This window comes from Malaclemys terrapin, chromosome 18 (genome assembly GCF_027887155.1).
Source record: "Malaclemys terrapin pileata isolate rMalTer1 chromosome 18, rMalTer1.hap1, whole genome shotgun sequence".
NCBI lineage: Eukaryota > Metazoa > Chordata > Testudines > Emydidae > Malaclemys > Malaclemys terrapin.
The window spans coordinates 22,267,834-22,389,729 of record NC_071522.1 but is presented as its reverse complement, the minus strand read 5'-3'; the positions used below and the strand labels follow the sequence as shown (position 1 = coordinate 22,389,729).

General features: G+C 49.9%; 2 protein-coding genes across 2 annotated transcripts; one reads left to right on the top strand and one right to left on the bottom strand.

Moving 5' to 3' along the window:
• Positions 1–4,699: 4,699 nt before the first annotated feature.
• On the top strand, positions 4,700–83,154 carry BAZ1B (bromodomain adjacent to zinc finger domain 1B). Its single transcript, XM_054008153.1, has 19 exons — positions 4,700–5,132; positions 14,547–14,663; positions 18,960–19,104; positions 20,468–20,666; positions 30,130–30,251; positions 31,582–31,779; positions 36,787–38,482; positions 44,574–44,712; positions 45,551–45,696; positions 55,581–55,692; positions 64,592–64,690; positions 65,132–65,309; positions 66,238–66,423; positions 70,947–71,094; positions 72,983–73,130; positions 75,299–75,417; positions 78,321–78,472; positions 80,492–80,595; positions 81,241–83,154. The coding sequence occupies exons 1-19, from the start codon at positions 5,020–5,022 to the stop codon at positions 81,605–81,607; spliced, it is 4,488 nt and encodes a 1,495-aa protein (XP_053864128.1). The 5' UTR covers positions 4,700–5,019; the 3' UTR covers positions 81,608–83,154.
• Positions 83,155–113,562: 30,408 nt separating this feature from the next.
• FZD9 (frizzled class receptor 9) lies at positions 113,563–116,116 on the bottom strand. Its single transcript, XM_054008062.1, has one exon. The coding sequence runs from the start codon at positions 115,781–115,783 to the stop codon at positions 114,035–114,037; it is 1,749 nt and encodes a 582-aa protein (XP_053864037.1). The 5' UTR covers positions 115,784–116,116; the 3' UTR covers positions 113,563–114,034.
• Positions 116,117–121,896: the final 5,780 nt, after the last annotated feature.

Sequence of the window (121,896 nt, the reverse complement as noted above, 5' to 3'; positions counted from 1 at the left end):
CTGGGGGGTAGGACCCCTAAGGGAGTCGTGAGGATATTACATGGGGGATCGTGAACTTTCAGCCTCCATCCCAAACCCTGCTTTGCCTCCAGCATTTATAATGGTGTTAAATATATTAAAAAGTGTTTTTAATTTATATGGGGGGGTCGCACCCAGAGGCTTGCTCTGTGAAAGGGGTCACCAGTACAAAAGTTTGAGAACCACTGCAGTACACCACACTGCCTGTCACTGTATCAAATCTATGCACTTAGGTCAACGGTCAATTTCAGCTAATAAATCCTCGCCACCCTTTTAAGAGGATTTGAGAACTACATGTAATAAAGCAATAGAAATGCAAAGCATTAAAACACAGGTTCAGTAGCTTAACAGTAATGTGGCCTAGGGCGTTAGACACTAGCTGTGGAACCAGGAGAGCAAAGTTCTAATCTTGGTCTGATGCTTAATCTGCTAAAATGTATGGTTTGTGTTCGGAGTGGTGAAGGCCAGCTGTAGGGTGCATGCAGGGATCACTTAGCTACATTTGTTTAGCTTGTCAGCTGTGTTTTGAATGAGGCAGGGTTCTGCAGGAGCCAAAATGAGCTTAGCTGGCACCACCCACCTCTTTATTTCAATAATTTGGTGACACAGCCCATTAATTTAACCCTTTAAAAACTTCCTTCATTTACTTTACAAAATATGAGAAAATTGTGTGTGCTTACATAGGCAGTGTAGGATTTGTTACCCAGACCTAAAAAGTATGATCTAAGATCTAAAACTAAGACTTTGTAATTACATTGGGCCAGAATTTGATCCCTTTCTTAGCCTTAGTGTCTTACTCTATATGAAATCCTTTGGGTATGAATGAGTCTCCTCTGGAGTAAGGTGCTACTCAGAGCATGTAGGGCTTCATGGTCTACCTCATAGTGGTTTTCTTCAATGGTAGAGCTCAAGGTTATTATGCCTGTTTTCCTGCTGGCCTGATTACAGAGATTTGAAACGGCATAAGATACACCTCTACCCCGATATAATGCTGTCCTCGGGAGCCAAAAAATCTCACCGTGTTATAGGTGAAACCGCATTATATCGAACTTGCTTTGATCCGCCAGAGTGCGCAGCCCCGCCGCCCCGGAGCGCTGCTTTACCGCATTATATCCAAATTCATGTTATATCAAGCCGCGTTATATCAGGATAGAGGTGTACTGTGGGCTAGTGGATAAGATGTGGGTCGACCACCTTAAAGGTCAGGGCGGTCACAAGCTGTACCTCAAATCTCCTCTGTAGCTTTCAGCAAGTCATTAAAATGTTGGTTTTCTTACTATCCCAACTGATAAATGCCCATTCCTTTGAGACGAGGGCTGTGCTGGCAGGGCATGGAGGAAGAAGTCATTTTGCCACATCTTAGCATTTAATTTCACTTTTGAAATGTAACCCTGGCTGATTTTTGCAGATTAACAAAAATATTCTCTCATCACTTGTGTCCCCTGCGCATCAGTTCCATTGACAGAGACTCCTATTTAGTATTCAAATAATAGCAATTTCTTAAACATGTTTATTCTTCTTGCCTTTAAAAATTGCCTTTGTCTTGAACCATATTCAGAATCTGCCTGTGTTTTAAATGTAATGGTACACTATGATTTTATTGGGCAGAGTGAGGGAGACAGAAATATTTGATACTTTGATACTACATGATTTAGGAGCACAAGTCCCATTGACTTTCATTAGGAGTTGTGCTCCTAAGTCACTTGGGCACTATTGAAAATTTCATCCAAAAATACTAGTGTACATTTTAGTTGTAAACTCTTCAGGGCAGGGACTTTCAGACTGTGGTCTGTATAATGCACAGCACAATGGGGCCCCGATCTCATGAGGCCTTTAGACTTTACTGTAACCACTAATTAATAACACTTTTATCAGATTTTTCAGAATTTTTTTGAGTGAGAGACTTACCCTCAACATGTGGAAACAGGAGGAGTTATTCTTTTTAGGGGTGCCAGGATAGGTCAAAATTGGTCTGATAACGGGATAGGGGTTGCAATGTAAATAATAAAATAACACACAACTGCAGAGTCAGAACCCTGTTGTTCTAGCTCCAACCACTTAAGAGCATAAGAACAGCCATACAGGGCAGACCAAAGGTCCATCTAACCCAGTACCCTGTCTTCCGACAGTGGCCAATGCCAGGTGCCCCAGAGGGAATGAACAGAACAGGCAATCATCAAGTGATCCATCCCCTGTTGCCCATTCCCAGCTTCTGGCAAACAGAGGCTAGGCCTAGGGACATCATCCCTGCCAATCCTGGTTAATAACCATTAATGGACCTATCCTCCGTGAATTTATCTAGTTCTTTTTTGAACCCTGTTATAGTCTTGGCCTTCACAACATCCTGTGGCAAAAAGTTCCACAGGTTAACTGTGCTGTGTGTGTGTGTGTGTGTGTGAAGAAATACTTCCTTATGTTTGTTTTAAAGCTGCTGCCTATTACTTTCATTTGGTGGCCCCTAGTTCTTGTGTTATGAGAAGAAGTAAATAACACTTCCTTATTTACTTTCTCCACACTAATCATGATTTTATAGACCTCTATCATATCCCCCTTAGTCATCTCTTTTCAAGATGAAAAGTCCCAGTCTTATTAATCTCTCCTCATATGGAAACTGTTCCATACCGCTAATAATTTTTGTTGCCCTTTTCTGAACCTTTTCCAATTCTAATTGAGCTAAAGGAAGATCTCTTTAGCTGTTGCCTATAGGAATATCCTTACGTTCAATCTAATCTGTGACCAGCCAATAAAGGGCAACAGGATCCCAAATATACAGTGCCCAATCTTGTAATCATATAAACCAATGGCAAAAAAAGCTTCAGCTAATACCAGCAAAAGCAAGATTGAGATGAAAATTATCCACAACAAAAATCATTAATAACTTTGGTTAATTACAACCTATTTTAATCAAATTTAGTAACTGAACAAGTTCAAAAGGCGATTTAACAATACGGACAATTTGAAGGGCCAAAAACCAACCCATTTCTGAGCTAGAGGGAGACGAGCATTAATCCAGTCATATTTAAAACAATGGAATGGTTTAAGCGACTAATTGTTTTCAAAACTTGCAGAAACATTTTCCTTTGCCTTCAGAGTAAGGCTATGTCTACACTAGCACTTTTGTCCGTCAGGAGTGTGAAAAAAGTGCCCCTCATAGCATGACCAAATGTCCCAATTTTATAGGGAGAGTCCTGATTTTTGGGTCTTTTTCTTATATAGGCTCCTATTACCCCCCACTCCCTGTCCTGATTTTTCACGTTTGCTGTCTGGTCATCCTAGCCCCTCAGAGTGACATGAGTTTCACTGACAAAAGCACCGGTGTGGACAGTGGTATGTTGGTGGGAGATGCTTTCCTGACGACATAGCTACCATGGCACAGAGCGGCTACGTGGGAGACACTTACAGCAGCGCAGCTGAGCTGCTGTAAGGTCTGTAGTGTAGACATAGCCTAAATGTGGCAATTTTCAAGCCAAATCAAATTTCCAAACAAAAGGAGCCTAGGATCACAACAAAAATGACAAGATCATGAAAGGGAAGAAGCCCAGGTGAAGTGCTTGCTGGTTGTGGGAAGTGCAGTTCGTCCATGGTGAAGAGATCTGCCTATTGTTTGGCTCAGTTTTTCCTATGTTGGAATAGATTTTTTTTAAATACAATGTTGCTACATATCCTAGAATATCAGGGTTGGAAGGGGCCTCAAGAGGTCATCTAGTCCAACCCCCTGCTCAAAGCAGGACCAATCCCCAAACAGATTTTTGCCCTAGATCCCTAACTGGTCCCCTCAAGGCTTGAACTCATAACCCTGGGTTTAGCAGGACCAATGCTCAAACCACTCTCTCCTGCAATAACAAGACCCCCATTTTGCAGAGGATGAAACAACAGCAGTGAAAGGGGCAATTGACTCAGCTGAGGGCACCCAGCAGGCCATCCAGTGCACTTAGACCCCCTTGACCAAGAACCAGAGAGGTCTACATTTATGAGTCTGGCACCAAGAGTTTGGTTTAAAAACCATGAATTTAAAGCTAGATAAATAAACACATCTTGCTTTTTTGTTTTGTGTCTTTTTTTTTTATTTGCCTTTGGCTCCTGCACAGTGCGGGGTCCCGTTCTCAGGCTTCTCTCTGCAAGAGCGTCTCATGGAATCACCTGACTCCAGGCGCTGGTGCCTGCAGAAAACCAGCAGGAGACTGGCAGCCCCACGCCAGTGCCTGGGGTGGGCAAGGCGTGCTGCTTGGGCACCATGGCTGGGCGTGGGGGGCCCAGCAGAGCCAGGGCCGCGGGTGCCCGCCTCAGTGGGGGGCCAGCCTGGCTCAGCCCCCCCAGGGCCAAGGAGCTGCCGGGCTAGGACCAGCACGGGCGGGGGCGGGGCCTGGTGCGGGGGGGCGGGGCTAGTCGGCTGCGCTGCGCAGGGGCTGGCGGAGGCGAGGCGGTCCCGGGCCGGGGGGGGGGGGGTCAGGCCCCCTAGAGCCAGCAGCGCCCTCTACAGCCTCGGCGCATCTCAGCCCCCCGGGCCAGGCGCTACCCCTTTAAGGGGGGGAGGGGGCGGGTTCCGTTTGTGGAGACAAAGCCGGGCGCGCGGCCTCTCCGTGGTACCCGGATGGATATGAAGGGGACGCGCTCCCATTGGCCGGCGAGGGAAGGAGGCGGGGCTAGTAACGGGGCCACAAAATGGAGTCTCGCTCCCCTCCGCTTATATAACGTGACCTTTCACCCTACGCGCTCTGCAGCCTAAATTGTCCGCTAAGTGGGCGGGGCTAGCCGAGTAGACAGGCGCGCCACATGGCCACTAGAATGTGCCTGTCCCAGAGGGCGACCAATCGGGCGGTGCCGTAGGCGGGAAGGGCCGGCCTGGCGGTAATAGCAGGTTAGGGTGCGCGCGCAGCGCTTCTGCCGGCCGCTCGCTCGGGAGGGGGGAGGGGAATCTCCCGCCATTTTTCAATCCTCCCGCCCGGGTCCTACCGCTGCCGGGAGCCGCCAGGCCCAGCCGGGGCCACTTCGCTTCCCGTCATGGCGCCGCTCCTGGGCCGCAAGCCCTTCCCGCTGGCCAAGCCGCTGCCGCCGGGGGAGGCGGGCGAGAGATTCATCGTCCCTCACACGCAGGAGGCCTTCCGCACCCGCGAGTATCCGCCCGGCCCGTGGGGCCTGAGGGAGGGGGCCGGGGCGGGGCGGTTCCGAGGGGACAGTGGCCGTGCCGGCTCCGGCCGGCTGCCGGCCCCTTCCGCTGGCCCCGGTACCGGGCGGGGTGGGACCGAGCGGCCGCTGCCCGGGCTGGGCGTAGGGCTGCTGGCGCTGGCCCGCGGCTGCCAGGCGCTCCCGGTTGGGCCGGGGCAGGAGCGGGCGCCAAAGCGCCCCGGGGGCCGGCCGCTGCCCCGCGTGGCTCCGCGCCCCTCTGGGGGGAGGGGCAGCGCCCGGGCCCGCGGCTGCGTCGGGGCCCCCTGGGCTCGCTGAGCCGGTGACAGCGCTCCGAGGCCCGGCGCTGTCACTCCCCGTGGAGCCCGGGCGCCTCGCACAGCGGCCGGCGAGAGCTGCTGGTCGGGAAACATGGGCCGGGGGGGCCCGGGAGGGGGGGGGGTCTCCCGGCCGGCCCTGGCCGCCTCGCAGGTTACTGCTGTCCAGCTCCTGCCCCGGCCGCCTGGCCCCGCCGTGCAGCCTCGCACCGAAAGTAAACTAGTCCGTTCCCGGTTGGGTTCTAGCCGATGTCTGGTCCCCGATGCTGCGTGATTGTGGCAGATGCTTTGCACGAGAGTTTAACTCCTAGCTTACACGTCCGATGAGACACCCCAAACGTTTCTGTTAGTTTGTCACTTCTTCCGAGTTCCACCGAAGCTGCTCTATAACTCCATGTTTCCTAGATTATTGACTGTGTGGCTTCCTGGGCAAGAAATAGGGCGTCAGGCTCCAAAATCTGATGAAGTGACTGAATACTTAAATTCATATGCGTAGTCTAGTAGTAAATGCTGATGGTTTGCGAAAACGTGCTTGTGTCTCAGGATAGTCTTGTAAAATCAGTTTCGTTTTATGATTTTTACTTTTGTAAAATAAAGGGAATTTGGGGGGGGAGGGAGAAAGAACCCAAGTGTAAGGGTTAATTTGATAAAGGATAGTTTAAGAATCTCTGACATACATGCTTGCTGCTTAAACACTTGAAATGGTGAATATGTTAAGAAAACTAGTCTTGCTAAATCTTAGGCCCGAGAACATTGCACATTGTTTTGTAGCCTACATCGTAGGAACTTGTGACTATAACTCTTTTTGAGGACAGATAACTATTAGATTTAACCCATTTTAATTCTTCTTGAGTATTGGCCCTCCCTTGCATATAAGGGCAGGTCTACACTTAAAATGCTGCTGTGGCACTTAAGTGAAGATACTCCTACATTGAGGGGAGAGCTTCTCCCATCAGTGTAGTTAATCCATGTCTGTGAGAAGCAGTAGCTAGGTCGATGAGAGAAGATCTCCCGCCGACATAGCATTGTCTACACTGGGAGCAAGATGGATATAACTACAGAGGTGTAGATTTTTCACATCCCTGGGTGATGTGGACTTGGCCTAAGTGTTTGTAGGATCAGAGCCAGAGTAGAAGGTTAGTGAACCCTGCATGACAAACTTATACCCCAACTTAAGACATGGCAAAATAGTTTGTATAACAAGAGAATGAGGCAGACAAGAACACATAAGCCAGGAGTCTATACAGGTATAAAGGTTTGAGTGTCTTAGTATAAATATTAATGAGATAAATATCAGAAGCTCCAACTGACCATATATGTAATAGTTGTCAATAGGCCTCAGTTTACTCTAGGCATTGGAGCAGAATTGGGAAGGGATTTAAAGGACCAACTTATGCAAGAAATACATTTGCTAAATAAGTGGTGGTGTGGAAAACATAGCTCTTTTGGGGAAAAATTAAGAAACAGGCAACGGAAGTTGCTTGTCTGCAGTGGATTCTTTTTTCTCTATATATACAATTTGAAAGCCCTCTGGGATTCTCCTGTATGAAAGGTAGGTTATAAGTTCGTGGTATTGTAGCATAATAATCAGTGTTCATCGCTTCTTGGAGGGATGAAGTGGGTTGTAGGCAAATCAAATACAATCATAGGAGATGGACCAGTAATTCTGTGCAGAGGACTTAATGTCTACGTAGATAGGAGTGTGGGTGTGGTTTTTGTTTGTTTGTTTGTTTTTTTAATGGGCTGTAACTCTGCAAACTACTGGCCCTGGAGTACAAGAAGTGGGATGGAAACCGCAAGGAGAACTTAGATTGTGGAGGAAATGTATAAATGTCTATAATGTGCGAGAGATCTTGGCAGCCTGTGAGACAAAGGGTCTCCAGAACTTATAAAGACTCTTGCATTAGAAAATGTTCTGTTACTGCACTAGGAAGTGCAACCAGGTAATGCCCATAGGAAGGATTGGGTAGGCAACCTATGGCACACATGCCAAAGGCAGCACGCGAGCTAATTTTCAGTGGCACTCAGGCTGCCCGGATCCTGGCCACCGGTCCAGGGGCTCTGCATTTTAATTTAATTTTAAATGAAGCTTCTTAAACATTTTAAAAACCTTATTTACCTTACATACAAGAATAGTTTAGTTATATATTATAGACTTATAGAGAGAGAGAGAGCGTCTAAAAACGTTAAAGTGTATTACTGGCACGCAAAACCTTAAATCAGAGTGAATAAATGAAGACTCGGCACACCGCTTCTGAAAGATTGCCGACCCCTGATGTAGCCTTTGAGAAGGAAGTGTGAAGGGAGATTCAGACAGGTATTACTAAAAGAAGAACAGGAGTACTTGTGGCACCTTAGAGACTAACAAATGTGTTAGTCTCTAAGGTGCCACAAGTACTCCTGTTCTTCTTTAACAGACTAACACGGCTGTTACTCTGAAACTAGGTATTACTAATGCATTCAATACAATGAAATGGTGTTGGGGTGCCTTAATTCACTGTGAATGTTCATTTTAAATCATTTAAGTCTGAATAAACCTACAGTTCATGTGACTGACATCTTAGATGTTGTGGGATATGAAATATTGAAAGGAGCTTAGAAAAGCAGCAAGATTGGGGCTTGGAGGCTTTATTGACTATTACAATTTCAATATACAGCAGGGTGGATTGACTTTAATTTCTGGTTTTAATCATGTTTTCAATCAGTAAGCAGTAAACCTTGAGTTAAACCATTTTATTTTAATTGTTACACATTTGTACTTATTTATTTTCCTAAAAAAAGTTGCTTTTTATTAGTTGGTTACTATTAAAACATGTCGATTTGCAACTAAATATAGTCTTTACACTAAATTTGGTCCTTCCTTTTTGCAAGGAGGATATACTAAATTGATGCACATTTATTTAAGCAGTTCTGTAACATAAGGTACATTTATTCAGATTCTTAATTTTTACATTTTTTATATTAGAAAATGGTGAATAATGTACTTTACTTTTTTACTTGTGGTTTATATCAAACTCTATTTGGTTGGGAATTCCAAAGCGATTAAAAATACTGAAAAAAAAAAAAAAAACTACCTTAAATGTGCTGGATACAGAAGAAAAATTTTACTCAAAACATGTTTTCTGTTTGAAACTGATTTATTAAGAAAAGAAAGTATTATCTGCAGTTAGTGAATTAAACTTACTGTTTCTTGTCAGCATGCCCTTCAGATTTTAAAAGAAGAACAGGAGTACTTGTGGCACCTTAGAGACTAACAAATTTATTAGAGCATAAGCTTTCGTGGACTACAGCCCACTTCTTCGGATGCATCCGAAGAAGTGGGCTGTAGTCCACGAAAGCTTATGCTCTAATAAATTTGTTAGTCTCTAAGGTGCCACAAGTACTCCTGTTCTTCTTTTTGCGGATACAGACTAACACGGCTGCTACTCTGATACCTTCAGATTTTAGAACTAGTAGATCTCACTCTCTTACACCTAGTTTTCATTCATAGTTTGGAAGTGTGCATTTTCAGTTTACTATTGTTTTTTAAGAACTAATCATTTAATTGAACTAGCTGAATAAACTGCAGCGATGAAAATATTCTCTGCTCCTGCAGAACCAGCTACTGCTGTCAAAAGCACTTCAACAAACTTTGGTTCCAGGTGCTTAGCCAGTGGCCTTCACTAGTTCAGTGGTTTGACTTTCATTAAGTTGTTGGAAGTAAACATACACCACTACTAGTTTGTTTAATTTAAATTATTTTAACAGATTATAATACATTTATGCTTTAACACTGGTTGTCATAATTTCAAATTTTAAATAGGTTTAATTTTAAAAATAAGCTTGTATTAAAATTTAAATAAAAAAATCTGATTTAAATACAAACATTTTTAATTATATTTGTATGCACCTTGATATGTATGTGTTAGTTAATTAGTAAGGGGATGTGAGGTATATGTCTTCAAATGGTTGAAGGGTGTAATTGCCAAGGAAAAAGAGGAATTGTTTACTGTCGAGAGGCGAGGGGAGTGGCCGGGTGAAGAGTCTCTGGGTTTTCATCCTAAAGCTGCTTTCAAGTCAATCAGGCTCCAAGACATTTAGACCTTCTCTTCCCTAGGAAAAAAGGTGTGTAAGGGCATGTCTTCACTGGCAACATTAAAACGTTGCCCCAACAGTGCTTTAATGTGGCTGTGTAGTCGCGGCAGCTCTCCCTGTGCTATAAAAAAAACCACCTTCACGAGGGGAGTAGCTTCCAGTGCTGGTGCATTGTCTACACTGCTACTTTACAGCGCTGAAACTTGCAGCGCTTAGGGGGAGGGGCTGTTTTTTCACACCCCGAGCGAGAAAGTTACAGTGCTGTAAAGTGGCAGTGTAGACAAGGCCTTAGTTAAGAACAAAGGTGTCAGTTAAGAACCCACCGTTTTCCCTAGTGAAGACAACCTTCAACACTTTCCTCTGTGTTGTGTAGGTTCTTGTACTGAATCCATCAACACGATGTAAAGTGGAATCTGGTGGCACCTGAAAGACTAAGATTTATTTGGGCATAAGCTTTCAGTGGTAAAAAACCCACTTCTTCATGTAAGAAGTGTTTTTTTGTTTTGTGTTTTGTTTTTTTACCCACAAAAGCTTATGCCCAAATAAATCTGTTAGTCTTTAAGGTGCCACCGGACTCCTCATTGTTTTTGTGGATACAGACTAACACGGCTACCCCTCTGATGATGGAAAGTGAAATTCTTTGGATTTTGTCTAAGGGTTAACTGTAGGTCATACTTACTAAAATACGGCAGTTAAGGCTCTCTGCGGGAAAGTATGAAAGGTGGCAAACCGTGGTGAGCTCAACTTCCATATGGGCAGGGACACAGGAAGTATCTAGAGAGCAGAGTGGGTGGAGGGATGGACTGGTCAGTGGAGCTTGAATACTTATTTGGACTTTGGGCTTATTTGCAGCTGTGCATGGCTGCCCTCCACCACCAAATCCCCTTAAAGCCTTTTTAGAGGAAAAACACCCTGCCGAGTCCACTGCATGCTAGATGAAACCTTAGCCTTCTGGTCTGTGACTTGGGGAATGAGCCTTGTTAATTGTGTGGCTCTGGAGAGAGGTGGGATGAATCACTTGGCAAAGCCAGAAATACTCTTCTGCACAGGTTGGCTAATGGGTCTACCCAGAATCAGGTAACATTTACTTTACATCACATGTCACTTGGCTTTATGCAGCATGCACATGGGAAGGGAACAGTCTGCAATACGTTTTCCTAATTCAGGAATCTGATATCCTGTCAAAAAGACAAACTTTGCCTTGTGTGGCCCAAGTGTCTCTTTCCCAGTGTGTAGGGTGGCTAGCTTGTGACTTCTTTAGAGATGTATTTCATTTACACCGATTGTGGTTTGGAAGAATGCAACTGGTATGCACTGTGCAAAACACACAGTTTGAGACTCTACTTAATGGACCTGAGAATGAGGGAAGGAATGCTGAAATCGAAAATGGCCTGTCCTTAAGCAACAGAGGGTACTGTGGCACCTTTAAGACTAACAGAAGTATTGGGAGCATAAGCTTTCGTGGGTAAGAACCTCACTTCTTCTGAGGTAAGAACCAATACTTCTGTTAGTCTTAAAGGTGCCACAGGACCCTCTGTTGCTTTTTACAGATTCAGACTAACACGGCTACCCCTCTGATACTTGTCCTTAAGCAGTGTAATTTGAAAGCAGTGGTGTTTTTCCCCAAAAATAAAGCTTGCTGCTCTCTTATTTGTCTCCTTTTGTTTAGTATGTGTTCTAAGGCAATGAGCTAGGTCTGAAAGAGTTCAGTATCTCCTACTTTGGAGTAGCACAGAAAATGGTAGAGCGAGAGGTTTCACAAAAGGGAAATGCCTTGCAGATGGGCGAAGGACAGACTTTCAGATCTTTGCATGTGGGTGTCCAGAAAGTTAAAATATGGTTGGAAAATAGTATTATAGGCAGCACCAAAACAGTATTGCATCATACTGAAGAGACTCTTAGTCATATGAACTTTGTCACCCTTGTGGCAAATTATTTTTAAAGCCAAGACCTAAAATAAAAAAGCATGTTAAACACTGTAGTTAGGACAAATGTGACAGTGTCATCATCAGGCTAAGAATCAGTTTGTTATAAGTACATTAACCATATTTATGATCAGTGATTGCTTTCTTGGTGGTTAATGCAAATGGAAGTAATTCAAAGATGATTCTCAAACTGTTGCCTAGTTGATACTACTTGTAGGGATATTAATGGCTTCCCAACAATGACAAAGCTGCTTTAATCAGTCTTGTATGTGTTAGGTTGATTTTTTTTTAAGATTAAGCATTCTTAGAAGCATTCTTCTTTAGAAAAGATTCTTTGTTTTAGCACAATTTAGTCTTCCAGGTTTTAACACCTGAGTACTCTTTAGTGTCTTACCTAAATGTGAGAGATTGTCCATTGCTAAAATGGTGTTCATCTGTTAAATTGAACTTACATGTTATCCATAGATATTTTTGCAAGTCTATCAGTAGCTGATCTGGAATTTTTTTTATTAATGCATCTTCAAGGCTCATGGAAATTGCAACCACCAACTCAGTGCTGTTGTTGGAGAAGCTATTTGGTTATAACAGCAAGACAGTCCTGAATCTGATCTGTCAGGTGGCTTGAAATTAGAAAGATTGGATCTCTTTCCAATTTGAATGGAAAGAACTAAATAGAACTTGCACACCTGAGTGGTTTAACATATAGTAATCTCTATAATAGCATCCTGTTTTTCTGGGTTCAGTCCCTGAATCACGAAATACTATCTAGTCTGTATGCTTCCTAGCACTGTTGTGTAGGAGCTGGGAGACACAAAAAGCAGGGTAGCATTTGTGAACATGAACCTGGAATACTAGTTAAAGAATGTGGCCAGAGGTCAGCATTGATGGGCGCTGACCAGCTGTAGTTGGAGTTGAGTTGCATTTGGGTGACAGAGCTGGACTGGAATGGGGAGGCACCCTCTGGATTGTAGACTGGTGAGTTGTTATACCTACTGGCTTTAAAATTATACTCTAAAAGTATAGAATTTTTATACACTGGGATTATGCTTCTTTTTCCATGAATGCAAGGAAAAAATGTGTACAGAAAACCTGGAGGTGTGGGAAATAGTGTTAGAAATGTGTTAGTTCCAGCTAAGACAAGGCATTTATGTGCTCTCTTTCGGACTGGCCACAGAAGGAGCTGAGTCTGTCTTCAGGGACAGAACAAAGGCCCAGCATGTTGTGTGGCAGCAAAGCAGACCCTTAACTATCTTCCCCAGCCACAGATGTAGCACACAGTCTACCAATTTTGCAAACATTTAATAACTTTTAGACATCAAAGATGTGTCTTCTGTTACCATTTGTTAAACATTATGTTAAATATTTAACAAAAAAGGGCACCCTCTCCTACTGTTTTCTCTGGCAATTCTATGTGCTAGTGTAACTGAACACTTGGCATTCAAATATTGTCTGTATTTGGTCAGTGTGTGGGTGGTGTGTTTATGGGGTGGGGGATGACTCCCAAAAGACAGTTGGGACAACTGTTGCTTGCATGTTTGGGATTCAGTCTACACTGAGAGCCGGGATTGTCAGTGCCTCTAAAGAGAAATGATTTTGGCACTTTTCATTCTTGCTAAAAAGTTGTAGGTAGGGCTTTAGTTCAGGTAGGGCTTTAGTTCAGTAGGTAGTGCTTTGTCAAGTTTATTGCTGAAATGGTTGGTAGTGGCTGTAAATGCAAGTAGGAATCTTAGTTTCACAATTAGCTCTCTCTGCCTAGTATCTCTAGAGAGCTGGTTAAAATAACATCTTCGACAACCTGTGTACTTGATGCAGTATCAGAAGTTTTTTCTTGTCAGGGTTCACTGCAAAAAATAATCTGTGAAGGATATCTCCTGTAAGTGAAAGCAAAGATCAAGTTCTGGAACTTGAAAGTTAGTGATTCCATCTAACATACTAAACAGGTATTTAAAAGGAAAACCAGGGCACAGTGAATGCTTCTGTACACTTAATACTGGTGCAAAGATTGGGAATGCCAGAAGCCTTTTTTTTTTAAATACAGGTTTTTTTATCATCAACACATGCTTCTGGGGGAGGGGAATGTCTAACACTTTGGCTAGTGGCAACCTTCTCTAAAGATGACCTATTCCCAGTTTAGTCTCTTGCATGACATTAGTTGCTGTGGATACAAATACAATACCTACTTGCCACATGCATCATATCACTTGTGGCTCAGTTTTCTCCAGCTGGAATAGTGTGAAGGGGACCCACAAAGACTGGGATTAATAGTTGTATGTCTTTCCTTCTTAACCAGACTCTGTGGAAAAATGTAATGCTAGTATGAGTAGCCCAAGGCTTAGTTTAACTGAGACACACTAACTGTAGTTACCATAATATCCTAGAAGTAATTTCCAGCACCGAATAGCACTGCCTTCCACGGGAGCATAAGAGTGAGAGATCCTTCACAGGAAGGGTTGTAAACTACTCGGTTAGCCAAACTGTGTTTATTCCTCTGTCACTACAGTGATACATAGTTATTGTAAGTGTGCTTTACCTTCCATGCTTGGTGTTTTATTGCAACTCTGTTTCCAAGGTAAAGACGCTTTTCCTTGCCTCTCCTCTACTTTTTGCCCCCTTAATTCCCAGTGTTTAATGACCAAAAAAACCTGCAATTTGAGGCTGGTGTTGATATATGAAGAAGCTAATATTAAAGTTCAGCTGAACAGAAAGGAACCAATTCTACTAACTTAACAAATTGCTTGTTTTGGGAATTCAAGGAACTTGCCATGCAGTAATTTAATCTCTAATAAACTGTCTTTAATTCTGGAATTTACAAGTACAGGATGGAGTAAGAACCTTGTCTATATTGATTTCCTTTTAATCACATTGTTGCGCATTAGTGCAGATGCTCTTTATGCTATTTTTCAAACACAAGCGCTCCAGTTTTAAGTTAAATTTAGAATAGTGTGTACATACAGAAGCTAAGGTTTGGCTCTGCAGAACTGCAGCATAATATTGTCTCCTAGTCTAGTCCAATGGAAAGGGCTATTTAGTACTTTGGTTTTGCTGTCTGCTCCCTGAATCCTGTTTTCCTGAGCTGCTGCTCCTACAGAGAGTACGAGGCACGGCTAGAGAGATACAACGAACGAATATGGACGTGCAAAAGCACAGGAAGCAGCCAGCTGACGCACAAAGAAGCTTGGGAGGAGGAGCAGGAAGTTGCTGAGCTGTAAGTAACCGTGCAGAAGTTGGTATGCATCTCTCTTTAGGGTTTGGGGGCAGGAGGGCTGCCTTTAGAATGCTAGGTGGCTGCTAGTTACACAGTTGTGATGAGTTCCTTAGTACTTTGTAAGATTGAAGAAATTTGGCTCCAAATTTGACATACTAATGCAGCTTAATCTGTAATGTTCTTTTCACAGAATAACTCGGAGTACAACATTTGGCATATATGTCAAAACTACCTGTATCTTTCTGTAATTTCTCCTGTTCCACTCATTGCTGAAGGAGAGAAAAAACAAAAGCACCTCAGTAGTGTGACTTTTACTGGTTTCCACATAATGATGGTGTGCATACCAGCTAACTCCGCGGCGGCAGTTGTTGTTTTTTCCAGATCTGTGCGGGTATCCACCAGTAAACTGGTGCCATTAAATTCAGTAGTATTTTGGAATAAGGTATTAGCGATCTGTTCCACTTGAAACAAACTGCAAAAAAGCAAAATTGCAAGGATAGTTTTGCCAAGCTCTCTTTTCCCTACCAGTTGGCCTACCCCCTTTTGTCAGTCTCACAGAGTGGCCAGAACTTTGGTTTATATCCAATGTAAAACTTGCCATGATGAAGGAACCTTTCTAAGGGCAAGTCCTTGATTGAACTAATTAGGTATCTTCTTCCTTAATTGCTGTACCCAATGAAAGTAAGGGAGTTGAACACCTAACAAAGGACATTTCTTTCTCCGTTTTACATACTGGCAACTTTGGCTTTGCTCTTTCACTAAAGATGAACTGTTACCACCTATTTAGTGTGTGTTTATAGATTAAATCTGTCTTGGATATTGCTTCTGCTGTGTTTACTGGAGAGGGAATTCATCATTTTGATTGGAATAAGAGGGGATAGTCCATGTCCTAGAGAGGAATTGCCTGCAACATTTTTCTTGTCCAATTAAATTGCTCCCTTTAAAAACTACTTCCCAACTGTGCAAGGTGCCAGAATCCTTAGACCGAGATATAGTTGTCTTTGATCTCTCCCCAGCTAATGCTCTTCAGTATGAGGGAAATCTATGTTGCTGGTTCTGTAATTGCATAATCTTGAAGTAGCTGAGTCAGTGGATCGCTTGCCTAGCTTTGCTGTCTTACTCTGATGCAGTGATACAGGATTAGCTAACTGCTCCTGTTTTTCTGAAAGTTTTCAGTTACATAAATGAGAGAATGTCGTAATTCAGGTTAGATACAGATTTTTATATTTGTCTTAAACCAAATAGACATTCAGTAAAATGTCTCTTAGAGACCAGTCTCCACGTTGACTGAGAATTATAATAAAAATTTTATGCAGCTGCAGATTTAAAACTTAAAGCATTGATCTGAATGTACAAGTTTAGTCAGCCTTCGTCATGAGGGATCCACTGGTTAGTAATCCTAGAATAGCTACAAATGAGGACTCGGTCAGCAAGAGCTATCTTAAATCTAAGAAACAAGAAAACTTTTGATAGGGTGAAGTGGAGTTTTTCTTTCACTAAACAAACTTGAATTTGGTGCTTTCATTCAATTTTTTTTTATTATTATTTTTTTAAGGGAGTGTATGGTGAGAATTCAAACTGACAAACCTGCTCTGATTTAGGAAGTGACCAGGCAAGCTTTCCCCCATCCTTCTAATTCAGTGGTTCTCAAACTTTTTTTGTACTGGTGATCCCTTTTACACAGCAAGCCTTGGAATGCCCCCCTTATAAATTAAAAACACTTTTTTTATATTTAACACTATTTTAAACTGATATTTTGTGTTTGTTAATATCACTTTTCACAGCAGACTTACTAGTGCAGACTTCACAGCAGACTTGCTAGCTAGATGGGCGGCACGTACTCACAACCCCCACATAATAACCTTGCGACCCCCTGAGGGATTGTGACCCCCAGTTTGAGAACCCCTGTTCTAATTAATCATCCTTCACACAACTACATCAGTGGAACACACATTTGCATAGACTAAAATACTGCACAATAATTTATTTAAGTAAGTCCTACTTACTGCATTATAAGACATATACAAATATTTTAACAGTATAAACTTAATATGGGAGAAAATGCCAAACTTCAGTTGGGATTGCAATACTCCTGAAGGGAAAACTCATCTTAAAATTAAAAGGTGAAAAGTAGGCCTGTCAATTAATCGCAGTTAACTCACACGGTTAACTAAAAAAATTAATCGCGATGAATCGCACTGTTAAACAATAGAAACCAATTGAAATTGATTAAATTTTTTGGATGTCTTTTCTACATTTTCAAATATATTGATTTCTATTACAACACAGAATACAGAGTGTACAGTGCTCAATGTATATTATTTTTATTACAAATATTTGCACTGTAAAAATGATAAACAAAAGAAATAGTATTTTTCAATTCACCTCATACAAGTATTGTAGTGACATCCCTTTATCCTGAAAGTGTAACTTACAAATGCAGATATTTGTTACCTCACTGCTCTCAGAAACAAAACAATGTAAAACTTTAGAGCCTACAAGTCCACTCAATCTTATTTTTTGTTCACCCAGTCGCTCAGACAAACGAGTTTGTTCACATTTACAGGAGATGCTGCTGCCTGCTTCTTATTTACAATCTCACCTGAAAGTGAGAACAGGCGTTCGCATGGCACTTTTGTAGCCAGCGTTGCAAGGTATTTACGTGCCAGATATGCTAAACATTCGTATGCCCCTTCATGTTTTGGCCACCATTCCAGAGGACATGCTTCCATGCTGATGAAGCTCGTTAGAAAGTAATGCGTTAATACAATTTGTGACTGAACTTCTTGGGGGAGAACTGTATGTCTTCGGCTCTGTTTTACCCGCATTCTGCCATATATTTCATGTTATAGCAGTCTCGGATGATGACCCCGCACATGTTTGTTTTAAGAACACTTTCACTGCAGATTTGACAAAACACAAAGAAGATACCAATGTGAGATTTCTAAAAATAGCTACCGCACTTGACCGAAGGTTTAAGAATCAGAAGTGCCTTCCAAAATCTGAGAGTGACGAGGTGTGGAGCATGCTTTCAGAAGTCTTAAAAGAGCAACACTCCTATGCGGAAATTATAGAACCCAAACCACCAAAAAAGAAAATCAACCTTCTGCTGGTGGCATCTGATCAGATGATGAAAATGAACATGCGTCAGTCTGCACTGCTTTATATCGTTACGAGCAGAACACATCAGCATGGACGCATATCCTATGGAATGGCGGTTGAAGATGGAGGGACATATGAATCTTTAGCGCATCTGGCACGTAAATATCTTGTGACGCCAGCTACAACGGTGCCATGCGAACGTTTCTTCTCACTTTTAGGTGACGTTGTAAACAAGAAGTGGGCAGCATTATCTCCTGTAAATTATAACCAAACTTGTTTGTCTGAGCGATTGGCTGGACAAGAAGTAGGACTGAGTGGACATGTAGGCTCTAAAGTTTTACATTTTTATTTTTCAATACAGTTATTTTTTACACTTAATTCTACATTTGTAAGTTCAACTTTCATGATAGAGATTGCACTACAATACTTGTCTGAGGTGAATTGAAAAATACTATTTTTTACAGTGCAAATATTTTGTAATCAAAAATAAAACAAGCACTGTACACTTTGTATTCTGTGTTGTAATTGAAATCAATATATTTGAAAATGTAGAAAACATCCAAAAATATTTAAATAAATGGTATTCCATTATTTAATAATGTGATTAATCGAGATTAATTTTTTTAATCGCTTGACAGCCCTAGTGAAAAGATAATTGAGTGTTCATGTGTCTCATAACTGAGTTACATAAATTAAATTATACACCTCTCCTGGATAGAATACAAAATAACCTGAAGAAAGATTGGTTCCTCTAGGCACTACTGCAGTAGAAATGTTTAAGAATAAAAAATATGGAACTTATTTTTCTGGATATGTATTATATTAAAAAAATCTTTTGCCATGTTTTTGGGTCAGTAACACAGGCAGGGTTTGTTTGGTGTGTAGGCAACACTTTGTAGGGAGATGGCAATTGCCAGAAAGATAAGCACTGCTAGCATGGCCCTGTTGCACAGATGTGCTTTGTATTTCTTGTGGGTACAGAAGTGAATTTATATTGGTGACCGTATGAACATTTATTTTTTCTTGTGATAAATCCCACTCTGACCGCTTGCATTATTATTTATTCTAATGTGGTGTCACCTTGAAAGTGTTTAATTCACTGTCAAAATGCTCTCAGTGGCATGAACTGGCAGAACATGTTGCATTTCATATTTTGTTAGCTGGGTGATGTAAACTTTTCACATCCTTGTTCAGTTTGAAGGAGGAATTTCCCACCTGGTATGAGAAACTAGTACTGGAAATGGTCCACCACAATACTATCTCCTTGGAGAAGCTTGTAGATGCAGCCTGGCTAGAGATCATGACCAAATATGCAGTGGACGAAGAGTGTGACTTTGAGGTGAGGCTCTAGTTTCAAATACTTGCCATGCTTCTGCTTAATGCTGCTATCCTCAGAGAGGTAAGAGGAGGTCACAAACATTTTCCCCTCCAGTCTTCATGACTGTCTAAATTTGGTGCAGAATGGTAGGACTCTCACCTCTTTGTGGAATTCCCTTGATAATGCCTATTGCCAAAGCAGTAGTGTGGAAACCTGTTTCTTAAGCAGAGGCTAACATGGTATTGTCAGAAGATGGGAGTGGCTTGGGCAAAGGAGACTTATGTCATGCCTAGCAGAAGAAGAGGTTCACATCTAACTGCTCTTCTGACTGACACACACACACACACACACACACACACACACACACACACACACACACACACACACACTCTGTTCCCAATAGGAATAGCAGAGTGTAACTGACACCGCTTGAACTAGTTCAGCGGTGGGCAAACTTTTTTGCCCGAGGGCCACATCTGGGTATGGAAATTGTATGGTGGGCCATGAATGCTCACAAAATTGGGGGTTGGGTTTGGGATGGGGTGAGGGCTCCGGCTGGGGATGAGGGGTTGGGGGTCCAGGAGGGTGCTCCAGGCTGGGACTGAGGGGTTTGGAGGGCGGGAGAGGGATCAGGTCTGGGGCAGGGATGCAGACTCCAGGCAGCGCTTACCGCTGCTTCTGGGAGCTGCTTGAGATATGTCCCCCTACCGGCCCCCTGGCTGCCCCTACGCGTAGAAGTCGGAGAGGGGACATGCTGCTGCTGCTTCTGGGCACGCTCCCTAGATGGAGCACCGGAGCGAGGCAAGCTTGAGGGCCGGATTAAAACATCTGAAGTGAGATAGTCTGCCCACCACTGCACTAGTTTGATTCTCCTACTTCTTGGAAAGGTCTACAGTAGTGGCAGATGCCAATTAAAAAGTGGGCTGGGGGGACTGAGTGGAAACTCAGGCTTGTCAAAAAGGAAGGGGAAGATTCAGTCCTGGTCCTGTGACAGTATATATTTTGGACTGAGTTGTGTTCTCTGTTTCCTGAGCTGGGACCATTGAGATGACACACGCAATCCCTTGCAACACATCTGGAAGATTGAGGAAGTAGCAATAGTGGACTTTAGAAAAGCTTGTGTGCGGTTTTTCCTTCCATTGGAGTAATAAGCAGGACTTCTAAATAGGGCAGGTAATGGGGAGATCTTGTAAGTCTGTGACAGAGGAAACTATAGGAGTGTCTCACTGAGGTCAAAGATTAAAAATTGTTCTCTTTCAAACCATAGTGTATACGTGACTCTTATTTTGTTTCACTTTCCTTCGTTCCCTTCAAGTGCTAAAAAGCTGATCAGCTCATATTTCCTGCCTAGTTACTGTTTTTTTTAATGCATTTTTCTGCTCAGGTTGGAAAAGAGAAAATGCTGCCAGTAAAAATTGTGAAAGTCCATCCACTGGAGAAGGTGGATGAGGAGGCTGCTGAGAAGAAATCTGATGGAACATGTGATTCCCCATCCAGTGACAAAGAGAACTCCAGTCAGGTAGCCCAGGACAACCAAAAGGAGTCAGTGCTGAAGGAGGATGACAGCAGAAGAGAGATTATGAGTGAGTAACAAGACAGCCTATTTAAGGGTTTGTGGTCTGAGGGCACAAACCCAAATGTTCTCAGGCCTGAGTTATGAAATACTGTACATGCTCTCTGAAGAGTACCGTGTGGATCTTCTCACTCAGTGTTACACGATACACCACAATTCTGAGCTAATGGGGTATTTGTAGTGGAATTAAAAAGCACTGCAAGTCTGCAGCTACATGTAGTCCATTACTTTGTCTTACAGAAATCAAAATGTAATTAGATTTGCCTTTGTCCAATATAGTCATATGAAACTTTCTTCAGTAGTCCTGTTAATTACAGCATGTGTGCAGTTTCTTTGGGACTTTTATCAAAGCTAAGAAAAATTGGGCATGTGTATCACTGGTGGAGATGCGCTAGTGGTGTTGATAGAAGCTGTAGTGTAGCCAGGGCTTGGGTCTTCATCAGTATGTTTAACTTCACTCTGAGTGAAGTTAGATCAGATAAGGGTAGAGACAACTGCCATGATAGGCTGTAGCTTCCAAAATTGCTGCCACTGGTTGACAGCTGACAGTTGTCAGTCTGGAGGCAATGTTATTTATTAATCCCAGGTACATGGAGGCATACTCCTCTCACTTAAATGACCTACACCAAGAATGTTGACCATCCAATGTTCTGTGCACACTGCAATTGAAATAGTGTCACTGAAATATTGGCTAAGCTTAGCTCAGTTGATGCTGTGGACAGGACCTAGTTGTTGCTGTCACCTTGTTGGTGTTTAGAGGGAATCATTGAGAAACCTTTCCACTCTGTTGTGGGAACGCTTCAAGATTCTTCCTGTATTTCAACCTCCTGCTGGTACCAGACACTTCTTTTCTCATGAAGATGTATCTCATCCTCTCTGGGTTTCCTGCTGGAGCATAACTGATTGCACTGGTACTTGCCACGTTGCTGTATTTAGGCTCACTTTCTACATAGTGACCAGCAGACAACAAAATGCAGCTAATACAGAGCATTGTCAACAAAAACAGTGATCAGCAGAACTAGGTAATGGTTTGCACTTCTGAAAGGTCAGTAGTATTTAACAAGGAAGAAAATACCCTCTGAGAACAACTGGGGTGATGCATTCTTGGTGTTAGGGCTGGGAATTAGGCACTAGCTAACATCTAGTGTGGTAGAATTGCTGAGAGTTAGATTTAAATTTCTGTCAACCACATCTTGAATTTAGAAGGCGTAGCTTGACACATGAGGTTCAAAAGAACGGCTGATATGAGCAGGAGGCAACTCAAAAGCAAGGAAAACCAAAGCTGAGCTTTATGCTCTAGTGCAGGGGTCTCAAACTCAAATGACCATGATGGCTGCATGAGGACTAGTGCATTGGCCCAAGGGCTGCATCACTGACACCCACCCCTTGCTGCCCCCGGCCCCGCCCCCACTCCACCCCTTCCATGAGGCCCTGCCTCTTCCCTGCCCCCATTCCAACCCCTTCCCCAAAGTCCTCACCCCAACTCTGCCCCCTCCCTGCCCCCACGGAGTGCAGGAGGGGTGCGGGGTGTGGTGGGGGCTCAGGGCAGGGAGTTGGGTGCAGGAGGGGTGAGGGGTGCAGCAGGGAGTGCAGGGTGTGGCGGGGGGCTCAGGGCAGGGAGTTGCAGTGCAGGAGGGGTGAGGGGTGCAGCAGGGAGTGCAGGGTGTGGCAGGGGGGCTCAGGGCAGGGAGTTGCGGTGCAGGAGGGGTGAGGGGTGCAGCAGGGAGTGCAGGGTGTGGCAGGGGGGCTCAGGGCAGGGAGTTGGGGTGCGGGAGGGGTGTGGGATGTGGTAGGGGGCTCCAGACGGGGGTTGGAGGTGCAGGAGGGCTGTGGGCTCCGGCCTGGCACCACTTACCTACAGCGGCACTGAGGCGGCAGTGCCATGCACCGTGGCCAGGGCAGGCTGTCTGCCTGCCCTGGCCCCGCCCTGCTCCGCTCCAGGAAGCAGCCGGAGTCCCTGGGGAGGGAAGCAGGAAGCAGTGCCATGTGCTGCTCTTGCTGCTCCTCCAGGTACCGCCCGAAAGCTCCCATTGGCCGCGGTTCCGTGTTCCTGGCCAATGGGAGCTGTGGGGGGCGGTGCCTGGAAGCAAGAGCAGGGAGCCATCTACTTCCTCCTCTTCCTGCAAACCCAACACCCCCCCCACCCCCCCCCCCGGCCTGGGGCTGCAGGGACATAGTTCCAGCCGCCTCAGGGAGTGGTGCGGGGCTCGCGGTGCCACGGGGTAGGCAGAGGGGCTGGGGAGCTGTTTGAGACCCCAGCTCTAGTGTTAACTTTTGTTGTGATTTCACTGCCCAACCATAAAATCAACCGACCCTTGACTCTAAACGTTGTGGCTTTCTACTTTGAGTCAATATTTGGTGTTTTCTCACCTCCCCAATAGGCCTTAGGAGCCAATTCTTCCTTTCAGACTTGGAGCTGATTGGAAAACCAAAATCAACTTTGTGGAAAAATCTCAGTTACTATTTTACAAGGTTGGACATAAAACAACTTAAACTGTTTTTCTTCCTCTTTCTCTCTCCCTCCACCCCTCTTTCCCATTGAACACAACAGAATGAATGTCCAAGGCTTTTTCCATGTCTTCATTTTTGCCTTTTGCTCTTATAACTCTTCAAAACTTCCTCAAGTTTGGAAAAGTTAGTGTCAAAAGGAAGAAATGGAACTCTAACACTACCCTCTCTAACTCTTAAGAACTTAAACTTTTTGCTTGTGGTTTTGAAAAGGCCACTTGAATGAGAACTTTCAACCATCTCTGACTAGGGTAAATATCAAAGCTTATGTTTAAGGACACTTTACTGATTCTTGTAAAGTGTTTGTTACACCCGAGGGGGATGAGCATAGTCCCCATTTTACACATGAGGAAACTACAAGTAGAGGTGAAGTGGCTTATGCACAGTGACACAGCAAATCACTGGCAGAACTGTAACTGGAACCAGATTTCCCAATTTCCGGTCCTTAGCTTCTATGGATTCTCACTCAGTGCAGATAAGGAGCTTTTGCACTGCAGGTATATTTGAGCTGTGGACTATGTACATGTTAGTAATATTTGTAATTGTCCATACTATCGGAGAAAATGTTAGCATGTGGAGAAACATTCTGGCATTAAACTCTCTAAGGCTGTGTCTACACTACAAGTAGTGTGTGATTCCTCTACTCTGTACACCTACTCGTGGTAGCTTGCTGAAAGCTAGCGTGCATCTAAATAGCAGTAATAGTAGTAGTGAAGGCATGGCTGAGCGGTGCCAAGTACAAACTCACTTGAAACTGGTGGGTATGTACTCGGCATGGCTTGCCATGCCTCTGCTGCTACTACTGCTGTTTATATTCCTTAGCTCCATGAGATCTAGCGCAAGTCTGTGTACACGGGCAGGGGAATCACACCCCTAGCTCATTACACAGACATAGCCAATCAATTTATGAAACAAATTGGCGCATTAGTAATGCGTAGAATGGGGCTAAAGCACAATAATTTAGTTAGCGAGGAAGGAAGAAACAGCAAATGCTTGTCATTGGGCAGTAATTGGCAAGAAATTGTGGAATATATTTGTTTTATTCATAGTGTAGTGTTTGCCAAAATTTCATTAAACAAAATATTACACGAGCACAGAAACCCCAAATCAATTAACTTCTGAATGGGGCTGTTCGAGGAACACAGCCTAGCCCTCTGTGCTTCTGACATAACTCATCTACATGGCTTTGTGGTTAAGACTCCTGAGTTTTATTCTGGTTCTGCCACTGACTGACTTTGGTAAAGTGACTGGTCTAATCTCTGTTTAAAGTTACCCACTTGTAAAATAAGGATGATGCATATTGTAAATAGGAAATTTAACATTGTAAAGTGCTTTGAAATTATCAAAGGTGTTGAGTATATAATTCCATGCTAAATAATGGCTTAATAGAAATGGTAAGAGTACACCATTAAACTCCCAATATTAAGCACGTGCATGCAACTTTAACTCTGCTCTCTTGTGTGAATGCACAATACTTTTTTAATTGCACGGCCGATACATTGTATGAGAACTACAATTTTAGATATAGCATCACATGGGTAATACTTAGCTGAGTTTGAGTCCTTGAAAATAAATATGAAATGCTTACTGTACTTGTATAACACACTACAAATGTAGTAATGAAAACATCTGGTGTATGTATGTGAACTTCAGTTAATGGCATATACACAAGGGGGCAGAGTAAATCTTAGCATTTTCTTGGCACTCATCCTCCTCCCCCCCCCCTTTTTTTTTTGGTAAAAGGTATAAATAAAGCAGCTTCAGCTCTTGGGTTTGAATCCCTGCTGCCTTGCAGAGGTTCATGTATAGTGCATGTTGATTCTATGACCTGGATAGATCTAATCTGCAGTAGGCATCCCCTGTCCTACAGACACTAGGACAGAGGTGGGCAAACTTTTTGGCCCGAGGGCCACATCTGGGTATGGAAATTGTATGACGGGCTGTGAAGGCTCTGGCTGGGAGTGTGGGCTCTGGGGTTGGGGCCAAAAATGAGGAGTTCAGGGTACAGGGGAGGAGAGGTGAGGGCTGGGATGCAGGCTCTGGGGTGGGGCTGGGGATGAGGGGTTGGAGGTTCAGGAGGTTTCTCCAGGCTGAGACGGGGGTTCGGAGGACAGGAGGGGGATCAAGGCTGGGGCACGGGAGGGGGTCAGGGGTGCAGGCTCCAGCGGCGTTTATCTCAAGCAACTCCCAGAAGCAGTTGCATGTTTTCCCTCTGGGTCTCCCCAGCCAATGGGAGCTGTGTGGGCAGCGCACTAAACTCCCTGGCTGCCCCTACATGTAGGAGCCAGAGGGGGGACATGCTGCTGCTTCTGGGAGCCGCGCGGAGTGGGAAAAGCCCTGGACCCTGCTCCCCGGCAGGAGCTCAATGGCCGGATTAAAACATCTGGAGGGCCAGATGCAGCCCCTGAGCCGTAGTTTGCCCACCCCTGCACTAGGGCTTGGGAAGAAGCCCCTCCTTTTCTATTGCCTACGAGTAATGCAGCTGGAAAGGACTCCTAAGGTGCACACACCAGGCTTGCATTCCTGCATGCCTTTGTAGGTTCACCAGCATGGAATGGGAAGAAGCAGGCTGGGCAGCTGAAAGAGTCAGGTTAGGAGACTTCAGGGAGCTGGGAAGCCATACATTGAAATCTGCTAATGTTGAAAAACTAATTTCATTAGCATTTAAACTGTTTTATGATTTTTGTGTGCATGTGCACAAGTCTGGGGGGGACTCGTCACAAGTTCAGTGGAAAGAGTGTACTGTATAGTCCTAATGCAGTTAAATCAAAAGCAACTTTCTCTGGAGCAAGGCTGAGTATTGCTCCTCAAAGGCTATTTCCACTTCATTAAAAATGAATGAAACGTCTTAGAAAGTGAGCCAAACAATCTGAACAGAGGCAAAGTATTAAACTTCAACGTGAAAAGTATTTTTCTGAGACTCACTCTGAGCCACTGGAAACAGTAATATCACCTGAACTATAGCAGTCACACAACATTTTTGGAATATCCAAAACATTTGGTAAACAAAAGGAGACAGCTTCATTTGGATGTTTTAAGATGTTAACACCGTTTGGTTAATCCAGGTCTTGCTGAAGAATAACTTGTACCTGTAGAAGACTTTTAAAATCAGATTGTAATTCCTAAAAATGTGGTCGCATTTTCAACTCTAACCTTTATTCTATGTAGTCAATGTATGCACAGCCAAAAATGTGTCTTAGCATTCAGACACTGAGTTCTGATCATTCAGTTCTCTTCTTTCATTTTCTAAGACCCAGATCCTCCAAGCTATTTAGGCTCCTAACTTCCCCTGAAATCAATGGGAGTTAGCTGCCTAAATACCTATGGAGGATCTGGGATGAGATGTTTTGCACACAACTTTCATTGTGCTCTTGAGCATTAAAAACATAACATGGTAATGTCCCTTCTGTGACTATAGTCAGTAATACTGTTAAAATGTTAACAAATATTTGTGGAACAAATGCATAAGACCGACTTGTGCATCCTGAGCAGCCACAAGTGCCTCTCTTGTTATCTGATCTTGACAAGAAGAGTGTAGCCTCTTCTCTCAGGCCTCTGCTGCTGTGTCCTGGGCCTTTCACTTCAAGACCAAGCTCGTGTAATGTGCTGTACATGGGGACCACCTTTTAGACTCTGGAAACTAAAGCTAGTGCAGAATGTGGCTGCCCATTTATTAAATGGTACTTCATGCAGAGAGCACATTATACCTGTGCTCTGTAATCTAATCAACAATGCCTCCTTATTAATCTTGGAAGGAGTGTAAAGTGTTGGCTGCTTAACTTGTAAAGCCGTAATGCTTTAGGACCTGACTGTTGGAGACTGATTCTCTCACCGTGCAATAGTGCTGTCGGTAGAATCAGCTGAAATATTTGAACTTTGGTCCCCTGGTTTAAAAAGGAGAGATTTTCCCTCTTGTATAATAATTTTTTTCTGTGAGGGTGATATGCTTCCCAGGGTTGTGAGGCACCTTGCTACCATCTGCCCTTAGCATGAGAGAGTCTTATCTATATCTGCCAGGCTCTGCGGTCCCTCTGCAGGCAAGCAGTAAGTACACACCAACCCCCAAGCCCTTCAAGTGTGTCTCTGGAGTGCCCAGCCCCTGTTCTGCTCAGCATTCACAGATTCACTACTCCCAAAGGAATAGTACACACCAGCTTACTAGTTTTAACTTAGGATCACCACTCCGCTTAACAAATAGCACTTGATAATAAACTTATTCTTTTTTTCACTGTAAATATACATAAGAATGGAGATTCAAATAATAGAAAGGAAGAATAGTGGAAACAAATGCTTACATATAAACCAAAATCATAACATGCTTTCTAGAGCCTAAACTTAACTCACAGGACATTCCCCTAGCTTTCATCAAATTCTTTTCCCGGCATTTTTAACCAGGATGTCTGAGATCCCCTTTCATAAGATCAAGTCTTCTTGCAGTTTCTTTGCAGATTGAAGGATGCCACTGTGTCTCACTGCACCCCCAGATGTACCAGACATTTGATCTCCACCTGAAAACTGTCCATCTGTCCCCCCCCATCTTCCTGTGCTGTTTACCTTTTCCTATTAATTTCCTTCTGAAGTCTCCAAGCCCTTCATTAGCACTTGACTCAGTATGCTAGTACAGTGGTTCTCATCCAGTGGTATGAATACCCCTGGGGGTACGCAGAGGTCTTCTGTGGGTACATCAACTAATCTACATATTTGCTTAGTTTTACAATAGGCTACATAAAAAGCACTAGCGAAGTCAGTACAAACTAGAATTTCATATAGACAATGACTTTATGCTGCTCTATATACTATACACTGAAATGCAAGTACAGTATTTATATTCCAGTTGATTTATTTTAGTATTGTATGGTAAAAATGAGTGGGTAAGCCATTTTTCAGTAATAGTATGGGTGTGACACTTTTGTACGCAAGACAAATCAGACTCCTACAAGAGGTACAGTAGTCTGGAAAGGTTGAGAGCCACTGTGCTAGTAGACTTTTGTTGTAAGACACACGCAATATGCAATGGTCCAGCAGGAGGAGAAGTGTCTCCCATTTCCTGTCTGGAGAAGTTTGTCTCAAGGCACCTGTGAGTAACCTGCCTTTAACCTCAAGGCCTAGAGAACATAATTTTCAACATATCTGCATGACGCCTCACACATGTTCCGTACATGCATCTCACAATGCTTGATGACCAATGGGACACATGCTTTCATTAGAGACCTCACGTGACATTATTTTGGTGAACCCAGGGATCTGTGTACCGCTGTGCCTTCTGCCAGTCGGCATCAGGTCACAAAGAAATCCTCAGTTTAGGTACTTGTTCCTCATTGACATTGTCTACCAGATCTCCGCTGCCTTCTGAGCAGACTGCAATGCCATCTTTTTTTCCCCTTTGCATCCAGATTGTAAGTGGAGTGAGGGATAAAGCTGGTCAGATGTGGCAATGTTATGATTTTGTTGACATATTGATGTTTGGATAGTCTGTTGCTAGGGATTTATCTTTAATTGTTAGTGTCTAGAGGTGCTAAGTTTGTTAAAACCATAATGTTTACAAATAGACATAATGGTGTATAGAAGTCTGTTTCTAGCCTAGGTCTAGAACAGGGGTGGACAACCTGAGCCTGAGAAGGAGCCAGAATTTACCAATGTACATTGCTGAAGAGCCACAGTAATACATCAGCAGCCCCCTCTCTCCCTCCCCCCTCCCCCCGCCACCTCAGCACCTCCTGCCGATCAGCGCCTCCCCATGCCTCCTGCCTGCCGTGATCAGCTGTTTCGCAGTGTACAGGAGGCTCTGGGATGGAGTGGGGAGAAGCAAGGGTGCAGCAGGGGAAGGGGCATGGGCTTTGGGGGAAGGGGTGGAGGAGGTTGGGCCTGGGGTTGAGCAGTGGAAAGTTGGCACCTGTGGCGCCAGCATCTATGCAAGGAGCCACATATTAACTTCTGAAGAGCCACATGCGGCTCCGGAGCCACAGGTTGGGCACCCCTGGTGTAGAATTTGCCTGAGTACACAAACATGATTTTTAATTCATAGCAATGAGTGTAAAAATAAAACTTGGGGATGGTCTTCCACAGCAAGTTCTTTTTGAATAAAAGATTTTTTTTTTTAAGGAAAGACAAACTTCTGGCTGTTTTCTGGTCAAGAAATACACATCTGTTCATTCTAGTAGTTGTCATTATTCCTTTGAACAACTTAACAATTGTAATGTGGGTATTTCGATAGACTGAACATCTGGTGTTGAAGAGAGCTGACCCACTCTCCTGATAACATTTTTTCTCAGAAACTTAATAACTTAAATGGCTTATGAAAATGTGAGTGAGAATTCTAAGACCATTAAAGTTAGCTTATTCTGTACCATTAGTTTGTAGCAAGTCTCCGTGGTGGAATTATTTCCAGATATAAGTGATCTGATCAAATTCACCAGCTTTAATTGGTTGTTAACAGTAAGCATGAATGGCACACCGACAACACAACTGAGAAATGAATACTTAAAACTTCAGTCTTGCCCTATTGTGTTTAGTACTGCAGCTCTTTTGGGATGTGATGGTCTACTTTACCAAGGCCACTGCATTTGCTAGGTACTGCTGGGAGGGATAAAGTGAATGGCGCATCTAAGTATCAGTTTCACAACTAGAGCTTTTGGCAGTAACACTGACCAATTTTATTTATTGGTGACCAGCTCAAAGGGTCTGAGCAGTGTAGAGGACTAGATCACTATAAAACCCTCCTCTCTGTGTGTAGATGGTTATAGGCAAACCACTGTGAAGATGGGCTCAGTGGTGGTCCCTCATGCATGTTAAGGTGTCCTAGGTGCTTTACTGAGGGAACTTTAAAGACTGGGGGGCATTAAAGGAACATGTGACAAGTCTAAGCATGATCTGTTAATGATATGACTATAGTCTTTTTTTTAAATTCTATAGCCCCTAGTCGGTCTGTCTCAGCAGTTCATCAATAACTGTCTTTGGTTGATCAGGTGACCGGGCACGCAGGTCCCCTCGGAAACTTCCTACTTCTCTGAAGAAGGAAGAGAAGAAGTGGGTGCCACCTAAGTTCCTGCCACACAAATATGATGTCAAGCTGCAAAATGAAGATAAGGTGAGTTGCCTGTATGAATCTTCTACTACGCAGTGTGACGGAAAAGGATGAAATAAATAACCCCTATGCGCCATCAAGCAGCAGTGAAGATTCCTTTAACCACATGCAGTATTGTATAGAAATGTTGTCTGAAGCCTTGGTGAGTAAGCTGGCTGTTAACTGGCTAATCCCTGATCTGTCTGCCAATTGGTTGATGAAACCTGGCCAGTGATATACAATTTTTTTATTAAAGCTAATGTAAACAAATATATATAATACACAGGTTAAGAAAAACGTGTCTGTACATGTGGGCATAGTGCTTAGATTGTCCACAAATACAAAGTTTGTTTTAAGTCATAAGATTATATATATATAGTACATAATCAGCAATAACCTAAATTTAGGTGAATAAATTTAACAATACCATTAGCATCCAAATATTCGGGTACATCAGTGATAAAAAGTTGTACAGATTTGTTTGAGTAAAGCGAAATATATCAATGAGTGAAGATTGTCCCTCAGTAATTGAGAATTTAGGGTGGGTTGTTCATTTAGAATATACTTTCCTAATGGATTGTATTTCAGTTACTTTCCCGATTGTGCTTCTCATCAGCACTCTAGCTCATCCGTCCTGGTATTGCTTGTAGAAGTGACCAAGAGTAACTGCTTATATTGTAACTGCATCTGAAGAAGTGGGTCTTTACCCATGAAAGCTTATGCCCAAATAAATCTTAGTCTTTAAGGTGCCACCGGACTTCTTGTTGTTTTTGTGGATACGGACTAACGCGGCTATCGCTCTGATGCTTATATTTAATCAGTGATCTTTTGAGAGTGACATCATAGCTAATTACACTTCAGGAAGCACTGTGGTTTGCAGCACTGCTGCATGCTTTCTATCAGCTGTTCACTAGGTGATGTAATCCTGATAGGAAGGCACCAATGACTTCAAACTAATGATTACAGCTTGCAGAGTAACTCCCCTGGTCTCAAAAAGATTTTGATAAACTAGTCTCTTTTCTTTAACCAAATATTAGTGATTGGGCGTTGTCACCAAAACAAAGTAGTAGACTTTGGCAAGGAATCCGCAATGTAAGTTAACATTTCAAATACTTCAGTGACAGTTTTTAGCTAATTGAACATCCCACCAACTTCTCTCAACTCTCAGTGCTACAGGCGCTATTCGTTCTAATCTGAGGTTGCAATAGGTGGTGGTCACACAAAGAAAGGGGTGGATGCCTCTTGGCTAAGAGGTGATGTAGTGTACCATAGCTGTGCTCTTGTGATGTGTGTTGTTTGAGAGAATATATAAAAATGGAATGTTACTAATCTGTCTTGATGTGATGTTTCAAAGATCATCAGCAACGTGCCAGCAGATAGCTTAATCCGTACAGAGCGACCACCCAACAAAGAAATCCTGAGGTATTTCATCCGCCATAATGCACTACGGGCTGGCACAGGCGAGAATTCTCCATGGGTGGTAGAAGATGAATTAGTGAAGAAGTACTCTCTTCCCAGTAAATTTAGTGACTTTCTGCTAGACCCACATAAGGTAAGAACGCTCATTTAAAAATCTGCTTGCAGGGTAGGGCTGGGGGTGTGGAAGAGACACTGGCCCAGATTTTCAAGTGAATAATTTTTTTTGGAGGCTCCGAACTTGAGACATCTTGTAGGGGCTTAGTTTTCAAACTGAAAGCCCTGCACTTTCTGAAAATGAGCTCCATTAAGGCAACTGTAGACGAGCACCTAAAAATAGTCATCTTTGAAAAGACTGGCTGGAGTGGGTTTAGTTGGGCTACGGGAGGTCTTAACCCCTCATAAGGAGTGGAACTAGGTGAGAAGCCTGTAGTCCTGGGGTCATCAGGTAGAATTAACTTCAAATGAAGTCTATTGTAAATTGTGTTTCTCCTTGCCAATCAGTGGCAATTATATAAGGAGCCCTCACTCTTGGACAAGAAGAAAAATAAGTTTAGTTGGACACAATATTGTCAGCAACAGATCAATGCAATAAATGTTGCTTTTTTTTCTAGGTGGTCACTCTCGACAATTTTTTTTTTTCAATCCCCTAGCCATCCAGAAAACATACTTGTTTGAAACACTGAAGTGTAGAAAATTTGGGTAAAGGAGACCTACAAATACTATTGTAAGGCAATGTGTTTATTCAATTAACTTATTTCATTTAGAGGTTTTTGCCCTGACACAAGACACTGAAAATCTAGTGGCACAATTACTATGATTGCATTTTCTTTGCCTTAGACAAGCAATGTAAATCCCGACTGTTGAAGCTATCTTGAGATGTCAGGAGTTTACTATATAGGAGAAAACTATAACCTTTGTCCAATAGTGTGAATTACTGAATCATTTATCTGGTTATCGTAGTTTAGAGATTGTAGTTGAGATATTAAATATTTTGGTTTTGTACCTGTTTCCATAGTCCCTGCAGAATTAATACTTAACTTTCATATAGTATGCTGGATTCACAGATCTTAAAATACTTTACAAAGGAAGGCCAGGATTACCCCCTTTCATAAGTGGGAAATTGCAGTGTAGAGGTGAAGTGATTTGCCCGAGTGCATTAGCATGTCAGTGGCAGAGCTGAAAATAGGACTTAAATCTCCCAGTCATGTGCCCTACTTTTGGACCATACTGCCACTAGAATAGATAGATAATCTATTCTATTATCGTGTTATCCTAGATCGGGGTAGGCAACCTATGGCATGCGTGCCAAAGGCAGCACACGAGCTGATTTTCAGTGTCACTCACACTGCCTGGGTCCTGGCCACCGGTCCGGGGGGGCTCTGCATTTTAATGTAATTTTAAATGAAGCTTCTTAAACATTTTAAAAACTTTATTTACTTTACATACAACAATAGTTTAGTTATATATTATAGACTTATAGAAAGAGACCTTCTAAAAACCTTAAAATGTATGACTGGCACGCAAAACCTTAAATTAGAGTGAATAAATGAACACTCAGCACCCCACTTCTGAAAGGTTGCCGACCCCTGTCCTAGATGCAGGCTTGCTATCCCTTAACTGAGGGAGCTACTTTTGGCAACCCCGTGGCAATTATCACATATACTGAATATTCCACATAGCAGTGATAAAAGGGGCTTTCAGTATTGAGGTTAAACAAGACTCATCCTTCACCCCAAAAAGGCTAATTATTGCACCTTTGCCTCAATATATATACCATATTGAAACCCTGCTGGAGCACGGAATCTGCCCTTGGGAGGTGTGCATGTTGGGAAAGTCCTGGTTTTTTTCCTTTATGGAATAATTCTAGCATGGTTCAAACTTAGTAAAACTGCACCCTAGAACAAAAAAGGATTTCCTTACAACTTTCTACCTGCCCTAGTAGGATGGCTCCGTGCTCTAGCAGGAATATTTAGGCTCACATAGAAGTCTGGTGTATTTAAAGGAAAGATTAATATAAAATCATCAATATGCAGACTGCCTCTTAATTTGCTGTAGTATTTGGGGCATTCAGTTACTAAAAATACATAATTAAAAAGTATTTGCTGACCACCCTTAAATGCTTTGAGTATTCAAAGCATCAAAGGAGGCATGCGATCAATGTAAAGAATTTTATTCTATTTGCACTTGCAGTGACTTCTCTACCCTGCTGCAAGTCTTTGGTAAATAGTGCATTAGCTGTCCCTAGAACAAGAGCACTGTTTTTATGAAACTCTTAGCCCTGGTCAGCTTGAGATGGTATTTGAGCCTGAGACACCAGTGTTGTGCCTGTACCCTGTCAATGGAGGGCCTACAGTACATTCTGTTTAACAAGTGTAGCAAAAAAACTTGCAAATCTATTGTAATCAGTTTTACTTTTGGGGGGAGAAAGCTGCTGTTACTTTCATACCATTCCCTGCCACTTCTAGTTACTTCCTATTTGGAAGCAGTAAAACTGACTCTGTGGGAGAAGCTGAAAATTGTTTTATATTTCACTGTAAATATTTAGGGAGTCCTGACCTTAATCAGGTCCATCTGTTGAAATGTTAGAGAATTTTTGTCATAACAGCCAATTTCTGGTTTCTTAGAACGTTTACTGGCAAATTCTAAAGAGAAGTGGGGTAGCATACTGTCTGGAGAGCTGGCGAGTGAAGACAGAGGACATAGGAGCTAAAGTTAAATACCGAGAGCTTGACAGGAAAAAAAATTGTCAACGTTTGACTCCTCTTACTTCTCAGAAATTTCCCCAATATAGATTTGTTCTTCTCTTGTAAAGAAATGCCTAAACCATATGATGATTTGACGGACAACTTGTTGCCAAATTGAACTACTTAACTGATTTTTTTTTATCTATAGTTATGCAAGTACAAAAGAGCCTGCAGGGACAATGTTCTCCTCTGGCTTGACAGTTATATCGAAGTTTGGAATAGAAACTTTTTTGATCACGGGTCTTGGACCAATGCTTGGCGAAAGTTTACTAATCCTAAGAGCATCTGCACTGATACTGCCAAAGTAGAGTTAACCCTGATAGATTATGAAAGACTGGACTTTCTACTGTGGGTTGTTATAGTAGTTTGTAATCTTGTAAAACATCTTAATAGTCCCAGAGAATGTAAAGTCAACATTTTCACCTATGCTGTTTCCCTCTCTGAAGTCTGCAGCGTAAACATACCTTCAGCAAAACACCTGCGACTGGCCCACGTCAGCTGACTCGAGCAGGGTCTGCAGGGCTATAAAATTGCAGTGTAGCTGTTCGGACTCTGGCTGGAGCCTTGGTTCTGGGACCCTCCCCTCTGGCAGGGTCCTGGAGCCTGGGCTACAGCTAGAGCCCAAACGTATACACTGCAGTTTTATAGTCCTGCAGCCCTAGGCCCGCAAGTCTGAATCGGCTGATACAGGCTGGCCGTGGGTGCTCTTTTCAGTGTAGGCATCCACATGACACTCGGGGTATATCGTAGCCATTTCCTGTGTTCAAGAGGCAGAATGTAACCGACTTAAGGGAGAGTAAAAGCAAATGACTGTTCCCCCTGTAGCTTCTCTTAAGTGGAAACGAGCTGCTTATGTCAGCTGAATGGCACTAAAGTGCCTTCATTGCCCTGTAGGGTAGAAAGAATAACACTGTAAGGGGCTGGGAATTAATGTAGTAGTTAAGGTTACTTCAGAACTTTCATAATCACAACTCTGAGAATCTTTAGGGAGGAAGTTTGCCATGCTTGGCCTTAGCCCAGAGGTAAATTCAAACAGTTTTAAAATCTGAAATTGGTTTGTCCTCCAACAATCTAGGATTAGTTCCTCAATTCTGCCAAAATAACTTTGAATTGTCAGCATGTTCAACTGGAGTAATATCTAACATAAATGGTTATGAGGGTTATCACTAATATCCTGCTGAAAACAACTTTCTCTGTAGGTGGTCTCCTGCAATGTTTGTATGCTGTCTTCAGTGGAGCTCTCTGCAATAAGGACCCGAAGGACATTAAAAGAAAACTAAACTTTCATTAAATGGTTAATCTTAATGTAGTAGTAAACATTCAGAAGTCAGGAAATAAGAATGCTAACATTGCTATGGGAAACATAACTTGATTACGATGGGCACATGTTTACTATAGCTCTTCTGAAATATGTACCTTATTATAGCAATTAGAATGTTGCACATCCTGTATCTTGTTATGCTTGACATGACAGAATTTTTCACTAAAACCTTAATTTTTTCACTCGGACTTCTGAGAGTTGCAGTAATATTTATAACATGAAGGTTATAAATATTATTGCAAGTCTTCTGTGTTATTTTTGAGTTCTTTGAAATTAACCCATCCGGTGCTCATGATGCACGTATGTCACCTGAATCTCAGAAATGCTGAGCACCCAAATACCATTGAAATCAATAGGAGCTGGAGGTGATCACAGCACCTTAAAAATTAGGCCGTTAAACTACCACTGTGTAGTCCTTTATTGGACCAACTTCCGTTGGTGAAAGAGACAAATGAACTTTCACCAACAGAAGTTGGTCCAAGAAAAAGGCTTTGTCACCCCCTTGTCTCTCTAATATCCTGGGATCAACACAGCTACAGAAATGCTACAAACAATTGTGTAGTCCTATTGATTAGGTAACAGTCCTGAACAATAGAACTGCATTGACAAATGGATCGCTCCAAAGGCTAAAAACCCTCCAAATCGACCCTCATATCCTCAGGAAAGCCTTCAGAGCAGGCCTCCGAAACGGAGTCCTCTTTTTACCATACAAACTTGCAAGCAAACAAATGCATAAATCTGTGAAAACTAGAAAGTTTTTTCATGTAATGCAGTTGGAAGTAACTTTAAAACATCATTGTAGCAAACAAACTTAACAAACAATTTTGAAAGCTGAATGTTAAATCCTCCTAAGATGGGCTGTTAACTTCATAACCTGAGGAACTCTCTATAGCAAATTGAAACCCATTGCAGTGGTCTGTGTCCCTCAGTATGCTGTGTACTGAACTTACCTGTGAAACTGAACAGGGAACTGAACTAAACTTACCTGTTAAAAATCATTATCAGGGAAAGGTTCTTCAGACATTGCCCCTGCTTAGGTTGGTTTTATATTAATATATCTCTTCTTAAATTCTAGTACATGACTCTCAACCCCTCAACCAAAAGGAAGAGCTCTGGATCACCTGACCGAAAGCCCTCCAAGAAGTCCAAAACTGATGGATCTTCACTGGGCCAGCCACTGAGCCCTACGCTGTGGTGTCATGTGCATTTGAAGAAATCTATTATTGGCTCCCCACTAAAAGTGAAGAACTCTAAGAACCCAAAATCCTCTAAAGAGGAGTTGGAGGAGGTGATGAAAATAGTGTCTCCAGGCAAACTTGGTGCTGACTTCCACATTCCTAAAAGGAGCCGACTAGGGAAGGGCAGCGATAAATCCTTAGACAAGAAACTGAAAGGCAAAAGGGTCCTGAATGGGCAGAAGTCCCCTGGGAAATCAAAATCACCCAGGAAAGGTCTGAAGAATCCCAAGATGAAACTGAAACAAATGACACTACTGGACATGGCCAAAGGCACCCCTAAGGTATCTAGAACTCCTAAGAACTCAGCAGGGACTCCCAGGTCCTCCAGCAAACCCCAGAAGCATCTTCCTCCTGCTGCGCTCCACCTCATTGCCTATTACAAGGAAAACAAAGACCGAGAGGATAAAAAAAGTGCCCTTTCCTGCATCATCTCCAAAACAGCCCGGCTACTCTCCAATGAGGACCGGGCCCGCCTTCCTGAAGAGTTGCGCGGGATAGTACAGAAACGCTATGAACTCTTAGAGCACAAAAAGAAATGGGCCTCCATGACCGAGGAACAGCGCAAGGAGTATCTGAAGAAGAAACGGGAGAAGCTGAAGGAGAAACTAAAGGAGAGAGCGAAAGAGCGGAAGGAAAAAGAGATGCAGGAAAAACTGGAAAAGCAGAAGAGGTATGAGGACCAAGATCTTAAAGGAAAGAATTTGCCTGCTTTTAAACTAGTGGATACTCCAGAAGGACTTCCCAATACTCTCTTTGGGGATGTGGCCATGGTGGTGGAGTTCCTGAGCTGTTACTCAGGCTTACTGATGCCAGACGCTCAGTATCCCATTACAGCAGTCTCCTTGATGGAGGCTCTGTGTGCGGAGAAAGGGGGCTTTCTCTACTTGAACCGGGTGCTGGTCATTCTTCTGCAGACCCTGTTGCAGGATGAAATTGCTGAAGACTATGCTGAGTTGGGAATGAAACTCTCGGAAATCCCCCTTACCTTGCATTCTGTTTCTGAGCTTGTCCGCCTGTGTCTACGGAAGTCAGATGTGCAGGAGGAAAGTGAAGTTTCTGATAATGTAGATGAGAGCAAGGATTCAGCTACCTTTGAAGATAATGAGGTGCAAGATGAGTTTTTGGAGAAGCTGGAGACATCAGAGTTCTTTGAGCTGACATCTGAGGAGAAGCTACAGATAGTCGCAGCACTCTGCCACCGAATCCTAATGACTTACTCCGTGCAGGACCATGTGGAAGCAAAGCAGCAGATGTCAGCTGAGCTTTGGAAGGAGCGGCTAGCTGTGCTGAAGGAAGAGAATGACAAGAAAAGAGCAGAAAAGCAGAAACGGAAAGAAATGGAGGCTAAAAACAAAGAGAATGGGAAAGATGAGAATGGGGTGGGAAGGAATGACAAGAAAAAAATAGAGATGGTAAAAACAGAGCAACAGATGGAAATAGAGGCTGAAGATATGATCAGTGCTGTGAAAAGCAGGAGACTTCTTGCCATTCAAGCCAAGAAAGAGAAGGAGCAACAGGAAAGGCAAATGAGAGGTACAAAATACTAGAGTACTGGAGTGTATGTGTGGGAGCGGGGGAATGGGATACAAAGTAATGTAGATAGTTCAGTTCTCCATTTCCAATAGTGTTACCTGCCCGTGAGGGGTTTTATGGCTGGTGTCGATTAAGGTCTCTAGTTCTGTTGATGTGAGGCATTGTGCAGCCTGCAGGATTTTCAAAGCCACAGCTATGTGGTGCTTTATTACTCCATTAGCTCAAAATTTGGTGTGCTATGTATCAGATCCTCTTCTTTCAGTTTTGCCTTTTCAGAAATCCCTCACAAAGTACCTTCCTAGTTCTCACACATCGGGAGGGTTGGAAAACAGCAAGTCTAGATGGAGTACTGGTGGCTGGCGGCGCTACAGCCGCGCCGCCCGGCTAGAGCCAGCCATGCACTGTGCAACACAGAACACCAGGTCAGGCCGGGCTCTGCAGCTCCACTACCCCAGGAGCTTGCAGCCCCACTGCCCAGAGCATTGCGCCCACGGCACAGTGAGCTGAGGCTGCGGGGGAGGGAGCATAACAGGGGAGGAGCTGGGGACTAGCCTCCTGGGCTGGGCAGAACGGTCCCGCGGGCCAGATGTGGCCGTGGGCAGTAGTTTGCCCACCTCTGCTCTATAGGCTCCATTGTAGACGATGAATAAGGGGAATAGAGTTTGAGGAATTCAGAAGGCCAGGTAGAGAAGCCTGGAAGGGTCACCTTCCTTGGGGCCACCTGGCCCAGGCCACCCCTGTGCCTGGATCATAGAAGGAAATGAGAGCGCAGCTGTTAGTTTTTATTCTAGTATTTATTTCCTTTTGTTTTATGGCGGAAGTAACAGCAGCTGAACACAGATGAAAAGAATAAAAATAAGCTCCTGTTGCCTCAAGCACTGATTTCCAAAGGTGTCAGTGATTGTAGTAATAAACCCGAGGTCCCCAGAATTAATCCGGGTGTGGAGGCAACTGTGGACCCTGTTTCATGCAATTTTCCAGGTCTGAGGAACCTCTGCCCCTCATGCCACTGAGTGGTTCCTCATGTGGGACAAGAACCAGATGAATCAGAAAATGGAACAAATTAATCAAAAATGGGAAATGGTTTAAATATACCATAGTCACCATGCATCTGCTCCAGGGAGCTGTGTTAGGGTGGCCAGATGTCCGGGGGATCTGACCAGACCTGATTTCTGCAGGTGGGGGAGGTGCCGGGTCATCACCTGTGCCAGCCTTTACTTAGCTGGGGTTGCCTCCTATCTGCGATGGGTGGCTGCAGTTCCCAGCCCTGGCTCTGTAGGCAAGTCCCTCCTGACCAGGGGAGAGGGGAAAAAACGAGGAGCGGGAGGAGAGGAAGATTCCTGCACTCCTGCTGGTGTCTGTTTTTTTTTTTTCAAATATTACAAAGTTGGCAACCCTAAGCTGTGCAGGGCATTGTAGGATCGGTGCAGGGAGAGCACCCAAAATAGGATTGTCAGTGTGAAAACATGGCACTTTTGCAACTTTCTCTAGTTCAGTCACAACTGTGTAATTGTTTAGTAGAGATGTAGCTAGGGAAACGCAGCATTGGGTTTCAAGTGGAAATTTCCTTCACCACCATAAAGGCTAGAAACCTATGGAGAGTTTGTTTTAAATGAAACTGAGATTCAGCAGCAAATCAAACAGCCTGTTAAGGCCTTGTCCATATCTGTTGTCATCCCTTGAAATTCTATGCTGTCCCTGTAGGAGACCCCTTCTGGTCCTATGGCTTCTGCTGCTACCTCTGTACTAATGCCAAGCCTGCTGCTCCGCTCCCCATTCTTCAACAGCCACTCTGATGTAATCTTTTGGTTGTCTCACCACTCTCTGAAACTCCGTCTCTTAGTAACTGAACTCAACTTTCCTCATAAGTAGCCGCCTCCTGCATCAGCCTTGACGACTCCACTGTCCTTCCTGTCTACTTGCCTTGCAACCTCTCTCACCTTTGTAAAGTGCTCTATTCTGCATCCAGCTTTTTGTCAGTCCTGTTGCTGCTGATTTATCCCTAAAATCTGTAGTAATAAAAAAAACAAACGGGAGTGGCTTCTGTCACCCCAGTTTTTGCCATGGTTGTCAGTTTTAGGGTCAACATCTATAATCAGAGGAGAGGGAATGAAATCTTGTGCCCCATGAGGCTCCTATTCCTTGTTGACTGGAATATCAGGGTTGGAAGGGACCTCAGGAGGTATCTAGTCCAACCCCCTGCTCAGAGCAGGACCAATCCCCAGTTAGATTTTTGCCCCAAATCTCTAAATGGCCTCCTCAAGGATTGAACTCACAACCCTGGGTTTAGCAGGCCAATGCTCAAACCACTGAGCTATCCCTCCCCTCCCTTTAATCCTAAATCCTACTTTATGAGGAAGCTGTCAACCAGGAGCCCTCTTTATGCTATGTGGCTTCAAACGGAAGAAAACCCGTTCATTTTGTGGATGTTGAGTTTAAAGTAAAAGCTGTCTTCTAATGTGACTCTTTTTGGTAAGAACAAGTGTTTCTGTTGCTTGGTATATCTCTGTTTTTGAGTAGGAACACTCCTCTTCCTCCCCTCCCCCCATGTAAAATTTCATGTTCTTTATTAGCTCTTAATCTGAAAACCCAGTTATTAAACTGAGTAGTGTGTGAGTTATTTGAGCATGAAAAGGTATCTTGGATAATGATGCACTTCAGATGGAAAAAACTCAGTTTAAAAGGAAGCAGGAATGTGGCACATGAATGGAAGTCAAGAGATCCAAGTTCTCTTCTTACTCTGCCACAGGCAGTAATCTTAGGCAAATCACTTACGGACTCTGTTTCTCAATCATTAAAATGGGAATAATATATTCCCTACCTCATAACTGTGTTAAGCTTTACTCTTTATCATTTGTAAGTGCTCAGGTATAGTGACGGATGCCATAGATGTTACCTACAAATGACTTTGCTCTTTTGCATTCTAATTTAAATGGCCCAACTAGGTACTGGAAGTAACATTTTGCAGAGAATAGGGAAATTAAGTACTATTCTACAACTTGCATTGCTGTGTTGTGATTGGAGGGAGTTACCAACAGGACAAAATCCTTGCAATCTGATCCGACTTCTTCTTTAAAAATGAGTTTCTATGCTTTGAGGAAAGCGACAGAAATCTTGAAGACCTCAAAGTGCAGAAACTGCTCTTCCCAGCATATAGGACTTTCCCTGTCCTTTCTAATCAGTCAGACATAGGAATTGACAGGACTCGAAAAACTTCCCAGGCATGTACTGGCCAGAGGGCAGAACCTACCAATCATACCTTGATATGGAGAATGAGTTGGGTGCCCACCAATGAGCTTCCTGGGCAATACTTTAGTGAGAAGTCCAGCACCTACCAGGGCTGCCGGGATTCTTGGGGACAGCACCCCTGTATGGGCTCCATCTGTTTGTTAACATCTAACTGATAGGCTCCTCATAAACTTGCTGCCTTTCCTGTCTTCATCTGACTACTAGAAGGGAGAGAGCTTCATCTCCCCACATCTATTTCTCCCCCTTGCCCCACAGAGCATTCTGGCAGCAGCAATGAGAGAGTCTTCCTTCAAAATATGCCTTTCTCAGCTTTCCCAAACAGCAAAAGGTGAAATTGATGTCTCATTTTGGTGTCACTAAGGCCCATATGGTTCTGGGTAGCAGCAGTGAAACTGATCAGAATTGTAGGTTGCACTGTGTTGGTTGGGAAAGCTCTGAGCAGGGACAGAGGCACTGGAGCTGTCTGCAGGCTCAGGAACAAATTGCATTCATTGTATGTTCAGGTGCCATTTGGAGGTTTTCTTTGCAATCATAAGGGCTGGAAATGTAATTTTCTGAGAACTTAAATTCAGTAGAAATTGATGGTGTGGGTTCTGTCACTAGCCATGACAAACTTCTCGCTTGTCAATGGTGAATGGAGTTTTCAAGCCATGATAGTGGTCAAACCAAATTAGTACTCCTAATCTGGTATCATATCAGCAGTTAAAATGCCAAAAGTAGTGCTTAAGAAGTACTACGCTGACTCAGTACAAAGCTTGTAGTAAACCTTGTTCAAGTAACTAGTGAGCTCTCGAGGGTATGATGGTAAATGGGATGGAGTGGGGAAGAGAATATGCTGTTAAGAAATTAGCAAGTGTCAAAGCTGACAACCTTTCTAGCCCAGGTGCAAGCCTCCCCAGTGAAGGTTCCCACATTTGAAACTGGAAACCTGCTGGCATGCAGTGGAAACCAGAACCAACAAATAGCTTATTAGGGTTTTAATCACTCTCTTTAAAAGGCCTTCTTGAGAACTGGTCCTGTGAGAAGGTGCTCTGAGTGTGCACTGTTCTTGTAGTCCTCGGCTAGCTGTTGGCTATTTTGTATATCTGTCTGCAGCACAAATGTAGGTTGTAGATCTTTTAAGTCCTACTCTCCACTGCCTGTAAAAAGGCTGTGGTGAAGTTCTGGCAGCTATACAAGCAGTAAGTGTACAGAGAATGAGGCTTCAGTCCTAGGTTTCAAAAGAAGGCATAGGAAAGAGGACTGTAGCCTGCATAGAGTGGTGTGAGGAGCACTTCCAGCTGTTAGCAATATATGGGGAAGGTGCCTCCTGTATGTTTGGAGGAGGGCTATTGCCCATCTCCCATTGTGATCCGAATTCCCCAGGTTGGCTTCAATTGGTTCCAGTTTTCTCAAGGATTTGAGTTCTTGCATTTAAGTTCTGAATCTGATTACTTAGATTTTTGGTCATGGATTGTAATATAACTTTGTCTTTGGGGTCTGGATTTCAGCTTAACTTTAGACAGATTCATTTTTGTTCCCTTTTTCTCAATACATCTCTTACAGAGTGAGGTGGGCTTGTTCATCAGAGGCAGGTAAAAATGCAGGGGACATCTGTAAAGTACCCTGAGCCCAAAAGAAAAGCTTAAAGCCCTCTGACCTCACTTCTTTGCCTTCTTGGCAGAAGTTGGTTATTTATCCTGATCATGAGATGAAATGTCTAAGTAAAGCTCTTGGGTATGTTTACACTGCAATGGGAGATGATTGCAGCTAGGGTAGGCATACCCATGCTAGCCTTAGTGTAGCTAGTATTTCTTAAAAAGCTGTGAAGACACAGCAGCATGGACTAGCAATAGGAGTATGTACTCCTGGTTCTGGGTGGGCTTGTGCAGCAACACAGGCTTCAGTGTCGGCTGTATCTTCACTGCTCTTTTTGGCTGTACTAGCTAGATTAAAGATAGCATAGGTATGTCTGCCTGAGGTGCAATCGCCCTTCCAATTGCCGTGTAGACATACCATTCATCTGCAGGAATCCTGCCACCTTTCACCATTTCATTCTGTTTGTGGACTTCCCGGGGGACGTAAGAGCTACTAGAATGCCAAGATTTTTGTCCTGACAGATGAGCTAAGCTTGCTGTTTCTGAACTCTTCTGCTGGCATGGCAGAATATCTGGGAATGTATGAGTTACTAGAGCATGTGCTTGTCCCTCCTGTAGCCAGAGCAGAACAGCTGCGCTTGGAAACCTATGTGGCTAAGTGGGGTGTGCCTTCCAGTCTACAATTGTCCATTTGGTAGGAAGGCTTCAGAAAAGGTCCTTTATGGTGAGGACCTGAGTTGAAGCAGCTAGTCAAATGAAGTGAAGATGATGCATAAGGCCATGCTGAGGAACAGGAGAACAGAAAATAAAATACCAGTAATATTAAAGTCCTTCTCTTTGTCTCAGGCCAGCTCACCCTCCTGTTCTGGTTTTGTTCTGCATTCTTTCTCAAACTGAAATTAGCAGCGATTGAGCTTGAGGTTTGGGATTCTTTCAGATGCTGGATCTTTGGGCAGTTGTGTGGTCAGAATTGGGAGAAATTCTAGGGGGTTTTCACAGGGGGTGAAAGGGGGGCAGGGTCAGTAGTAACTAGTGCATACTAGCTAAAGTTCACAAGCTATTCTGCAATAACTCCCCATGTGGACATTCCCGTTGCGCACTGAGTGCCTTTGTGTGCATTAGCGTAATTTACTTTGGAAATGCATTAACAGAATTTACCAGTAAATTAATCTTTTCTTCACCTAGCTAATCAGCAAAATAGAAAATAGCCTATTGCAATATGTGGTGACTCTGATTACAGTAGTTTTCTTTTAATGTGTCTGCAGTAAAACTGGAGAAAGAAGCGGAGGAGGAGAGAATCCGGAAGCATAAAGCTGCAGCTGAAAAGGCATTCCAAGATGGGATTGCCAAAGCTAAGTTGGTGATGCGCAGAACGCCAATAGGAACTGACCGTAACCACAACAGGTAGAAGACCTAACCTTTAAAGCTTCCCTGTGCTATCTGTATCCCTTTAACTGCTAATGGTCCTGTTAGGTGATCACCTCCTTTCTGTTGGAATGGAATGTTATAAATGAATATTTAATGTATTTGAGATCTTTTGTACCAGTATGCAATGCATTACTGTGCATCGAGAACCTCGGGGCGGCCTACTGTAAAGCTAAAATAGAGATGAGACCATCTCCAAACTGCTGTAGTCTGGGGGACCTGCATCTCTGCGGGAGGGATGCATGACACTCAGGCTAACCCAGTATTTCTCAGTGTACTCAGGCTGGCACCCTTTATTCTAAATCAAAAACTTTTGTGACGACCCCTTGCCCCGCACTTACAATAAACTAAGAGTAAAAAATGTCCGTGATAACCCTATGTAATTGATTTGTTTTGAGAGGCTGACAGGAAGTACTTCACTTTGAAAAGTAAGAGTGTGCGGGGGAGTGAGGGAGCAAAAGTTTTCTTTGCTTTAGATTGTAATGCAATTTCAATTGCATCGTCTCCTGATTAGCTTTGTGGCCCAAGCCAGTAGTTGAAACAGTTGGCTAACTTTATCAAACTGCTGGCTATAGTAGTTACCATTATTATCTTCTCTCATTCAGACTTGGTGTATGGTAGACTACTTAGAAAGAACTGAAGGATAGTTGTTTCTTCTTGCTCATGCTGCACTTCTGCTGAAGATATAGATGCAGGCACATATTTTAAATACCTGCGTACTTGTGTTCTCTCTTCTCGTGTGTGAATGTATATGTATTTTTTCCGTGCAACCTTTGTCCTCCTGTGGTTCCTACAGTAATGTCTATGCTCTTTACAGATATTGGCTGTTTTCAGATGAGGTTCCTGGCTTGTTCATTGAGAAGGGCTGGGTACATGACAGTATAGACTACAGATTCATCCCTCGCCGCCAGAAGAAGGAGGAGGTAGTGGATGATGATGATGATGACGACTACTTCCCAATGAGTAAGATCAGCCAACTTCTCTTGCATATCATCTTTTGTCACTAATGGATCCTCTTTGTTACTAGCTGGGGTTGAGGTGGATCGGCAAATGGATGACCATGTAACAGATCAGTAAAGGTGCTCTTCAAGAGTGTCGGTGTGGATCCCACTGTAGATGTGCATGAGTCTTGTGCATGAGATCGGAGTCTTTTGAATAGAATTGTCAAGGGTGTGCTTGTACCTCGTGCTCCTTATTATCCCATCTGAGGGGGAGCCATGATCTGTCTTCAGTTCCTTCTTAACTCTTGTGGCAGTCAGGTGGAACCTGGCATGTGTCCAACCCACTAATTCTTGGCTTTGGTTAAATTTTCTCAAACTCGTAATAAAACCTTCAGCACTTTTCTGATCCACTGACATCAGTCTGAGAATATTGACTAATCTTGACTGAAATAGTCATGGTCAGACACTCCCCTGCCCAGGGCTTCTGAACATGCTGGATTCAAAACCTTCAGGCTTCAAGCCCTGCCCATCCTGCAATGCACTGAATCTATTGAAAAACAGATGTGGGGGAGTGAGGGAACAAGAGTCCCAAATACTGAGCAGATGTTTGGTGTGCCTTTAATTTGCCACAAGAACACGCAAGGCGTGAGATATGTGGTTGAAGCTTCATTTTCTGGAGCAATTTATGAAGAGCTCTTCGGATTCTGAGAAGAACTCCAAGTTCTTAGTAGCAGACAGGGACCCCAAAGACCAGTACAGAGAAGATGGCACAGAAAAAGACTCTACTCTTCACCAAAGTAGACTCAACCAGCACCACAGACACTATCAGCATCTCTGGTACCAAAGTGCAGCTCTCAGAGGGACTGCTGTGAACGTACAAGCAGACACACTAGGAGGAGCTCAGTGTCTTCCCACAAGGATGGGCCCCCTAAAGCCTCAGGATAAAACCACAAAGCCCCTCATGCGTTTAGGACTAGTGATAAGAAGGAACCTGTGGCACAGCGTCTCCTCCGGCAACAACTCTGGCGACACATCCCTTGGTGGCAACACCTACAACTGAAGATGTTTCTGTAAGATCCAGGACTGTCATAGCTGATGCATGCCCTAGTGACAAGAACTCCATGTATCTCAGCACCACCCTTAGATGATGTCGATTCCTGCTCTCCATCAAATGTGTTCTCACTGCCTTCAGGCAGAGAATCCTCTACTTGGAGATCTGTGGTCAATACCACAAAGGCATGTCATCTCTCTCTACAGGTCTCAACTGCTGACTCTTGTGAAGAATGGCACTGGACTAGCCAGTATCAAATAAGTCAACTGTGCCCTTATGTCCTATCACCATGGTCCTATTGAACTTCTGTGGTCCGCCATCACACACCTCTATAAGCCTGTCTCCACCGTATTTGAGGAAGAGATCGCTCTTGCCACCAGCATGTCTGGTCAGACTGCCTATGCTAGACTACAAGGAAGACAGAACTGGGGGCAGAGCAACAACAAGGTCCTGTGTCATCACCAAAAGACATCTCCTCTTCATCACCTGTTGAAGTGATATCATCAGCATCAATACTGGAACCCGATTACTTCAAGTAATTCCAAGAGCTCCTATGAGAATTACTTAGATCCTGGAGAAACAGATGCTGATCATATTGAAAAAATATAAGTTGATATTTTGACAACTTTCAGTCCAGCCACAGTCGCTGTCCTCATAAATGACCAGGCTAAGGCCCTGTGGCAGATGCCTGACACAATAACACACACTGTAAAATGGGTAGAGAAGCAGTACCCAATCCCTCAGACAGGGTTTGAATACTTCTTTGCCTGCCCTAGCCAGGGCTCCTTATCTGTCTCAAAGGTACAGGAAAAATCTACAGCAAAATGTAGTGCCCCTAAAGACAATGACTTCAAAAAGGCTCTACCTACTTACTCCTGCTTTTCTGCAACTGCAAGAGGCAAATTACTTTTTGAACTGGGATAGAGTGACGCCCTTTCTCTGGAAACTCCCGTGTGACAACAGGAAGGCACCCAGGGAAGTAAAAAAGGTAGGCCAGTTGGTGGCAATTGACACTTCCAACACTATGGTCAGATCTATGGCCATGGCAGTGACAATGCACAGAACATCCTGACTCCAAGTATTGGGCATCCCTCAAGAGGTACAGGGTATGATTGGGGACCAGCCCTTTGAAAGCATGGAATTTAAGGAGCAAACAGACAGCTCTTCACGCTCTTTTGAAGACTCAAAGGCTCCCTGGGGACTGTCACCCAAGCTTCATACTGTAAGCCGTACCATCCTCAATCCCAGTTAAGACAACAAGCACCATGCTGTCATTCCAAGCAACCACCTGAGTGCCATGCCAATAAAAAGCTAAAGTATGACGGGGTCACCAGACTCCTCCTTCCTTGGCAATGTATCTCGCTCCTATGGCATGTCGGCAAATTTGACATGATTGTCGGGAGCCTCACCAGATCCAGTTTAGAGAGCATGACTTTCAGAAGCCATCTCTCCCCATTCCACCAGGGGTGATCTGCCATAACATTGTACAAATAGGTGCTAGAGGCATTGCCCCAGCTTCCCCAGCCATCTTCAGGGACCCCTCTCATGAGAGCCTGCTACCGGCAGAAGTGGCCTTGCTGAATCGTCTTGGAGGCTGAGGAGCTGCCACCAGATTTCTGGGAAGGGGCTTCTGCTCCCAGTATTTCCTTATCCTGAAGAAGAAAAAAAGGGGTCTTTGCTCTGTCCTAGACCTGAGAAGACTCAACAAAAACATATGCCATTTCAGGATGGCAATTCTTGCCTCTGTCATTCCATATGTTTATGCTCAAGGCTGGTTCATGGCTCTCTAATTGCGTGATACATCTGCATACTTCTATATAGCTCTCTGTCTGGGCCATGTGAAGTACCCAAGATTCCGAGTGGGACCCAACCATTACCAATCCAGGGTATTTGCCCTTGGTACTCTCCACAACACAGTGTTCACAAAATCCCTGGCAGGGGTGGCAGAACCCTTAGGGAGCAAGGGAATCCATGTCTACCTATACTGAGATTGGCTGATCAGGGATAGGTCACAGCAGGAAATGTTGACAGCTCTGGAGTACATATTTTCCCTGCTGTCCCAATTAGAACTCCTTGTGAACTACAAGAAATAGCCTGTAACAGCCATGCAGATGATAGTTGATCAGATTGTCCATGAACTCTCTCAGGGAGAGCTTACATGTCAGGGGTATGTCTACAGTGCAATTAAACACCCGTAGCTGGCCCGTATCAGCTGACTCAGGCTGCAGGGCTGTGAAACTGTGGTGTATGTATTCAGGCTTGGGCTAGAGCCCAGACTATGGGATCTTCTCCCTCATGGTCCCACAGCCCAGGCTCTAGCCCAAGCCAGAACACTTCCACTGCAGTTTTTTATAGCCCTGCATCCAGAGCCTTGGAAGCCTGACTCAGCTGATGTGGGCCTGCTATGGGTGTTTAATTGTAGTGTCATCATCGGCAACGATCCCTCGATTCGAGGATGATCTCTACCACGGATTTACATAAGGGTCCTGAGATGTCTCAGGAGTCCAATCCTGGAACCACAGATCTGCCCGCAGTAGGTACAGACATTTCCTCACAGGCCAGCTACTGCTGGGAGAAAGTTATTTTTCCTTCCTTCTCTCTCTTTTTCAGCTTTGAGGGCAAGGCGCTTCTCCTCAGAGCGGGCCACTGCCTGATGGAGGATGTAGCCCCATTGGGGTCGGTTGGTGGCTTGCTCCTCCCAGCTTGTGGTGTCCACCTCAGTTTTCTTGAGAGACGCTTTCATTGTGTCTTTGCAGCATTTCCTCTGACCACCACGGGATCTCTGACCATGGGTGAGCTGAGAGTAGAGGACTTGTTTTGGGAGAAGAGAGTCTGGCATCTGTACACAATATCCAGCCCAGCGGAGTTGGTGCATTAGGATCATTGCTTCAGTGCTGGTGACATTGGCCTCACTGAGGATGCTGGTGTTAGTGCAGCGATCTTCCCACTGGACGTGAAGGATCTTCCGGAGGCATCGTTGGTGGTACCTCTCCAGACTTTTGAGGTGCGGTTGATAAGGCATCCATAAAGGAGTATAGAGATAACCTTTATCTTATAGACCTGAATCTTGGTGTCCTGCGGTAAGTCACTGTCTGTTGGAGCAATTTCCTAAAGGAAGCACTTGCGCACTGGATTTGTGTTGATTTTTCTGCGTTTTGAGAAAGTTGGCTACCGAGGTAGCAAAAGTGCTCAACTGTCTCCAAAGTCTGACCTTTGTGCACGAGGATGGCACAGCCATCAGCATATGGAAAATCAGTAATGGACGCCCTAAGGACACACTTCAGAGACCAGGTCTGGGGCAGCTAGGCATCCAAGCATCACCTGATCAAGAGTCACGGTCCCTCCCGAAATCCTATAAAAACTTGGCAGCTGGACCTGGAGAACGTTTTGAAAGGAGGTTCCCTTCTTGACCCCCTTCCCTACGATGACTCATAGCAGATGCTTCAGGGACAGATTGGGGTGCCCATCTGAACGATCTCTAGATGTAAGGAACCTGGTCCCAGTGCGATTTGATGCTGCATATCAATGTCCGCGTACTCAGGGCCATCTGGCTAGCTTGTGTGATGTTCCTGCACTGCAGATCCCTGCAGCCCATACAGATCTCAATGGACATGTCCACGGTGAACTATGTAAACAAGCAAGGATGTACTCTCTTATCTCCTGTCTGCCAGGAAGCCATCAAACTGTGGACCCGGTGGTATCCCCATGGGATAACCCCAGTGACTCTGCACATTGTAGGAGCCAGCAGCAACTTGGCTTCTTACACATACATGCAGGCACTTGAGTGGGCACTGCAGATGTCCATCATAAAGCCAATATTTCACCAGTTGAGGGCTCTCATGATAGACCCATTCGCCAGACAGGACAGCACCAAGTGCCCAAACTTCTGCTCCAGAGTGCAGGAGCATGGGCTGTTCACCAGATGCCTTCCTGCTCCAGTGGACTCCAGGCCTCCTATACAGCTTCCCCCAATTACCCTGGTCCCCAGGCTATCATCTGGTGGGACAAGGCCATGCTGATCCTAAATAGCTCTTTATTGGTAGAGGCAATTTTGGCTGTCAGACCTTTTTCGCACTTCTATTCTGCCTCTTATCTGTCTGTCTCCCTGGATGTGAGATCCCAGCTTCACTGCCAGATATTGCAAGGACTGCAGGTCTGGGTGCACCTGACTGCTTGGTTGTTGGCTGGCTGAGCATGACAGACTTCTCAACAGGTTCAAGAAATCCTCCTACAGAGCAGGAAGCAGTCTACTAGGAAGACATCCTTTTCCAAATGGAAACAGTTGTCCATATGGGCAATCCAGTATAACCTGGACCCAACTGAGGCTCCAGTACCAAAGAGCCTCCACATGCTGCACTTGAAACAAAGTCGATTGGCATTTAATTCTATGCAAGTCCACCGTGCAGTAGTAAGGATGTGTCCTATTCCAATACCTCACCCACCTTGTGTCTCTAATATCCTGGGACTGACATAGCTACAGCAACACTGCATGTACGCTTCAGTACCGTCCTACTTGCTCTTCTCACATCAGACAGAACTGAGACTCCTCACAGGCTTCCTGCATACTTATCCGTTTGTCAGAAACGTGACTCTTTTGTGGCATCTCAACATTGTTCTCCTGAAACTTATGGAACCTCCATTTGAGTCACTATCAGACTGTTAGGTACATCACCTTCCATCACCTTCCCATTAAGGTGGACTACTTGTTGCCATCACTTCAGCATGGGTCAGTGAGTTCCATGCCCTCATGGCTGGTCCTCCGTACAAAGCCTTTCACCGGAACAAGGTGATTTTAAGACTGCATCTTAAGCTCATCCTTAAGGTGGTCTCAAGTGTTTAATCTAAATCAGTTAATCTACCAGTCTTCTTCCCAGAGCCACACTCAACATGCAGAGAGAAGAAGCTATATACTCTGGGTGGTTTTCGGAGCCTTGCTCTATATTATCTTAGCAGGACCAAACCTTTTATGTGTTCTCTTCATCTTTGTGGCTATAACGACCCATTGAAAGGTCCAACCATCTCATCACAGAGAATCTTAAGTGGATCATGGAGTGTATCTCCACCTGTAATCAGTGAGCCTCTTCCCTCCAACTGTCAACAAACGCTGCCTGTGCTCTCATGGAATATCTTCAATCTGCTTTAGAAACATGCCAGTCTCTGAGATTTGCAAAAATAGCAACTGAAGTCCGTAACCCACTGACTTGTTACACATTTCATTCTTGACATGGCCGGTTGGTCTGATGCCATGGTTGAGAGGGTAGTACTGCGATCTTTGTCTAATGCTGTAGGCACGCCTTATTCCCACCATTTAGATCGTTCTTTTTGCCAGCCACCTACAGTGGGATTCACATTGATGTATACTCAAAGACTGATTGGTTATCCTACAATTCAACATTTCAAAGAACCAGTTAGCGTGGATCCCACAACCTGGCTTCCAGCCACTCTTTTCAGAGTCCTCCGCAGCACGGGCTTTGAATTGCAAGGGAACTGAAAGAGGGCCACAGTCACCCTTGCCTCGTACAGGAGTATGAGGCGGTACAGGGCATATGCGGTGCATGTGCACGTACAGTGAGATCCACACTGACTACAACATATCTCTCAGAACCACATAGACAGTGTGGTAAGAACCCCGCTACATAAAAGCACTCCAACAGAAAAGAAACCAGATAAAGGTGGGCTGCAACTGCCGGGGATTCTAAATGAAACCAGAAATGAGGGGTTTGGGCCTTGTAGCTATAGAGCCTTTCCTGCGACTGCCCTAACTGAAGAGAACCTCGGGCTACTACTTCACGTCTCCATATACAACTGCCTATACCAAGGGTGGCCAAACTTACTGACCCTCCAAGCCGCGTACAGTAATCTTCAGAAGTTCGAGAGCCGGGTGCGCCTGTTGGGGCTCAGGGCTTCAGCCCCACTCTTGCTAAAGCCTTGAGCCTTGCCAGGCGTCCCCCCTACAGGGAAGAAGCCCCAAAAAACCCCTCCCGCTGGGCAGAAGCCCGAGATCAACCACCCTGCCACAGGGCACAAGCCCAGAGCTCCGCCCACCAAGTCTTTTGGGGGGGGGGGGGGACACCTCCGCAAGCTGCACTTTAACTGTAAAAGAGTCACATGTGGCTTGCAAGCCGCAGTTTGGCCACTCCTGGCCTATACACTTCTTGGCTCCTTTAGATAGCTTAAACGTAAGTATCTGGGACTCCTTAAAATAGCCACAGTTGGACTAGCCATTGCCTGGTGGCAGCCACTGTGCGGAGGTGGCTACTTCAGGGGGTCTGGTTCCCTGCTGCGAAGCTGCAGAGATTGCTGCCATTTGCCTTCAGGCGAATCGGAGATGGGAGGGCAGCACTGAAATGAAGGTGCTTCCATTTCATTGGGAATCAAGTATCCTCTGCCAACTTCAACTGAATTTCAGTCATTCAGCACTTCCTTGTTTATGGGTTGGTAGATGCGGGTTTGCTATAGAAGTGGCTTATTCCTCTAACAGCAGTGCTTGGCCAGAGGGGCAGTTGTGCAGAGCAATTCTGTCAGTTTCCTCTAGTCCTCCACAAATGAGTAGCTATTCCATGGATTCTTCCCTCCCTTAAATGTTCACTCTTCATTTCCCTGGGAAACTACTAGAATGCATGTGTTGCATCTTCAAGAAGGCCCTAAACTAATTGGATGGTTTGCTGCTCTTAAAGATTACACGTAACACCTAAAATCTGATGTAGAGAATTTGTGCCTGACATTGCTCTCTAACACCTTGTCTAACAAGCGACATGAAATCCACTTGAAGTGGTTTTTCTTACAACAAAATAGCTCTGGTATATCTACACTGCAGTAAAATACCTGTGGCCTAGCCATGGCTGGCCAAGATCAGCTGACTTGGGCACTTGGGGCTCGAGGCGTGGGGCTAAAATACGTGTTGTACACACTCAGCTGGAGCCCGGGCCCTGAAACCCTGCAAGAGGGGTGGGTCTCAGAGCCCGGAAGTCTACATAGCAGTTTTTAGCCCTGCAGCCCCAAGTCAATTGATCTGGGCTCAGACTCCATGTTGCAGGTTATTACAGCGAGATGTCCCTTCAGGTATGTCTACATAGCAGTGTAAACCTAATCTCCCCCTTGTGGCCCCACACCAGTTGTTAACCTAGGGCTCAAACCTAGGGTCCCAGGACCCTGCAGGGCTGGAGGGTCCAAGCCCATGTTAAGCTGGAACATAGGGTCCAACCCCTATTGCTTTCCTGTGTGCACATGGCCCCAGCTTGTCTCAGGTCTCAGAAGTCTTCTACATGTATCCCAGAGTTCTTTGGGGCAACTTCCTGAGTCCTCTCTCTGTGGAGCAGTCTATTGCACTCTATTGGGGTGGAAGCCACACATCCTTTTGCAAAACTGTAGCAGCTCAGATGAGCATTAACCCGTTGTCTGCTGAACACTGGTCTGCAAGCGCACTCCCAGGGAGCCTGCAGGGTTTGCAATGGAGACCCATCAGAAGAAGCTTTTTGCAAAGAGAACTGCTTTCAGCTTATAAGAGCACAGCTGGATTTTGGTGCATGCTGCCCAGGCACCCCTGCACACACAGCCCCAGGGAGGGAGGAGGGGGGCGGCAGAGAGTGCAGCAGGGACAAAGTGGCTGCCCTGCAGGAAGGGGGAGCAGCAAAGCTCTCAGCACAGCTGGGGGAGGGAGGGATGATCCCCAACACTATGGCCACTTCCCCTCCCTGCAGGGCAGCCGCTTGGTCTTCGCTCCGTTCTCTTGTGCCCCTGTCCTTCCTGGGGCTGCGTGTGTCTAGGAGCCTGGGCAGGTGCACAGTGAGGGCAGTGAGTGGGAGCCAGCCCCAAAACTTCCCTACAGCCTCCCGGGTTCCCTTATCCCTACCTCCCTGGGTGCGGTGGAGACAAGGCTAAGGAAACCCCATGGGGTGCTGGAGCACACTGCACCCAAGCCTGGGGGAAGCCCTTCACCTTTCTGCAACTGGCAGCAGCCAGGCGGGTTCCCTGACATGGGTCAGCTGACTTGAGTCCCACTAACCCTAGGCTTACATTGCTGCGTAGACCTACCCTAAGATACCTCTTTACACCAAAGTGTAGCTCCTTTTTTGGCATACATCCCTATGTGAACAGCACAAATGCTGAGACTTTCTATTGTGAATTCACGACGATAGGAAGAGAGCATTCCCTGAGACACTTGAGGGTTGGGAAGGGAGGGAAATGGCCTTAATGGCTTGGCTTATATAGTATCAGAGGGGTAGCTGTGTTTTGTTTTATTTATTTGTTTTATAAATTTCACCTATAAAGCATGTAGGCAAGGATTCTTTGTGTGACTGATGGAATTGGTGAATATATTTTCATAGCATGCACATACATACAGACTTGAAATAAATAAAAGGTCAGTGAATGTTTATGCCCAAATATCTAATCATTTTAAAGGAATTATATACTGGAGTTCAGTTGGAAAGGAAAGACTCTGAGATTTGTACATTGTAAGGGTGGAATGTATTTGTGCTTCCAAGCACTAGATGGAGTATCTGGTCAATATATACTGAGAAGAGCCTTTTGTAAAATTGTAATAGATGTTATTTCTAATGTCCCTTTCTTGTACTGTGCCTTAATGCCATAGTGATACTTTTGTAAATACCAGGATAGTAACTGACTGAAGCATATTCACTGTTGATTTAGTTTCTTTATGGAAAGCAAATTATAGGTCTCCCTGGCCAAATACGTGAAGGGGCTTACTGTGCGATTTTGCCTCCTTTGCTGTCTTACTACCCCAGCAGCAGTCTGATATAACCATTTTAACTGGTCAGTATAGCTTTGTGAAGTAAAAGGTTGAGATGCGACCATTAATGAGAGCATTGTAATTTTGTGTGAATCTTTTACAGATAAGCGAAAGAACATGGCTGCAGGTGGCAGAGTGAACACTCATCACCGATCCGTGCATGTTACAGACATTCCGATAGAGACCACTGTACCCAAACAGGGACAGAACTTATGGTAATCTGCTTTCTCATGGCTGCACTTCTATGCTCATAAACAGACCATTGGGTTCAGTAAAATTTGCTGGACTATTTAGTGTGGTCCCAGAAATGTGGTGTCTCAACTTCATAAGAGACATGGGGTTCTGAACCACCTTGGTGTTTTATAAAGACCAGTATCTAGTATAAAAGGGGGCTGTAGATCATTTCCAGTGGAAACAATTGAAGTGTGGAAAGCTAAATGAACATCTTTAAGGAGTCCAGTATCAGAGGGGTAGCCGTGTTAGTCTGAATCTGTAAAAAGCAACAGAGGGTCCTGTGGCACCTTTAAGACTAACAGAAGTATTGGAGCATAAGCTTTCGTGAGTGAATGCCCACTTCATCAGACGCAAGTAATGGAAATTTCCAGAGGCAGGTATAAATCAGTATGGAGATAACAAGGTTAGTTCGATCAGGGAGAGTGAGCTGTTCTGCTAGCAGTTGAGGTGTGAACACCAAGGGAGGAGAAACTGCTTCTGTAGTTGGATAGCCATTCACAGGCTTTGTTTAATCCTGATCTGATGGTGTCAAATTTGCAAATGAACTGGAGCTCAGCAGTTTCTCTTTGGAGTCTGGTCCTGAAGTTTTTTTGCTGTAAGATGGCTACCTTTACATCTGCTATTGTGTGGCCAGGGAGGTTGAAGTGTTCTCCTACAGGTTTTTGTATATTGCCATTCCTAATATCTGACTTGTGTCCATTTATCCTCTTGCATAGTGATTGTCCAGTCTGGCCAATGTACATAGCAGAGGGGCATTGCTGGCACATGATGGTATATATAACATTGGTGGACGTGCAGGTGAATGCGCCGGTGATGATGTAGCTGATCTGGTTAGGTCCTGTGATGGTGGTGTTGGTGTAGCTATGTGGGCAGAGTTGGCATCAAAGTTTTTTTGCATGGGTTGGTTCCTGAGTTAGAGTTGTTATGGTGCGGTGCGTGGTTGCTGGTGAGAATATGCTTAAGGTTGGCGGGTTTTCTGTGGGCGAGGACTGGCCTGCCTCCCAAGGTCTGTGAAAGTGAGGGATCATTGTCTAGGATGGGTTGTAGATAACTGATGATGCGTTGGAGAGGTTTAAGCTGAGGACTGTAGGTGATGGCCAGTGGAGTTCTGTTGGTTTCTTTTTTGGGCCTGTCTTATAGCAGGAGGTTTCTGGGTACACGTCTGGCTTTGTTGGTTTTGTTTCTTTATTTCCTTGTGTGGGTATCGTAGTTTTGAGAATGCTTGGTGAAGATCTTGTAGGTGTTGGTCTCTGTCTGAGGGGTTGGAGCAGATGCAGTTGTACCTCAGCGCTTGGCTGTAGACGATGGATCGTGTGGTGTGTCCGGGGTGGAAGCTGGAGGCATGAAGGTAGGCGTAGCGGTTGGTGGAGTTTTCGGTATAGGGTGGTGGTAACGTGGCCATCGCTTATTTGTACTGTGGTGTCTAGGAAAGGTGTCTAGCAGATGTAAAGGTAGCCATCTTACAGCAAAAAAACTTCAGGACCAGACTCCAAAGAGAAACTGCTGAGCTCTAGTTCATTTGCAAATTTGACACCATCAGATCAGGATTAAACAAAGCCTGTGAATGGCTATCCAACTACAGAAGCAGTTTCTCCTCCCTTGGTGTTCACACCTCAACTGCTAGCAGAGCACCTCACCCTCCCTGATTGAACTAACCTCGTTATCTCCATACTGATTTATACCTGCCTCTGGAGATTTCCATTACTTGCATCTGATGAAGTGGGCATTCACCCACGAAAGCTTATGCTCCAATACTTCTGTTAGTCTTAAAGGTGCCACAGGACCCTCTGATCTTTAAGGAGGTGACCATTCCATTTTGTTTCACACACTGTGTATTGTGGTTCTGTAGTGAAGTTAGACGCAATAGGAGTATCCAGTAGTAATTTTGTTTGAACAAATGCTTTTTATTCTTCTCAATGTATGATGGTCCCTTTGTAATAACCATCTAATTACAGCTATTGCTTTTTCAATTGTCCTGTTCAGTTGCTGAATTAGTTTGGTAGCCTCCCAATCCTATACTTTGGAAGTGTAACATGCGCTACTGGTTATCGTGGGTAATAAAGACAGATGAGCCAAGAGATAGTAAGACTTTGAATTGCTGCTGCTAGAATAGGGTGATTTTTAAATCAGTAGATTAAAAAAAGCCAGACTTGAATAGGTTCTTATTTTAATTTTCTGAGATTCTCATTCTTTGATACAACAGCCAAAACACTTATTTATTCTGGTCCACTAAGAACATGTCTGTCTACCTACAATACTAATCCTGTCTTTAATACCAGGCACATGACCTTGTTTGAGAAGTGACCTTGCTTAAATTATAATAGCCTGTGTGGCTCCCACTTGCGGTACATGAGAAATTGGAATCTTTTGACCAACAGTAACCTTTGGGGCCATGCTTGTGCCCTGCATTTCCTTGTGCTCATCACCCTCCTGCAGTGAAGGCACATAGAGCAGAGTGGCCCCAACCGCCTGTTAGTTCCCTGTTGGTGCTGGTGGCATTGAGATAGAACGTTGTGGAATCTCTATCTCTGGAGATATTTAAGAGTAGGTTAGACAAATGTCTATCAGGGATGGTCTAGACAGTATTTGGTCCTGCCATGCGGGCAGGGGACGGGACTCGATGACCTCTCGAGGTCCCTTCCAGTCCTTGAATCTATGAATCTACCTCCCACCCACTGGCACCCTTTAATTGAAACACTTCATAAACATTAATTACTATTAACTAGTTTAGTTGCTTAGTTTATGGACACTTTCCTGTTGGAAGTCCCTTTATTTTTTTATATTTTCTTTCCTTCTTATGATGACTACTACTCATCACTAAGGTGCTATTCCACCAAATGGCTGAGGCTATCCCTGTGGCTGCAAGCTGTGCCTGTCATGTGACAGGCTTATTCCATCAACTGATGGGTACCCTTGGCCATTGCTCTGTAGGCTGGTCTTCTCCATCAGAACTGACAGTTTCAAAGTAATTGATGGCTAAAGTTCTACCTGCTGGAGCAATCCATGAGGAGAGCATCAGATTCAGAAAGATGCTCCTCCAGTTCCATAAAGGGACTCGCCTTCCAGAGATCCCACTTCTTCAGCACCCTTATTAGTAGGGACTCTACCTAGAGGGCTGCCATCACCAGTGCAGAGAGAGGATCTCAGCTGACTTAATCCTCCAAACAGAGCTTGGTGCCAAAGCCTGGTATTGTTTGCTCACATTGAGGTAAGGCAGATCTGAGCTGCTCTTGAAGGGCAACTCAAGCTACTAGTCTCCTTCCCTAGAACGGGTGAGGTGAAAGAAATGGGGAATTAGGGACCTCCTGTCTCCTCTGAATCATGAGCACAGAGGCCTGATTGCCCTGGAGAGGTTAGTGAAAGGCTGATTCTTTGTCTCAACTGGCTGCAAGTGCAACTAAATCCATACAGACATCGAAGCCCAGTACCAGTGCCCCACTCTCCCTACCAGTCCTGTTATCATACAGAAATCCTTAACAGTACTTGCAAATCTGTTACAAATTAATGACATTGAGCCCCTGGCACTGTCCTCTGTACTAATGCCACCAACACCAGGAAGAATTATACCCTCAGTACTAGTATTCAATGCAGTGCAGAAGAACAGTCAACATCACCTCTAGAACAGACATACTCCTCCTCCTCTTCACTCTCAAACTTCCTCCAGAATCAAGCAGAGACCCTTTCCAGACATCCATCCCCCTCTTCCCCTCCCCAAGGATTCCCTGAGTTGAGCAACTCCCAGATCATCCTCTCAATCACCAACAGTCTTTAGGGCTGCCCAGAGATCTCCAGCAAAACATCCTTACATCTCTTGTCAGACATCACTTTGAGCCATAGCACTGTCTCAGTCTTATCCATTTGGCTTTACACCCTAGTCTCATTGGGCGTTCTGGTCCCATTTCTGTAGGAGATGCTCCTGTCCCTCTTGCTTCTACAAATGGCCTGGGGTCCACTGCACCAACTAGGTCCATGACTAGCCCACTCAGTGCCGTAGACCTCAAAAAGGGAACGAGAGACTGTGTGAGGAAAGAGGCAGAGGCTCAGGAGGAAGATTGGAAGGAAGTGACTCCAAGATCACAAGAGACTCCTCTCAACCCTTTCTCCCCCACTTCCCCACCCGAGGAGATGGTGACACTGAGACTGCTCCAATTCCACCTCCTAGAAGGACCTGTAGTTGTCAGGAGTTGCTATGAAGGGTAGCAGACAATCTGGACATTGAATTATTTGTAATATATGTTTTCTCTATTCTGACCTCCCAGGTATATTGGCAAAGCTCATACATTGAGTCCTAGGTTTAAAACAAACAGGAAGTATTTCTTCACACAACTCAGTCAAACTGGAACTCTTTGCCAGAGGATATTGTGAAGGCCAAGGCTATAACAGGGTTCAAAAAAGAAATAGATAAATTCATCGAGGATATGTCCATCAATGGCTATTAGCCGCGATGGGCAGGGATGGTGTACCTAGCCTCTATTTGCCAGAAGCTGGGAATAGGCAACAAGGGATGCACCACTTGATTGCCTGTTCTGTTCATTCCCTCTGGGGCACCTGGCATTAGCCACTGTCGGAAGACAGGATACGGGGCTAGATGGATCTTTGTTCTGACCCAGTGTGGCTGTTCTTATGTTCTAAGATGAGACTTGTTTAAAATTGGCATTTGAATTTACAGCCATTTATCCCAAGGGTTAGATTCACTAAGTTACAGCCAATTAAGTAAACTGAAAAATCAGTCTGATGTGCTGGAAAGGATTGGTATGTTATGCATTGCATAGCACACCAATTTCATCTTCTGTCCTGTATAGTCTACAGCCTAGTTTATGGCATAGCCACTGGTGCTCACAAACTCATTACTGTAAGGTTTACTCCCTCTACAAGTGCAGAGATTGCCATCCATGGGCAGCTGGTAGTAATTACAGAAGCTCCTGCAGAGCTTTGAAAACTCATGCAATCAGTGGAGGTCCTGGATGATTGGAAAAAGGCGAATGTAGTGCCCATCTTTTAAAAGGGAAGAAGGAGAATCCAGGGAACTACAGCCTCACCTCGGTCCCTCGAAAAATCATGGAGCAGGTTTTCAAGGAATCCATTTTGAAGCACTTGGAGGAGAGGATGGTGATCAGGAACAGTCAACATGGATTCACCAAGGGCAAGTCATGCCTGACCAACCAGTGGATTCTATGATGAGATCACTGGCTCTGTGGATATGGGGAAAGAGGTGGACATAATATATCTTGACTTTAGCAAAGCTTTTGATATGGTCTCCCACAGTATTCTTGCCAGCAAGTTAACGTATGGATTGGATGAATAGACTAAAGGTGGCTAGAAAGCTGGCTAGATTGTCGGGCTCAACAGGTGGTGATCAACAGCTCGATGTCTAATTGGCAGCCGGTATCAAGCGGAGTGCTCCAGGGGTCAGTCCTGGGGCTGGTTTTGTTCAATATCTTCATTAATGATCTGGACAGTGGGATGGATTGCACCCTCAGCAAGTTCGCAGATGACACTAAGCTTGGGGGAGAGGTAGATATGCTGGAGGGTAGGGATAGGGTCCAGAGTGACCTAGACAAATTGGAGGATTGGGCCAAAAGCAATCTGATGAGGTTCAACAAGAACAAGTGCAGAGTCCTGCACTTGGAACAGAAGAATCCCATGCACCGCTCCAGGCTGGGGACTGACTGGCTAAGCGGCAGTTCTGCAGAAAAGAACCTGAGGATTACGGTGGATGAGAAGCTGGATATGAGTCAACAGTGTGTCCTTGTTGCCAAGAAGGCTAACAGCATATTGGGCTGCATTAGTAGGAGCATTGCCAGCAGATCGAGTGAAGTGATTATTCCCCTCTGTTCGGCACTGTTGAGGCCACATCTGGAGTATTGCGTCCAGTTTTGGGGCCCCACTACAAAAGGGATGTGGACAAATTGGAGAGAGTCCAGCGGAGGGCAACGAAAATGATTAGGTGTCTGGGGCACATGACTTAAGAGGAGAGGCTGAGGGAACTGGGCTTATTTAGTCTGCAGAAGAGGAGAGTGAGGGGGGGGATTTGATAGCAGCCTTCAATAACCTGAAGGGGATGGAGCTCAGCTGTTCTCAGTGGTGGCAGATGACAGAACAAGGAGCAATGGTCTCAAGTTGCAGTGGGGGAGGTCTAGGTTGGATATTAGGGGAAACTATTTCTCTAGAAGGATGGTGAAGCACTGGAATGGGTTACCTAGGGTGGTGCTGGAATCTCCATCCTTAGGCTTTTAAGCCCAGCTTGACAAAGCCCTGGCTGGGATGATTTAGTTGGGATTGGCCCTGCTTTGAGCAGGGGGTTGGACTAGATGATTTCCTGAGGTCTCTTCCAACCCTGATATTCTATGATTCTGTGAAAGCTCCAATACCTCATGTGCATAATGGAACTGTGCTCCATAAGGGCTCCCTGAACAGAGGATCTCATAGCAGGGCTGGCAGATCTGCAGTAGTATGAATCTGACAGTCCAGCCCCCCTGCAGAGGTTGTGTGCCGGGACTATTGGAGCATTGTGAAATTACAATTTCAAAATAGTTTAATTGACTGACTGATCTTTAGTGCCAGGCATTGGATTTCAACTCCATGTAAACTGTTCTCAGTAGCCAAATGTTTTTTGTTACCCAGTATTTTTTAGGGTGCCATGGAACCCCTTGTTCAGTTCACTCTAAATTTGAAGTGAAGTTCTACCTCCGCTCCAGCAAGCCCCAGACTTAATTTACTGACATTAAGGCAGATACTCCTTTATTTGTGTAGTGGGGAGGGAGTGCCAACATTGGGTTTAAATTGGAAATATAGTTATGCATCTTCGACTATGGAATGGCTAGTACCGCTCCACAACCGTTCTAATCAGCCAAACTGAATATTCCACACTTGTTTCCCCTTATGTTGTGTGTAAATGTAAGAGATACAGGTGGACCACTAGAAAGAGACTGTTACAGATCCTCTTGGCATAAGACAGTATTTGCTGCGGGAGGGTGGGGTTGTTTTTTTAATTTTTTTTTTAATTTTTAAAAATAATAAAATTTGTTGAATATAAAATCCGCAGGGGGAAAAATAAGTTTTTGAAAATTCGAGCCTGCTGGTTTTAGTGGTTTGACTCATTCTAGCAATACAGCTACAGAATAAGTTAGTCCAATAAAACAAATGTGACTTACTGAGACAAAAATGAGAACTAAAGAGAGGAATGGCTTTGTATCTTAGTTTAAGATGTTTTGTCTGTGTGGATTCCACTTATGGTGTGCATGAGATGCGAATCTTTTGACCACGCTGTCTGCTGGGTCCATGCCTGTGCCCTGCATGTCCTCATGCTTCCCCCACCAAAACCCAAGAGTATATAGGACCGAGTAGCCCCAACTGCCTCTCAGTTCTCACTACTCCAGACTCCTAGCAGAGATGTTCTATGAAGGAGCAGGGACTTGTGCAAACAAAACATGAAAGAATTAGTTACTGTAAGGTAAAGTAAGCATTTCTTCATCTGAGTCTCTGTGCAGATACCACTTACGGTGACTAGCTAGTGATTCCCATATTGAACAGGAAGGGTCTAAGGAGTCCTAACTACACCTACAATGATGTGACAATGATTCGAGAAAATGCTGTGGTTTGGACATGTTGTAAGAGTGTCTAAAAACTGCATTCCTGGAGAAGCTCCTGACGGGATACCACCTCATGGAATATGGAAAAGAAGAGGACAACGAACTACATAAGAAAACTATTGAGAAAGATGCCGCAGTCTTGGAAATTGACTAGAATGGAGCAAAAAATGTGTCACTAGACGGACAGCAGTGGAAATACTAGTTTGCCTCATGTGTCACAAGGCATGGGAGCATGTAAAGCAAGCTACGCTACGCCTAGCTAGCTAAGATTTGTCGAACAGCTCTCTGGAATTTGGCATCAGATCTAGACTCCACATCCAATGTGTAATGTTTGGTATTATTAAATCATGTATATTACAGAAGCGCCTAAGGACCAACCGTGCTATGGTAAAGGCATGGGCTGAGCTCCAAGTGGCTGGCCTGCAGAGGTCTGATATATGAATATTTCTCAGGCATGCTGTGGTGGTTGCCTGGGTCCTGATGCCTGAGGGAAGGGGCATATATGCTAGTTGGTAACAAGCTGTGAGTAATCCATTTGCATAGTCTCTGGGGACAGATGACCTGACCTGTTATAGCCTTCCCCAAGGTCACAAACAACCAAAGTTATTTCCCAAATGGCTCTGTCCTGTTTAATAAATAAAGGAGGGTTTAGGAACATCTCAAGTATGCAGCTTGGATTCTCCCAGGTTAGAGTAGGGTTTAGGGAAGAAGACAGGGAGGTTGATTGATTTTTTTTCACTTAAACTAAACAAGACACCCCTCTAGTAAGAGACTTAGGGTGAGGTCTCAGCACTACCTGTGTTTAGAGGACTGTCATTAGTGCTGAATCTCACTAACACCTTGTTGAGGAGGTAACCACATTTTCATTGCTTGGAGAGCAAGATGACGGGGACAGCACTTGGGTGAGGGTTAAGAGAGGGAGTTCCCTAAGGTTTATTCTACATTCAAAGGCAGGGGAGGGAGGCAGGGTAGATACGTATGAACAGAAACCTGCTGCCTTAAAAATATACGTTTATTTTTAATTAAATAAAACTCCCCCCCGCCACCCATCTTCTGTTTTTTCTCCACCCTAGACTTAGCTGCATCTTAGACATGGCAAATGGGGGCAACTTTAGGCCTCTGTACCACCATAATACAACTGGAATGATTTGTCACTTTGCCTGGTGGGGATTGAGCATAACTCACAAATACCTGCAAGGCAGGGAGCGGGACTGACCATCTCGGAGGAGGCTTTTATCCTCCCTGTTAAGGCAGCAGAGCTGGTGTCAATGCTTGTTATGTCTTTCAGGTTTCTCTGTGATAGTCAGAAGGAGCTGGATGAGCTGCTGGATTGCCTGCACCCCCAGGGAATAAGAGAGAGCCAGCTGAAGGAGCGGCTGCAGAAAAGGTGAGGCCACTGTTCTCTACTGTGCATACACCTTGCCCATTGCAAGGTGCGTTCTGTTCCGGGTAAGCCATCCTGGTACCAGCATGGGTGCACAAAGCAAAGCTAGGATCATGTGCGTATAAAGGAAGGGGGCGGGGAGAGGGGCTGCTTTTCTTTTCAGGAACATATTGTGAGTTCTCCATCAGCAAAAGTCTGAGCCACCAAGACACCGTGTCAGCTCTTAAACTGCTGCAGTCACAGCTGGAAATAAGGGCACTGCTCCTCAGCGGCAGGGCTACAGCATGCTGTTGAAAATTGATAGTTCTGTACAGTTGTAGCTGATGAAGCGTGCAGATTAAATTTGGGCTTCTGCTGTTCCCTCCAGCATACTCCAGCCATTACTGACTACGTGCTGTGGAGTAGCCTGCATCTGTTCAAAAGGTGGTCTCTTGATTTTTCCAGGTATCAGGACCTCACGCATTCCATCCACTTAGCTCGGAAACAAAACCTGGGCCTGAAGTCCTGTGATGGCAATCAGGAGCTGCTCAACTTCCTCCGTAGCGATCTTATTGAGGTGGCAACTCGGCTACAGAAAGGAGGGCTGGGATATGTTGATGAGACGTCGGAGTTTGAAGCCAGGGTGAGGGAACACAAGAATTAAACTTATGCCCCTGTAGTAGCTCTGAAGGTGAAAAACTAGGACAAAGTTCTGGCACACCAAGGCTTGTAACCATTATGGGCTCCTGCTCTTAAGTATTCCCTTGAGCAAATAGCTCTAGAAATTCAGTTGTGACTTTCCCTTTTGTATATTGCATTTCCATAGTGGTATCTCCAAATGCATCACCAACCTCTAGATAAGAACTGGTAGCTCGTTTCTCGGCACAAGTGCCACCTTAAATTTGAGGCTGGAGATCCAGTAAAACTGTTAAATCAACTAATTTCCCACAACTTTGGATGGCTTTTTAGAGGGGAGTCTTTTAGGGGAGTTCTCAGCAGTGGTTTTAACTTTTCTATCCGTACCGGCAGGTTTTTGTGGTGAAATGTTACCGCAGGATGGCCAAAACAATTGAAAACTGTTCCAAGCCCTCAAGATGACCCTGAACTGGCAGTTTTCAATTCTTTTGGCCTTCCTGTAGCGACATTTCACCACATCTGCCAGTACTGATAGAGAACCTAAGTCAGCTACTGAGAGCTCCTCTGAAAGTCCATAGCCAACTTCTAAAAATATTCACTTCCTTGCCCCTCTTGCCTCTGAATGCTCTGGAGTACTTTTGGTCAAGGAACCTAGGCTGCTGAAGTACCTAAATGGATGAGCTACTTGAAGTCTACTCTGGTGCTTAATTACCATGGTGAGGGGCATTTAAAAATATGGGTTCTATTTTTATAGATTGCTTGTGTTGTCAGAGTTATCCAGGAAGACCACCACCTTGAGTTTGGAATCTACAACCTGTTGTTTGGTGGCAACAGAAATATGCTGTATCACTGGTCTACACTTGCAGGACTAGTCTATTTGAGATGGTGGTTAGGGTAGGTTGTCCTATTACATGGTTTTGTGGTGTTCCCAACAGGTATGCTCGCTGGAGAGCCTAAAGGATTTTGGGGAATGTGTGATTGCTCTCCAGGCCAGTGTCATTAAGAAGTTCCTACAAGGTTTCATGGCCCCTAAGCAGAAGAGAAGGAAACATCAAGGAGAGGACTCTGTTGCCAAGGTGGAGGAGGTAGATGAAGAGAAGAAAATGGCAGAAGAAGCCAAGGTATTATTGGTTACTGTAGGATCCATTTCTTCTTTTAAATAGCTCTTCTTTGGGCTTACTCCATCTAGTGTGAAGCCCAGTGCCGTCTCCTCATCCTGCCCCATTTCAGGTACTGTGCACAATCAAATCAGTGTTGTGGGGTGGGTGACTTGCCTCATACGTTCTAAAATGGGTGCTGTCACAACAAAAATCATGTTTAGAATCCATAGTTGATTCCCTCCCTAAAAAGCATTAAACTGGTTAGTGCATTTAGCTTTCTGGTTCCCATGCCCCTACTACACTGCTGGTAGGGGTCCTAGGTTCCCTGCTCTGTGGGTGGATCTTTAAATAAGAGAACTTCTCAGGGAGTGTTTTTAGGAAACTTAATGAAAATGTTACATCCATTTGGAAAGGGCTAGTAGAGCAGATGCCAAGTGTTCTTAGTCCCTTCACCTATAGAGAGGGACCTGTGGGGTGCTGAAGTTTCCTGGGGAGTGGGGGTGCTGTAGGATAGGTGCTATGCAAGGGGACAAGGGCAAAGGTATCTGATAGGTTGGGAGATCCAGAGTTTGCTGAATTGAGGGTTCCTTGCAGTTTGACTGGCCAGCTGGGGAGATGAGCTCATCTGCCTGCAACAGAGAAGCTACATTAGCAGAAGTGAAGAGGTGTTCTTAAGATGCAGGAGGCCAAGAAGACCTGGAGAGAAGCTGCAGCGCCAGCGTGCGCTCTCCTTCCCTCCCTCCCCCCAGGCAGTGTGGTGGGAGCACTGCAACCATCTAATCAAAGGAGCTTGTCTGGTGTCTAAAAAGGTCCACCCTGGTGCAGATGTGGAACAGAGGAGCACTGTAGTTTCAGTACACTGCATTATGTGTGGATATGTTTCCTATGACTGATTTCTTTCCAAAGCACTCCATGTTGGCCAAGTCTGCTCCCACGAAGTTACAGAGGCGTCCAGCACTACGAAAGAGCAGGAGCCTCTTGATGCTTCCTATGATGCATTCATTTCTGCATGTTTTGAGCTCTTATCAACATTGCTGAGCCGCTGTTAGCAGGGAGATGAGAGCCTTTGTCTGTGACCTTCAGAGAGGTTGCGGAGTTGGCTCAGAGCCAGTGGGAATTGATGCATCCCTCAGTTTTTGTTGTTTCCTATAGAAAAGTCCAATTAATTAGTTCTTGATGAATCCTCCAGCCTTTTCCACAACAGAGTGACTCTCACAAAGGGAAGGTCTAGTTATCCTAGAAAACAAACTCTCGAGTTAATAGATCTCTGATGATCCAGATCCTTTCTATTCTAGTCTTCCCATATTTACAGGAACATTTACAAGAATAAGCTATTCTTTCATACCTATAGAACTGCGTCCGTACTAGGGGTAGTACCAATTTAAGAACGTTAATTTGTGAATGGATATAGTTCTAGCCGTACAAAAACTGTAGATAAGCCTTTAGCTCCTTCCATACTAGTACTAGAGCTGAACCAGGTTTCAAAACGGTGGCTGTTTGTCTATGTATCTACCCCAAACTCAGCCATTTTTGACAATGGGTGTCAAGTCAGTCACTATAGCAGAGGTCGGATTGCTCTCGCCACTCCTTCTAGCACTGTCAAACAGTACCCCTGTTACCATGAACCAGGGTTATGGAGCTCAGCACTCCTCATAGCAAAGCCAGGTGTCTAGCATGCTTTGCTCCAATCGGTGTTTAACTGGATTGACCCGGTCCACACCAGAGCTGGGAATAGAGAAATTTGACACCCATTGTCAAAACTGGCTTCTTTTCCTAATGTAGCTGAATTTCCTTCAGTGTTGTTGAGACTGCTTAGAACATTCAGACTCCCTCTGTAAATAAAAAAGCTGGAGTGGTGGTATTCTAAACACACTTTGGGAATGCATGCCCAGCAGAGTTCATGTCTGGTTCTTTAACTCTTCTAGCACCACCCAATTTGTCTAGTGTGACTCCTGTTCATATTATCCAGTTGAGCTTAAAGGTGACTGTAGATTTCAGCATTACTAGAGCATGGCAGTCTAAATCACTCCCTGGAGTCGCAGATCTCTTACCAATAATTCTTAACTCTTACTGTCATGCCTGTGTCTTGGCAGTAGATTGATAGGACAGCCAGTTAAGTACCAGTTACATCTGGCTTTGCTGGTGGGAGTTTCCTGGACATACCTGGCATTACCTGGTATGTTTAGCACTAAAGTGACTGTTGCAGCTTTGAAATGTAAATGAATGTTACAATTGGAGCTTGCCTTCCCTCTAAGACAAGCTCCTGCATGGACCTGAACTTAAATACTGAGTACATTGACTGACTGACCGATCGACCTAAGGCAGTATGTGAAAACCAGCCTTGGTTTCCATGCAAACGGCCCTGACTAGCAGATGTACCCCAGACTGTACATTAGGGAGAGCACACAGAATTAGCCATGTGCCTTCTGCCGACAGTACAGGGTCACAACTGTCTGACCAGAATGAGAGGGATGGGCAGATCACTAGCCCTTCTCCTGGTCAATGGTATTTGCGTGGGAGCAGGCAGCAGGCCAGTTCTTGCTTTTTAGCCATTGGTTTGGATGCATTAGTCACTAAGGGTATGTGTACACTGCAGTTAGACACCCGGGGCTGGCCCATGCCAGTGGACTCAGGCTTGCGGGGCCTGGGCTGTGGGACTGTTTAATTGCAGCGTAGACATTTGGACCCAGGCTGCCTGAGCTTTGGGATCCTCCCACCTTGCAGGATCCTAGATCCCTGGCTCCATCCTGAGCCCAAATGTCTACACCACAATTAAACAGCCCCGCGAGCCCGACTCAGCTGACGTGGGCCAGTCGCAGGTTTGTAATTGCAGTGTAGACATACCCTCAATGCAGCCAGGATTTTTAAGTGAAGCTCAGCAACAAACAATTAAATCTCATTTATTCAGATGGGAATTTTTTCATTCTCAGGTTGCCAGACAATAGGCTTTCTAGCCTGCTCTTTGTCCTTCTCCCAACAGGCTTTTCCTGTCACGCTCTTTTTTTGTTGATATTTTCCTCTGTTTGTTCATTTGTTGCAGTGGCAGAGTTCTGTCTCCTCTAGCTAGGAGGATGCAAGTAACTTCACTGACTCTCATGCTATGCCTGACAGGTTAAGGTGCAACAATAAACAGAGTTCCCCTGGAGACTGGTAATGCTGAAATGCCCCAGCCTCATAGAGCTTGGGAAACAGTGTTAAAGATCTGGTAAATTCCACAGACTTGGGTAGAAAAATCTGAGCAGAAGCTGCCAACAGCTTTTGCAAATGTATCTTGGCCCAGTGATCCAGTATGTTAACTGCAAAAGCCATGGAACAGTTATTTGGAAAATCAATTACACAATATGTGAAGCACCTCAACAATGTTCTGCAAAAAATGGTGTGATGCCCTGAAAGCTCCACAACTTTCTGTGCAGTTTTCCACTGACCCTGGCAGTGTCTCCTGCTCTAGGTACCACACCAGCAAGCGACTGTGAGGATATTAGGGTGTTAAAACAATTTGTGTGGCTTTTTTCCAAGCATCCAATATATACTGCACTTCCTTGAAGTCAGTGGGAGGGGAATGTGCAACTCTGCAAAAATCCTGGGTTTTGTTTGGCTCCCAAATTGCTGTCAGCTGCAGAGTTTAGTTTTCTCACATCTGACACTTTACTGTTTGTTTTTTCATTTTTCTAGGGTAGAAGAACATTTACTTGAGTCCTATTATGTCCCTGTCAGGACTAGGACTCATCGTTGTAAAGCAGAGGATTAGCCTTTTAGTTGAACATGGAGAGGCTGTGGATTGCTTCTCTGTTCTAGCGCATTTCCGACTTACTGCACCTTTGTTTTTAAACCTCTGGTGCTGAAATGTAGATTTCACGGGTGGCTTACTGTGTGCAGACTCCAGCAGTCATGCTAGTGCAAATCCCAGGTTTTAATACTATAGTCTAATTTGCAGCTAATGGGAGGACCTCGAATGTGCTGAAGTTATCGCAGCTCAGTGAAAATAACTCTTCTTGTATTTGGGGCCCAGAATGCTTTGCCTGTCAAAACTGACTGTGGCTGATGTCACTGTCACCCACCTGTCAACTGAACAGCTTTGAGGGCAAACTGCTAAATGGATCTTGCTGACAGACATGAATGCTCTTCAAGTGTCCACTGGAGGGCAGCACAAACTGTTCTCTGCAGTCATGACCTGAAAAATGCCTGCCAGCTGCCTTTTAACTTTCATCCTACTTTTAAGGGGCTAAAATTCCGCCGTTTATTTTCTTTGACTGACAAGTATTTGGGTTAGACTTTCAAAAGTAAGGAATGTAGCGCAGTTTGTGTAGGTGGTTTCAGGCTGGTCGTGAAGCACAAAAGGACCGTAGTGTTATGAACAAGATGTCTGGCCCAGTGAGGCTGATTAGAGGGTAAGCCTCAAATAGGACTGTGAGGCTGTGTAGAAAGTAGAAAATACAATAGCTGAATTATGGCTGACAAGGGCCCCAGCTAAGAGATGTAAAAAGTCTTCAAGTTATAGTGAGCTGTGTTCCTGTGCTTTGGTATAAACTTAGTTCTGTCTGCAGGTTGCTTCAGCGGTGGAGAAGTGGAAGACAGCAATCCGGGAGGCCCAGACCTTCTCCCGCATGCATGTGCTGCTTGGGATGCTGGATGCCTGCATCAAATGGGATATGTCGGCAGAGAATGCCAGATGCAAAGTGTGTCGCAAGAAAGGTATGGATTCCAGCCCCAAGCTTGCTTAACAGTAGGGAACGCTGGTGCCTGTCAGTGCCCTGCCCGGGCAGCACGCTCCTGTAGTGACTCTCCACATCCTGCTCTTGGCTGTGCTTTTGTTCTGAACATCAGGATTCACTCATTCAGTAGCAGAAACACAAATGTCACAGGAGCCCTAAGACCGAAAGTCAAATTAAATGTCTTTATATTAAACTTACAGAACACTGCAGAACTGTGATTTCCATAGCCTCTCCTGCACGCCAAGATGTTTATCATTGGTTCTTTCTGCAGTACACTGGGTTCTTCTTAGCCTTGCACATCATCAGAGGGCTGTTCCCTGTGTGTCTCTGTGTTTATGAAAGTACTGTGTCCTAAATATTGGATCACCTGGATACAAGTCCCTATTGTATGAAAGTGCCTCTTCAAAACAACAAACTCTTCTGGGAACAGTCATGCCTTCATTTCATATCCAGAGTGCATGCCATCCTACACAAACCCAGGGCTTACTCTGAGTTCAGCATTTCTGACGGAAATAACTCTCACAAGTGTTTGTGGTTAAATGAAACTGTCATATTTCTAAGCCCCCTGCACTGTAACTTGGCTCTGTGATGATAGGTGAAGCTGCTGCATGCTACGAGCTATTTATATATGCCCTCTGTTAGTGCTCTTCCACTTGGTCAAAGTACACTGCCTGAAAACAATTCTTGTCTTGTCTGTATTCATATCACACACTTTCAGGCTTGAATTTTCTAGGAGCCTTGTGAGTTGAGCCCTTCTCTTGGTTGCTCTGCTACAAAAGGAGCTAATACAACACCCCACAACTGAAGGAGGGAGAACAAGGTGGGATTAGGCTGAGTGAGGCTATCCACCATCAACCTATGCTCTGCTCTAGGGAGCAGTTGATGGGGGTGGAGGAGAAGGAGCTGGGAGAGAGCAACTCCTGGCTGTTGCTCTTCATGTGAGGGTAGGCAGAGAGATGAGGCCTTGTGTCCTGAACTACTACTACTTTGGCAAGTGGAGGAGGAAACTGACCTGGGCCAGAGGAGTCCCCTCTATGCAAGACGTGTGAAGGTGAAGGTATGCAACGGGGAGCTACGTAAATTGGGGGTTATGGGGGAGGGAGTGTAGAGAGAGTCAGCAGCAGTCACCCTGCCATGTTCTCTGAATGGGAGGTGTGCACAGGCAGCAGCCATCTCTCTCCCCTTAGAGAAGAGCCTGGTAGCACATAGCACCTCACTGTAACGGTCTTGTTTCGCATTTGTGCGCTGAAAGGTGCTGAGCTCTCTTGAAATGCTCATGGGAGGTGGGGGCAGCAGAGGTTCTGTTTCCACACAGACTTTCTCTCCTAGTTTGCCAGAGGCTCGTGCTAGTCCCCTTTGCACTTTCAGGCTAGCCTTTGGGAACTAAGCATCAGTAGAAAGTGGAAGCTGGGAGGACTGAGTGAGAGGTCCTCTTGAACAGCTACAGTGCGTCCCCTCTTCTGAAGCTTTGCAAAAACGGTTTTGTCCATTGCCAGCAGAGGGTGCTCTAGTTGAGTCGAAGGCACCCACCTAGGTCCAACTGGCTTGATTTGACAGAACTAGAATTTCAGGTGTAGGGAGGAGAGTCATGTTGTGAAGTTCTCTAAGCACCTGGCTCAAAATAGGTTTTCGCTCAAGTTAGTGAGGAGCACAGAGGTAGCATTGCTACTGGGAATTGCGCTGTGCTGCTCAAAGCCAGACCCAACAGGGCTGGGAAACTTGCATAGGCTTTAAAAGGCTGCAATACTGTTTGAGGAGTTTTTATGGTCCTCCACCTCTGTCCCTTCTCCATTGTAATGGTAGCTGCTTCTGCTCAGGGTAAGCAGAGCTGTGCTACTAAACTTCATGCAAGTTCTCTCTTCTTCTAGGTGAGGATGACAAGCTGATCCTGTGTGATGAGTGTAACAAAGCCTTCCACCTGTTTTGTCTGAGACCAGCACTCTACGAGATACCAGATGGCGAGTGGCAGTGCCCAGCTTGCCAGCCCTCTACCGCCAGGCGCAGCTCCCGGGGGAGGTGAGATCCTCCTTTCTCCTAATGCTTTCACTGGGGGGAATTCTAATCAGGCTCTGAGAACTAAGGAGTCTTTCACAAAGAGACAAAAGCGTTAGTCCTTAATCAGTAACTGCTTTTAGAGGAGGGAAATACCTAGATTACCTGATGGCACTTGAACAATAGCAGAGCAATCTTTTCAGGCTGCTCTTACATTAGAGCACCTGTGTGGTGGTGACCCGTGACATTTTGAGGGGATTAAATAAATAACTCCACTGTAGCAGTGGAAAAAAGTCTCTGCAGTAATAAAGGGCTGCTATTAGTGCTGAAACTCACTTGGTGCTTCAGCTCATTTGAGCAGCAAGTCTGGCTGCTTGCTCATAGGAACACGCTTCCTTAGCACTGCAGTCCTTGCTGACGTCCAGCTGAGGTGAGCTCTCAGCAGTGGCCTGAACTGACTGCTTTTCCTGTGCATCCAAAAGAGAGAGACGTTGAGCCTATAGTCTGCTACTCTGCTGAGTACAATGTTGAGCATAATGGTTTGTTTAGACCAGGATAGCCAGTGCTACCTTATCACTCACCTTTGAACTCTAAAGACTTGATACCTACCCTCTCTCCTCTTTTAATCATGACTGTCTGTGGTTTGCATTTTCACTTATGCCAGAGGGATGAGGCTACCAACTACCACCTGAAGAATAGGTACCTAGCCAGCCTCCCCTCCAGAGCAGTGATACAAAGTATATTAGACTGTCATATGCAGGTGGTATATGGGCCTAACAGTATTAATTACTCTCTGGGCACTGTTTAAAAGGAGTTTATCAGGCCAGTCCTGAAATGGCAAGGCTTTAACACAGCTGTTCTAGCCTGAGATCACAGTTGCTTTGATGTGTCAGAGTCATCTGCAAGCTGCTTTGCTCCTGGATGTGAGCCATCAGGTGGAGTAACACCTGTCTTATCTATTTACTACTTTATTCTTCCCAGCTGGAATAGAAGGGGAGAGAGTGTTGGCCTTGGAACACCTTCCAGCTCTTAGTGTTGCATGAACTTAGTCTTTTTCCATTTAATTAATGGATGGAGACTTTACTCGTGCAAGGCAGAAAGTTCAAAGTTGTAGCTCCACAGCAAGCACACCTCTGCCTCTTTCTGCGTATGCATATTGTTCTCTATTCCTGGTTTTTGTTGTTGTTTCGGATTAGATGTATGCAAAGGGTCAGACTCACTGTGCGAACCAGAACTTTGCATTTTATGACATCTGTGCATGTGCACCCTCAGTGCTTTGCTCAGTAAAGGTGGGAATGTAGCTGTGATGTCTGCCTGATTGTTAGCACATTAAATCAGCTCCGCTCCACGGAGGGCATGAAAAGTGGCACTGCAGTGAGATGGAGTAGGGAAGGAGACACTCTTCTCTCCCTGTCTCCTCCCAAAAACTTCTTAAGCAGCCCTTTAATGGGAGAAGAAAGAAGGCGGCCAGGAGATCTGACAATCTGTCTGCTGGCTGCCTTCTTTCTTCTCTGCTCCACTACTACTTGCAGTCTCATGTTACTACTCATGTTCAAAGAAACTTAGGATGGATTTGGAGGGAGAAGACTCGAGGAAGGACTGGCTGACCAAATGTGTGAAGAGTCTGGTAAGGCCACCTTGGCTGCATTGCACGTGGACAGTGTAAGCTGGTAGTGACGGAATGTTTCAGATGCTCCCCATGCATCAGTAGCATTGTACTTCCTGGGCAAGAGGACTGCATATGGTCAATGTGGTATCCTGACATTCTTCCTCAAACCACTTGTCCTTATTGAGGAATAACTACACTGCAAACAGTGTTAAATGTAGTTATCGGTAACATGGCGCTCAGATGTGTGGGACAACAGCAGAGCTGTTTCTCTCTGCACATATATTCAGCTGTTGAAAGTTTTTAGCATTTGGGCTGAAATCTGTCAGCCCCAAAGTGATAGCCTGGAAAGTAGCAAGAGACTGAAAGTGCCCTCTCAGCCATAACTATAACATGATATCCTGCTGAAAAAGAACAGATTGCTACAGTGTGAAGCAATATGAAGCGAATGTTTGTTTTAGATTGAGGTGGTCAGCAAGTCTGTGTGTCTGAACAAACATGCAGTGAAACTCCCAGGGTCAAGGCTAGCCAGGCTCTGCTAGTTTATTCAGCGCGTCTGACATCTAGCTAATTATCTTGCCTTTAGAAACTATACCGAAGATTCTGCTGAAGAGGAGGCTGAAGAGGGTGAGGAAGGCCCAGATGAGGAAGATGCTGAGGAGGATGAAGAAGAGGAAGAAGATTATGAGGTTGCTGGACTGAAATGTAAGTCTTTAGCTACAAGTTATCGTGTGGGCTCAGCTGTAGTCTGTTCCATCTTTGTCATGTATCCTGTCTGAGGCTGTGTCCTATCTGAGGAAGGGGTTGGGTTCTCACATGGGTGTGTAAGGAAGCTCTTTTCAGAGCAGGCTGCAGACATGTGATGTACTTGTGGAGAACTGGGAATCGACTGCCTTCGTGCCTCTTGCTACTTCAGGATTGAGACTCTCCTTGCAGCAATTTAAATACTACGTCAACTCAAAGGAGGGGGAGCATGCTCACATTCCAGTGTGCTGATACACAGCTGATGCCATTAGAAACTGCTGCTAAGCTGTCACATGGGCCTGCAGCAGCGAAGAGTTAGCAAGCAGCATGATTGATTATTTAATAACCTTTTTACTCTTCAGCATTTGCTGTCCCTGGGAAGTGGAATGCTGTCTCTTCCTCCACCACCCCAAAACTTAACTTTTAGTTTTGCATTTAAAAAAAGTATCTTGTTTGGGATTGAGGGTGGGGAGTATAATTCTAGCCTGTCACCATGAGGTTCCCTTGGTATGCTATTAAAATTCACCTTCACTTATCACTTCCTGTAGAACAGCCAGTGTCTACTGTCCAGACTGTAGTATGAGTCAGGCCCTCTCCAAACTGAACAAACATTGACAGGGAGTTTCTAACAGGGCTGTAGTAACTGTCCTCAGAGATTGAGCTTTCTCAGGCAGCTGAGTGAAATAAAGTCACAGGGTTCAAAATGTATGCAGTGTCGTTGTAGCTGTGGGTCCCAGGATAATAGAGACAAGGTGGGTGAGGTAATGTCTTCTATTGGACCAACTTTTGTTCATGAGAGAGACAAGCTTTCAAGGACCTGAAGAAGGGTTTTGTTTAAGCTCAAAAGCTTCTCTCTCACCAACAGAAGTTGGTCCAGTAAAAGCGATTACTTCACCCACCAGGGTTCAGAATGGCATTCCAGACTAAATGAAACAAATGCTTCTCCACCCCAAATCCAACAGTTTCTTTCCTGCCATGCTCCACCTCCTTCCTTTTGTTTTTGGGACGTTGATGCTGGCCCACTGGAGTAGATCAGGAAGCATGAACTGGAAAGTTCCCTGAAATGCACGTGTACACCATTTGCTTTCAGCTGAAATGTCATTGACATGAAAGTTGTAGCTTCAGACCAAATTCTTCAGCTAAAGCTGGTGATGGAATTCAGTGACTGAGACCCAGGGGATTTGTATACGTTCTCCCAACGGTCTCCAGCTGGGGAGTGTTTTGTACTACTGAGCTCCAGCTGGCTGGTTCAGGCCTTACACATTTTTCCATTTTGTTTAATTTGTGGGGTGTTCCTTGATCTTCTGATATAGGTTGCTCTTTGTTCTTTGGAGTATCCATGTCCACACTTGGAGTATGTTCAGCCCTTGATGCATTCCAGTTCCAGGACCAAAGCCAGGGTTTTCAGACAATAGCAAAAGAGGGTTACTGTCACTAAAAATAAAGCATTAAACTCAACCCCCAGCTTTACAGGGCATTAGCATGGAAAGGTCATGGTGGAAAACTTTTGTTTTAGTGGAGAAGTCCCAGTTAATCCTTGTGTAGCGTTTATCCTGAGGATAGAATATAGAATGTTGGATTGTCAGACATTTAACACATGCTGCGAACTTGACACACAAGCAGGAGCGACAGTATACAGACATCCCACTGCCCTGACACACGCTGCTCCTGCAGGGGGTCTGACAAGATGATTTATTGGACAGGGCTGGATTAGAGGCCACAAGTGAAGGACTGCTGCATGTTGGACATGGCTTTCGTATGCATTTATGACCAGGTGGAAGGCGCTTGCTCGGGAAGAAAGACCAACATACACCCAATGCACAGGGGTCTCAGGAGAAATTTAAGACAGGAGACAGTTCGTCACCACGCTTGCATTCCCTCCATTTAAAATGGTGACAGGCAGGCTGACAAATGGACAGAATCATTTATCTGGAACATAATGTAGCAGCCCCAATGTTTGGAATAAAATTCCATTGTTTACCAATTCCAGCATGTGGAGCAGCTCCCTGCCAGAGTAACTCGACACCCACTGTGAACACAGTTAGCTTTTCAGGGGGACTTAGCAACTGGCTTATCCCATTGTGTGGGCCACTTGTAAATGCCTGTAAAGGCACCCATTCAGCCATCCGCACTCTGGCAGGGAGCAAGCGGATAACAGGACACCAAGGGATTCCCACACATTTCTGGTCTGAACAGTAAAGGAAGGTGTAAGTTATCTCCAAGGCTTAACTCACTCCCTCCCACCCTCCTTGGAGGGCTTGGAGGTATCAGGATTTTAGCACTAGGACATTTCTGCTTCAACACTGCCACAGCTGAACCTTGCTCACAAATTGCTCAGAAATCCAAATCTCTGCCCAACTAGAGGCTTGCTGGCAGTGTGTGTGGTCACCCATGAGGAGGAGTAATGTCCTTGCCAACCACCAGTGTCCTTTCTGGAAAGGGGGCATTTGCTTCACCTGGAGAAGACACATGATTGCTTGGCTTACTCAATGGATGCAGAAGTGAGTAAAGACTGGTGAGAAGCAGCACCTGTCCAGCCAGCTGAGACAGCAGTATGACCGTACCTGCTTTGGTACAACTGGGCAGAGATGGTGCAACTCTCCATTTTAACCCTGTATATGGCCACTACTCAGGGCACCAAATTCTTCTTTGAATGGTTGCTGTTATATGAGACTGTCTCTGCGGAGATGAGATTTTTTGCTATTGTCTGTGATGGAGACAATCTCAGTCAGCTTCTTAACATTAGGAGCAGAAGCCAAGAGGCTGAAGGGCTCTTGTCCATTGTCCTCCTCTCTCCTTGGTTTGAGGCGCTCTGATTTCTCTCCAAAAGTGAACCTGTTCCTAAAACTGTCTGATTGTTTCAGTGAGACCCAGAAAGGCACCCAGGGGCAAGCAGAGCACAATGATGTACCCTTCCAGGCAAGGCAGGCACCAAGGGAAGAAACAGTCGCTGCATGCCGCCAGAGGACCCCGGCAGCGGGCCACACCTGTCAACGGAGCAGACATTGATGAGCTGGTAAGAGCCAAATTGCCCCCAGGAGATTGCTCACTTCATGAGTTATAAACTCAACAGGTGTCACTTCCTTCCCCTCCCCTTCTCAGAGAAATGCCCTGAATTGTATTGTGAAATCCACACGGGGCTGAGGTCCGTCTAACAAAGGCCATGTATCCTTAAGGGCCCAGCGCAAACGGAGCACAGATATGCCAGGCATCCTTCCCCAGCCGCTTTCACACATTGTCCCCCTTGATTAGCAGGCGGCCTGCAGCTTGTTAAAGGGTTTTAAATAGTATCCATATGTCTGTGCAGAGAGGTGGGGGAAGAGGGGAGTCCGGGATGGTGATAGAATGCCAGCAATGTTGGACCCTCACTCCCCGGGCTTGGCCATTTTCTGACAGTTGTTGTCCGGATGGTCACTCCCCAACCTTCAGGACATAATTTAGCTGGTTTAGGTTTCACTTGACATTTAATGAATAAAACCTTGTGTATTTGAATAGAGCCAATCCTGTGGGTGCGCTGGGAAGGGCGGAGCTGGGGGTTCTGTGCTGACTGTCGTGGGGCTGTAGCCATTAGGGTTACGTGGGGATATTGGCCTTCTAACACCATGTCGCAGGCACTTCCCACAGATCTGCTGTACATCTAGTGACCAGTGTTAACAGTGCTGTTGTGGCCTGTCATAGGAGCTCCTCCCAAAGTGCCCATCAACCGCCTTTGCTTCTTGGGCTGGAGTGCCAGGCTTGGGGCTCAGGCTCCTGCTGCATTAGGGTCCCTGGGGTGGGGTAAAAGAACGGCTAGTGGTTCTGTAGCTGCCTTGTGCTAACCTATACAGGAGACCCCTTTCCTGCTGCCCATTGCTTGTTGCTTGCTCGCATGCTCTCCAGATCGGGGGAGCTGCACCAGAGCCAGCTAGAGGTTCCTTTTGAGTGAGGAATGGTCTCATCGAAACAGGGTCGGCTGCTGGGAATTGTGGACCTCGGTAAAATACTGGGTGTCTTGGTAAAATGATGTCTGTCTCTCTAACCCTCTAGGCTGAGGAGACAGGTCCTGTTAGCTCCCTGCCCCTCTTCCCAGCCCAAATCTGATTTGTTGACAATTGTAGCCTAGGTCCAGGATGTTACTGCAGTTCCCTCCATATCAACGTATCTGTATGCCGTGACCCCTTCAGAGCGGAGAGGGATGCCAGTACAGTAGTGGCTGACCTGCTACAAATCCCTAGACAAATGGCTGACCTTGTGCACTGCTCGTTTCTCGAGTACAGCAAAGCTTGGGGCCGTCAGCTGCTGTTTGGTATTTAAAATGGCATGGTAGCCTCTGCCGCAGGCCTGTTAACATGGCACCACAACTGCTTTCTTCCTCTCCTTTGCCTGTCATATGCTGTCTACCCAGGGGGTAAGGAGGGGAGGGATTTGCACACTCCATTTGTTGTCATTTATTCTTCGGCCACTTGCTTTGAACCTCTTTGAAAAAGCTTCCTGCCCCTGGAAAAAGGACAGGACTGCCTGTAAACTATTCCTGTCAGAGCTTTTGGACAGGGTTCCCATTTTGTAACTCAAGCTGCCATGGCATTTCTTGGCTGCTAGCATCAAAGCTCCCGCAGCCGAGCAGTTTGCGTCTCGATTATTGCAGAGAGGATGGTGGGGTTTGAACACCTTAAGCTTTAGTTTTTACAGCAGTATCACTTCTCCCCTACCCACTGATACACCTGCTTGTGATAGGATTGAAAAGGAAAATTCTACTCCTATTTTCCTCCGCTTGGGGCTTGTCCATGCAGTGAGCAAACTAGGGTCTGAGCAAATGCTCAGCACACTAGCCTGCCACACACACAGTTACCGTGATGACCCTGCTGGTGTGCATTAGGGAACTTTTAGTGCATGGTAGCAGGGTACACACAGCGACTTAGTGCGCTGTATAGTCACACCCTGACTTGCTGCTCACCAAGCCTCAATGTGGGCAAGTCCTTAGGAACTGTTTTGGCTACAGTTAAATCATATGCCGGTTCCCCTCCTTTTAATGGCTTGCTCCACTTCGTGTGGTTAGGTGCTTCAGACGAAGAAGACTTCACGTCGCCAGAACCTGGAGTTGCAGAAGTGTGAGGAAATCCTCAATAAGCTCATCAAGTACCGCTTCAGCTGGCCCTTCAGGTGAGGCACTTAGGGCTTCCTTCCCCTGCAAACTGTCCTTGGAACTCTGCACACGCAGTGGGAGTGGCTACGCCTCAGGGCTGCACGAAGCCATGGTTGCAGGCTGCTGCTGGCCCAGAGGCCTGGCTGTGTTAGAAGCAGAATAAGTACAGAGAAAAAGAAGTGGGTCTGTCTGTTACACTAGGAACCCCTGTGCTCCGTGTCTCTGGAGACTAGTTTCTATGGAGGGAACCAAGATTGACTTCTATAGCTAGGGCATGACATGCTCCCATTCCCTTCTCTGCACAGTACCGAGCATTGGGCCACCCCAAACCACTCAAAGTGTTCCTTCCAGAGGAAGCATGTTGTAGTGCATATAGTCATCTCCAGAGTTCAAATTCAGCTCTGCTACCAGTTCCCTTCTATGAAGGGCAAGGCACGTTAACTGCCTGAGTTTCTCCGTCTGTAAGCTCCCACCTCTCGGGGTGCTGGGTATTGGTTGATTTGTAAGGGCTCTAGGCACCAAGGTTTATTGTGGTGTTGCTGGGAGCTGCAGGTCCGTGTCAGTGGATATGGACGGTTTCTGTGAGTGTCCTGCTAGTATCTAGGTAATGCCAGTGTCTGACACTAATTCTTCTCCTGTCTTTATGACTCCTTCCTCGGCAGGGAGCCAGTGACCACAGAGGAAGCTGAAGATTACTTTGAGGTCATCAGCAACCCCATGGACTTCCAGACTATGCAGAGCAAGTGCTCATGTGGCAGCTATCGCTCTGTGCTAGAGTTCCTCTCTGACATCAAACAGGTGTTCTCCAACGCTGAGCACTACAATCAGAATGGGAGCCACGTACTGTCCTGCCTGGAGAAGACAGAACAGTGTTTGATTGACATGCTGCACAAACACTTGCCTGGCCATACGTACTCACGCAGAAAACGCAAGAAGCCCTCTGCCAGGCGCCAGGGACTAGAGGAGCAGGAAGGGGACAGTGAGTCAGAGGCCACTGAACATTCCAGGGGGCGAAAGAGAAAGAAATGAGGGGCAGGGAGACTGGAGGGAGACAGAGTTGGAGCAGGCCTTCTGGTGCTGCTGGGCGGCAGGCTTGGCTGTCTGAAGGGATTTAGGAAGCAGCAGACACTTCTTTATTAATCCAGCCTTTCCCGTGACCAGTTCTAATTTGTAATTTCTCTGTATCTTCCTGAAGTATTTGGCCATCCATCAAGTGAGCAGAGGTGACTTACTGCTTCCAGCAAAATATATAAAGCTCTTCTGGGATTGTCCTGCTAGAAGAAGGTGGGAGGGCAAGCGGAAGAACTGGCCTAAGCCTCATTGGACAGGGGAGTGTGAAGTCTCCTCCAGTTTGGAGTGCGATCTGCTTTCTCGGAATGGAGCTGCTTCCTTCCCCTTTAGCTGAGCAGCCAACACTGGAGCGCTGTGGGACCTCCTGCCATCTGCTGCCTGTGATGTGAAACCAGCCCTCATCTAGCATGGGGAAGGATCATGTTCCATCACAGAAGGATGGAGTGTGATCAGGCCAATGGCCGTTAGTTCTTGTATGTGTATATTTATATGGTGTTAATTTTGAGCCCCCAGTGAAGGGACACGTCGAGTGAGCAAAGCACTTACATTTATGGAGGTATGGCTTTCACCAGCATCATAATACAAATGGCTTTGAGGTGCTCTTGTTTCTCTCCTCTGTTTCTTCTGGGGAGCGGTCTCCTGAGGTCGTGCTCTGAGGAGCTTGTCCTTTCTTCTGACTGCAGCGCTCCACTTGGACATGGCAAAGAATAGATGGTTGGTTCCCCTGCTCACCTTTAACAGCACATAATCATGTAGCCCTTCAAGTGGATGAACCAAATGCCAGAGGCATATCAGAGACATGGCATTCCCCCACATCCCGTAGAAAACCCCGGGAGGGGAAGCAGCAGAAACTTGTTCTGTGTAACTTTTTAAATTAATTTTCTAGTTTAAGTCACTTGTTTCTAGCAGTGAGCTTGTATAAAGAACACCTTGTAAGATACCTTTGTCTTGCTTTGGCACATGTACAGTACAGTTTATATGAAAATGTGTTTGCTTTATATTTTTCCCTCTAAAACTCTTGTTTTCCTCTCAGTAGTTGGAGTTCAGCTGGGAGATTTGTTTGGGGAGGGAGGGGAGGAGTCTCACTGACCCTTTTCTAGATTTGCTCTCTACTTTTATAGTAATACCTCCACTAACTCAGCCTCTCTTCCCCCCCCAACCCACCTGCCACGCCCTGTAACGCGCAGAAGGGCGAACTCTGACTTACACAGCAGTTGACTAGTGGGAAAGAGGTTGTGCTGGGGAGAGAGACATTGCTCTGCCATGCGTCCCCAACAGCTTGTGCCACTTGAGTTATTGATTTCTGTTTAAGCAAAACTTTTTTTGCCTCTCCCTCCTTATGACAGATTTTGGTCTAACAAAATCAGGGTTTGAACATCTTATTATGTCTTTAAATTGGAACAAAATAGCTGTGTGGCTATTCTGTACTGATCATTAAATTTAAAAAAACCTGGTGCAACTCCTATGATTTGAGAATAAAAAGGTTAATGAAGATGGCAGCCCAATGTTGTGTACTTGTTTTTGTTTTTTAAACCAAGCACTTGGTTCACGCCTGGACTGTCAGTCACTGTTGTGAGCCTATAGCAGAATTTCAGCCTCCTTCTCTCCTCCCCCCAGCCCCGCCATCCTATTCCACAGAACTAGCACTGACACTTGTGTTTGACACCCCCTTGAAAGCGTTGTTTTGTCTTGTTAATACTGACCATTTTGTGCAGCTCCTACCCAGTGAAACCTTTGGAACTGTACATTATTTAAAAAAAAAATTGTCATTTGGGGGGAGGGGGGTTCTGCTAAGGGCTGTACTTGTAATAAATTGGAAATTTAAAAATAAACATTATGTACTTGTGTTTGTAAAACTGCTTGTAGAGAGTCCTTTCCTTCTGCCTGTCCAAGCAAAGCTGAGTGGTGCTCGCTGCAGGGCTGTCCCCCATCACAGCCCATTTCTGAACGGCTGGCATCTTGAGAAATGGGGCTACTTTCACAGAGCAACTACCAGTATTCCATGAATGAGTTGGGGAAGAGGGAGAGACTGGATAAGTGGAACTAATATGTAGGAAGAAATAGACCTCACATGCAACTGTTCAAAGTCTGTACAAGAGTCCGATACTGTCACTTTCAGAACTTACAATAGTGCAGAGGCTTGTTGCTGGGGGTGTGGAGCAGCCCAGAAGTTGAGACTGAGAAGGCTCCCCCGAGGCTACTTTGCAGGCATCTAGAACTCTGAAGAAAACTGCCTTTTAGGCTAGAGAGGAAGGGATGCCCCAGTCATTAAGGTACTGTTGTGAGACTAGAGTTATAGAGTGCAGGGCCAGAAGGGACCATTGGGATCATCTAGTCTGACCTCTAGAGCACAGGCCGTGGAACTTCCCAAAATAATTCCTGGAGCTGAACTTTTAGGGAAAAACCAGTCTTGATTTTAAAAACTGAGTGATGGAGATTCAGGTAAATTGTTCCAGTGGTTAATTACCTTGACACTTAATTTACACCTTATTTCCAGTCTGAATTTGTCTAGCTTCTGCTTCCAGCCATTGGACTTGTAACTGGGTCTTGGGCAAGTCACTCTGGTCCTCAATCCCCATCAGTGAAATAGGGATAATAGCACTTCCCCACTTTTGAGTAGATGACAAAACAAGGAGCAATGGTCTCAAGTTGCAGTGGGAGAGGTCTAGGTTGGATATTGAGAAACGCTACTTCACTAGGAGGGTGGTAAAGCACTGGAATGGGTTACCTAGGGAGGTGGTGGAATCTCCATCCTTAAAAGTTTTTAAGGCCTGGCTTGACAAAGCCCTGGCTGGGATGATTTAGTTGGTGTTGGTCCTGCTTTGAGCAGGGGGTTGGACTACATGACCTCCTTAGGGTTGGAAGAGCCCTCATCTTCTATGATACATGGAAGAATGTGAGTTGCTCAGATACTCTCATGTCTGTACAAGTGCAATAGGCTGCAACTCTTTGCGTCCCCACCCCCAAAGTGAACTTTCGGGGACTTTGCAGTATCATTTGTTCAAAGTACCAGCCAAAACTTCCTCGCTAGTTTCTACACTGGTAAGTCCTCGTGTAGATACAGACCAGGCTAAAGGTGTTTTGCCAGTACAGCTTATTTTACTGGGGAACAGGTATAAGCTGTTCCTGTATAAACTTTTTTTATGGATAGTATAAGCTGCATCTGTACTTGGAAGATATGCTGGCGTAGCTACACTTGCAAATCTTTCTTAGCAAAAGCTAGGGTTTTTCCTGATGCTTTCTTGTATTTAAAGGCAAAACGCTACATAAATGCAAACCTAGTTTTTGTAGCAACTGTGCCTTGGAACTTAAAATGACGTGCAATTGAGACCAAACACGACATATTTACAAGGAGTCTGAGTTGCACTGCTGGGAAGGAACTGAATTTCCTGGCTTGCTGTAGTTTAAAATCTCAAAGTGAGTGGGGCTCTGGCTGTGTGGTGGAAGCCTGCCAAGCTGTTCCAGTAGATCTCTGGTGGAATGGGGAGGTGTGAATGCTTTCTCCAGCAGAGATGCTGGACTCATCTGAGGTTCCTCTGGAACCTAATTTTTAGCCTCTGGAAAGAACAGTAGAACCTGCGTGCATTAAAATGTGTGATTCTAACTGGTCTCTCTCCAGCCTTTAGTAGAGACCTCACTGTAGGACCTGCTCTGAAATTTAAGACTTTTATGGCTTATTTTTGCTAGTGTCCTCTAGTGTCTACACACCCACCCACCCACTACAACTCAAAAGAACAGAACAGTATGTGTTGTGATATATATGCCTCTCTGCACGGAACACACTTGCTACTTGCAGTGCAGGTTGGGGTGTGGGGGTGGGCTCTGGCGTGGGGGATGAGGGGTTTGGGGTGCAGGAGGGGGTTCTGGGCTAGGGTTTGGGATGGGGGAGTGCGGGGTCCCGGCAGTGCTTAGGCACATGGGCAGCCAGGGTGGCTCCACATGCTGCCCTTGCACCTGCATGCGCTGCCCCCGCAGCTCCCATTGGTCACAGTTCCCAGCCAATGGGAGCTGCAGAACCAGCACTCGGGTGGGGGCAGTGCACAGAGCCTTCCTGGCCACCCATACACCTAGGGGCCACAAGGACCTGGTGGCCGCACGGAGCCAGGGCTGGCAGGGAGCCTGTCTTAGCCCTGGCCCTCCCACTGCGCTGCCAACCAGACTTTTAACGGCCCAGTTGGCAGTGCTGACCGGCGCTGCTAGGTCCCTTTTTGATTGGGCGTTCCAGCCAAAAACTGGCCGCCTTGGCAACCCGGCTGAGCCCAAATGTCTACATTGCAATTTCATAGCCCTGGAGCTGAAGTCAGCTGATCCAGCCCAGACGCAGGTGTTTTATTGCAGTGTAGAGACACCCTCAGGCTTCACCAGGAGCTCTAATGAGCTGCAAATCAAAAAGGATTCTGCCAAAAAATGGAAACATGGATGCATTGCTAAGGCGAAGTACAAACGAACCTGATTTCCTGCTTTCAGAGTGTTACTGGCCCAGTGGATAAAGACAGAAGCTGTAGATGTGATATCTTGATTTTAGTAAGACTTTTGACAGCCCCCTGTGAGTTTTCTCACAGCAACTATGGAAAGGTAGGTGGGTGGGCAACTAGCTGAAAGACCGTACTCCAAGAGTAGTTATCAAGGGCTCACTGTCAAGCTGGGGGTGGGTGGAGTTCAATGTTTTCATTAATGACTTGGCCTTGGGAAGTAATTGCCCTGCTGTGCTCAGTGCTGGGGACTGTGTCCAGTTCCGGGTGCTGCACTTTAGGAAAGATGTGGGTAAACTGCAGAGAGTCCAGAGGAGAGCAACAAAAATGATCAGCGCTTTAGAAAACTTAACCTGCCTAGTTTTCGTAGGGCAAGTCTTGAAGGGGATTTGATTGCAGTCTTCAAATAGATTAAGGGCTGTTACAGTGGTCAGTGATCAGTTCTCAATGTCCACTGAAGGTAGGACAAGACATCATGGGCTTAATCTGCGGCAAGGGAGACCTGGGAACTGCCCTATGCAAGTGCTTCACTCACTTTCCTCTTGTGGGAACAGAAGGTGGGGCTTCCGAGGCCAGAACTAGTATAACTGTGGGCATGGATCTCTGCGTGCAAGGTGCCACTTGTAGGGGTAGGGATTTCAGCCACTGGGTCTTCTGCCTAAGTCAAGCTTGGTTTCCCTTTTCCCTTTCCCATGAATTGATTGTCAGAAGTTTGGAATAAATTGACTGATCAATGGGGAAGGAAGGTGTGAGCAAGAGGGACAGACAGTTTGGATAGTTGGAAAGCTTTCTGGAGGGTCTAATTCACAGCAGCTACTCACTCCTCTTCCCCACCCACCCACCCGCACCTGCTTCTGGTAAATAGTTTATGCTGCTGCTTCTGAAAAATGTTACCCCTTCCTCATCTCCTTGCCCCCATCTGGCAGCCATGGTCTAAACTCTCCAGTGCTGTACTGTCCCTGGGGAAATGCCTGTTTGGCTCCTGGGTTAGCAGAAAGGATGTGCACAAAAGCGAGCTGTGTGAACTCGCATGAAAGGGGAGAGAAGCCATGCTAGGGCCTGTGGTGTTCACCCGTTTCTCGAAGGATGCTGAGGCAAGGGCAAGTAACTCACCGTTGTGGGGGCGGGGTTGGTGAGCACCATGCTCCCCGCAAGCTGTGGAGGAGAGGCCCCGAATAGTGAAGAGCGAAGGCGGTTGGACGGCGTATACACGTTGGAGTGGAGTTCTGGCGCTGGACCAGCTTTGTTGTCTGTAATCACTAGTGCGTGGGAGGGGAACGAGGCCCCTCTAGGAATGTGACATTGTTGCACTTACAGGAGTCACCTGGAAGCCCAACGTGCACCGTCAGCGTCCGCACCAGAGCGGGAGCCGTCAATTGGCTGTAGTGCATGCTCCGAAAGGGCCCAGAGGGAGAGTCAAACGGGGGCTGGAACTAGGGGTGCTGGGGGTAAAGCAGCATCCCCTGGCTTGAAGTGGTTTCCATCATATGCAGGATTTATAGTTTGGGTCAATGGCTCTCAGCTCCCCGGCAAGGGGACCCAATGGGTGAGAGTAAAGGGAAACGGTGCGGGAGGGCTGGCTGTGGGGCGCGGTCCCAGCAGGGGGCGCTATAGGGAATGGTGCGGGAGGGCTGGCTGTGGGGCGTGGTCCCAGCAGGGGGCGCTATAGGGAACGGTGGAGGAGGACTAGCTGTGGGGCATGGTCCCAACAGGGGCCACTATAGGGAATGGTGGAGGAGGGCTGGCTGTGGCTGGGCGCTATAGAGAACAGTGGAGGAGGGCTGGCTGGGGGGAGGCACTATAGGGAACAGTGCAGGAGGGCTGGCTGTGGGGCGTGGTCCCAGCAGGGGGTGCTATAGGGAACGGTGCGGGAGGGCTGGCTGTGGGGCGTGGTCCCAGCAGGGGGCGCTATAGGGAACGGTGCGGGAGGGCTGGCTGTGGGGCGTGGTCCCAGCAGGGGGCGCTATAGGGAACGGTGCAGGAGGGCTGGCTGTGGGGCGTGGTCCCAGCAGGGGGTGCTATAGGGAACGGTGCGGGAGGGCTGGCTGTGGGGCGTGGTCCCAGCAGGGGGCGCTATAGGGAACGGTGCGGGAGGGCTGGCTGGCTGTGGGGCGCGGTCCCAGCAGGGGGCGCTATAGAGAACGGTGGAGGAGGGCTGGCTGGGGGGAGGACTGGCTGAGGGGGACGCTGGAGGGAACGTGATGCAGCAGTTACCACAGCTGGACCTTGCTGCCATAGGTGATGGGGGTGCAGGGGGTGGGGTACGTGCTCTCGTACCCCCTGGCTTCAAGTGGTTTCTGTCACCCACAGGGTTTCCAGTGTGGGTCAGGGGCTCTCAGCACCCCCGCCCCATCCACATTGCTCCAGCGCCGGGCCGCTGAGGCCCCTCCAGTGCTCCATAGCTGCAGTTGAAGTGGGTCAGTCCCTGTGGTGCCCGAGCCTGGGCCCCAGGAGTGCTGTCCTCTCAGGGCGACTGCTCTGAGCTCGGGTCCCCCTCTCCCGAATCGTTCATTGCCTAGAGCAGGGGTAGGCAACCTACGGCAGGCGAGCTGATTTTCAGTGGCACTCACACGGCCCGGGTCCTGGCCAGCGGTCCGGGGGGCTCTGCATTTTAATTGAATTTTAAATGAAGCTTATTTACTTTACATACAACAATAGTTTAGTTCTATATTACAGAGAGAGACCTTCTAAAACCGTTAACAGGTATGACTGGCGCAAAACCTTAAATCAGAGTGAATAAATGAAGCCTCAGCGCACCACTTCTGACAGGTTGCCGACCCCTGGGCTAGAGCGACACTGGGGTGACCTCCCGCCTTGGCCAAGGAGCCCGCGCGCCCCTGCTCCGGGAGGATTGGCAGCAGGCGCCCGGGGGGGCACGTGGTTGATAAGGAGGCGCTGCTCCCAGCTGGCCCGAGGTGTTAGAATGTGAAGCAGCCTCGGCTGGAGTTGGCAGCGCCGCGCTCTCTGCCCCTCACGCCCCGGCCCGCGGGACCCGCTTATCTCGGGATACTTGAGGTGAGGAGTTACTTCGTGAGTGCAGCTGCTCGTCAAGGGCAGGCTGCCCCGTCCTGCCAGCCCAGGGGTTTGCCTGGCAGGGACCCAACTGCTCCCGTCCAGGGAGCTGCTCTGAGCCCCGAGGGGCTCCCAGCTCAGGCTATATCTGGCCTGGGCTGGGCGGTAAATAGGACCCTCCTCGCGTCCCAGACCCGTGGACTCTCCAAGGCGCAGGCCCGGCTCTGGGACACGCTGCAGTTGGGTGCCAGCTCTGGGGAACCCAGTTGTTTGAAGTGCAGGCGGACTCCTAACAGGGCTGTGGGGGTCAGACTCTGTTTCCTCTCTCCACCCCGCACCCCCAGCCTCCATGGCACAGCAGGTCCACCCCCCCTGCTGCTGTGGGTGACATCTGCCTTCCCTTCCTCTGCGTGGAGCCTGAGCCAGCGGCCCAGCTCTCTGGGCTCAGCCGCCGGGTGCCGGAGGGGCCGCCTGGCCTCGCGCTGGTGGGGGCTAGTGGAGCCCCCTCAGCGCAGTGGGGACAGCCCTGATGTGATCTGGTTGCTCCTGCTTGCTTGGCTCCCCTGCTCCTGTTTAGTTCCCACGTTGGCTGCACCACGGAGTCCTTAGCCCCATGGCAATGAAGGTGAGGTGGAGATGCCCCATCCTGGCTGGGTGGGGGCGGCTGGGACACAGGAAACAGGGGAGGGGGTCCCAGCTGGCAGAGCTCTGGTGTGGACAGATGCGCTGGAGCCGGGCTGCAGCCTCGGCAGCTTCCCAACAGCACGACCCTGGTCACGCCCCGCCCCGAAGCAGCCGGGCCTCGATCCTGGCTGGAAGCAGCCTGCATGGGGGGCAGGGGGCTGCTCTGAACCCGGCCTGAGCCGAGACTGGCGGGAAGCTGCTCTCAGCCCAGTTCCCCCTTCACCCGCAGGCCTGTCAGTCCCTCCTGGTACTTGGCCATGTCTCAGGGCCGGGCCTGTCGCCTGGGCTTCTCCTTCCCTGGGGTGAGGCTGTGACTGCGGCATCTTCCTCAGCTGGGGGGGAGGCCCTGCCATGGGGAGCTGGAGGGGTGGCTGTGCCATGGGGAGCTGTGGGGGGGGGTTTGGGGCTCTGCCATGGGGAGCTGTGGGGGGGAGGCCCTGCCATGGGGAGCTGTGGGGGGGGAGGTTTGGGGCTCTGCCATGGGGAGCTGTGGGGGGGGTCAAGGCTCTGCCATGGGGAGCTGTGGGGGGGGAGGCCCTGCAATGGGGAGCTGAGGGAGGGGGGTCGGGGCTCTGCCATGGGGAGCTGTGGGGGGGAGGCCCTGCCATGGGGAGCTGTGGGGGGAGGGTCGGGGCTGTGCCATGGGGAGCTGTGTGGGGGGGTGTGGCTCTGCCATGGGGAGCTGGGGGGGAGGGTGGCCCCGTCCTGGGGAGCTGTGTGGGGGGGGTTGGGGCTCTGCTATGGGGAGCTGTGGGGGTGTCTGGGCCACGGAAGGATTTGGCTGTCAGCAGTGACAAGGTTTTGCTTTCCCAGCCTGTCTGCGTTGGTCAGGGAGGTCTGAGAAGATCAGTGGTGTTGAAGGACGGGGAGTTTGCAGGGGAGGGGTCAGAGAAGCCCCCATGTTCTCCATCCTCAAGCTGGGCTGGGGGCTGTGACAGCAGCTTTCCTGGCCAAAGGGGGTGGACAGCACCTGGGGGCTACAATCTCCCGGCTCCCTGCCCAGCCAGGGCAGCCCCCCAGGGGCCATGATCTCCCAGCTCCTCAGCTCTGCCCTTGGACCCGGGGCGGATCACCTCGCACTCTGGCTGCCCGCACCTCGGCTTCGCCGGCACTCTGCCGAGGGCAGGCCCTGGCAAGCCAGCTCCATGTGTTCCATGAATGGCTGGTGGGGAAGGGTCGAGCCTCTCTCTGGATCACAGCGCGCGCCATGCGCGTGGGGGCTCTGGAAGAGGGTGGCACTGACACCTCAGCCCTGCGCCGCTGCTCCGAAATCGGAACGTCTGAACCAGGGGAAATTCTGCCATTGGGGAAGTGGGTCGTTCTGAACCAGACTGAAACGCTGATGTTTCCTGCAGAACAAAATTTCTATTCAGGACCCTAGAAACGCCGTCCTGTGACACTGTGGAGTTGTTTCATTTCAATAAGATCCAAACGCTTTGCAGTGATGTCAAAAGATCATAGAAAATACTAAATTCTATCATCTCTCATCAGGCTTTGACGTTGAGCACACAAACCAAGAAAAAATATTTCCCTCAATAGCAACTGAAATTTACAGGTAGGCAAAGTGGAAAAAAAAAATCTGTTTGAGAACTTAGTGGCGTTTTATTTAAACTCGTTATTGGGTGTATTTTGACATGCGATGGTGACAATTTGTGTTTTAACGGTTACAGAGTTTTACCTTTGAATCTCAACATCTGTCATTAAATAATTATTGTGTAACCCCCCCATTGCCCAATCTCCCCCCCCCCGGCATAATTTTCTGTACCTGTGAACGTTTCATTCTATAAAAATAAAAAATGCTTTAAAATCAATATTATCCATTGAAATTATGAAAAAATAAAAATCTAATTCTGTCTACCCTAAATAGATATTACCAGTAATAGTGAACTAGACAGGTCTAATGAAATGAAACAATAAAGTAGAAATGAAAGGGTTTTATCCGCTTTGTTGAACCAAAACATGGAAGTTGAGACTTTTGCTGCCAAAGATTTTGCTGAAATTGACACAAACCCGTTGGATTTCCAAAGCCTACCTTTTCGCAGCAGACCCAGCTGCATTGAAAGTGTTCTGCCCATCTCTGCTCCCTGTTATCAGTGGGATGGTGCTGAGGGGCTCCAGGCACAGAGAGGGACCCATGCTGCAAGGCCCTGTCCAAGCAGAATGGCACTAAAGTGCTTTCCAAGGCGTAGGCTCCTCCAAGGGGCAATTCCCTTTGTAGCTGGGCTCTCAGGTGCAGAGGGGAAGGGACTGCCCCCAGTCACATGCTGCGAGAGGCAGAGCAGGGAGCAGGCCCCACCTCTGCTCTTCCCACTTGGCCATGCTGCTCCTGGCCTGGACACTAGCCCATTGGTTCTCAACCTTTTGGGGCTCAGGCCCCATTTGTAAATCTTGGGGGCCTGCTGTGACCCAGCTTATTACCCATGTCCTAGCCATGCTATGTCCCCGTGTCCCTCTGTCAGACACACTGAACATGCTCTGTGCTGAGTAAGTGTCTGTCCACTCCTGTGACCCCTATCCCTCAGGGCTGGCTGCGCTCACCGCCCTGCGCCGGGCATTGGGGTCTCCAGCACCCTGAGGGCAGGCGCCCAGTTCCCCTACCCTCCATGTGACCGTGTGGCACACGCCAGTGACCCAATATTGGGTTGTGACCCACAGGTTGAGGAGTGCCCCCTGAGTGCCAGGGCTACCCCAGTGCATGCTGGGGCAGGACACTGCAAGCCAGGTCACTGCCCCATGCCCTGAGGGAAGTTTCAGCACTGGGGTGTGGGGCCTTGGTCCCAGCTCCTCTCTGTACCGGGGGCTGCGGCCTGACCCACCCAATGGGGAGCGCTCCCTTGGGCTGCCCGCACGCGCCTGCCCTGCAGAGAGGCAGGGGCACCATTCGGTGCCGTAACAGACTCCGCCCCGATCAGCGATAAGAGCAGGGGAGGGTGGGAGTGTCTGAGCCGAGCCCCCTGAAGGGCCCAGCCACTGACCCCCTGATTTCACTCCACTCTGGAGCAGCAGGTGTAATGTGGCTTGGGCCCACTGCAGATTGTCCCTCTTCTGCCCAGCTGGCACCAGTCACACAAGGGCCGGCATTCGGCTCTGCCACGCGCTGGCGGAGCCCAGGGGAGCTGAGCACAGGCTGCAGTGTGGGTGGGACGAGGCAGGGCATCCACCGGTCCTAGGGGCATGGGGCTCTGCCTCCCAAATGGCAGTGCCCCCTGCCCCAGGCACCGGCAGGGGCTCTTTGGTGTCCACTGCAGCCTGAGGCATCACCTGGAGGTGCCTACATTCCCCGCCGGGTCACCAGCGCTCCTCACCATCCCCTCGGCATTACCAGGGTCGGGCGCCCACGGGAGCAGTGCTGAAGCCTGCCCAGTTTATCACACCCAGCTCCAGACAGGATGTCTTTCTAGACCTGTTCAGCACTGAGAGCTGCGATCCCAGCCTCGCCCAGCAGGGGACGCTATGGGTTGTGGTGCGGGTGACACAGCGCAGGCTAATTCCCTGAGTCAGGGTCAGGAACAAGCAGCTCCCCACGCGCCGGCAGTGCCCCCTGCTGGGCCCGTCTCTGCTCATGTGGCAGCAAGAGGAACCGGAGTCCAGGAGAGTGATATGAATCACGGCCCCCTGCCCTGCCCTGCCACAGCTGCCTCCCCGATCCCCTACCTGCCTCCTTTCCCCTCCCCTACTTCCTGTGCCCCATCACCCCCCTTCTATAGCCCTCCCCCCACCCCCATCACCCCCCACCCACATACCACACCCCATCTCCTCCCACGGCCTGTCCCCCCCATCACCTCCCATCTCCTCCCGCAGCCTGTCCCCATCATCCCCTGCCTGCATCCCACACCCCATCTCCTCCCGCGGCCCGTTCCCCCCCATCACCTCCGCCCGCGTCTCACAACCCATCTCCTCCCGCGGCCCGTTCACCCCCATCATCCCCCGCCTGCATCCCACACCCCATCTCCTCCCGCGGCCCGTTCACCCCCATCATTCCCTGCCCGCGTCCCACACCCCATCTCCTCCCGCGGCCTGTCCCCATCATCGCCCGCCCGCATCCCACACCCCATCTCCTCCCGCGGCCCGTTCCCCCCCATCACCTCCGCCCGCGTCTCACAACCCATCTCCTCCCGCGGCCTGTCCCCATCATCCCCCGCCCGTGTCCCACACCCCATCTCCTCCCACGGCCCGTTCACCCCCATCATTCCCCGCCCGCGTTCCACACCCCATCTCCTCCCGCGGCCTGTCCCCATCATCCCCCGCCCGTGTCCCACACCCCATCTCCTCCCACGGCCCGTTCTCCCCCATCACCTCCGCCCGCGTCTCACAACCCATCTCCTCCCGCGGCCTGTCCCCATCATCCCCCGCCTGCATCCCACACCCCATCTCCTCCCGCGGCCCGTTCACCCCCATCATTCCCCGCCCGCATTCCACACCCTATCTCCTCCCACGGCCCGTTCCCCCCCCATCATCCCCGGTCCGCGTCCCACACCCCATCTCCTCCCACGGCCCGTTCTCCCCCATCACCCCCACCCGCGTCCCACACCCCATCTCCTCCTGCAGCCTGTCCCCCCATCACCCCCACCCGCGTCCCACACCCCATCTCCTCCTGCAGCCCATTCCCCCCCATCATCCCCGGTCTGCGTCCCACACCCCATCTCCTCCCGCGGCCCGTTCCCTCCCCATCATCCCCCGTCCGTGTCCCACACCCCATCTCCTCCTCCGGCCTGTCCTCCCCATCACCCCCCGCCCGCGTCCCACACCCCATCTCCTCCTCCGGCCTGTCCTCCCCATCACCCCCCGCCCGCATCCCACACCCCATCTCCTCCTGCGGCCTGTCCCCCCACATCATTCCCCACCCATGTGCCACACCCCATCTCCTCCTGCGGCCTGTCCCCCCAACCCTTCTCCTCCTGTGCCCCCTCAGTGCCCACTCGCCTTCCACACCCCATCACTCCTGCACCCTTGTAACGATGTGGTTCTGGCGGGACCCAACTGAGAGTGCCAATTCAGGACAAATCACTTGAAACAGGGCAGTTACAGCCGAAGGCTGGGGTTTTTCCACCTCTAAGGCAAACCAAACCAGCCAGACAGTGAAGACTTCGGTCTCACCCCACTGGCTAACCGCAAGTCACACAAGCAAATTCCCTAAGATACTCCAGTTTCCCAGTATCACCTCCAGAGCCACTTGTTATGGGGACAAATGGTTATGAAAACCAATACCGCAATAAAAGAAAAAGGGCTCTCCTGATCCCATAGGACCAAGCCCCAGACCCAGGTAATATACAAATCAGATCTTACCCACAAATCACGCTGTTGCCAATCCTTTAGAATCTAAAATCTAAAGGTTTATTCATAAAAGGAAAAAGATAGAGATGAGAGCTAGAATTGGTTACATGGAATCAGTTACATACAGTAATGGCAAAGTTCTTGGTTCAGGCTTGTAGCAGTGATAGAATAAACTGCAGGTTCAAATCAAGTCTCTGGAACATCCCCCGCTGGGGTGGGTCCTCAGTCAGAGCTTCAGTTTGTAGCAAAGTTCCTCCAGAGGTAAGAAGCAGGATTGAAGACAAGATGGAGATGAGGCATCAGCCTTATATAGTCTTTTCCAGGTGTAAGAACACCTCTTTGTTCTTACTGTGGAAAATTACAGCAAAATAGAGTCTGGAGTCACATGGGCCAGTCCCTGCATACTTTGCTGAGTTACAAGGCGTATTTGCCTTCTCTCCATGGGTCCATTGTATAGCTGATGGTCCTTAATGGGCCATCAAGCAGGCCAGGCAGAGCTAATCCCAGCTTGTCTGGGATGTCACCCAGCAGCATAGCATAAGTTTGAAATACAGACAGTACAGAGCCAATATTCATAACTTCAACTACAAAATTGATACACACATATAGACAGCATAATTATAACCAGTAAACCATAACCTTGTCTTAGACATCTCATTTGACCCCCTTTATACAAGATTTGGTGCCACTACAGGACCTTGGTTGAAACCATGTTCGATATGGTCCCAGATTATATCAATAACGTCACAACCCTCTTCCCCTGTCACTCCACTGACCCCCCTTGCCTGCTGCCCTGGCTCCCTCCCACACATGCCAGCCCCTCCCCCAAGTCCCTCTCTGCTCTAGCAATGCCACTCCCCCCACCCCGATCGATCGTTCACCTGCCTGACTAGCTGCACTGCCTCACTGTGCCCCACTGTCCGCAAGCCACAGGGGCTCACCCCCAGCCCATCAGCACCTGCCTTGCACCCCTCCTGCAGCCATGTGCCTGGCCAGATCCCCCTGCCCCAATGCCCCATGTCCCCCTCTCGGCCTCATCCCTACGTCCCTCTCCCCGTCCCTGTGTCCCCAGCTCTGCACGGTCCCCGTGTCTCCAGCTCCACTTTGTCCCTACGTCCCTCTCCCCGTCCCTGCATTCCCAGCCCTGCACCATCCCCATGCCCCTCTCATCCCTACATCCCAGTCCCTGTGCCTGTGTCCCCGTCCCTGGCTCCGTGCTGTCCTGGGCACGTTTCCATGTGGGCCCAGCCTGGCGCCTTTGGGAGGCAGCCGTGAGGGGCGGAGGTGTCACAGGCCCAGCGCTGTGCTGAAATCTCCTAAAAAGGCGGCAGAGCCAGAGGGGCAAGCGCAGTGCAGGGGCTGGGGGGCAGGGAACCCGGTCCTAGAGGCATTGCCCAAAACAGCCATGGCCGGAATCCCATTGGAGCAGCCAAGCTGCCTATTAATGAGTTATAAATATGGCTTCGGGCGGATGCCTTCAATGCCCCCGCCCCACAGCACTGTCCTCTGGGGTGACCTTCTCTCTGGCCCAGCACAAACCCTGGCCTCTGGGTGACCTGCCCCCCATGTCCCCCAGAGCAGACCCCGAGCCACGCTCTCTGGACGACCTTCCCGGGCTCTGAACTTTGGATTCTTTCCCCAGAGCCAATATTGACTCTCGCTGCCCAGGGGTCGGAGCTGCTGCTTTCATCTTCCCCAAACAAACAGCCGAGCACAACAGCTGCTGGGAATCCCATCCAGGGAGCCAGCCTGGGCCGCCTCCCGCTGAGCCCCACCTGAGCAGGGCCAGGCTGGCAGCATGCTGGGGGGCCCTGCCTCCCCTCCCCTCCCCTGAGCAGCAGGGCGGGGTGGGGAGTGCCCCTCTCGCTGCTGAGCCCCCAGGAAGAGCAGGCCCTGGGCTAGACCCAGCCCCCGGAGGACCAGGCACCAGCCGGAGGCAATGCCACTTGCCAGTGACAAGCGCTAGCCAGAGAACTCCTTGGCCCCCCTCCGTGTTTTCCACCTGGCCTCTCAGGCGTCTCCAGCCAGAGGAGGCGACAGACGTGACCCAGCCCCAGCGGAGGAGGCGTCCCAGCCCCCGGCTCCCTGCCTGCCGCTGGGTGCTGGCCTCACTGGGAGCCTCCCGGGGGTTGGCTGCAGTTCTTCACCCTGGGCCTGTGAACCTCTGCAAAGCCAGCGAGCCCCCAGCAAACACCGCGCAGTCTGGCGGGCAGGAGCCGGCTGAGAGCTTCCCAGGGAGACAGCCCTCCCCATGGGGCTTCAGCCCAGTGTGACCCCCAGAGCGGCAGCACCGTGGCACCAGCCAGCCAGGTTCGAGCCCCTGCTCTGAACCCAGGGCTGCCCTCACCACGGGCTCGCACACGAGAAGCTCTGGATTTCGGGTCCCCATGCAGCAGCCCCGGCCTGGGCACCTAATGCCAGGAGATGGGTCACAGCTGAGACTCCGGCACCAGGGCGCCTAGCGACCCAGATCAATGGGAGTTAGGTGCCCAAATATCCTGGAGGGGACGGGGCTTGGCCCCGCCCATTTTCTCTGTGTTGCCCTCCTGGGCTGGGCTGCCTGCTAGCTCCCTTCCCCACACGCTGTGGGGAGCCTGAGCTGCAGGGCATCTCCGCCCCTTGGTGGAGCTGGGTCTCCTCTGGTCCAGGCCAGTGCACCAACCACTGGCCCAGCCGGCCTCAGGGACCCTGGCACCCCTGGCACAATCCAAACTCCCCCCTCCCAGGCCGCAATGCTCCATGTTGTAAATGCAAAGCCAGAACCTGCCACCAGCCCAGCCACGTCCCCTCCTCCAGCGTCGCTGAGCCGCATGCCCGCGGTGACGGAGCGTCACGGCATGACGGACGTGTGGCTCCTGGGCCAGCACGATCGGGTGCCAGCTGTACCCAGGGCAGCGCACGGAGCTCGGCGAGCGCCCCTCCCCCCCCGCCCGCCCCCAGGCTGGTGGCTGTGTCGCACGGCCTTGCCTGGGGATGGGGACGGGACGCTGGGTGGGGGCGGTGCAGCAGGGCTGGGAGTCTGACGCCAGCTGGAGGAATTACCTTGGCCGTGGCCTTCACATGCTGCTGCCTCTGGGCCTCTCGGCGGGGGAGCCGGCTGCCTGGGGAGGAGGAATGGGCTAGGTGGGGAGCGTTTGGAGCCCTGGGCCCCACTGGAGGGGGGAGGCTGGGGAAGACAGGCAGGAGTGGGTCCCCAATGCACTGAGCCCACGAGCTGCAAGCTCCTGCCCCCCCTCCCCTCCCCAGCTGTGGCTAATACCTAACACTGCTATTTGAGGGGGAGGGGGGGTCTGTTCCTGACCTCGAGGCAACCGGCTCATGCTGTAGCCGGATCCCCTGGGCATGCCAGCTGCGTGAGCACCAGGGGGCACCAGCCACTGGGCACAGCAGAGGGCACAGCCGTGGGAGGCGGGCAAGGAGGAGCTCAGCAGGCAGCAGCCCCGGTGGGGGCAGAGCCGGACTGCAGGACCCAGCTGGGGGCAGGGCTGGGGATGGAGCCCGAGGGGCGTGGATCGCTCTGGCACTCAGAGCAGATCTCCGGTGAGAGCTGGGCCGGGGGCTGCAATCCGGCCCAGCGCTTGGCTAAGCGGGTGCCGTCTGCTGCCAGTTCTGCCCTCACCCAGCAGCTGGCCAGAGAGCGCCACGCCCCACTGGTGAGCGCCAGGGGTTCCTCCCGCAGCCAGGATCTGCTGCCGCTGCAGGGCCAGCAGGAGCCGCACGGGGGCTGGTGGGGGGAGGGGACGGGCACACACTTGTGGGGAGAGCACAGACGGGCCATTCATGAGCACAGCAGATGTTTTCTGCAGGACGGTCGTTAAACCAGGACATTGCTCCTATTGCAGAGCCCACCCTGCCCGGCCCGGGCACCGGCCCGAGAACCCACCCGGGCCTGGGCACCGGCCCCAGAACCCACCCACAGCCCAGCCCGGGCACCAACCCCAGAACCCACCCGGGCCTGGGCACCGGCCCCAGAACCCACCCGCCGCCCGGCCCGGGCACCGGCCCCGGAACCCACCCGCCGCCCGGCCCGGGCACCGGTCCCGGAACCCACCCGCCGCCCGGCCCGGGCACCGGTCCCGGAACCCACCCGCCGCCCGGCCCGGGCACCGGCCCCGGAACCCACCCGCCGCCCGGCCCGGGCACCAACCCCGGAACCCACCCGCCGCCCGGCCCGGGCACCGGCCCCGGAACCCACCCGCCGCCCGGCCCGGGCACCGGTCCCGGAACCCACCCGCCGCCCGGCCCGGGCACCGGCCCCGGAACCCACCCGCCGCCCGGCCCGGGCACCGGCCCCGGAACCCACCCGCCGCCCGGCCCGGGCACCGGCCCCGGAACCCACCCGCCGCCCGGCCCGGGCACCGGCCCCGGAACCCACCCGCCGCCCGGCCCGGGCACCGGCCCCGGAACCCACCCGCCGCCCGGCCCGGGCACCAACCCCGGAACCCACCCGCCGCCCGGCCCGGGCACCGGCCCCGGAACCCACCCGCCGCCCGGCCCGGGCACCAACCCCGGAACCCACCCGCCGCCCGGCCCGGGCACCGGCCCCGGAACCCACCCGCCGCCCGGCCCGGGCACCGGCCCCGGAACCCACCCGCCGCCCGGCCCGGGCACCGGCCCCGAAACCCACCCGCCGCCCGGCCTGGGCACCGGCCCCGGAACCCACCCGGGCCTGGACACCGGCCCCAGAACCCACCCTCCGCCCGGCCCGGGCACCGGCCCCAGAACCCACCCGCCGCCCGGCCCGGGCACCGGCCCCAGAACCCACCCGCCGCCCGGCCCGGGCACCGGCCCCAGAACCCACCCTCCGCCCGGCCCGGGCACCGGCCCCAGAACCCACCCTCCGCCCGGCCCGGGCACCGGCCCCAGAACCCACCCGCCGCCCGGCCCGGGCACCGGCCCCAGAACCCACCCTCCGCCCGGCCCGGGCACCGGCCCCAGAACCCACCCTCCGCCCGGCCCGGGCACCGGCCCCAGAACCCACCCGCCGCCCGGCCCGGGCACCGGCCCCAGAACCCACCCGCCGCCCGGCCCGGGCACCGGCCCCAGAACCCACCCGGGCCTGGGCACCAACCCCAGAACCCACCCGCCGCCCGGCCCGGGCACCGGCCCCTGAACCCACCCGCCGCCCGGCCCGGGCACCGGCCCCAGAACCCACCCTCCGCCCGGCCCGGGCACCGGCCCCAGAACCCACCCGCCGCCCGGCCCGGGCACCGGCCCCAGAACCCACCCTCCGCCCGGCCCGGGCACCGGCCCCAGAACCCACCCTCCGCCCGGCCCGGGCACCGGCCCCAGAACCCACCCGCCGCCCGGCCCGGGCACCGGCCCCAGAACCCACCCGGGCCTGGGCACCAACCCCAGAACCCACCCGCCGCCCGGCCCGGGCACCGGCCCCTGAACCCACCCGCCGCCCGGCCCGGGCACCGGCCCCAGAACCCACCCTCCGCCCGGCCCGGGCACCGGCCCCAGAACCCACCCTCCGCCCGGCCCGGGCACCGGCCCCAGAACCCACCCGCCGCCCGGCCCGGGCACCAGCCCCAGAACCCGCCCCCTGCCCGGCCCGGGCACCGGCCCCAGAACCCACCCGCCGCCCGGCCTGGGCACCGGCCCCGGAACCCACCCGGGCCCGGGCACCGGCCCCAGAACCCACCCTCCGCCCGGCCCGGGCACCGGCCCCAGAACCCACCCGCCGCCCGGCCCGGGCACCGGCCCCTGAACCCACCCGCCGCCCGGCCCGGGCACCGGCCCCAGAACCCACCCTCCGCCCGGCCCGGGCACCGGCCCCAGAACCCACCCTCCACCCGGCCCGGGCACCGGCCCCAGAACCCACCCGCCGCCCGGCCCGGGCACCGGCCCCAGAACCCGCCCCCTGCCCGGCCCGGGCACCGGCCCCAGAACCCACCCGCCGCCCGGCCTGGGCACCGGCCCCGGAACCCACCCGGGCCTGGGCACCGGCCCCAGAACCCACCCGCCGCCCGGCCCGGGCACCAACCCCAGAACCCACCCTCCGCCCGGCCCGGGCACCGGCCCCAGAACCCACCCGCCGCCCGGCCCGGGCACCGGCCCCAGAACCCACCCGCCGCCCGGCCCGGGCACCGGCCCCAGAACCCACCCGCCGCCCGGCCCGGGCACCGGCCCCAGAACCTACCCGCCGCCCGGCCCGGGCACCGGCCCCGGAACCCACCCGCCGCCCGGCCCGGGCACCGGCCCCGGAACCCACCCGCCGCCCGGCCCGGGCACCGGCCCCGGAACCCACCCGCCGCCCGGCCCGGGCACCGGCCCCGGAACCCACCCGCCGCCCGGCCCGGGCACCGGCCCCGGAACCCACCCTCCGCCCGGCCCGGGCACCGGCCCCGGAACCCACCCTCCGCCCGGCCCGGGCACCGGCCCCGGAACCCACCCTCCGCCCGGCCCGGGCACCGGCCCCGGAACCCACCCGCCGCCCGGCCCGGGCACCGGCCCCGGAACCCACCCTCCGCCCGGCCCGGGCACCGGCCCCGGAACCCACCCTCCGCCCGGCCCGGGCACCGAGGGAGACCCCTTCATCCAGGCAGGCTAAGCACAGTTCTGCTGCCCTTTACTCAGAGAATAGGGAGAACAACATTATCCTCATAAGGTGATTTGTAGCCCAACACCTGATCACTGGGGCAGCATGGCACTGGCTGCTGGATACCTAGGCAGAGGAGGTGAGTTCATGTAACTACAGTCTGGTCCTGAAGCCTCTTGGGGAGAGCTCCTTCAGCCCTTGCTTACAAATCATAATTTGGAATGATTAGGTTGGCCAATATAGCTGAAACAACCGTGCCGGCATTGTCAGAAATAACAGCTGTGTGAGGAAGCTAGTCTTTGTTCAGACTTTTCAAACCCATGATGTTTTCTCAGGTACAAGTATTTTCTCATACACTGTCTATGCTTTTGATGTGTGTGTTAATGTTTCAATTTCAATTCAAATTTCCAAACGACGACTAAATTGGCAACACTGCATGTAACTGGGAGGGAGTGTTGGGGAAATTCAGGGGAGGTGTACAACCTCCCCCCTTCCCCCCCCCTGTGGGGGTCTAGGGAAATCCCTGCCCCCTGCTGAGCGACAGACCCCCCCTCCACCTGAGGGGAGGGCCCAATGGGGGGGTTCCATACTGCATGGGGGGAGGGTTCTCAGTGGTGGCAGATGACAGAACAAGGAGCAACGGTCTCAAGTTGCAGTGGGGGAGGTCTAGGTTGGATATTAGGAAAAACTATTTCACTAGGAGGGTGGTGAAGCACTGGAATGGGTTACCTAGGGAGGTGGTGGAATCTCCTTCCTTAGAGGTTTTTAAGGCCCGGCTTGACAAAGCCCTGGCTGGGATGATTTAGTTGGGAATTGGTGCTGCTTTGAGCAGGGGGTTGGACTAGATGACCTCCTGAGGTCCCTTCCAACCCTGAGATTCTATGATTCTATTCTATGATCCAGGGCCCACGAACACAGGCTCTCAGGTCTCCCAGTGCCGGCCACTCGTGCTGGAAGAAGGAGCCCAGGTGGAGTAGCCAGCACCTTCCACTAAGGCCAACTGCAGGGGATGCAAATTAGCTCATTTGGTGATTTGCATAAGGCCCTGTCTGCCGCCCAGTGCAATGCAGGGCAGGTCGGGTGGAAGACTCAGGCCATGGCCAGCATGGCAGGAACTCTCTGGGGGGTCACTAATCGCGGGCAGTTGGGCCCTGACTGTTCCCTGGAGGCGCCCAGCCTGTGCATTGCGATGCCGAGAACAGAGGCAAACAGGGTGCCACAGGCAGGGCCCACAGCCGCACACGCACCAGGCCAGCACACAGCAACATGAAACGGCTCGTCCCTCGCCGAGACGCGCTCTCGCAGCCCAGGGAAACGGAGCCGGGGATGGTATTTCTCAACAGATTTGCACCGCAGGGCAGAAATTGCTAGGAAGGTTCACCTGTGAATAGAAACACGCGCACGCTGAGACTTCCCCTCCCACCGAGACATATACACACTAGTACACCCTGCCATGCACGCACACACCTCCCCCCCACATCTGTACACCCGGAGCTGCACTCACCCTGAGAGACAGACACACACATGCACACACACACACCCCTACCTGAATCTACCCTGACAGACCCACAAACACACAAGCTTACACTCCCCGCAAGCCAGACACACACCACGCCTGCCAAGATACACCCCTGCAGTTGACACAAAACCACACAGCTACACACACACGTACAAATGCACACAAACCCATGCAGCACTACACACACACACACACACACACACACACACACACACACACACACCCCCAAGCAGCGAGCTGGGTTCAAAGCAGAGCCCCTAGCACCGTCGTGGCGCTGGGCCGGATGAATGTTCCCAATGAAGCTCTCCCAGGAGCGCGGTTCCCCACTTGGGCCTGAAGGCGCCAGCTCCCGGAGGAGGGGGAGGCAGATGTTTTATCACATTGCTCTCTCAACTTCTCCTGAAGACAAGGAGCCCCCAAGGGGGTGGGGGGCGGATTAAAGGCGCTCACAACATCAATCACGCCAGCTTGAATCGAGTGCGCAAAGCAGCCTCCACGCTCAGATCTGTGGGGCCGGGGCTGCGGCATCAGGCCAGCAGTTGAGATGTTTAACCCTTTGACTGCTGCAGCTGCCAAAGCCGCTTCCATGGGGTCTTGACCACCCACGAGAATCAGGCCTCTGCCAAGCATCAGCCTCGAACCCCCACACCCCACACATACGACCCTGAGCAGCACCCAACATAACAGCTGTCCCCCTGCGGAGCCAGCAAAATCAGCGGCATCACATGGCTCCGGGCCCCCCTAGGGTCCCTCTGGGGGGCTCTGGGCACAGGCCTGGGTCCTGCGGGGCCCCGATCTCTCATGCTGATGGAGGCTGAGCATGGATCCCAGCGCTCTGGTAGCTGCAGTGTGTGGGGGACTGGAGAGGCCAGGGCCTGTTCACTTTGGCCCCTGGGGGCTGGGAGTGGTGACCCTTTGCAAAGCCCCCCCTGCAAACCCACTCCCGCGAGCAGGCCCTTGCACGCAGAGAGGTGCTAGCTGCTGGAGTCCCAGCGAGACAGCTTGTCTGCACTGAGGCTCTCGTGTCTGGTCTCCTCAAAGATGGGCCCTCGCCCGGCTCGCTCAGCAGGCCGGCTTTCCCCAGGGCCTGCAGCAGGGCCGCATTGCTGAGCGAGAGGCAGAGACCCCAGCCCCTCGGCTACGTCCCATGAGGCCCGAGGCAGTAACTAGCATCACTGGAGGGGGGGCGGAGTGGGCCAGGCAAAGGGTGGCAGAGTGTCTGGCCTCGCTGCACTGATCCCTGTTCTGAGGGGAACTCGCAGTCCTGGAGCACAGGGCTGCAATTCCCAGCAAAGGCAGGGGGGCTGCTTTATCTGACTCCCTCCTTGGGGTGGTTTTCCTGCATCCTGCTGAGCATGTCAGTGACACGCGTGTCGCTCCCCAGATGGAGGCTCCCCATGTTAATCTGCCAGCGAGACCCATTTCCGTAACCATGGAGCTCGAGCAAGGCTCCTGCACGGCCATGCCTGACTCCCCTGAGCACGGCCCTGGCTGCCCTCGGCAGTGCTGCCCCTACCCCCAACGGGATCTGGTTCTGGTGTGGCAGTGCGGGGGATGCTGGCAGCGTGAAACCGGATCCGTTTCAAACCCTGAGTGAAAAGGAGTTTTATTTACTGCCCCCCGAAGCCGCCCCCTGCCCACTGCCTGGGCTTTAACAACAGCGTTTCCCTGTGATGGGAGCTACTTCTCTCTTCTTGCTGGGGAGAGCGCGACAGTGATTCAGCAAAGCCGCTCAGCGAACCAGGCCCAGCAGAGCGGAGCGCTCCCCCTCGACCTCCACCAGCCCAAGGAATCGCAGCCGGCTGCAGCGTTCAGACACATTCACTGCGGCCAGCTCCGGTCCTGCATGGCCCCCGTTACCGTGGTGTCTGACCCCGAGACTCTTGCTGAGGATGTGTCTGCACCGAAACCCTGCGCCAATTTGCCCTTAAATTGGTTTTTAACCCTGCGTAAGTAAATCGGTGCCAACCCGAGCAGACACTCACCTTTCAGTTGGAGAGTGACATGTTTTGGGTTAGCTTCAATAGACTCAAGCTAAACCCCCCTAACTTGCTCTTAAAGCAAACGAAGAGCGTCCACACGGGGGTGGCACTGGTTTAACAAAAGTCGTTTAAATTCACAGTGTGTGTTAAAGTGGGGTGACCTCCTCCTCTCCCCAGCATCCGTGCTGGAGGGCAAAGTGCTGAGTGTGGTGGCTGGACCAGCCATGTGTACGGAGTGGGAGTGCTTCACTGCGCCCAAGGCCGGCCGTACCTTGCCTTTACGTGGGAGCAGCGTATGGCCCTTTCTAGGTGCGTTGAAAGACATGGCAAAAAGCTCATCCATCCAGATCCCTCCACGGCTCTCCGCAATGCAGAATCTACCAGCCTCCCGAGAGCCTTCCCCAGGTCCGGGAGCCACAACCCCACGGGGAGCCGGTGGGTGCGGACGAAGGCTGCAGGATCACCGTAGCAGCAGTCAGGTGGAGATCTCTCTGTGGCAGAAGCACCGAGTCCCCCGCTCCTGCTCAGGATGGGCGAGAGGGACCCCAGCCCTCAGAGGCGACAGACTGCAGGGACGGGGCACGTGGACCTGGCTGTGGGCTCCTGCAGGTCAGCTGCAAAGAGATGGAGAAGGCGAGGCACACGCCTGGCTACCTTGCACTCAGCATCGCGATACGCGAGCGTGTACCCGGATCTGACAGGCCTCATTGCAAACTGACTCTCCCAGCCAGGCGGGTCTGGGATAAGCTGACGAAGGCAACCGGCTTGTCTGAATGGCTAGGGAGTTGCCACAGCACCTCTCTATTGAGGCAATAAAAGTTCCTCATTAGCTCAGCAAACAGCCTGTCTAGCAGCTGGTATTGGCCGCGTGCCTCTTCCTGGAGCGGGCAGAGCGAAGGCTGCCCAGGATGTCACAGCAACCCTGCTCCTTGGGGAGACCCACGCTTGCCAGGTGTTGCTGGAGGTGTCCGGAGAGTTGGTCTTGGTGGAGTTTAACTGGCACTAGCCAGAAGAGGAATGCCCGGTGCTTTCCAGCCCCTGCGCTCTGATCCTGCTCCCTGGGGGAGGGCTGAGGATTGTGCCTTTGAAATCCAGTGGCGGCAGCTCAGATTCCCAAGTGGAGAACCCAGCTGCGGAAGACAGGGGTAGGTGCCCCGCAAGGGTGATGCAGGAGCATCTGGAGAGCGTGGGCAGCCTCCAGGCCTCCTTCCAAGCTGGCGTCAGGGGTGGGCTGGAGTGGGCGCTGTTGTCGGCTAACACAGCATGCTTAGAAGATGCCAGAGACAGCCCTGCCCTGGAGTGGCCTGCAGCTCCCAGCAGGGCACCACCACCTCTCTGCTGACAGGCTCTCTAGAGCCCTCTGTCAGGACTGGGATTCTGCGGGGATCCAGATCTGTTCAAAGCCCCAGCTGCTCCAGGGCATCCCAGGCAGTTATTGCTCGGCCCTGGGTGGCTGAAAGCCCTTGGCTCTCAGAAGATGGACTTTGACCACCAGGGGACATAACTTAGCCCATGCCCCAGCTCATGGTATTCGTCACCTGCCCCCCACCCTGCCATTCTGCAGGTGCCTCTCCCTGGCCCACCCCTTTCCGACACGCAGCCTGCATCATTCCTCGTTCAGGATCCTGACACAAGGAAGAAAGGAGAACAGCAGAATACGGACCCTGGACTTCAGAAAAGCAGACTTTGACCCCCTCAGGGAACTGATGGGCAGGATCCCCTGGGAGAATAACATGAGGGGGAAAGGAGTCTAGGAGAGCTGGCTGTATTTTAAAGAATCCTTATTGAGGTTGCAGGAAAAAAAACATCCCGCTGTGTAGGAAGAATAGTAAATATGGCAGACGACCAGCTTGGCTAAACAGTGAAATCTTTGCTGACCTTAAACGCAAAAAAGAAGCTTACAAGAAGTGGAAGATCGGACAAATGACCAGGGAGGAGTATAAAAATATTGCTCAGGCATGCAGGAGTGAAATCAGGAAGGCCAAATCGCACTTGGAGTTGCAGCTAGCAAGAGATGTTAAGAGTAACAAGAAGGGTTTCTTCAGGTATGTTAGCAACAAGAAGAAAGTCAAGGAAAGTGTGGGCCCCTTACTGAATGAGGGAGGCAACCTAGTGACCGAGGATGTGGAAAAAGCTAATGTACTCAATGATTTTTTTGCCTCTGTCTTCACGAACAAGGTCAGCTCCCAGACTGCTGCACTGGGCAGCACAATATGGGGAGAAGGTGACCAGCCCTCTGTGGAGAAAGAAGTGGTTCGGGACTATTTAGAAAAACTGGACGTGCACAAGTCCATGGGGCCGGATGCGCTGCATCCGAGGGTGCTAAAGGAGTTGGCGGATGTGATTGCAGAGCCATTGGCCATTATTTTTGAAAACTCATGGCAATCGGGGGAGGTCCCAGATGACTGGAAAAAGGTTAATGTAGTGCCCATCTTTAAAAAAGGGAAGAACGACGATCTGGGGAACTACAGGCCAGTCAGCCTCACCTCAGTCACTGGAAAAATCATGGAGCAGGTCCCTCAAGGAATCAATTCTGAAGCACTTAGAAGAGAGGAAAGTGATCAGGAACAGTCAGCATGGATTCACCAAGGGCAAGTCATGCCTGACTAACCTAATTGCCTTCTATGAGGAGATAACTGGGTCTGTGGATGAGGGGAAAGCAGTGGATGTGTTATTCCTTGACTTTAGCAAAGCTTTTGATACAGTCTCCCACAGTATTCTTGCCAACAAGTTAAAGAAGTATGGGCTGGATGAATGGACTATAAGGTGGATAGAAAGCTGGCTAGATCGTCGGGCTCAACGGGTAGTGATCAACGGCTCCATGTCTAGTTGGCAGCCGATTTCAAGTGGAGTGCCTCAGGGGTTGGTCCTGGGGCCGGTTTTGTTCAATATCTTCATTAATGATCTGGAGGATGGTGTGGACTGCACTCTCAGCAAGTTTGCAGATGACACTAAACTGGGAGGAGTGGTACATACGCTGGAGGGTAGGGATCGGATACAGAGGGACCTAGACCAATTAGAGGATTGGGCCAAAAGAAACCTGATGAGGTTCAACAAGGACAAGTGCAGAGTCCTGCACTTAGGATGGAAGAATCCCATGCACTGTTACAGACTAGAGACTGAATGGCTAGGAAGCAGTTCTGCAGAAAAGGACCTAGGGGTTACAGTGGACGAGAAGCTGGATATGAGTCGACAGTGTGCCCTTGTTGCCAAGAAGGCTAACGGCATTTTGGGCTGTAGAAGTAGGGGCATTGCCAGCAGATCGAGGGACGTGATCGTTCCCCTCTATTCGACATTGGTGAGGCCTCATCTGGAGAACTGTGTCCAGTTTTGGGCCCCACACTACAAGAAGGATGTGGAAAAATTGGAAAGAGTCCAGCGGAGGGCAACAAAAATGATTAGGGGGCTGGAGCACATGACTTATGAGGAGAGGCTGAGGGAACTGGAATTGTTTAGTCTGCAGAAGAGAAGAATGAGGGGGGATTTGATAGCTGCTTTCAACTACCTGAAAGAGGGTTCCAAAGAGGATGGAGGTCGGCTGTTCTCAGTGGTACCAGATGACAGATCAAGGAACAATGGTCTCAAGTTGCAGTGGGAGAGGTTTAGGTTGGATATTAGGGAAAAAAATTTCACTAGGAGGGTGGTGAAGCACTGGAACGGGTTACCTAGGGAGGTGGTGGAATCTCCTTCCTTAGAGGTTTATAAGGTCAGGCTTGACAAAGCCCTGGCTGGGATGATTTAGTTGGGAATTGGTCCTGCTTTGAGCAGGGGGTTGGACTAGATGACCTCCTGAGGTCCCTTCCAACTCTGATATTCTATGATTCTATGATTCATATTCCTCATGCCCCTCCAGCATGCCTCACGCCCCTCCATCATCCCCATCCCCCGCCATCATCCCCCATCCTTCCATCCCCCTCCATTATCCCCATCAACTCCCTCCCTCCATCATCCCCCACGTTCCCCATCCCCCTCCATCATCCTCCCATCATCCCCCATGTTTCCCACACCCGCATTCCCTTGTGGGAAGGAATGAGATTCTGCAGGGCTGAGGCAGGAACCCCTTGGCCAAGCCAGACAGCCGGGGATTGGCCCCAGCAGAGCGCCCGTTGGGCATGCCAGGACCATGCTGCTGCCCCGAGTCAGCCGGCCCTGCAGACCAGCATGTCCCCAGCTCAGGGCTCACCAGGACACAGTGGGTGAAAGGCTCAGTGCTCATGCGGCGGGAGCCAGACCCTGTTTCTCCAGGTCCCATTTGTCAGGGTTGGGATGGCCATGAGAGGCAGCCAAGCAATGGTGGGGGGGGGGGGGGGGGGTGTCAAGACTGGTAGCAGGCCCTTCTCCTTTGTGCCAGGAGTCCGCCCTTTGCCTGCATGGCCTGCTGCAGGCAACCTGACCCGTGTAACACGAACCGGCCTGTCTGCAGCCTCCCAGCCTTCACCATGGCGACCATGGGTCCAGCATGCAGCAGCTATGTGGGCCGCGATGCAGCACTGCAGGCGAGGCTACGCAGTGAACCCAGCACCCAGTACAGCCACCTCCCCCTTGCTGTCTCTCACCTGGGCCCTCCTGCCTTATCCCTCCTCCTCCAGTTCAGAGCAGGAGAAACCTTCCCCTTCTCAGGGCCCCAAAGTGAGGGCCGGGCCCCAGGGGCCTGACAGAGCACGAGGCAGGGCAGCTGTGGTGTCTTTTAGCCCTCGCATTTGCAGCTCCATTCAGCCTTGGATTAGGCTGGCTGCTCAGGGCACTGCCCCACAGTGGCTGGGGCTGGCCAGGGTCCCCCAGCAGCTCCTGCCTTTGGGGCGCCTATGGAGGGGTCCGAGTGAATCCCCCTTGGGGGCGCAGCTCTCCTCGCCTGTGCCAGGGGGTGGATCGGACCTCCTGTGCAATGCCATGGGGTTAGTGGGGTTGCCCAGAGGTGGGCAGAGAGGGCCCCTCGCAGCAGTGCTGGCACCGAGCAGAGGGCACCCCCTGCAGCGAGCGTATTAACGAGCCGAGCGCTGGGCTAGGGCCTGTGCAGTGCAGTGAACCATACCTGGGAGATAAACACTGTCATGATTGCTTGTTCCCATGCTCCCTGGGCCTTAACCAGTTGCGGGTACGTTAGCACCAGCTGCCGGGGGAGCCCTTCACCCCGCCTGCCCCAGGCCGGCCCTGCCCCAGGCCCCTTTCCTGCCAGTGAGGGCGTGGGTAGCGCCTTGCCCATGGCAGGACGTCCTGCAGCTGCTCTTTGTAGCAGGGCTGAGATCCCGCGGGCGGGGAGGAGCCCAGTGCAGCAGGGGGTGGAGGGGAAGCTCTCCAGGTGAGCGTGGGGGAGATCGCAGGAGCTGGTGGATGTTCAGGGGCCGACTCCAGGCCAGCTTCCCCCTCCCTGCTCTCCCCCCCAGCGCGAGGTGGCGTGGGGCACCCACAGAGCTGGCTTCTCCACCGCCAGAGCTCTCGGCATTCTGCCCCATGCCCCCCCCACAGGGGGCCAAGGGGGAGAGGTGGCAGGTGGAAATGCCAACTGGTTGCACTGAACTGTGCACGGAGACCCCAAAGCCAGGGGCTGCAGGCACAGAATCTGCTCCAGGTCCTTCTCCTCTGCAGGGCAGCTGCTGGCAGGAGTGCCTGGGAGCACGGTCCTCCTCCCCTCACCCCAGGAGCCGGTCTGAGCCAGCCCCGCAGGCCCTAAGGCAGCTCCCCGTAGCTGGAGCTCCTCACTCAAGCCAGGCAGGGCCCGCTCACGCCCTGAAACAGGCCCCACCTCCGCACATAGCTCCCTGCCCATTGGTGCATCCCCCAGGCCTTGCTACCCACCTACCCCTGCCCAGGGCTGTGCAACTCCCTGCTGACAGCACGTGCACCACGAGGCCCTACTCAGGGGCTGGCTGGCCACCCTGCAGCCTCGAGAATGGGACTGTGACCCCAGGAGCCTCCCAGCAGCCCCGGGCCTATTTCCCAAGGGCCCTGCTCTGCGGCAGCCTCCCGCCCCGTGGCACGTCTCCTACCCCCGCAGCCAGCTCTGGGCAACCTGCACAGCAGAGTCCGGGTCCTTTCTGGCTTCTTTATAAAGGGACCTGAGAGCTTTGTTCTGAATCACAGGCCTCTGCCCACCTCCGCCAGCCAGGTCGGTCTGGTCCTGCTGGAGGGCTGCCTGCAGTACCTCTCCCCCCCGTGAGCTTTAGACTCTGTGCCCAAGAGGCCCTCCCACCTGCCCACATTTTAATGCTCTTGGCTCTCCGCTGGCCATGCTGCGCCCGCTCTCCAGTCGCCGCAGAGCCCTGCGGGGAAACCGCCCGCTGGGACAAACCCTCGCAGCCTCTGTTCTGCCCCAGGCAGAGGAAAAGAGCCCGGGCTCCCGGCATGTTTAACTCTGGAGTCACCGGAGCACGGGGCACCGCTGAGCCCTTAGACCGCTCCAACCTGGGGCCAGGGTAGAAATAACGGCACCTTTCGCGCCCCGTGGCCCAGTCTGAGAGCAACCCAAATTCCTTCCTGGAACAAACGTGATGGCCTCAGCGTAGGGCCCGATCCTGCTCCCGCGGCGTCACGGGGAGTCCTGCGCACCAGGGGCAGATGATCCAGCCCTTTAACGAGCATGGCCCCGCTAGCAAGCGACCTGGTGCCAGGACTGTGGTTCAGCCCCACGCTAACACACACAGGCAGGCCCAGTGACCCATAGCATCAGGACACAGGCAGCCAGCACAGGCGCACACACCAAGACACGATAATGCGTGCGTGTGCACACACGAGGACACGGTCACGTGCACCCAGCTACGTACACAGTGCTACATGCGTGGGTCAGCCGCACGCCAAAGGCACACAGGTGCACCCGGACCCACGCAGTGTTTGGGCAGCAAATTCCTCACTTCTCCCCACGCCCCATGGCTAGCTCCCCGCTCCCCCTTCCCGCAGGAAGCTCATTCCACCAGCTGGGCGCTGAGTTTCTCTCCGGACAATGGGGAAGCCGAGATGGGACTGTAACCAGATCAGAGGATAAATTAAGCCGCACAAGTTTCCATTCTCTGCACCTCAAAGCCAAGCTGAGCCCCTCCCCCCTCGGCCTGGAGCCCACCTCCCCACTCAGACCCCAACGTTCTCCATTCGGGCTAGGGACACCCCTCCATACTCCCCATCCAGTCAGCCCCCAAATGCCCATGTCCCCTTTCCATCTCCCCCTCACACAACCCCCGCCCCTTTCCCAGGCACTGAATACCCCCTGTTCAGCCCCAGAGCTTCCCTATGGAGCTAAATTCCCCTCCCCATGCTGGCCCGGGGCGTGCACTCAGGACTTTTCCGGGGGGAAAGCAGACAGACGTGTTTCCCCTCCGCTGTCGAAGGCCTGGGGCTCCCCCCGCGTGGTTATTCGCCTGGCATTGAGCTCCGGCGGTGCGAGGTACCAGCACAAATCACCTATGGGGAGCCGAGTGGAAAACATTATTCACGAGCCTGACATTCGGCATGAAAACAGGTCTCCTGCGGCGGGAGGGGGGCGGGCGGAGCAGGGTGCCAAAACTAGCACTGGGGAGCCATACAGCTACCCCGGCCAAGGGGAGGGGGAAGGGAGCTTCCCTGGGGCGGGTGAGTAACCCAGTCTCCAGCTCCAGGAGGAGTGAATCGCCCGGCAAAACAAACAGTCCTGGAGTCAGACTGGCCCCAGGTCACCCCCCCCCCCCCCAACGCCTCCCAGATCGGACCCGTTTACAAAACAGCCGCCTACTGCTCATTGGCTGCCAGCTGCATCTCCTCCCCGGGGAACACATGCCTCCAGAACCCAGCGAGGAGCCGCAGGGCCAGGCCGGTGCAGGGGCTGCTGCCGAGGGGGCCGCCACGGGCCCTGCCTTTCACCCAGGGGAGCTGGCCGGGCAGTAGCAATGGCAAAGCAGAGGACCAGGGTGGGGGGAGCTGTGGTCCATGCAGGAAGGGAGCCTGGGGCTTTCCTCTGAGCAAGTATAACAGACAGCTGGTGTGTAAGCCACACGGCCAGCCTCCGAGGAGAGCTGTGCTAGGAGACTCTGGGGCTAGGGCTGGCCAGGGCAAAGGGTGCAAGGATTGAGCTGTGTATGGAGCCCAGAACTAACTAGGAGGCGGGTGGGCTGCAGGTCAGAGCAGCAGTGGAGCTGTGGGGGGCTCAGGTGTGGGACAGAAGGGGAGCTGCAGTGTAGGGTCAGGCTGTGCGTGCCCACACTCACCCGCACCACTGTCCCCTCTGGCACAAGCGACACTCCCCTCTGCAGCTCACCACCCCCTGCCACTCGTCCAGGGGACAGAGCTGAGGGCGGCCCAGCCCATCGTCCTGACCCCCGCACCCCTAGAGTCCCTCTGCTAACTACCAGCCCCACTTCTAGCGCTCGGCTAGCACAGCACAGCCCCCGCTCTCTTCACCAACCCGGTTCAATTCGGGTCACCCCCCAGCCCTCAACCCCCCCAAACAGCGCAAGGCTCAGTTGAAGTAACACATCAGGGTTTATTGTTTCCATTCCTTGCAGCTAATGATTAAAAAAAGTTCTAAAATAAATTACAGAATTAAATAACCTCAGGTTGGATTATTCCCCCTCCCACCCCCAAACCAAGGGTTAAACCAGTCACTGGGTTTGGCAATAGCAACAAAACAAAAACACTCTAGGAAAAGCAGCTACCGGTTTAGCAGGTATCCCGGGCCAAAACCCTCTGCCAGGGAGCTCCCTTCGGGTCCCTCGGCTCTAGTACCCACATGCCAGGGTGCATTCGCCCCCTCACAGTTCAACCTCCTCTTTTCCCCTCTCCGCTGTTCAGCTCTGAGTGAGCTCCGTGCTGTTGGCCTGCCCTGTCCCCCCAAACAGCTGGGCATGCACTCAGCAGGCCCCTTCTCTTCCCTCCTAGTCCCTTACCCGTGAGAGATTCTCTGTGCTGCGTCCGCAGTCAAAGGGAGACCCCCTTCTAGACGTGCGTGGGATGGTCCAGGTAAGGGTCTGTTTTGGTCATGTGTAACGTGACCGTAGGGGCTTTGTAATGGCAATGCGCCCCAGTGCAAGTGACCCCGCTGCAAGGCTTCCCCCTAGTCCTCATGCCCAGTTTTCTGTTGCACAAGCTCTGCCAGGTCTGGAGCGTCTTGGAGCTCCACACCCACACGCCACTGGTGATGCCCACCACCAGCGACATGAAAATCTTTAGCATAAAGACAGCCACGGTGGGTACCGAGGCTTCCAAAGAGCAGTGGGTGCTGCGCCTGCCGGGGAAGGCCATGCAGCCGTGCTCCAACGCCCTGAGGTTCCAGTAATCCATATTAAGCCGCTCGTAGAAGTAGCAGACGATGACGCATGTGGCCGGGACGGTGTAGAGGATGGAGAAGACCCCAATCTTCACCATCAGCTTCTCCAGCTTCTCTGTGTTGGTGCCTCCCGTCTTCATGATCTTCCGGATGTGGAAGAGGGCGACGAAGCCCGTGAGGATGAAGGAGGTGCCGATCACCAGGTAGCAGGACAGTGGGATAAGCACGAACCCCGTCAAGGCACCGACGTCCATGCTTCCCACGTAACAGAGCCCGGTGAGCTCGTCTCCTGCCACCTTTCGCATGGTGAGGATGACAATGGTCTTCATGGCTGGGATGCCCCATGCGGCCATGTGGAAGTAGCTGCTGTGGGCTTCGATGGCCTCGTGTCCCCATTTCTTCCCAGCTGCCAGGAACCAGGTCAAGGTCAGGATGACCCACCAGAGCGAACTGGCCATGCCGAAGTAGTAGAGGATGAGAAAGACGATGGTGCAGCCGGTGCTTTCTAGCCCCTCCTGAATGATGTACAGCTCCCCGTTCTCCCGGTCACAGGCTATGTTCTCAGCCCCAGCCACTGAGCGAATGATGAAGGCCACCGAGTAGACGTTGTAGCACATGGAGAGGAAGATAATGGGTCTCTCCGGGTATTGGAACCGGTGTGGGTCCAGCAGGAAGGTGAGCACCGTAAAAGCCGTGGAGACAAAACACAGCGTTGACCAAACTGCCATCCATATGAAGGCAAAATCTTTGTCCTCCCGGGACCAGTACACATCCACCCCAGGGGAGCATTTGGGGGCACAGGAGAGGCTCTTCTCCACGTACTGGAACTTCTCGGGGTTTTCACATGACCCCAAGCTGTTCGGCCCCCTGCCCTCTCCAGTCCCCGAGGGCCTGGGACGCGGCGCCACCGGGAGCATGCCCTGTCCCTTCGGAGCGTCCCCAGGGGTGGCGTTCTCGGGTGCCTCCATGCACAGGGCATTGGGATCGTTCTTGGTAGGCAGCTTGCTGCAGTCCAGGGACTCCGGCCAGCCAAAGTTGAACTGCTCCATGATAGGGGCGCACTTGTGCCGGGCCTGCTCACACATGGGCTTGCAGGCCGGGATGCTGGTGCTCACCTGGTCCGTGCACATGGGGGCGTAGAGGGAGCAGAGGAAGAAGCGCAGGTGGACATGGCAGCCGTACTCCACCAGGGGGGCGAACTCGTGCAGCTTGATGGCCGCCTCCCGCTGGTTCTCGTGCCCCATGTAGTTGGGCATGCGGGTCATGTTGTAACCGATGCCCTGGCACATGGGGATCTCGATGGGCTGGCATCTGGCCTCGCGGCCCCGCTCGATGTCGTACGAGCCGATCTCCAAGGTGGAGGCCACCACCAGCTGGCACAGGAAGGACACGATGATTTTCAGGCGCAGGGCTGCCATGGCCGGCTCCTGGCACGTCCCGGGCACCCCGCTACCGCCAGGGCTGGGGGCTGCCAGGGCGCTACAGAAACGCCCCCATCCTGCCCCAGGCACGGACAGCACCAGCCAGGCAACCCCCTGGGCGCGCCGCCTCGCTAGCCCCGGGCTGGGCAGCGCCCCCCGGCCAGCCCCATGGCAGGGGCCGGCTCGCTCGCCGCTCCGCAGCCGGGTCCCTCCCGCGGCACCGGGCACCGAGCCCCGGCCGGCGGCTCAGAGCGGCGCCGAGGGGCTGCTCCCCCCGCGGGGCGCCCGGCCGCGCCGGGGCTCCATGCGCCGGGCACAGGCGGACGCGCCGGGACCGGGGATCTCGGAGCCGCCGCCGCCGCCGCTGCCGCTCCTGCCTCCGCGGCCGCTGAGCCGCCGCCAGCCCCCGGAGCCGGCTACACCCCCGGGAGGGCGGGCCCGGCCGCCGGGACCTCCCCCAGGGCGGGGGCGGCTTAAAGGCGCAGGGGCTGCGGGGCTGCCCGCCCGGGGGGGCCCGCGCCCCGGCTGCGCCTCTGCGCTCCGGCGGGGGTGCGGCTGGGGACGGGCGGCGAGGAGCGAGAGCCCGATCGGCCGGGGGCAGCGCCGGAGACAGCCCCCTGGCCACGCCTTACACCGTCCCCCGGGCCCCCTTTGCCCCTCCGGGCCCCCCTTACACCCGCCCCTGCACCCCCTTATACCCCTTTTGGCCCACCTGGCACCCCCTTAAGCCCCCTTGGCCCCCTTACACCTCCCTGCACCTCCCCTTACACCCAGCCCCGGTCCCCCTTATACCCCTCCTGGTCTCCCCTTACACCCCCTCCTGCCCCCTGCACCCCCTTTCACCCCTCCTGGCCCACCTGGCACCCCCTTAAGCCCCCTTGGCCCCCCTTACACCCACCCCCTGGCCCCCCTTACACCTCCCTGCACCTCCCCTTACACCCAGCCCCGGTCCCCCTTATACTCCTCCTGGTCTCCCCTTACACCCCCTCCTGCCCCCTGCACCCCCTTAAACCTCCTTGGCCCCCCTTACACCCACCCCCGTCCCCCTTACATCCTGCACCCCCTTACACCCCTCCTGCCCCCTGCACCTCCTTAAACCTCCTTGGCCCCGCTTACACCACCCCCTGGCCCCCCGACCCCCCTGCACCTCCCCTTACACCCAGCCCCTGCACCCCCTTACATTCCTCCTGCCCCCTTGCACCCCCTTACACCCCTCCTGGCCCCCCTTGCACCCTCTGCCCCCCTTAACCTCCTGCACCTTCCCTTACACCCACCCCTGCCCTATCTATAACCTGGTAACAGCTGAGGGCTACCCAGAGGGGCATCACCTGGTGAGTGAAAGGGACCCACCTCTGAACCCCATCCCCAGCCATGGTGCTGGCAGTGATTTCCAGGGGGCCCTGGCTGAGATGATGGAAAATCCCGTGCTCCAAAAGCAGGCCCTGTCCCCTGGTAAACAGGGCGGGGTGGGGGCAGGGGACATGTTTAATTCATTAGGGAATGTTTGTGAAGTGCTTTGAAGATGAAGCGCGCGGGATGATTATGTATGTGGCACACGCGGCCAAGAGAGAGGTGCTGGGATTCCATCCTCCAGAGCGTGCAATAACCGGGCAGTCTGTCGTTAGAAGTGCCCCGTTCTCCTCTTCGCACATGTTCCTGCGCTTCCCCCCGGGGCCGCTGGGATTGACGGGAACGGGGGAACGGTCCTGGGCACCCAACCACGTCTCTGCTCCCAGGGTCTCTGAGAGACCTGCGGGGGACGTCCAGCCACTGCCCCAGCAGAGCCGTCTGCCCGACTCCCCCGGGGGAGGAACTTTTGAGCTGTTCAATCTGTGTTGCAGTTCAGCGCTGGTGGGTGAAAGGCGCTGGGCTGAGAGCTGGGGACCAAAGTCCCGTTGATGTGAACAGCAGCAGGATAGCTTCCTACTTGCACACCCAGCAGGGCTCTCCCCTGTGCGTGGGCGAAGGTTGGCCCCGCTGGAGAGCAGGGGATCAGTAACCCCACCCCCAGAGTGCTGTCCCCGCAGGGCCAGGGCACCAGCTGGCAGCCCCACACAGTGACTCAGCCGGGGACGGGCCCTAGATTCAGCTGGCCATTGTCATGGGTTGCAGGGCAGTCCGTCTCCCACCTTGCTTTGGCCCCATTAGGGTTGTATTTGGCACAAGGGGAGAAATGCCAGAGGCTCCGTGGAGTCCAGTAGGGACTTGGCTATTGCTAATCGATTTATGTACCAGGTGCTCAGATACTACGGGGATGGGCGGCCAGAGAAAACCGAGAGAGACAGTGTTTGGTGAGGCTTTAATTGCCGTTCGTTATTGGTAATTATCGTGGTGAGTGGGAGAGGATGCTTTATAAACGACGTTATTTTGGGGCAGTTGGAATGATCAGGTGCACTGGACACAAATCTGGGAGCTGGGAACGCCTGGCTTCTAAGCCCAGTCTCACGCTGACTCGCTGGCTTCCTGACATGCACGCTCAGCTTAAAGCATTGAAACCAACCACCGATTTCCAGGGGGCAACTCAGATACTTAGAGCTGAGCCAACGCTTCCGGGGCTGTGAGCACCTAAAGACCGAAGCTCCATAATTTGGGGCCCCTCTTGAAAGCGAAGGTTTTAGCCTCGCCAGGTCTCGCTTTCCCCATCTGTGACTTGGGGATAATGCGCCTCTGGCTCAGATGGCGGTGAGCGTGTTCGTACAGCACGTCACAGCTGCAAAGTGCGAGCGTTGCATTTGCCTCTAGGCTTGGCAGTTCATAGCCCCGGCGCCTCTTTCATTACAAATTAAGCACTGGAAAGTGCTGCATCAGCATCGGCACTAATTAGTATTATTAGCGCCTCTTGATCAAAGCTGAGAACTGGAAAATTCACTTATCTCAGCAGCAAAAGCCAGCGAGTGTTAAGTGACTCTCCAAAATATGTGCAGGCCACACCCAAGCAGCCCAGCACAGAGCACCATTGTGCGTGCGAAGGCAGCTCCTCTTTCCTTTCCCTTCATTTCTTCCCTTGTCCCCCGAGGGAGAAGAGATTTTGATGACAGGGCAACTGACAGTGTAATTAAAGACAGCACTTTACACGCAGGTAGCGTATTTGTGAACCAAGTGGGAGAGCAGCAGAGAAAGCAGCAGTGGGAGCTGGCAGGAGTGCGGGTGAATTTCCAGGGGGTCAGGTTAACAAAAACTGCTCCTGTCTTTCCAGAGAGGTGCCCGCTGCTCCGGGCACTGCCCCCGCAGGACGTGGAGGGGGCGGGCTCCGGTACTGCAGAGGAAGGCAGTTGGAGAGATACCCCAAGCCCATCAGGGGAGAGGAGCAGACAGATGGATGGGGAAGGGGAAGGGTCATTTCTGTGTCCAGACTTTTAGCAGAGCCTTGACCTCGCTGCCTTGTGCCTGCAATGAATTGCTGGTGAAACTGGCAGGACACAGACACCTCCCTGCCCGTTTGTATCCACAGACCAAGTGGGGGGGGGCAGCTAGGTGGCAGCAGCTACTTCCCATGGGCGGTGGGTATCATAGGCCAGAGCAGGCTAAGCACCCCAAGGCTCTGCCCTCTCTCAGCTCCAGCCAGGGGCCCTGAACTTGGGCCGGCTGCTGGCCAGGGTGGCCAAGAGCAGCACTGGGGGGGGGGGGGGCTAGCACTCAGGGCTCCAGCGGGCAGGGGGACGAGGCCTCGGGTGGAAGGGGCAGGGGGCAGGCTAACCTCCCCGAAGCGGGGGGTTCACCCATCGCCCAAACTTCTGCCCCAGAATGTGGTAATCACGGGAAGCCGGGCTCACAAAGGCAAGGGTGGGAGAGGGCTCCCCAAACATCAGCTGCACGTTTGGCACAAACCCTCGTTAGCACATACAGCCTCATTAGCACAGGTGGAGAACCCCATCTGTGCATGTGCAAAGAGGACAGTGCATGTTGGCCCAGTGCAAGCCCAGCAGTGCTAGGAGAGGACACAGGACCTGAAAATGCACCCCTCCCTTTCCGGTTTCCCAGCCCTGTTGCGTTGCAAAGACGCAAAATCTCTTCTCCTCCCTGGGGACTGAAAAGCCGGGTGTGGACGCGGAGGGCCTGGCTCCCTTGGCGCTGCCATCCAGTAGCAGCGCCCCCGGGGCATGGAGCTTCCGCAGCAGGAACAAGTTGGAGCGAGGCTTGGAAACGAGCGTTTATCTCCAATGAGGAGCACGAGGCCGCAAGACAGAGACAGCTGCAGCTGGCTCCAGTGGCAGAGGGAAACAACCTCCGGCTCAGCCCCCTGGAGCAGGCTGGGGGCTTGGAGGAGGGTGCGACAGCTGTCTGTGCAGGGGGCTGCCGATCGGGCTGGGATGGGGTTTACGGCCAGGGCTGAGTCGCTCCCTTGGCATCCACCCGCTCGCTGACATCGCCAAGCGGCTGGCATCAAAGGGAGCGAACCCTGCTGGCTTTCCTCTGCCTCGCAGGCAGGGGCATGAGATGCCACCTTCTGCCCATGTGCCACCTAGCTGCAGGTCGCCCCACACCATGCCCACTGCCAAAGCACGGAGACAAACCAGCCCCCTCCCGTTGGCAGACTGTCCAGCAGGACAGGGACCCTCACGGGCTCTGGTTATGGCACCAACACAAGGGGAAAGAGAGATGCAGCTTGTCCCTGCTGTTCCCACTGCAGGGCTACTGCTTGGCCCGGACACTCCTGTGCCAGGTACCTCCCTGGCCTGGTATTAGGAGCTCACACATGATCTGATCTCTAGGTGGGTCTGGGGAGCCCACCGGCTCCCCAGAAGTCATCATCAAAGCTGAGCGAAATCTTTCGGCTGACATTTCTTTTTGGTGGAGGGTGCAGATTCGGTGACCCCGCAAGGTTTGGTGAATTCACGTGGGTTTTGCCAACTTGTTAATTTAAGAAACAAACAAACAAAAAATTCCAAAAATTCAAAACATTTAGTTTTTGGTTTGATGTAAAACTCCCCCCCCCCCCCCCGGTTTTATGGAATGTCCCACAGACTGAAATATCCGTCATTCGCTCAGCTCTAGTTGCCCTGTCACCTCCCTCCTAAGTCACCTCTAAACACAGAAACAGCAGCGGAGTGTCACGTAAATGGACATTGTGCAAATTACACTCCTGACTCTGTTCCCAACCCACATGGGAGCAATAACAGGCCCTTCCAGCAGCCTCTGGTGGGTGCTCCCCCCATCCCCTTGAACCCCAGTTACATGTCCACACACATCCCAAACTCCAGGCACACATACAACTGAGAAAGAAGACCACAGTGTTTTTTTTTACACTGGCTTAGAGGGGAAGTGAAAGCAACTATTTTTTAAAAGCATGTGTAACAAATGGATGAGAGAGAAAGATGATAGCAATGAATGTAAATAGGAAGCTAGGAATAATAGAAAATTGATAAGGGAAGCAAAAGGACACAAGGCAAACTCTATGATCAGCAAAGTTAAGGACAATAAGAAGGAGTCTTTAAAAGTGTATTAGGAGCAAAATGAATCCTAACAATGGTATTGGTCTATTACTAAACGGAAAGGACAAAATAGGCAGCAGCATTCAATAAATATTCTGTTCTGTATTTGGAAAAAAAGTCAGATGCTGTATTCATATCATATGATATTGATGAAATATTTTCCATCCCAACAGTAACTAAGGAGGATGTTAAATCAGCAGGTCTGAGTAACTTGCATCCAAGAGCTTTAAAACAGCTGGCCGAGGAGCTCTCTGGACCATTAATTTTGATTTTCAATAACTCTTGGAACACTGGGGAAGTTCCAGAGGACTGGAAGAAAATCAATGTTGTGCCAATACTTTCAAAGGGTGAACGGGATGACCCAGATAATTATGGGCTGTTGGCCTGACAGCGATCCTGGACAGACTAATGGAACAGCTGACACAGGACTTGATCAATAGAGAGTTAGAAGAGGATCATATAATTCATGTCAATCCGCGTATATTTATGGAAAATAGAGCTTGTCAAATTGTCTCGATAACTTTTCTTGGTGAGATTACTGGTAACGTTTGGCTGGTAAAAGGAGCAAGTTGATGGAATACCAGAAACATCTATGAGGTGTTGGGCTTGGTACCACGTGGCATTTTGATTAACCGTGTTTATTACGGTAGCGCCTAAGGACCTACCATGGACGGGCCC

Coding starts and splice junctions, on each gene's coding strand:
- FZD9 (XM_054008062.1), bottom strand. CDS start 115,783: ATGGCAGCCCTGCGCCTGAAAATCATCGTGTCCTTCCTGTGCCAGCTG.
- BAZ1B (XM_054008153.1), top strand. CDS start 5,020: ATGGCGCCGCTCCTGGGCCGCAAGCCCTTCCCGCTGGCCAAGCCGCTG. Junction 19,105..20,467: donor ACGAAGAGTGTGACTTTGAG/GTGAGGCTCTAG, acceptor TTTTCTGCTCAG/GTTGGAAAAGAGAAAATGCT. Junction 38,483..44,573: donor ACAGGAAAGGCAAATGAGAG/GTACAAAATACT, acceptor ATGTGTCTGCAG/TAAAACTGGAGAAAGAAGCG.